Source organism: Furipterus horrens, unplaced genomic scaffold (genome assembly GCF_987537825.1).
Source record: "Furipterus horrens unplaced genomic scaffold, mFurHor1.1.pri manual_scaffold_1, whole genome shotgun sequence".
In the NCBI taxonomy this organism is placed as follows: Eukaryota; Metazoa; Chordata; class Mammalia; order Chiroptera; family Furipteridae; genus Furipterus; species Furipterus horrens.
The window spans coordinates 51,275,122-51,419,300 of record NW_028327171.1 but is presented as its reverse complement, the minus strand read 5'-3'; the positions used below and the strand labels follow the sequence as shown (position 1 = coordinate 51,419,300).

Sequence of the window (144,179 nt, the reverse complement as noted above, 5' to 3'; positions counted from 1 at the left end):
TGAATGAATGTGGTACCTTTAATTCCATAGTTGTCAGATTTCCATTCATGTAGATTTCGGACAGTTCTGAGTGATGGTTATTCTATATTTTAGTTGTAATTTTGATGTGGTTGTGCGAAGAGGCAAGACGTGTTTACCTACGCTGCCATCATGACAGGAAATCGAAACTTCATTATATATTTAATCATAGGACTCCACAGTGATGGTAGTATAATAGCAGGGAAAATGCACACTGAGAAAGTACTCTTTCTGTTTTAAAATTATTGTGATTTGCTGATTTGTTACCTATTTACTCATACTTCCAAATTCACCCTATTCTCTACTCTGAGATGTGGGGCTCAAAATATATAAACTATATTTCTCAGTCTTCCATGTCAGCTGGCTGAGTGTGGAGTTCTGCCAAAAGATAACACTCTTAGATGATACTGGGAGGTAGGAAGGCAGGAGAAGAATCTTCCTGTCTCAACCCCTATCCCTTTACCTGCTGGAGTTCTGACATTCAGCCTGCAGCTTCTTTCTGCATTTCCCAAACCAATCTATTGTTTTCCTTCATGTCACTGTTCCATCTTCATCCAAGGTACTACTTATAGCAATTATTCTAGGTTACCAGTGTTCTCTCTTTGCTCTTTAATGACCGTGTAATGATATCCCAAATAAAATCTGTATTTTAAGTGACTAACATGGTTTCCATTTTCTTATCAGCATTCTGACTAATGATATAAAGGATTTCAAGCGGGGTGTCAGTCTGTATGTGCTTGACCATTGCCCAAACGACCATGGAATGGGTATGATGAGATTTAAAACAACAACAACAACAACAATTAAAAAGCCAATGGTGCTTTTTGGATAAGAAAATAGCATAGATACGAATGTGCAGAATCCAGTGAGCAAAAGATGTATTCTCTGAAGTTACCCAAATTAAAATACAATTCCCTACACGTCAATAGCTCACAAAAGAGGATGTGAGAAGAGAGCAATTTTAAGAGAGCTTTCCACTAGAAAATGGGATAAGAAGGGTGGCAGTGGTGGTGAGGAATAATTCTATCTTCACTTCAAGTGTTTCAACATTATTTTATGGTTTTCAGCTTCAAAAGTTACCTTTTTCATAAAGCTTTTGAGTAATTTAGGTATTTTCTGCACAAAAGTATAGAACACATAATGTGTTTCTTAGTTCAGGGATTTTCTTTATTAGTAACCAAGTCCTGATTCCTCTCAAAAGGCACCCTAGAAATTTTGGTCTTGTTCAGCTATCACACTCTCATTTAATGAAGGATTATATGAAAACTGAACAGCATCATTTTAATTTAACCTTGGGGATGAAATCAATGCTATTTTAAATGTTAAATATTTTCATTCCAGAAAACAACATGGCACTTAAAATTCTTTTAGAATAAAGAAAATAAATAGCACTGATAGGCCACCCATACCTGAGAAGTAATTTTATAGCTACACTCAAGTCTTTTATTTGTGAATCATGACAGAATTGCTGTGAGGATTACAAGAAGCACAGTTATATTGAAACACTCTCAGTACTGCCAGCAGAAATAATATACAGGGTTGGCAAAAGTAGTTTTACAGTTGTGAGTACACAAAAATACAGAGTTTATCTTTGCATTATTATGTATTAATTATTGTATTATTTTTCCATACAAACAACTGTCAATATATATTTTTGAACCTCCTGTATAATCAATTGAAAGTAACCAAGGACCTTCAAGATCTCTGAAATAGGGATACGTGTGTAGCTCACAGGTGCTAAGAACAACCATCTGTGAGTGTTCCAGCAGAACTATAAGTTCATTATATCCCTGTTTTCAGAGGCCAACTATCTTAGCAAAATAGTTTTGCCCTGTTCCCTTTAGACTTCAAAATACAATAGTGCAACCTCATATTTTTACAAAAATGGTCAATTTCTTTTTATATCTCTTATCTAATCCGATCCACACAGACGCATCGCTGACTTGACAAATGAAAAACATACAACCATGGAGGTGCTCTCTCCATGTCATACAGCAAATGAACAGAAAGCCAGGACTGAGCACTCAGAATCATCAGACAGCTGGAAAATGGTCTTCAATATTCCCGAACAGAGAGGGCAGAAAATTTTATTTTCTCAGAGGAACAAAAAATATTTGATTTCAAACATGTTCCAGAGATGTCAGAGGATAAATTATTTCATCCAGGCCCAGCAAGATTTTGTCCTGTATTCACAGAGACATAAAAAGAAATTATTGAGTTACATCACATCACTTTGGAGGTAAAGTCATTTCTTTTGAAAGAGAAAATCCAAAGAATAAAAACTTCAATATAACAGGAGTTAGAACTATGTTTGAAATACTTTTATGTGTATTAAAACATAAAAGATATTGATGGCACTCTACAAGTTGAAAAGCAATATAAACACCTCATGCAGAACTATAGTAGATGAGAGTTTCCGAAACTTCAGCATTGTCTAGAGCAGCGATTATCAAAGTATAGTCCCTAGGCCCGTAGCATCCACATCACCTGGGGACTTATCAAAAAAGCAAATTCTTAGGTCCACTGAATCATAAACTCTGGGGGTGGCCTTCACACAAATTTGCTTGTAACAAATGATTCCAAGTAATTCTGATGCATACTAAAGTTTCAGAGCCTCAGGGCTAATGAGAATTAAATTTAAGGTTAAATTTGAATTTATAAACAGAATCAACTGTCCGTTATGTAATCTAGGGTAAGTTGTTTAATTTTTCATAGCCTACATTTATTCAGCAAAATGAAAATAACATCTCATCATGTATTTTTCAGAATTTGAAACAATCATAACAACCAGTACCCTAATAAGAGAAGTGAAGCAAACAATAATTGCTCTAGGAAGTTAGTACTAAAATAAAATTACATGCTTCACCTTGAGTAATCCTTGGGCCATAAAAGTTTAAAAACTACAGAGGTTGCCAAAAGACTCCCACACGGAGAGACCATTCTGTAAGAATGCTGAGCATGGTTTATGCATTGAGGCAGAACTCAAGCTTCATCCATATTGCATTACTCCTTTGAAGATGAATGTACAAGATTTCAGGCAATAGATAATTTACATAAATACCTATGGATCTTTTAAGTATTAGTGCTGTCCTTTTAAATAGGCGAAACCTGTGAAAATTTGAAGAATGATAGTCATATCGAGCAGCAAAAACTGTTCATTAATGAGAGCCAGGGCCAGTAATGGAGTGACAGTCATTCCTGGACTAATCTCATTCTTGGAAACCGGGGAATTTTCTCATTCTCTTCCCACTGAGTCTGAAGGACCTCAAAACTGTGCCATGAGTCTTCCCAGTTTCTTCCAGAAGAAGTCTAATCTAGCTAGGGTCTGGCTTCAGAAACCTAACTTTCTAGAACCTCGTGCACACGATTCCAACTGGTCTCTCTCATCCTCCAGGGCTGAGTATAGTGTTTCTTTTTACCACAGTGGGCGGGATGGGGGGGGTGAGGATAATTCACATACACTTTGTGGACTCCGAACCTATATTTTGGCTAAATGATTCCTAGGAGGTCCAGTTGCTGGGAGAGGCAGCCTCCTCCTATTCTAAGATTCCATTGTTTTCTCAATTATAAACACACTCCTTTATTTGGATGCCCCAAACTCTAAGACTATCCTTCCTGGCCATAAAAGGACTCAGGGCTACAGAATCTAGTCACAGTGTCTCTAAAGGCCCTAGAATCTGGAAATTTGCTTGAAAGTCCCTCAAACCACCTCAGAAAGTGCCAAAATTATGAAATTCCAGCTAATGTGTGAAAAAGAAGGAAGCCCAGAACTGTTTCCTCAGCTCACAGTAGGTGTGAGAACACCCAAGGATTGTCCTAGACTCTTCTGTGGAAGCCAGGTTAGCCAGGGACCCTATACATTTCCTCCCTAAACCTATAATGCTATATGTTCCCCTGGAGGCAGAATCTTAGCATCTAAACTACTTCCAGCTCTGGTGAAGATGGCCAGGCTGCCCCTTAAACTAACTGTGCACTGTGAACCCAGGAATCTCTTTTCTAACCCTCTCATGAGGTAAAATCCCCAAGGAAACATGGTCCTAGAGGCCACTGGGAGCACTGGAATCCATGATAAAGATCCCAAAGGCTCTCCTAGATCTTCTGGGGCAAGCAGGGACTGTTAATTGGTCACTCAGCTTAGAGCAAAAGCCAGCAGTCATTAGTCAGTATTGCTATCAAGGTTCTAAATGAAGCCTGTTGAGATCCATCAAAGCTGACAATGAAGGTCTCAATGTCAGCACAAGGAGCCACAAATCAGTTCTGCTGAGGATGATGTTATCAAGAACTGGAATGACACCTGCAATTAGAAATCATGTTCTGGCCACATCCAAAGGACCTCAGTTCTGGGACCTCTGAAATCTTATCCCAGGCTTAATATTAATGGACCAGAAAAGTTTTCTAGGTAGGATATAACCAGATTCTGGGGGAATGTCAGTTTCATGTGAAGAGACACGATATGACTGAATACCTAGCTCAGTGTCAGAAGCTTGCTGTTAAGAGATTTTTACTGAAGGGGGGCGCAAACAAAACCAGGCTAATCCAAGTTTTTAGGGGCCCAGCTGCTAGGGAAATCTGACAGTTACTGGAAAACCTCATTCTTTCTGCAATAGACACCTATAGAAGATATAACTCAGCAAGGCACAGAAGCTCTCTAATAGTACCAATGGCCTTCATTTAGTAAGACCCAAAATGTCATCGAAGAAACTGAGACTCTGCTGAGCCATCTGTAGTCAGTTTTACAGGTCAGATTTAGTATTAGCTGATGCTGTTATTTCTTTTACAAAAGTCTCTGAAAACAACTGATTTTTTAAATAAAACTCAAAAGTAACATGTTTGCTATAACATTTAAAAGAAAAGTAAAATTGTTTATACAGTAAAATTAAGTTTCTTCTTTCCAGAACAACCTGGCATATATTTATTTATCCTTTTTTTCATACAAATACATATAGAAATATATACATCTCTCTATATACACACACATGCACATGTATACGTATTTGACTATTCATTAAATCCTTGTGAAACTAACAACTAGAATTGTACCTATAGCCGTCGTCGTCGTCGGCAGCCGTCCGTCTCGAGAGACGATGGTGTAGCTTCTTAAGAGTCTATCTGCACCGCCGAGAATGGCTGTGCAGTCCGACTCGGGAGTGACACGGTATCTGTCTCCTCCCGTGTTGAATCGACATCTTGTGATGACGCTGGAGTGTCCTCTCCAGTGAAGCTGAAGCTACAGAGCCTGGGCAGGGTGATATGGAGGGCCAGCTGTTGCCCATGCAGCAGACCCCCCCTCTCTTTGCAGCTGAAGGATCCAAGGGAAAGACGGAGTCAATACAGCTTGGCTTCAGGTGCGCCGCAGGAGTTGCCGGTGTTGACTACAACGTCAAACCGCCTTAGGGACTCCGGCTCCGGATTTTCTGTCGGGGTTTACTCCCTTAGCCTTTCCCCTGAAGAGGTAAGCCGCAAGGCAGCGGAGGTTTTTTGGGGTCAGAGTGTTCCTTCTCTGATGTGCCCTGACTGGAAGATCGAACCAGCGACACTTAGCTCGCAGGCCGACGCTCAATCCACTGAGCCAAACCAGCCAGGGGATACCTATAGCAGATCTAAGATAAATGATAAGCATCTTGAAGACTATGTATTGGGACAAACACCTACACAATATCATCAAGATGATCTTTTAAATAATAATTAGATGATATTGATGAGATGCTGCTGTACTGAGACAGTGGTATGATTACAAGGTACTCATAGCTGTGGACAATCCAGGACTCATGGTTTCCCAAAGCTCAGTTTCATCCCTTGTGACCACACATGACTGGGTGTGTACTGATTTGAAGATTTTGCAAGCTGTGCCTAATAGTCAAAAGACCCTGTTCTATTGGTATCATGAATGATTTGTTGCTGCCTTTTATCCTTTCATAAAGTAAAATAAACTTGGTGCTGAATAAAGCCAATTCTTTCTCTCATGAGTTTATCTATCCAAACCTAAGATCAATGTCACCAACCAAGCAGAGTGGACAATGCAGTCTTAATTTGCACTTCTCTGACTACCCTTATGTTTCCCATCTGCATTTCTTCTCCAAAACATCTGTTTATATTTTTAAAACTTTTTTAATATAGGTTGCTTTGGTTTTCTTAATTTCTTGGGAAACTTTTGATATTAGGAATAATAACCCTTTATAAATAAGTGGTATATTATTTTCTCCTATATTATTCTTTCTTTTGTGACTTTGAGTGCCTTTAGCAGTGCAGAAGTTATTATTAGTATAAAGTTAAATTAGTCCTCTTCTGGTGATTTGGGGCTTCTGAATTCCTAAGATCCATATAAAGCATTTAAAAATGTTTTTTCTCACAAACACAGAACAGTTCCGGCCAAGATGAAGGCCTAGACTGACACACTCTGTCTCCCTCCACAACTAAGAAGGAATACAACTACTGCAAAACAAGAAATAACCAGAAGTTCCAGAAAATAAATAGAAGTCCAGCGTATGAAGTTATAAAAGAAATGGTGCTCGTCTGAACGAGTAGGAGGGGCGAAGCCAGGGCGGAGAGGTCAAGCTGTGCTGTCGGCGGGAGCAGCGGCGATGGCGGTAAGCACTTACACCCATATTTAAGGGGAGGCAAGAAGCGCCTGGGGAGCACCCCCAGCTGCAAACCAGACCCATCAGCTTGCGATTTCAAGGCCAGGAAAGGCAGAGCCCCATTGCCTCAGACTGTGAGGGCTAGAGGGGGTGGGGATGGAGGAGGAGGCTCCTGGTGTCTTGGCAGAGAGTGAATGGCAGGAATTCATCTTGGACCCCCACACCTGCATAAAATGCCACTGCATGGTGAGAAGGGTGGCCCGGTTGTTACAAGTGCATAAGGCTCTGTCCCCTATAGTGTAGAAGGTGTGACAGCCCCGCCCAGGAAGCAAAGGTACACACAAAACTGTCAGGATGGCACAGATCATGATAGAAATCACAGTTATGCAAATGATTAGACAGCAAATATCTAATCTAACAGACCAGCAGATAGGTAATCTTTCTGAGGCTCAGTTCAGAGCTGTGGTTATAAAAATGCTTACAGACCTAACAGCAGACCTTAAACAAGATGGGGAAGGAATGAAGGCTAGTCCTGATGAAATGAGCAAAAACACATATGAAACTAGTGGTGAGGGCAAAAAAACCAGGGATAAAATCAACAAATTGGAACATAGGGAAGGAACAAACAGTCAACCAGTGCAGAAAGAGGAAATGAAAACCGAGGAAAATGAGGAGAGGCTCAGAAACTTATCAGACAGTTATAAGCGGGCTAACATATGAATCATAGGGTTGCCAGAAGGTGAAGAAGAAGAACTAGAAATTGAAAAATTATGTGAAAAAATAATGAAGCAGAACTTCCCTAACTTGGGGAAGGAAATAGACTTACAGCTCCAGGAAGCACAGAGAATTCCAAAAAACTGGACCCAGGGAGAACCACACCAAGACACATTATATTCAAAATGTCAAAAATTAAGGATAAAGAGAGAATCTTAAAAGCAGCAAGAGAGAAGAGAATTATGTACAAAGGGGTCCCAATAAGACTATCAGCTAACTTCTCAAAAGAAACTCTGAAAACAAGAAGGAACTGGCAAGAAATATTCAAAGTAATGAAAAGCAAAAGCCAAAAGTCTACAGCCACGATTACTCTATCCAGTGAAGCTGTCATTCAGAATAGAAGGGCAGAGAAAGTGCTTCCAGGACAAAGTAAAACTGAAGGAGTTCATCAGATCCAAACCACTGTTATATGAAATGTTAAAGGGACTTGTTTAGGAGAAAGAGTACCAAAACTATAAACATTAGAATGAAAACTGTATCACAACAATCAACAACAGAAGCTAGGGAACCAAAACAAAGGCAAACTAAGTAGGCACCGAGAGTAGAAAAAGAATTATAGGTATGGGGAACATACTGGGGGAAGGTAAGCAGGGAGGGGGAAGGTGGAAAAGGAGGGAGATGGTACAGGAATTAAGAAGCATAGTAGGAGGAGTGGAGTATATAGGAAGATGTTGAGATGAACTATATGCACAACCAATGGGCATGGACTAAGAGAGAGGGACAACTGGAGGGAGGTGTGTCACTGGGTGGAGGGGAACAAAGGGAAAATAATTTGGGACAACTGTAACAGCATAACCAATAAAGCATATTAAAAAAAAATTGGGAAGACAAAAAATTATTTTTCTCACAGTTATTTTAATTTATCACCATAATTTACTTGAATATTTTTTATTGAGGTTACAATGTACCATTGTATATTGTATGCCTATACAGTATTGATTTCTTTCAAAGGAAAGTCAATTTTCCAATTACCATTTATTAAATGATCCATCCTTTTTCTTTTCTTCTGAGATTGAAATGCAGACTATTTAGATACTAAGAAAATATATACTTACAATTATATTTAATTCTGCTTTCACTCTCTGTGCTGATATACTGATATATTTGTCTATTACTGTCATTTGTTTTTTTTAAACCACAGTAGCATTATAGTAAGTTTTACTCTCTGGTATATTCAGGTCTTCTGCCATTATTATTTGTGAAAATATTCTTAAGGTTCTATTGGATAATGAAACAAGTGTTTACATTGGAGTTACAAAAAAATATAATGTTGAGGAAGTCACTTTTCCCCCTCTGGAACTCACTTAGGAAATTAGATGAGTTGTTCTCAGTGTGTTCTGTGGCAATTAATGTACTTACACTGTAGTTTTCAGCTCTTTCCTTCATGTTCCTGGAGATTTCCTACTTCACTGTGAACTCAATTGTGCCTCTAACAGGGTATCCATTATATTTCATCCAGTATCCAGGTAGTTGTGTATGTATGTATGTGTGCGAGTTTGAGGCAGCTTACTGGTCAAACTGTGTGCCACACAGGTAGATAAAAGAAGTCCTCACATCTTTAAGTCTTAAGAAAATCTGTCTCTAAAATAGCAAGTTGAGACAGATTATGCTCTTAGAGTGTTCTCTGGAGCAGCAGCATGGGCCTCCCTTGTGAGATGATTAGAAATGAAGAACCTAGGCCCCCAACCAGAAATGTATTTTTAATCAGGCCCTCAGGTGACTGTTTTGCGTATTCAAGTTTGAGAAGGACTGAACTAGGGGCCCTCTTGTATCCTTGCAACTCTAGCATTACAGAAGTCAATAATTACAATCTTGGTTTTCCTGATTTTCCCTCCATGTGAGACTGAATTAAATCTGGGAACATGAGTTAGTAGGAGTGAGGGAGACAAAGAGTAAAGCAGGTTTTCCTGTTGACCCCCTGGTCCATGATAAGTGTAGATGTTGTTTTCTGCTCATTTTTGTAATTACATGTGTCTGTTTCTCCCTTCCACTCTTTCTGCAAATGTCTTCTCCCCTGTTGACCTCCCCTGTCTTTCTCCCCTGCTGACCTCCTCTGTTGATGCCTGTCCTGCAGCCACAGCCCCACATCACCTACACAGCTATATTGTTACCTATCTTACATAGTTTCCTAAGACTGTATTTGAAAACGAGTTCTCTCTGGGATTAAAAAAAGAAATCAAGAGCTCATTTATCTCTAGTTTCTTATGTTTTAGAATTAGTTAGAAAATGAAAGATCACCTCATACCTTTCAGAAATATTACCATCAATAAATCAACAAACAGTAAGTATTGGTGAGAATGTGGAGAAAGGGGAACCCTACCCTCATACACGGTGGGTGGGAATGCAGACTGGTGCAGCCACTGTGGAAAACAGTATGGAACTTCCTCAGAAAGTTAAAAATGAAACTGCATTATGACTCACCAATTTTACTTCTAGGAATATATTCAAAGAAACTTGAAACACAATTTGAAGGAATATATGCACCCCTATGTTCATTTCAGCATTATTTTATAGCAGCTAAGATTTGGAAGCAGCCCAAGTGCCCATCAATCGATCAGTGTATAAAAACACTGTGGACATGAGACTCCCAGCCAAGATGGAGGCCTAGACAGATACGCTGCATCTCCCTCCACAACTAAGAAGGAATACAACTACCTCAAAACTAGAGAAAACCAGAAGTTCCAGAAAATCGAGCTGCATGGAAGTCCAACAAACAAAAATATAAAGAAGAAATACTCTTCCAGACAGGCAGGAGGGGCAGAGCCAGGGTGGAGAAGACCCAGTGTGGTGGCGGCAGCAGTGGTGGCAGCGACAGGCTTCTGGAAAGCATAGTCACACATTTTAAAAAGTCAGGAGGGACACCTGGGGAGTGTCCCCAACTCCAGACCAGACCACGCAGCTCACGGTCTCAGCACCAGGGGGAAATAAAGCCTCATTGCTTCTGACTGTGGAAACAAGTGGGGGTTTGGGTGGAGGAAGAAACTGCCAGTCTCTCAGCAGAGTCCACTTCTTTAAAGGGCCCCCATGGTCCTAGAATGTCTGCAGAACCATCTACTCTGGGAACCACAACCAGGGCAATAGCTAGAGAGGCACCAGTCCCATACTGAAGTGTGAGAAGTGCCTGGAAAAGGGGCGAGTGCTGAGCAAGCAGCAGAGTTCCCTCTCAGCCCCATCCCACACACACAGCACCACAACGTGGTGAAACAGGACTCCCTGTACTGATGAGAAAATGTAAGACTGCACCCCTTAACTGTAACAGGAGCAACAGCTCCACCTAAGACACAGAGGCAAACAAACACAGGAGCCCGTCAAGATGAGGAGACAGAGAAGTATGGCCCCAAAGAAGAAACAAATCAAGGTTCCAGTGGGAGAAGTAAGTGACCAGGAGATAGCCAACCTAACGGACAAAGAGTTCAAAAGGCTGGTGATAAAGATGCTCACAGGCTTGACAGATATGCTTAGTTATGTCAAACACATAAGGGAAGAAGCGAAGGCTATGCTAAATGAAACGAAGAAAAAATCTACACAAAACCAAAGGTGAAGGGAAGGAAACCAGGGTCCAAGTCAATGATTTTGAACATAAGGGGGAAAACAACAGTCAACTACTAAAGAATGAGGAAACAAGAATTGAAAAAAATGAGGAGAGGATTAGGAACCTCTGGGACAACTTTAAACTTGCCAACAATCAAACCATAGGGGTGCCAGAAGGAGAAGAGAAACAACAAGAAATTGAAAACTTACGTGAGAAAATAAATGAAGGAAAACTCCCCAAATTTGGCAAAGGAAATAGACATACAAGTTCAGGAAGCACAGAGAGTCCCAAACAAGCTAGACCCAAAAAGGACCACACCAAGACACATCATAATTAAAACGCCAAAGGTTCAAGATAAAGAGAGAATCTTAAAAGCAGCAAGAGAAAAGCCGAGTTACCTACAAAGGGGTGCCTATAAGACTACCAGCTGATTTCTCAAAAGAAGCTTTGCAGGCAAGAAGGGACTGGCAAGAAGTATTTAAGGTGATGAAAAGCAAGGACTTACAACCAAGATTACTCTATCCAGCAAAGCTATCATTTAGAATGGAAGGACAGATTAAGTGCTTTGCAGACAAAGTAAATCTAACGGAGCTCATCATCACCAAGCTATCATTATATGAAATGTCAAAGGGACTTACTTAAGAAAAAGAAGATCAAAATTATGAACATTAAAATGACAACAAACTCACAACTATCAACAACTGAATCTAAAAAAAAAAGAACAAAATCCAACTAAGCAAACCAGAATAGGAACAGAATCATAGGTATGGGGATCATTCAGAGGGTTATCAGCTGGGAGGGGGAAGGGAGAGAAATGAGTAAATGGTGTAGGAATTAAGAAGTATAACTGGTAAATACAAACTAGACAGGAGGAAGTTAAGAATAATACAGGAAAGGGTGAAGCCAAAGAATGTATATGCATGACCCATGGACTTGAACTAAGCGGGGTAGGATTGCTGGAGGGTAGGGGGGTACGGAGCAGAGGGAAACAAAGGGGAAAAAATTGAAATTACTGTAACAACATAATCAATAAAATATACTTAAAAAGAAAAACATGGACAACAGGGTGGGCATTGACTGGGATGGTGGAGAGGGGCAATAGAGAGCAACGGGAAGGGGGGGGAATTGGGACAACTGTAATTGAATAACAATAAAATAAAATAAGTGAGAATAAAAAAGCTGTGGTACATTTACACAATGGAATACTAACTGTCTGTTAAAAAGAAGGAAATCTTACCTTTGTAATGGCATGGATGGACCTGGAATGTGTCATTCCATGTGAAATAAGCCAGTCAGAGAAAGACAAATGTCATATGATTTCACTTATAGATGGAATCTAATGAACAAAATAAACAAACATATAGAAAAACAGAGACAGGCTCATAGATACAGAAAACAGATTGACAGCTATCAGAGGGGAGGAGGGTAAAGGGGAAATAAATGCTAATGGAAGAAGACTTGACTTTAGGTGGTGAACACACAAAGCAATATATAGATATGTGTTATAGAATTGTACACTTGAAACATGTATAAGCTTATTAACCAATGTCATCCCAATAAATTCAATACAATTTTTTAAATAAAATAAAATATAATTTACATAAGAAATATAAATAGCCAATAAGCATAGGAAAAAAAGGTAACTCTCTTTAGAAATCAAGGAAATGTGACTTAGAACTTATGTATTTCAAAAGGATATGTTGAAAAGGATTAAAAGTAATGTCCAGAATTATGCAGGGTAAATGTGTCTCTCAAAGAAGGAGTATACAACATTGCCCCCATATTGGAGGAAGAAATTTGTATCAAAAATATTTTTTAAATTCACACTAATCACATTTCCTGCAGTTTGTCATAAGAAAACATTTAAAAAGATACACAGAGCGTTTAGCTATAGAGATAGCCCTCCAATAATGTCTCTGTTAGGAGAAAGAGTAAAGTAAACTTGAAGTGAAAAATAAATGTAAATTAGTTTCAATTACTTATTGTAAAATCATAGTGGAAAAGTTACATGGAAAAAAATCACAATATATTAATTTTAAAGGATGTGTTACAAAATAATATGATTTTATTTTAGTAAAATCAGTGTGTCTGTGTGCATATGAGCTTGGAGTGAGAAAAAGTAAATGAGTGCTCATCTGTAGCTCTGGATTTATAAAGCATTTTTCCTTCTTCTGTTTATTTATTTTTCCTGCATTTTCTAATTTATCTTTAACATTTGTGGCTTCCAATTAAATATATATATGTGTGTGTGTGTGTGTGTGTATTTATATATATATATATATATAAATACACACATATATAAAAGTATTGCTAGCTTTGAAAAAGTACAGACTTTCTCCCAAGTCTGATGATGGAAGAAGAAAAAAAAAGAAAAAACTAAGGGAAAAGTTATGCCTTTTTAAATTCTCTGTTTTTTCAGTGTTTAGATGAAAAATCCTAATTAACAGATAGTCTTTTCAGGCACAATCTGACTATTCTGCTGTAGCCAAACTAGATTTCTTGGGGATTGATTAGTCATTAAATAAATAGGTAACTAGTCTCTAGTCCTATTAAAAAAAAAAAAAAGATTTTTCTCTGCGACTGACTTTTGTTATTTTTGGCACGTTTTAGTACCTTTGCCAATGCATTCAAGGCAAGTGTGTGTGTGTGTGTGTGTGTGTGTGTGTGTGTGTCCAAACCACTCACTTTGTCAATTTTCAAAAGCTACAGTTAAAAATCAAATGTTTAAAGTAGGTGAGAACTGTTGATTAAAGCTTGAAAAAATACAAGATTTTTTTCTCAGTGTGTTTTCCATTTAAACAGCTAAGAAAAACCAAATACAAGGGAAACCATTGAATTGATTTCAATAAAATAGGTTCTAACATTTTTCAAATTAAGAAGCAAAATAAATCTGTGCCTTATAATCTTGATTTCTAAACGAGATCAAATTAAATCTAACAAAATTTTCAAGTATAATAAAATTTTATCATTTTCTCAATTTAACAAACATATCATTTAAACAAATCAAGAAAAAATACACAAACAAATGAAAGAATGTATTAAAATCACCCACAATCCTATAGCTAAGGACTGACTATCCTGAACATTTATAAGCTAATTGTTCCAGTCTATATTCTGTTTTAAAATATACATGTACACATGGCTTACAGAACTTGAATCATAGTATGGCTATTAGTATGGCTATCATTTTAGAAGCCTTCATTTCACTCAAAAATAAATCATGAAGATATGTAATGGATTACTATCTTATAAATATCATGGCAAAACAAGATGATCTACATGACAAGCTGACAAAAATTTATTTTCTTTTTCATTTATATTTTAGACTCACGAAATAGGTGCTGTCACAGTAAAATAAATCCTAAAATCCTTTCACCCAAATTCCCTAAATGTTAATATTTTCCTGCATGTGTTTATCTGTGTGAGTCTGTCTCACCCTCTCTCTCTCCTTCTTTGTATTATACATTTTTCTGAACCATTTAAGAATAAAGTACAAACAGAACTATGTATGTCCCATTACCTTCAAACACTTGAGTACAACTTTCTAAAACAAAAGATATCTTTCCTCAACACAGTAAAATTATTAAAATAAGATAATTAATATTGATAGGATACTTCTGATATATAAACTTTAAATTTCTCCAAATGTCCCATTAATGTCATTTATAAAACAGGAATTTTCCTTCTCTCGTCCAGGACCCAATCAGGGATCACACATTGCATTAATGAGTTGGGTAAGAGTCAAATTACAGTGGACATTAAGATGTAGATCTATTAAAAACTTTTACTTAACCTTAGAAAAAAGACAGGGTAGTTTTTGAACAGGGGGTAAGATTCTCAGATCTGATTTTGTTTCATTTTTTTTTTTTTAAGTCATTTCTGTTGTCATTACAGAAAATGGTTTTGAAGCAAAGGTGCTTTAATCACTTCCTGGAAGAGTGAGAGGCCAGAGGACAAGGCAGACACTGTCTGGATGGTGAGAAGGGAAAATAAAGGAAGGACTAAAATGCAGTGTGCACAGGTGACCCAGGCTCCTACAGGAATAAAATAATTTGTGACACCAGACCTTCTCTCATCACTGGTATGAAAATTCACGTACAAGAAAAAGGGCAAGAAATGGTCCCCGCTTTTAACTTATGTTTGCAAAGGATACTTTAAGATGACTCTAATGGATGGCTTGTATTTCAGGGAATAGTACAGTTTCACACCTCCCCATTTCATTTCCAAATGTCTGTTTTATACTGTCACAGTCCCCTACTATTAGACATCAAATTAAGAGAGGCCAAAAGGCTTGACTGTCAACCTTTGCTCTATCCAATAATTAATATAATGTTAGAGATCATTCTTAGCCTTGTACTTGATGTCAAATAATCATTTCTTTAGTTATTGATAGTAGTAAACTTCTGTCATGTAACAAGCTAAATTAAAGAATAAACAATGGCCTTATAGGCTGAAATGAAAACATGTACACAATACACTATACTGTTTTATAATCCTGTAAAACCTAAAGAGCTGCCCTCAGGAAACACACCCGTCAATTAATTCTAAAAGTCTCGCCTGAGTACCCAGTGCTCCACTCATTTCAATGCACTCCTGAATCTTCTGGGAACCAAGTTAAAAATGCAGATTCTGAGTCCATTAGTTTGAGATGAAGTCTAAGATTCTCCATTTTAACATTTTGCTGGTAGTACCCCAGACCACATTTTGAATAAGAAGAATGTGCAAATCTTCGATTGCCTGTCACCAGATAATAGACTTTTACATGAAAATGGAAATGGGACAGCAGGTTGGAAAGAGCACAAGGCAGGGTCAGGATAAGGCATCCCAGACCTGTCTGTCAACAGATCTTGTGATTGATTGGGGCCTCGTGTCCACACGTTTCCACAGTGTGGACGTCAGCAATAGAAGAGTGAAGCGTTTTTCTATGACATATGTTTTTAATAAAATCTTAACAAAATTCAAACCTTCAGGACAATCAAGCTGTACCATAGTTGGCTTAATTGCAGTAAAACATATTTATTTAAAAATAGCAAATATTTTCCTGCTGAGAGTGCAATTTAAAATAGTTACCATGTGATTATAACAAAAATGAAACACTAAATTACCTCTGTGAAAAAGTGACCCTTTCTCCTGATGAAGTCACAGGATGAATGAAATAGTAAAGAAAGAATGTAGCCAAAGAACCATGACTCCGGACATCAAAATATCTCTTTCCCTATAGAAACAGGTACACTACTTTGTGCCTCAGGCATGGTGTTAGCAACACATACTTTTTTTCTGAATTTGGAATGAAGCAGTTTTTAATTTCATTTCTATATCTACCTCTGAACTTACAGGAGGAAAAGAAAAACCAAGTATTATCTCTTGCTTGAAGAGGTGTTCAGATCAGCCATGTCAGAATTTACCGAGCAGTAAGTGGGGTCCAGTTGAAACACCCCAATCGAAAACTGTAGACGGTGTGTAGAATATCATTTCCTATTAATTTTCAAGTGGTAAATTGGAAAGAACTGAGAGAAAAAAGAGTGTGAGGCAGAGAGAGAGAGCATTTAACTCAGCAGAAGCTTACCGTGAGCACCCTCATTCACTTCCTCTCAATCTTTGGGGTCAGCTGAGTATCCAGGGGTCACCTATTGCCAGCTGCCTGTGTCCTGTTGCTTTTGATCACTTTCTCTGACAGATGTGGTGTGATCCTTACGGCCGGCCTGCTCCTCTGCGTCTGCCAACTTGGTGCATACCGCTGCCTTTCATCGTACTAGCAGGGCTGCCTCTGGGTAAAAGCACGGACTTCTGCCAAGGCCATCCCCCCTCCAAAGGGCAGGCCCCTGTCATCTCCTGACACCCAGACGCCCAGGGCGGCAGACGCAGTTCTCCCTCTGGCCTTGGTGTCAGATTCAAAGGCCCGACCAGCTTCCATCAGCAGAAGCTGCCGCTTAATTGCTATAGATCAAGAAGTGCTGAACATGTCAATTACAACAGAGCGGAGAGGGCAGAGCCAGATAGCAAAGGTCTGGCATATATGAGATAACCCATTTCATGCTGAACTGACGTATTTCTTTACGCCTAATGGTCCTGTTTGATGAAAGGACGAACATAGCAACCGATTTCAGGGTGTCTTATTTACCCTATTCTCATCGGCTTTTCTCTTTCCTATGATTTGTTTTCTTCCTTAGCAAAAGGGTTTGCTCCTAGAACTACCATGTATTTCCATTAGAGAAGGGACCTCAAGCCACACACAACCTCATTTCTTTTTATTCGCCTATTGAGTCGTTTGTTCTTTCCTATTGCATTCTAGGGATGCGGCTAAAAAGTTTATTTTTGGTGCTGGAGGGGGATTAGCTAAAGAGTCTAACAGATGAGTAAACTGAGGCCCAGAGTTAAACTGACTCGTGTGGGGCTCCGCAGGAGCGCCACTTACTACCTTACATTCCAGTTGGCGAACACTTCCGTTTCCTGCTGCGTTCCTCTGCCAGCTCTATACCAGTAACCTAACCTGAGACTCAGAGAGGCGATCCCATTCACTGGTTAAAAGGCAAGCCTGCTACACCACTGCACTTACCAGTCCCATCTTCTGCAAAGCAGGAATTCATAGCTGTACCTACCACATGGAGTCGCTGTGAGCATTTAGACTGTTAGTTAGCATTGGTGAAGTTTTCTAGTCCTAACACACAGTGATTTCTACTTTATGGATTATTTCCTAAGTGGAAATTGGTATTCAGGGGAAATTGATGGGTTCAGGACACACTAGCCCCCCCAATGGCACCTTGGAATATTGAATATCTGAAGCTGGAGTTTAAAATTAAAATAGAAATAGGAAGGTCACTGTGACCTCTCCTTGCTTGCCCTTCTCTGAAACAGGTCAAAAATCCCCATGTGACAGGTAGCCTCCCTGCAGCAGGAGGGAAGAAGACATTCTGATCACCAGAGGTAGGAATTTAGAATGAAGTCTATACAAACAAACCTGATTAAACTAATCCTTATCTTCCTAATCACTTTTCCAGCATTGAATGCCCCTATCCCAAATTCCTCTCATGTTAATTCTTTACAAATCTATTGTTTCTTTGTCTAAAATATATATAAACACATCCTGCTTTGGGCATTTCTTCTGGTCTTTATTCTTTTATGAAGACTCCCAGATACATGTAAAAATTTAATAAAATTTTTATGACTTCTTCTTATTAAATGTCTCAGTCAAATTAATTTTCAGACCCAGCCAGAAACCAGACAGAAGAGGGTGGAGAAAAATTTTCCCTTCCTTACAAAATAAAGTATATATTGTTCACACAACTTCTCTATTGTATCTAAATAAGTTAGAAGCGAATGGTCTCTAATTTGGTAGATCAGCAGATTGAGAAACGTTCTTTTTCCAAGTAAGCAAATTAAAAATTTCACTTACTGGCATATCTATCTTATAAACTAAAAACAACAACAAAAAACAACAAAAAACAAAAAAAACATATATTCAAAGTGGTGGAAAGAGTATAATTTGAAAAGTAAAAATAACCCTTCCAAAAAGGAATAATACTTTTAGCTTCTGATGAGAAAAATGTTGTCACGGACCAGGAACAGTACAAAGACTGGGGCGTGGAAATCCTTTGCCTCTAACTCCTTATTTCTAAGGAAGAAGCCAGAGGCTGTGTGTAGTCCCTTCCCTACCCTCTTCCCAAGTGGGCCAGGGAAAGATGAAGCCCATGGGCTTTGATTGTGAAAATATTTTCCAGGGTTCTAAATGAAGCAGCTGTCAGTCACCCAAGCCTTGGCCAGTGTTCTTCAAATCTACCCATAAATCCAGTTTGCTGGGATCAGAAACCAGAAAAAATCATCAAGGTAGAGCAATAGGCAAATCTACAAAATGAAATGTAAGCTGGAAAAAAGAGCAAGCCCTGTCTTTTGTTGTGAAATTCATCTGTACTTCTAGGGAAGTCCATAATAGTGATGCATGAAAAAAAACAGATGTAAATCTTAATAAAAGATCAATGCAGGTTTTAACTGCATGAAATGTGTCTAAACTCAGGGTGGTGACAGCCCTACTCAGTTTTCTGGAATTCAGATCATGCCTGAAGGTAAGGTGCCAGTAGGGACTGAGATAGACTAACACAGGCAAAATGGCAATCAGAAGTGCAAAGACCCTGGGCTGTGTCATTCAAGGACACTGACAACCCAGGGACGTCTATGTCAGAGAAGTGGAACGTCAGGGGAGACACACTCGCTGTCTTCAAATATCTGAAGAACTGTCAGTAGAAGAGAAAATAGGACTCTCTAGAGGACATAAGAAGGTCAAGTGATTGAAAATTAAAAAAAAAAAAAAAGACTTATGCAGCATAAGGGAAAACTCTAACTTTTACAGCTGTCAGAAGAAAAGAATATTAAAAAAAAAAAAAAAAAACTGAGCCGTTTTCATGAGCAGTAGTGATTTCTCTACAGGGGAAAATATTCTAAGAGAACCCAGGTAGTTTCTTTAGTAAAAAGAACACCCACCCTAAGAACTTAGACCACTTTAGTCTAACAAAAGGAGAGAAGCTGATACTACAGGTTCCAACTGGGAGGTAAAGATCTTAATAATCCTGCTATATGATCTTGAACATCTCTTGGCCTCTTTCTCTGTTTTGCTTTGTCCATAACTGAAACTATTAAAAATGATGAACTCAGAGCATCCTTCCAGTTTGAATATGCTCTGGTTTATATTAGTAAACATACCTGGTTTGATTACTTTTCTTAGATTATGGCAACTGTCATTTATTGAATATTAAATATTGAAAAAGGTTCTGTAAAATTTTGAAGTAGATTATATTGTTATCCCCATTTTATAGATAGGGAAACCAAGTTTCAGAGTTGATATGTAATGTGTCCAAGCATTGCAGCTAGCTAGAGAGTCAAAGATATTTTTTAACCCAGATCTCTCTGAGGCTCTTAAATCCCATGGTGCATGATCTAAAAACAGTTCACATTAATTAACTTGTATATATATTTTTACTATAGCATCCTTTGTTTCATTGTCAAGTCCTATGCCTAGAAATTGACACAACTTCCTGGTTACCCAAGGATTACCTCAGAGATTAGCATCATGAAATCATTGTTCTTCTTAGACCAGTTTTCTTTGCTATTAATGCAAATTAATATTTATGACAATGCCGTCTTTTATGTTCCAGGGCTCGATGTCTTATGCAAATGACAATTGAGACAACCTTGGGTTCCATGTCCTTGACACCAAACTACAGTCATCTCTCTTTGCACTCCACTTCCATTATTTATCCTTTGGATTTATGTCCTTTTCCATATGCAAACTATCATCTTTCTGATCAAGACATTTCATCCTTTACACTCATATCCTCATTTCCTGACCCATAGACTCTGATCACTGTGACCCCTTGAGAACTATTCCCTCTCCTCCAAGAACATCACTTCCCTGCCCCTTGGCCTCATCCCAAGACTTGATGGTGCCCCACCTCAACCTCTTTCTATTTTTTGGCCTTTGATTCCACTACCCATGCCCATCAAACCTCAACAATGGGTCACCCACAACCATTTATATCTTCTGCCTCTACACAGGGGCTGCTGATGCAGCTGCTGGAAACCAAGCAGCCGTGAAGATTGATGCCACCATGAATGTGTAGGATCCAATCACAGCTGCTCTCAATCTACAGTGCTCAGCACTTCGTCAGTCTCTCCATCATCTCCCCCAGCTGTCATTCCAAACTGCCACCATTCTTCACAAGTTTCTAAATCTCCCTTTTCTGTGGTAGAAGATGACTTTTCTTTTTATTTCACAGACTCCTCGAGCTTTACCTCTCCTTCTCAGCACAGGAAATTCCCTCCCACCACACATAGAGAGGGAGGTGGAGGGGGCGAGGGGGAGAGCCTACCACCAAATCAGAGTCACCTGCACACCCATTTCTCCTGCTCTCCTATTATATATGATGCTCTATAATGTGATTTATAAGGTCAAACCCGTATATAGCAGTCTATGTTATACATATATCATGTGTATGGCTATGTGTGTCTAGCTCCTTACTTTATCATGAATTTTATTCCATCAGCAGTTCCATTTCTCTAATAGTGGTGAAAGTTCTTTTTGCTGCAATTGATCATTCCCATCAGCTTTTAAGCAAGCTCAAACATCCCTGACTCCCAATTCCCCTTAATAGGACTATAATTATAGGGAGTTAAATTCTATGTATAGGGAAGAGCCTGGAACTGAATGTAGTAAAAAATTGTGTTGGTGTTTCAGGGGGAGCATGGGTGATGCATTAATTGATTTAGATTCTACTTAGCAATATTCTAAATACTTTATAACACGATACTGTCAGAAAATACTTTAAAAAAAAAAAGTATGATTTCTCCTAACACATCCAGCCAGTCCAGTTGGAAAGGTGCCACGTCTCTCAGAACTTCGTTTACTCTGTCTTGCCAGCTTAGCGCTCCCTCTGCTGGCAAAATGTCAGTACAACAATCAAAAATACAGTTCGACAGTTTGACGCAGGTTAAAAAAAACACCATTCGGTATTTGCTAATCACTTCGCAGTTTAAGATGTTTTCACTTCCATTATTGTATAATAGCTAATTAACACGTTAAAATGGGACTCTCCGTGTCTCCATTTGAGCTAATGTGTAATAGATATGTCACTAGCCACATGTGACTCCTGAGCACTTGAAACATACCTACTTTCAATTGACAGGCCAGTAAGTGTTAAACACACCATATTTCAGGAATTATTATGGGAAAAGGAGTTTGAAATAATAACTATTATACTTGTTACTTGATAACATTTTGGGTGTATTGGGTTAAATAAAATATAAAAATTAATCTCACCACTTCATTTATCAATTTTTGTATGGTTATTAAAATATTTAAAATAACATGTTTGGCTTGCATTATATTTCTACTTTATAACATGCCTTGGATGGCATATTCTAAAGTTATAGTGTCATGCATAAATATCAAAGTAGGTGGCTAAAAATGGTTGGATGACTCCTGAGATTCTCACATATATTTAGGACATAAGACTAGCCCTGGCTGGTGTGGCTCTGTGGATTGAGTGCTGGCCTGCAAACCAAATGGTTGCCAGTTCATTTCCCAGTGAGGGCACATGCCTGGGTTACAGGTTCAGTCTCCCATTGGGGTAAGAGAGGCAACCGACCAATGTTTCTCCATTGATGTTTCTCTCCCTTTCTCCCTCCCTACCTTTCCCTCTTTCTAAAAATAAATAACTAATTTTTTAAAATAAATGTATCTGGGAGATCACTCTATGGCTGAGATCTCCCTCATTCCTTTTGATAGCTAGATAGTACTCCATAGTTTATTACTTCCTTAGTTACTCATAAAAATTATAAGACAAATTTTCCAATGCTAATGTATAAAATGACTCAATTTGATTTTTAGGAAATTGCCAAGAGTGATGTCAGCCATGTGAGCAGATAGGCAGATGCAAAGTCCTGTTCCCCAAAATACCAAAAAACAAACAGTCAAAATCAAAGTTGTCAGGACTTTGGAACACAATAATAAGCTTACAGTAACCAAGTGAACACAGAATCAAGAAAAAATTAACTTAAATATAGCAGGCAAGCATTCAGACGTTTTGCTTGCCCTCACCTGCCCTCACCGCACCCCCCTCTTGCCCAGCAGCAGTCTCAAAGGCAGCAGTCTGTGTCCCCAGTGCGGGACTTTATTTCTTGGTTCCAGAAGGAAGAGAAGCGAACTTATTTACATATAATGGTGTAAGTTCGTTTTAACCAGACTGAGGAGCTACCTGAAGAAGTGGTGCAACATGCTCATCTCTGTTCTGCCTACCTTAAAACTCATTGAGGGCAGAAACCAGAGGGCATTACTTGAAAACAAGGCAAAGTAGATGAATTATTGGAAGACAGCTGAGGCAGGAGATTACAACGGTGATACACAACAGAACACTCAAGTCTTAGGTGAAAAATCTGTGTTTTTTTGTGAAATTGGAGCAATCAAAAGCACTCCTATTTATGGGGAAATTTAGAAAGTCATGCACATGCCCGGGGCAAGATGCATTCTCTGGAAAGACCTCAGAAGAACTTAAGCTTTGACCTCTAGTGGACCCTAGGGTCAGTGAAAGTCAAGAAGGGCTTTAGAACACAGAAGATCTGCAAAGAATGTTAATCAATGTACACACTACATTAATGAATAAAAGAAACACAAACACACACACTATCATTTCAATTGATGCAGAAACTGTATTTAACAAAATCCAACCCCTTTTCATGATAAAGAAACTCGGAAATCTAGAAATACCAGGAAACTCCCATGACAAGATAAAACTCACAGCTAACATTTTACTCAAGTTAATGATGCCTATTTTTACTGCTGTTATGCAACATTTTTCTGGAATTCTAGCCAGAGAAATTAGACATAATAAAGAAATAAAGATATCCAAATTGGCAAGAAAGAAATAAAACTATTTCTGTTTTTTTATGATAAGAGCATATATATTGAAAATCCCAAAGAAACCACAAGACAGCTAGTTAGAGTTAATAAATGAAGTCAGGAAAATGGCAGATTACAAGATCAACACATAAAAATCAATTTGTCTTCAAAGATCCCCCCTAAAAGAATAGCTATAGAAAGTTTCTAGACAGAAAAGATGTGATGAAAGAAGGAATCTTGGAATATTAAAAAGAAAGAACTGAAAGTAAAAATCTGGACAGGTATACAGTAGTCCCTCTATATCGCGGTTCACTTATCACGGCCTCACTATATGGTGGGATTTTTAAAAATATTGTATTTAATCATTGGGGATTTTTCGCTATATCGCGCGATTTTGCAGTACTGTATGGGTATGTTGTTCAAGTTACATAGGTTTATGAGTGTAGAATATGTTTGAGGACATAAGTAGTGCTTATAAAAGTGTGGAAAAGGTTAATAAGGAAGTGAAAAAGGTTAATAAGGAACTGGGAACGGTCTATAAGTGTGTGGGAATTGTTTATAAAGTTTTAAAATATACATAAATACTAAAATAAATGTAAGGTTCCTACTTCGTGGATTTTCACCTGTCACAGGGGGGTCTAGAACATAATACCCATGATAAGTGAGGGAATACTGTAATTCCCTTTTATTGACTTTGCTAAAAGATTTGATAGCTGAAGCAAAACAACAACAACAACAAAAACACTATTGAGGTGATTCAAAATATATGTACAGGAAATACTTAAGACAATATTATAAATGGAGAGAGGGACATGCGGAAGGTAAGGTTTCTACTTGAACTGACAAAATGACACTTGCAGGCTGTGTAAGTTATGTATATACAATGCAATATCTAGAGCAACCACTAAAAATGGATTAGAAAAGTGTGCACTCAAAAATTATAATAAAGTTATCAAAATATTATAAAAATTATTCAAAAAAGCTAAGAAATGGAAAGTAGAAAACAAAATATAAACTGGCCGACCTAAGTTCTTAGAGAATTAATTAAATTAACTGTAAATGGCCTAAATATACCAATTAAAAATAAATGTGGTAAAATAATATTTAAAATATATAACTGTATACTTTCTATTAAAGAGTCCTTCAAATAGGTTGAAATTAAGGAGGCAGAAAAAGCTGTATCATGCAAACTTTAATCAAAAGTAGGCAAAAGTGGAGACTTCCGGACAAGATGGAGGCTTAGACGGACACGCTCGGTCTCCCTCTACAACTAGAGAGGAATGCAACTACTTCAAAACAAAAGATAATTAGAAATTCCAGAAAATAAAACTATATGGAAGCCCAACGCATGAAGTTATAAACCAGCTGCGCCCTTTGGGAAGGTAGGAAGAGCGAAAGGGGGCGGTGCTGTTTGCGGTCGCACCAGGGACAGCAGCAGGGAGAACAATCCCAGCGGCAGGGAGGACAATCCTGGCTGCAGTCAAACCCCGGCGGCTTGCAAACCCAACGCTGGGGAAAGCAGTCACCACATCGCCTTGAACATTGAGGCCCAGAGGGTGGGAGGACGGATCCCGGTCTCCTAGTAGAATAACTGTGTGAATCCATCTTGGACCTCCGCCCCCACAGAAACCACCACAGGGCTGCGAAATAGGTTGCGGATCGCCACTGGTCGCTGGGCAGTGACGACAAAGCTCCGGCGAGAAAGGTTGCGGATTGGCGCCGGTCGCTGGGTTGTGACGACAAAGGGTCACAGAGCGGTGAAAAAGGTTGCAGATCGCCGCCGGTCGCTGGGTTGTGACGAGTACACAGGCACCGCCCCCTATAGCCGGCCCAAGAAAGCAAAACACATCTGTCGAAATGAGGCAGACAACTATAGAAGTCCCGGTGGCGCAGCTCACCAGACAACAGATGAAGAATCTGACAGATGAACAAATAAGAAACCTGTCAGAGGCTCAGTTCAGGGCCATTGTTATCAGGTGGCTTACAGAATTAACAAAAGATCTGGAAAAAGATGAGAAAGAATCGAAAAACACTCATAATGAAAGGAACAAAACCACATACGAGACAGATGGTGAGGAAAAAAAATCCAGAGTTCAAACCAACAAACCAGAACATAGAGAAGGAGCAAACAGTCAACCAGTGCAGAGAGAGGAAACGGGAAGCAAGGATGAGAGGATCAGAAACCTCTGGGACAGCTATAAAAGGCCCAACATAAGAATCATTGGTTTGCCAGAAGGCGAAGAGGATGAACTAGAAATTGAAAAATTGAGTGAAAATATAATAAAGCAGAACTTCCCAAACGTGGGGAAGGAAATAGACTTACAAGTCCAGGAAGCACAGAGAGTTCCAAAAAAACTGGACCCAGGGAGAACCACTCCAAGACACATTATAATCAAAATGTCAAAAGTTAAAGATAAAGAGAGAATCTTAAAAGCAGCAAGAGAGAAGAAAAGAATCATGTACAAAGGGGTCCCAATTAGACTATCAGCTGACTTCTCAAGGGAGACCCTGCAGGCAAGAAGAGACTGGCAAGAAATATTCAAAGTAATGAAAAGCAAAAACCTACAACTACGAATACTCTATCCAGTGAAATTGTCATTCAGAATAGAAGGGCAGAGAAAGTGTTTCCAGGACAAAACAAAACTGAAAGAGTTCATTAGATCCAAACCACTGTTATATGAGATGTTAAAGGGACTGGTTTAGAAAAAGGAGGATCAAAACTATGAAATCTAAAATGAAAACTGCATCACAAGAAACAATGGAAGCTAGGGAATTGAAACAAAGACAAACTAAACAGGCAATGAGAGTGGAAAAAGAACTATAGGTATGGGGAACATATTGGGGGGAGGTCAACAGGGAGGGGGAACGGGGAGAGGGAGGGAGATGATATAACAATTGGGGATCATGGTAGGAGGGAATGGAGTAGACAGAGAGAGGTTGAGAAGAACTATATCCACAACTAATGGACATGGTCTAAAAGGGGGGGACAACTGGAGGGAGGGGGGCCACCGGGTGGAGGGGAGCAGAGGGAAGGGAAATTGGGACAAATGTAACATTATAATCAATAAAACACATTTTAAAAAAAAAGTAGGCAAAAGTGGCTATATCAGCATCAGATAATGTATATTTCAAAGCAAAATTACAAGAGACAGAGAAGGGCATTATCATATAATGATAAAATGGTTGCACCACCAAGAAGACACAGTAATCCTAAATGTATATGTATCAAACAACAGAGCTGCAAAATATGTGAAACAACAACTAATAGAACGAAAGGAAGAGACAAATTTACAATTATAGTTAAAGATTTTTATATCTCTCTCCTGGGAATTGATAGAATAACTAGACAGGAAATTAGTCAGTATATAGAAGAACTTAACAAAGTCATCAATCAACAAGATCTAATCAACATTTCTAGAACACTTCACCCAACAACAAATACACACACACACACTCACACACACACACACACACACATATACTAAGATAAACAATATTCAGGGAAATAAAACCTCAACAAATTTAACAGAATTGAAATGACACAGAGTGTGTTCCCGAAACATGGTAGAATCAAATTAGCAATCAAAAGTAGATATCAGGAAAATCTCCAAAAATTTAGAAACTAAACAGAACACTTCTAAATTACCCATGGAGCAGAGTAAATCTCAAGAGAGATGTTAAAAAATATATCATTCTGAACAAAAATGAAAACACCTCATATCAAAATGTGTGGGCCAGTTCAAGCAGTATGATTTAATTTAACAAAGCAGAGAAAATTATATCAGTAAATGGTTACAATGGAAAAGAGAAAAAAGTCTTAAGTCAATAATCCAAGCTCTTACCTCAAGAATCTAGGAAGGAGACCAAAACAAATAGAAGGAAATAATAAAAAGCAGAAATTAATGAAAGTGAAAATAGAGAAATGGAAAAATATCAATGAAACTAAAAGATGATTCTTTAAAAAAAAAAAAAAGGTCAATAAAATAGATAGGCCTCTAATTGACTAACAAAAAACAAAACTAACAGAGAAGGTACAAATTACCAGCATCAGGAATAAAAAAGAAGATATCACTACAAACCAAGGAGATAGCAAAAAGATAGGGAATATAATGAACATTTCCACACACATAAATTTGACACCTTGAATGAAATGGTACAATTTCTTGAAAATCACTAACTCAGTAGGAAATACATAATTTAAATAACCCTGTAAATATGTTTTAAAAAACTGAATTTTTAAAAACTCCTAAAAAGAAATCTCCAGGCACCGATGATTTCACTGAAAAATTCTTTATAGAGACTTTTATTTTTAAAAAGCACCAATTCTGGGGGACTTCCAGTCAAGATGGAGGTCCACACAGACACGCTGCGTCTCCTTCCACAACTAAGAAGGAATACAACTACCTCAAAACTAGAGACAACAAGAAGTTCCAGAAAATCGAGCTGCATGGAAGTCCAACAAACAAAGATATAAAGAAGAAATACTCATACAAACTGGTAGGAGGGGTGGAGCCAGAGCGGAGAGGACAGTGTGGTGGCAGCAGCAGCGGCAGCACCAGGCCAGCAGAAAGCACAGTCACACATTTTTAAAAGTTAGGAGGGATACCTGGGGAGCATTCCCAGCACCAGACCAGACACCAGACTGCACAGCTCATGATTCCAGCGCTGGGGAAAATAAAAGCCTCCTTGCTTCTGACTGTGCAAACCAGAGGGGGTTGGGGTGGAGGCAGAAACTGCTGGTCTCTCAGCAGAGTCCACTCGTTTAAAGGGTCCCCATGGTCCTAGAACATCTGCAAACCCACGCACTCTGGGAACGATGGCCAGGGCAACAGCTAGAGAGGCACCAGCCCCATACAAAAGTGAAAAAAGTGTCTGGAGAAGGGGCAAAGTAACAGGTGCAACAGCTCTACTTAAGACACAGAGGCAAACAAACACAGGAGATTGTCAAGATGAGGATACAAAGAAGTATGGCCCAAAAGAGGGAACGGGTCAAGGTTCCAACAGGAGAAGTAAGTGACGAGGAAATAGCCAACCTAACAGATGCGGAGTTCAAAACACTGGTGATAAAGATGCTCACAGGCTTGACAGATATGCTTAAGTACGGCAAACGCATAAGGGAAGAAGTGAAGGCTATGCTAAATGAAACGATGGAAAATCCACACAAAACCAATGGTGAAGGGAAGGAAACCGGGGTTCAGCTCAATGATTTGGAATATAAGGAGGAAAAAAACAGTAAACCAGTACAGAATGAGCAAACAAAAATTGAAAAAAAAAGAGGAGAGGCTTAGGAACCTCTGGGACAACTTTAAACGTGCCAACATCCAAATCATGGGGGTGCCAGAAGAAGAACAGCAAGAAATTGAAAGCTTATGTGAAAAAATAATAAAGGAAAGCTCCTCAAATTTGGTGAAGGAAATAGAAATACAAGTCCAGGAAGCACAGAGTCCCAAACAAGTTGGATCCAAAGAGGACCACACCAAGACACATCATAATTAAAATAGCAAAGGTTCAAGATAAAGAGAGAATCTTAACAGCTGCAAGAGAAAAGAAGAGAGTTACCTACAAAGGAGTGCCTATAAGACTATCAGCTGATTTCTGAAAAGAAACTTTGCAGGCAAGAAGGAACTGACAAGTACTCAAAGTGATAAAAAGCAAGGACCTACAGCCAAGACTACTCTATCCAGCAAAGCTATCATTTAGAATGGAAGAGCAGATAAAGTGCTTCCCAGACAAGGTAAAGCTAAGAGTTCATCATCACCAAGCCCTTATTATATGAAATGTTAAAGACTTATTTAAGAAAAAGACAAAACTATGAATATTAAAATGACAACAAACTCACAGCTATCAACTGAATCTAAAAAATAAAAACAAAAACAAACTAAGCAAACAACCAGAACAGGAACAGAATCATAGATGTAGGGATCATTTGCAGGGTTATCAGCTGGGAGGGGAAATTGGGAGAAATGGGGAAATGGTGCAGGGACTAAGAAGCATAATTGGTTGGTACAAAATAGGGGAAGTTAAGAATAATATAGGAAAGGGTGAAGCCAAAAAACTTATATGCAGGACCCATGGACATGAACTAAGGGGGGTGGGATGATGTAGGGAAAGGGAGTACTGGCAAGAGGGGAGCAAAGGGAAAGGAAATTGGGACGACTGTTACAACATAATAAAATACGCTTAAAAAAATAGAACACCAATTCTACCTAATTTCATTCATAAAATAGGAAAATTCTCTATTTTGAGCATTGCCCTAATACAAAATCCAATGACAGTACAAAAAAAAGAATTAATATTGCTCACAGATACAAATGCAAAAATCTTTAACAAAATATTACAACAGAATTCAATAATACTGTATTAAAAAGAAGTATACACCCTGACCAAGTGAGCTTTATTCCATTTTCAAAAATCAATGTAATCTACTCTATGAAGAAGCTAAACACACACACACAAATTTGACAAAACTCAACATAAATTCATAAAAACTCTCAGAAAACAGGTGAAAGAAATCCTTCAACTTGATAAGAGAGCATTATAAACAAATAGATAACATCATACTAAAATGTCAAAAGCAAATGTATGTCCCTAAGATTGGAATCAAGGCAAGGATACCCCCTCTCATTTCTTTCATTGAACACAGTGCTAGAAACTCTAGCCAATACAATGGAAATGAAAGGCATACAAATAATGAGGCAGTAAAATTGTCCCTGTTTTAAAAATGACATGCTAGTATGTAGAAAACCAATAAACCTACAAAAAACTAGAATGGCTGAGTTCAGAAAGGCCACAGGATACAAGATAAACATACAAAAATCAATTTATTTTCATATGTTAGTAAGACATGAGAACACAAAATACCATTTATAATTGCACAAAAAATTAAATACTTATAAGTACACCTAACAAAACATGCACTGAGTGCATATGGCAAAACTACAAAACACTGGTGAAAAATTTAAATAAATGGAGACATACCATTAGTTTTTTTTTTTTTTTTTTTGAAGATTCAACACAATAAAAATATCAATTTGGGGAAAATTGATATAGAGGTTTCATATAATTCCTTTCAAATCCCAGCAATATTTTTTGCAGATGTGTACAAAATTAGTCTAAAGTTTATATTCTAAGGCAAAAGAAGTAGAATAGCTAAATCAATTTTGAAAAATAAGGAAATCAGTTTACTCAATTTCAAGATTTACTCTATCTACAGTAATCAAGACTGTGATACTGGCGGAGGGAGAGACAAATAGATCAATGGAAACAATAAAGACCTCAGAAAGAGATCCATACAATATATGCTCAGCTGATTTTGACAAAGGTATAAAAGTAATTCAAGGAAGCAAACATGGCCTTTTCAAAAAATGGTATTGGAGCAATTGGACATACAGACAATATATATATCTTAACCTAATGCCTACCCTTTATATAAAAATTAACTCAAAATGGATCAAGGACTTAAGTGCAAAACTTAAAACAACAAAAGTTTTAGGAAAAAAATATACAGAAGAAAATATTCAGGATTGGGCTAGGCAAAGATATTTTAAGAACTGACACATTTTGCATGATCCATAAAAGGAATAATTGACATACACCACTTGGTGCTCACCACACCAGGCCAGAAAAATCCATTGTCATTAATACATACACCTTTTGAAGCCAATGTCAGATATAGCTGCAGACATATATGCTCACATATTCACACACACTCACACATGTCCCCCGTGTGTGTTTGAGAACGCCCAAGGTCTGGTGAGAGACTTGAGGGCAGGAGCCTGGCAGGTGAGCAGGAAAGACTTCCTCAGAGTCAGGCAGGCACTGAGCACTGTTTGTAAGCTAAGTAATGACAATCAAGTGAGGCAGGTTTCATTAAAACATGTCAAGACTGACATGACCCAAACCAAGTCTGCATAATTAGGCCCAGGAATGGGTGAGAAACGTTTGTTTTGGGAGTATGAAAGCAAAGTATACTAGTGGGAGGTACAAAAGGTCACGAGACCATCCAAAGACCTTTTGAGAAATCAAAACATCATGTTGTACACATTCAGTTTTTACGGCAAAAAAAAAAAGCAAATGGTTTTAAAGAACACAAGATCAGAAATGAGACCTTACAAATAAATGCCTAGGAAGCTTTGGGGACTTGCCAGGCCCCTAGTAGTGTATGAGGCTCTTCTCTTTCCAGAGCATCTTAAAAAACGTAGCAGTCCTTGGCAGCAGAAATCTGAGGAGGTCAGAGCTGAAGGAGTGCCTAGAGATCATGGACCCTTACTGCAATATGCCTTTTTAATAAAAGAACTGTGAGGTACAGTGGGAGTGGCCCAAGGTTCTGAAGCAAGTTATATATAGCAAAGCCAGGATGAGGTCCCATATCTCCTTTTTCCTGTAAATGTCTTTAGTACAATGACTTTGATGCAGTCTTTAGTTTAAGCATGTCACCTAGGTACAGTGGGAACAAGTGGTCTTTCTGCCCCTTGAAATGGGCAGAATTGTCTTCAACCCCCTACCCTACGACTTAATAGTCCAAAGTGTTCTTAAAGATTCCTCTAAATTTCCAAAGTTTAGGGGGGGTGGCTAATGTTCTCTTGTCTGCCTTTAGGAGGGGCTTTCTAGGGCACTACCTTTTTACAGTCAGCTCATTTACATACAAGATCCACCCAATCACATTAGGTACCTTCTGGTACAGACTCCAGGGAACTTATGAGATTACATATTTTTATTATTGTAGCTCTATTTTTATTGTTTTTCCCATTACCATTTAGTCCCCTTATACGTTTGCAATCACCACTGTAGTCCATGTCCGTCTGTTATCAGAATTACACATTTTTTTGAAATTGGCTTATAGAGGTACCAATTTTTTTCATTGGCAAATTTCATCCAGCAATTCCTTAGAAACGAAGGCTAAAATTAACACAAATTTTCTTCAACTAAATAACACCTGAACGTCAGTGGTGCTCCTTAGGCATCTTGTCGTTTTACATAGTAGATATGTGAGAGATCTTTTAGATTCCCTGTAATAAAGAGAGGCCTAGAGCCTGGTCCAGGGAAACTAAATAGTGACCTCTTTAAAAACCAATTTAGTAGTCACTGAAAATAATATCTTTTTAAAAAAAAATTTATTATTTTTTTATTAGTTGTCCCACCTTCTCCCACAGTCAATCCCCACCTCGTTGTACATGTCCATGGGTTATTTATACTAGCTCCTTTACTAAACTCTTCCCCTACTTACTCCCTTCCTCTCCTTCCACTACCCCCCACCCCCCCACCCCCCGTATCTGTTACTCTGCTCCTTGTTTACATGCCTCTGGTTCAATTTTGCTTGTTTGTGTTGTTCATTAGTTTCTTGTATTAGGTGATATCATAAGGTATTTTTCTTTCGTTGCCTGGCTTATTTCGCTAAGCATAATTATCTCTAGTTCCATCCATGTTATTGAAAATGGCAGGAGTTCCTTCTTTCTCTCTGCTACATAGTACTCCATTGTGTAAATGTACCACAGTTTTATGATCCAGTCATTTACAGATGGGCACTTAAGCTGCTTCCGGCACTTGACTATTGTAAATAGTAGTCACTGAAATAGTATCTTATTTTTAAGTTACCTGCTAAATTTCTGCAGAATCAGTTTCCACATCATAGTTATTCTATCAAGTCAAATAAAATAATCAAGCCTTACAAAGATAAAATGAAACAGTAGTTGTTAATGGATATTTTCAAAATCCATGAAGTATCATGTGTAGTACATGGGGTTCTCCATCGTTTGGATTATTGTATGAACATCCACATATTTGGTTTTCCTTCCACCAAATATGCCAAACAAGTCACCACCACACACAAAACACAGCCACTTTTCTAACCAATTTTAGACTTGGCTGTACTTGTCGAGAACTGTAATGTCCACATCAGTAGCATCTTGGTGGTTACAGAAACTGGATGAAACTAGAACAAGAAAAATTTTACTTTAATTAAACGAAGACATACTAGGGTTACTTTGCAAAGAAAACAAATGATACTCCCAGAACTTCCCAAGTCCTTGAAGACAGTAAAGAAAACATGAGTCAGAGACCATTAACTTAACAAATGTACGACTTTATTAAGGGAAAAGAACAATACTGGTGTTTGCCTCAGACCATCCAGGAAAACAAGCACACAAACTTATACAATGCTTTGGTTTGAAAATTACTCAGAATACCAATGTTAATCCTGATGTTTAAAGAATCAAATGGGACACAGGTGTAAAAAACAAACCATAAAAACACAAGCTTGCATAGATGAATTAATATAGATGTGTAAGTGGCATTTAAGGGAGGCGGCTTGAGCACTGGAGAGTCCAAATGACACTGCCACCTCCATCTCCCAAGACACATGGAAGTCACCAGCACCATGTTTGTTTTCCTTAATGAGGTCATGAGCAGGAACAACTTGTGCTGTATGAAGGTGAATTAAAATAGACTGTTTCCATCAGCCTATCCAGATGGGTGAATAACGTACCCACCAGCCCTCAACATCAGTCACCTTTAAGGCATCCACAAAGTGGCCCTCACAGTTTCACTTAATCTCTAGATAGGCATGTGGTTTGAGGTGGCCTCTGTTTTCGTCCTCAGACAGGCAACTGTATCCATTAAGGTTCTGGTCAGTTCCATGAAATAGCTATTTCAAAGATGCCTTTCCCTCTGGGGCTTGGCTACAAATTGATGAGCACTTAAGATATTGCTTCACGTTTTTTAAACATATCCACATTGCAAATGTCAAAAGGTTTCTTACCAAAGACTCTGAAACTGGGTGCTGTGTAATATCTCTCTCAAAAGAGGACTTTTCCAAATTGTAAGACAAATGACAAAACCACCTCCAATTTCCTGAGCAACTTGATTTATACAAACAAGCAAACTCTTGTACTTGGCAATTCAGCACCTTTCAAAATATAATATTGTGCTGAGACAGATTCTTCTTAAGGAAAACACCATTTCAGAGAATTCTCATTCTGGATCATCATTTTTATATGCTATATTCCCACTATACCTCCTCATTATTTACAATACTTCATGAAATAAATACTGGGTCGCCTTTAAGAGGCAGGTAAAAAATATAGCTATTTCTGAGAAAGGGCACTGGCCTTTCAGTTTACAGCAAGAGTTGAAGTTATAACCTGCAGGGATTTCAAAGACTAATTCAACCGGAAATTTTTAAAATATTCTAACATCAAAAACCCTCTCACTAAATTTAACAGCTAGAAGCTATTTTAGCAAGACCGTCTGAAATTCAGTGCAACAAAAACATCCTAAGCATACAATGTGTAACAGGAAATTTTCCCAACTGTCTTTGCTGTTCTTAACTCTTACTTTCTGTGAAGAAAATGTCCCACAAACCCTGTCTTTTAATTCTTCTATTCTTTACACATGAACCTCAGCAATAAATATTGGGGCACTGAGCTATCCAATTCTGTCTTTACCTGAAATGCTGAAACCAGCATAGTGCTGACTCCTTATGCTATGAAAAGTTACTCAAAAGGAGAAAAACATTTTGTAGTTTGCTGAGAATACACAAATGCATATTAAATCTATTTGGAGCATGTTTTTAGGCAATTCACACAAATATATAAAGGAAAGAGTGGTTTTTAGGACCAGATATTTCCATAAATCAACATGATTACTTAGATGGTTATGTTAATTTGTGGCATCGACTACAATCTTTAATAAACAGTGTAGTGTCATATCTACCACAGCAAAAGTTTTCCTGGCTAACTTTCTGTTACAAGTAATAAACCAGAAACACTCTTCACACCAACAAATCTCCAATTTCAAGTAAAGGTCTCTATTTTGTTTGGTTTTCTCTTTTCATTGTTAGTGCTGTGCACTTCCATACTTTTGAGTGTTGATGAAATTCTTACAAGACAATAATGAGTTGACTTCAATGCATAATAGAACCTTTGGAAATATCTTCTACATAGTCATTAATGGAAGAAACCAGTCAAGTCTCAATTATTCAGGAAGTGATCACCTGAAGAATCTGGCCTGGGAATTCTCCCCTTTCCTACCCGCATTTTTGGTCTTGCCACTGCTCATCCACAGAGAGAGGCCAACTTGAAATGAAATGATGTATCTTATCAGTGTATCGGTCACCCACAGCTCAGTGGAAGAAAGTCCAAACCTCCCAATGGCAAGGATGTTTGGGGATAATGGAGAGTTGACAGGCATTTACATGTAAGTACAATACACTGACCTCGGTTGGAATCACACTAATTAAGGCAATACTGCTCCTGAGACATCTCTGACATAAAGTGCAGGTCTCATCAGAAAAGTGACTGTGTAGCAGTGAGATTTTCCCAGTTTCCCTCTTCCTTCTTGGCTTCTCCAGAATGAAATTTCAGCATTTCCAACAGTTAAATGGCAAGAGCAACAACAGCTTTGACTCTTCCCTTTAAAGATCTTATATATCATCATGATAAGAGTCTCACTCCAGGAATTTGGATGACTTTGTGCCCCATGCAGCATTATTAGGACAGTCTCCAGTTTGCTTCTCCCTACCCATATTATCTCTTACGGGCCAAGGGAAAAAAGGATTCTAGCAACAGGAAGATAAGCAGTTATGGCTTTAAGACTCACAGGCACCACCAGATATGAGGAGAAAATGGGATCATCTTATCTAGTCACTTCTCTGACAATGAGCAGTAAGTAATGAACAAAGTACTTTAAAAATCTGTTTTTTCCTTTTTGCTGAATAAACACGTTTTTATTTTTTTATGATTGTTTCTAAAAAGCCACCGTTATCAGAATACAGCACACTGTGTCCAGTGAAATCTACCCTATCAGTGCTCCCTTCCCACATTAAAATTCCCTACACAAGCACTGTCTTCCCAAAAGGGGAAAAAAAAAAAACCTTTGAGTGCAAGTTCTATTCTGTTCTCAGTTCTTCAGAAAGCTGATTACTCAGGTGTCTTATTCCCGTATTTGGCTGAAGATTCTACAGCCAATCACCACAGTTACCTTTTAAGAAAATCATCACTGAATAAATGAATAACCTTGGTATTACCTTAAGTGATTTTTATACAAAGGTAACGCTTATTAAAAATCAAGGCTCTAAAATGTTACCCACTTACGTGGTAAACTGAATGCACCATATTATAATAGGCGTTTCAAAGAACAATTTGGCACAACACGGATTTAGAGAATATTTGACAGTATTAAAGAAAAATAATTATCAGTTAAAAGTTAATTATTTTCATACCAAAAAGTCCTGATATTGAGGGAAAGGTATGGTCAAAGTCAGCAATGAATTTATTCATCATCCAAGTTCGGCTGCAGGCCACGGTAGAGAAGAAAAGGGAAAAATGGATCCAGTTCATAATTTTCTTTGTGAGTTCAGTGGAACACAAGGCCTAAGGTCACACATACTGGAATATGTTATGTAGATCCAAGTGGCCACTGCCATTCTGTAAAGGTTTTCCTCCTGGCAGCATTTCTCCATATCTTTCTTTTCTATTTTAGGTGTTTCTCTATGACCAACAGCCATATATTCTTTCTTGCAGTTCATTAGACCATTGCTGGTTATTGTGAAGACATTTGAGAAGTAGTAATTCAATGTATACAAAGTCACTTTCTAAAAATCTCAACGTTCTTTTAAAGCATGTGTAGTAACTGTCTAGTCTCCCAATAAAATAACATGGCTGATAATGGTTTGACACAGAGTCAGTTTTTTTTCAACTCAGAACACTTAGGCTGACCCTATTTCACCTAGCTTCCAGGCAATGACTCATATAAGTGAGGCTGGGGAGGGGCTGTATGTGTCCAGTGTAAGGCTCATTAACATATTGTGCTCATTCAGCAATACTGGTTAATAGAGCCTGGCCTCCAGAGAACAGAGGTATAGAAGCAGAAAGATTTTCCAAGGCCAGAAGTATTAGTTTACATCACAACATTAAAGCATAATGCACTGTGGACCTAAAAATTAAATTGTGTATGTTCCAGCAGTAGGAACAGGAACAAAATAAATGCTTCCACTCTTATATAAAAATGACAAAGTGAAAAGCAGAGGACACAGTGAAGAATGTTTGGCAGTTTCTTAAAATACTCTTGTTAGTTGCTTCTACAGTCGCAAAGATAATTACATCATTGAATGAGAATAAGAGGATTTAACTGGTTGACTTCGATTTCTGTCTCCTTATTTACAGGGAAAGAATTACTGATACTTCTTAAAGAGTGTCTGTTTTACAAAAAAATAACTTAAATAAAAATATTTTAAAATACTAATCTTCTAAAAACCTAAAAAAAAATAATCAAATTTTCAATACAGATGTTGAATTGGGAATGTCACAAGGGAAGCGTCACCTTTGGTCACTCACTAAGACAGTTAAAACATTAACATCCTGGTTAAGTAAGTGTTAAGTGGCCTGATATTTTGGAATGAAATATATCCAGTTAGCATTTTACAATAATAAATATAATTGGATAAAGTACAAGAGAAATGCAGAATTTTAAAAGTAAAACTGATCAATGCATGAAATATAAAAATAAACATTTATAAAATAAAAATATGGCAAATGATTTGCCCATTTGCCTAATTATCAAATAAAAATACTTTTTTTTTCTTTAAAGCTACCATAAAAACTTTTAAAAAACAAGAAACAAAATCACGGGGCAGACAAAGAAACATATGACATTATTATAAGTCAACAGGCCTAAGCTTTGGATATTGAAACCACCTTCTCTGCAATTTGACTTAAGGCCAGAATCAACTTTGTTTGCCCTTGACTAAATGAAGACTTTTCTTTATTCATATCATCATGGCCATTCAAAGTCCTGTTATGTTCTTTTCCCCATTTCTCTGAAATGACTACCTTCCTTTGGGTTTTATTTCTTTATCATTTCCACAAAACTTAACTCTTAGATACCTTTTACCCAAATGCATTTAATCCAAAAACTTGATGAAACGAAAAACCCTTCTGAAAATGAAAGACCCAATCCACTCTCAAAAATACTCTTAATAGCTTCCTGAATATTGCCTGGCTCTAAATATCTGGAAAGATAAGGCAAATTGAAGGCATTTCCCAATGGGAAAAGAATGGATTAAGAGCTTTTTTCTCTAGTTGCCTATACATTTCATTCCTAAACAAACACCATACAGTGAAAAATAATAGGCAGTCAAGCTGTGAAGAGATTATATACAGCATGATTGACATTTGTGTTTACTAACTAGTATAGGAAAATAAGCATTTCCATAAGGTTAGAGACTAGACAGACTAGATTACTTGAAGAGGAGTTTAAAGGTTTTGTATAAAGGATCCAATGATTATGTATCATTAATTAATGTGTTGAATTAAATACATGCATAAAGAAGCACTTTATCAACTTCATGTTGAATTAATCTAATTGTTGGGACATACATAAAACATTTGTGAGAGGTTGCCAACAAATACTGATATGTTTTTTAAGCAAGAGGAAAACTTCAATCTATGGCCAGAGAAAGTGATGAAATCATCACTTATAAGCACACGTTCCCAATTCCATTTGCCTTGGCTATGTAAGTATAAAATAAGAGAAGGAATAGAAAGTTTTCATTTTTAGTTGACTTCACACAGACCTGAGTTAAGATACAATAGAATTAATTTTTTTTCCAATAAATACTAATAAATGGGCAATGCCAGAGGCTTCAGAAGCCTTGCTATTGACAAAGCAATAGCAAGAAAGTGTGAGAGAATAACGTCTAGGCCAATTTTCCCTGGAGGATGTATAAGAATATGCAAAACCTCTACAGTTCTGGTAGTCAGAGTAACATATTTCAACTGTTAAAAATATTTTATGATTGTGATTTTTTTCTTTTCCTGAAGAGTACAAAAAACAAAAGGCTCGTTCAATATATCATATTCTAATGTACCCCCCAAAACTATCTCATATTTTTTTATTTTGCATTTCACCCAAACATGTTTTACCTTGATCATTATCTTCATTAATTCTAATTCCTAAATAAAGCCTAGTCTCTAGATACCAATACTCCATAGAGAAGGAAAATGGTATTTTACAGATCTCTTAGATATTATATCCCAAGAAGCATATGCAGTGTAGAGGTGGTCAATATTCAGAAGCTAGATTTTCTCGTACTGCCCAAATGATCAGAAATAACCAAAACATTTTAAATGCATTAAAATTATTTATGGTCAGAAAAACACTTGAGGATAAATTCCAGGAATACAAACACAGGAGGAAAAAATAAGCGTGGAATGCGTTCTGTATCATCCAGTAATATTTGCTACAGTGAGTCCATTTTCAAGGCAGATTCCTATGTTTTTACTACTTATAATGGAAACCTGGGAAGGGAGAGAAAAAAGAAGAAACACCATTAAGGAAAAAAAAACATCTTTGAAGCTAAGCAACTTACAGATTCAAAGCAATTCCTATCAAAATACCAATGGATTGTGAAGATGGCGGAGGAGTGAGGAGAGGTTGCGGTTTTAGGCTCCGGAGACCCGTCTGCAGTTTGGTCTAATTGCAGACAGAACATCTCAGTGAGCAGCTGGACATTGGCGGGAGTTGAGCCAAGGCACTGCTGGATTAGAGAAAATCCATCTGGGAACAACCTGTTTAGTGAGGATAGCGGAGAAAAAGGGGACGAAACGGGATTCCTGACTGGGGCGGCTGCCCGAGCTGTGGCGGGAAGCACACAAAGGATTTTTGGCGACCACAGGCTACCCCAGAGAGGAGTCAGGCGGAGAGCGGATCTCTGCCCGCTGGCAGAGACGGGACTCGACCAAGTGGCATTGGCGCTGAAGGACAGGAGACAGCGTGCTGCCGGGCAAGTGAGAACATAATTCTCCTTTATATTTTTCTCTAGTGGATGGTGGAGACGGGAGGAAAGTTTGGAAGTGGTAGGCCGTTCTGGAGGAGCCCAGGCGCAGGGGCGCGCTAATCCACTCCTCAACCCTACCATTGGGTCGCGGGGGCGCACATAGGGAAGTGCTCTCATTCACTGGCCCAGGTGCGCGGGGCCGTGAGTCCAGGCGTCCCTCGGACACTCCCCAACGGACATAAGATCAGTACCCCAACGGGCACAGGGAGGGCCCACTGAACACGCAGAGGACTGTGCACAGACACCCCTAGACAGCTCCCGTGGGCGCAGGGCCCTAGGCCGGAAAGCAGACCACTAGCGCAGGCTCTGTTTGTGCCCACCCAGACGGGTGAGGGAACGGGGCGGCTGCAGCACGGGAACAGCGAGAGGCGGCGACCCACGGACGCTCGATTCCACTGAGCGCAAGTGTCCCTGGCCCTGCCCTAAGAGGCGAGAGACCAACTCCCGGAGCTCGGCTCAGCGGGACTGAGGGCACGGGGCAGTGCGCGAGCGCGAAAACACCTCAGCCCGGGGTCAGTGGGAGCTCTCGGGCCGCCTGTGCGGGCAGGGTCACCTCGGCGCAAACGGGGAACCGCCGCGGCCCAGCGAAGGCGGGAGCCAATCCCGGGGAAAGCGCTCGGGCCGCCCGCGCGGGCAGGGACACCTCGGCGCGAACGGGGAACCGCCGCGGCCCAGCGAAGGCGGGAGCCAATCCCGGGGAAAGCGCTCGGGCCGCCCGCGCGGGCAGGGACACCTCGGCGCGAACGGGGAACCGCCGCGGCCCAGCGAAGGCGGGAGCCAATCCCGGGGAAAGCGCTCGGGCCGCCCGCGCGGGCAGGGTCACCTCGGCGCGAACGGGGAACCGCCGCGGCCCAGCGAAGGCGGGAGCCAATCCCGAGGAAAGCGCTCGGGCCGCCCGCGCGGACAGAGACACCTTGGCACGAACGGGGAACCACCGCGGCCCGGCAGCAGTGGGCTCCAACCGCGGGGCAAACTCTCGGGCCGTCCGAGCGCGCAGGGGCTTGCGCGCAAGGGCACCTCAACTGGCTACAGCGGGCAGCAAGGTAGCGCGCCGTGCCGGCCACCGCGGGCGCGCACCATAGCGGCAACCGGGTGCGCACACCAGTCCGGCAAAAGAACAAGAACCTCTGACCTCCCACACTAGACCAGCTGCGGACCCAGAAAAAGAAGGCAACACACCAAGGCTAAAACGGAGTAAAAACATCGTTTTTTTTTTTTCTTTCCAAATTTTTTCTCCCTTGTTCTTTCTTTCTCCTTAATAATTTCTTTTCTTTCCTTCTTTCTTTATTCTTTTCCTGGGGTTTTTTTGGGGGGGATTTTGGGGGGTATATATATATATATATATTTTTTTTTTTTTGGTTCAATTTTTTTTTCTCTCTCTTTTTTCTTTCTTTCTTCTGTATTCTTTCTTTTCTATCTTTCTTTGTTCCTTTCTTGCTTACCTTTTGGGGTTTTTTTGGGGGGGGTTGTGGTAAATTTTTTATTTTCTTCTCTTTCTCTCTTTCTTCCTTTCTTTCTTCTATTTTCTTGGGGATTTTTTGGGGGGGTGTTTTTCCTCCACCTCTTCCAATAATAACAAACTTTATCTCTAACGTGTTGCATATAACCTCTCCTTCTCATCCTTTCTCTTTAATAGTGGTTTATTCGTTTGTGTGTCTAGCTTAGCCCCCCTATTACTTTAAATAATACAATATAATTACTATATAAACCCAAATACAATACAATCCCACTTTCTTACTATACTAAGTATTTTTCTATCCTTTTCTTCTATTTTTCTTAACATACAATGTAAATATTACTAACTGGCTAGCACAGTCTCAACTATTATTAATCTATCAACCCCTCTATCAAAAATTATATTTTTCCTCCCCAAAAACAACTCGTATCTATTCTTCTTATAGTATAAAAGCTCAAATCTCTTTACATTTATATTAATACGGGCTAGTTGGCTAACGATAGCAGGATAGAGTGGGGGATACTTTCTGAGGGTGTGGGTCTCCTGCCTGGGCTGTGTGTTTATGTCTTTAACAGCATATCCACAAAAGAACTCAAGACAAAGCAGATAGAGTGACTCTCAACCAAGTAGCCAGAAGGAAGATCCTATCAAAGAACATCTGAAATATAACCGAACAGCATAAACAAACGACATAAAGGGTAACTCAAGACCATCAGGCTCAGGATATCAAAGAGACTGCACCACTAAAACTCCCAGACCTTCGATAAAGAATATTACACCACAAAGGAGGGAAGTCAAAGCAGACTACCCCCCCAATAAATAAATAAATAAATAAATAAATAAATAAATAAAAACAAAAAGAATCCAACATGGTAAGACGCAAAAATAACCCCTCAATGAAAAGAAAAGAGGAATCCTCAGAAAGAGAGATAGACGAAATAGACATAGCCCAAATGTCAGACATGGAATTCAAAACAATGGTGGTAAAGAAGCTCAATATACTCGACATCCTTAAAATCAACTATGACAACCTTCAAGGAAGTTACCAGCAGCTCCAAGAAAATTACAGGGAACTTGCAGAGAACTACACCAGCATAAAAAAAGACATAGAAATCGTTAACAAGAACCAGGAAGAACTTAAGAATACAATCTCTGAACTGAAAAACACAGTAGAATCAGTCAAAAGCAGACTAAACGAAGCAGAAGATCGGATTAGTGAGTTAGAAGATAATGTAGAGAAAAACTCCCAGACAATACAGCAAAATGAAAAACGATTGAAAAAATATGAACAAGATGTAAGGGAATTACAAGATAGCATTAGGAAAAATAATTTAAGGATCATCGGAATACGAGAGGAAGAAGAAAAGGAACATGGAATTGAAAATCTGATAGGAGAAATAGTGACAGAAAATTTTCCGAACCTGATGAGAGGAAAAGCTATGCAAGTCCAAGAAGCACTGAGAGTTCCAATCAAGAGGAACCCCCAAAAACCCACTCCAAGGCACATCATAGTTAAAATGGCAACATTCCAAGACAAAGAGAGAATCCTAAAAGCAGCAAGAGAAAAGCAGCAAATAACATACAAGGGAGCTCCGATAAGGCTATCAACTGATTTCTCAACAGAAACATTACAAGCCAGAAGGGAATGGTCAAAAATATTTCAAGCAATGAAAAACAAAGGCCTACAACCAAGAATACTCTACCCAGCAAGGCTCTCATTCAAAATAGAAGGTGAAATAAGGAGTTTCTCAGACAAAGGAAGACTGAAAGAATACATCTCCACCAAACCAGCATTGCAAGAGATGCTAAAGGGACTGTTCTAAGAAAAAAGAAGGAAAAAACAAGAGAGGAGAGGAACAGAGGTACAAAAGGAAATGAATAAATACACGTCAATAATAACCTTAAATGTAAATGGATTAAATGCTCCAATTAAAAGACATAGGGTAACGGAATGGATCAGAAAACAGGACCCACATATTTGCTGTCTACAAGAAACACACCTCAAAACAAAAGATTTACACAGACTGAAAGTAAAGGGATATAAAAAAATATTCCAAGCAAACGGACCGGAAAAAAAAGCCGGGGTAGCAGTTCTCATATCAGACAAAATGGATTTTAAAGCAAGGACAATAAAAAGAGACAAAGAAGGACATTTCATAATACTTAAAGGAACAATCCATCAAGAAGATATGACTTTGATAAACATATATGCACCCAACATAGGAGCACCCAAATACATAAAGCAAATACTAGAAGACCACAAAAAGGATATCAACAACAACACACTCATAGTAGGGGACTTCAACACTCCATTATCAACAATAGACAGATCATCAAAGCAAAGAAACACCAAGGATATACAGGCATTGAACAACACACTAAACCACATGGATCTAACTGATATATATAGAACTTTTCACCCCAAAGAAGCAAAATATACATTCTTTTCAAGTGCACATGGGACATTTTCAAAGATAGACCACATGATAGGTCACAAAACAAGCCTCAACAAATTCAAGAAAATTGAAATCATATCAAGCATCTTTTCAGATCACAATGCCTTGAAACTAGAAATCAACCTCAGAGGAAAAAATCAAAGACACCCAAACTCATGGAGATTGAATAACATGCTATTAAATAATGAATGGGTTAACAATGACATCAAAGAAGCAATCAAGAAATTTCTAGAAACTAATGATAATGAGCACACAACAACCCAAAACCTGTGGGACACAGCAAAAGCAGTCCTGAGAGGGAAGTTTATAGCAATACAGGCATATCTGAAAAGGCTAGAAGAATCTCAAATAAAAAACCTAACCACAATGCTACATGAACTAGAACAACAACAACAAACAAAGCCTAGGGCAAGAAGAAGGAATGAAATCATCAAGATCAGAGCAGAACTAAATGACATAGAGACTAAACAAACAATCCAAAAGATCAACGAAACTAGGAGCTGGTTCTTCGAAAAAATCAACAAAATCGACAAGCCTCTAGCCAGTCTAATCAAGAAAAAAAGAGAGAAGACACAAATAAACAAAATCAGAAATGAAAGAGGAGAAATCACGACTGATACCTCAGAAATACAAATGATAGTTAGAAATTACTTCAGACAACTGTATGACAAGAAATTTGACAATCTAGAAGAAATGGACAAATTTCTAGAAACATACAACCTTCCAAAACTGAATCAAGAAGAAGTGGAAAGTCTCAACAGACCAATAACAAAGAAGGAAATTGAAACAGTAATCCAAAATCTCCCGGCACACAAAAGCCCTGGACCGGATGGCTTCACAGGCGAATTCTACAAAACATTCAGGAAAGAACTAACTCCTATCCTCCTCAAACTGTTCCAAAAAATCCAAGAAGAAGGGAAAATCCCAAACTCTTTCTATGAAGCCAGTATTATCCTAATCCCCAAACCAGGTCAAGACACAACAAAGAAAGAAAACTACAGGCCAATATCACTGATGAACATCGATGCTAAAATCCTCAATAAAATATTGGCAAACAGGATCCAGCAACACATCAAAAAGATCATACATCATGATCAAGTGGGCTTCATTCCAGGGATGCAAGGATGGTTTAATATTCGCAAATCAATAAATATAATACACCACCTAAACAGAATGAAAGACAAAAATCACATGATCATATCAATAGATGCAGAAAAAGCATTTGATAAAGTTCAACACCCATTTATGATGAAAACACTCAGCAAAATGGGAATAAAGGGAGCATATCTTAACATAATTAAGGCTATATATGAGAAGCCTGAGGCCAACATCATACTCAATGGACAAAAACTGAAAGCATTCCCCCTGAACTCAGGAACGAGACAAGGTTGTCCACTCTCTCCACTCCTTTTCAACATAGTGTTGGAAGTCCTAGCCACAGCAATCAGACAAGAAAAAGAAATAAAAGGAATCCAAATTGGGAAAGAGGAAGTGAAACTTTCATTATATGCAGATGATATGATAGTATACCTAGAAAATCCTATAAACTCCACTAAAAGACTACTTAATATAATAAGTGAATTTGGCAAAATCGCAGGGTACAAAATAAATATACAGAAATCCAAGGCATTTCTGTACACCAACAATAAAATAGCAGAGACAGAGACAAAAAATAAAATACCATTTACTATAGCAACAAGAAAAATAAAGTACCTAGGAGTAAACTTAACCAAAGAGATAAAAGACCTGTACTCTGAAAATTATATAACATTGAAGAAAGAAATTAAGGAAGAAACAAATAAATGGAAGCAAATACCATGTTCTTGGATGGGAAGAATCAACATCATCAAAATGGCCATACTACCCAAAGCAATTTACAAATTCAATGCAATCCCTATTAAAATACCAATGACATATTTCACAGACCTAGAACAAATACTCCATAAATTCATATGGAACCAAAAAAGACCCCGAATAGCAAAAGCAATCTTGAGACAGAAGAACACAGCAGGAGGAATCACAACACCAGATATCAAACAATACTACAAAGCCACTGTAATCAAAACAGTATGGTACTGGCATAAGAACAGACATATAGATCAGTGGAACAGAATAGAGAGTCCAGAAATAAACCCAGGCCTCTATGGTCAACTAATCTTTGATAAAGGAGGAAGGAACATAAAATGGAGTGAGAAGAGCCTCTTTAACAAATGGTGCTGGGAGAACTGGATAGGGACCTGCAAAAAAATGAAACTAGACCACCAACTTACACCACACACGAGAATAAACTCAAGATGGATCAAAGACTTAAATGTAAGCCGTGACACCATAAAAGTCCTAGAGGAAAACATAGGCAAGAAAATATCAGATATCTCACGTAACAATCTCTTCACGGATACATCTCCTAAAGCAAGAGAAATAAAGGAAAAAATAAATAAATGGGATTACATCAAACTGAAGAGTTTCTGCTCAGCAAAAGAAAACATCAGCAAAATGAAAAGGAAACCAACCATATGGGAAAACATATTTGCCAATGACATCACAGACAGGGGACTGATTTCCAAAATATATAAAGAGCTGATACGACTCAACATCAAGAAAACAAACAACCCAATTAAAAAATGGGCAAGGGACCTGAACAAACACTTCTCTGAAGAGGACATACAGAAGGTCCATAGACACATGAAAAAATGCTCAACATCATTAGCCATCAGGGAGATGCAAATAAAAACCACAATGAGATACCACCTTACACCAGTCAGAATGGCCATCATCAACAAATCAACAAGCAACAAGTGCTGGCGAGGATGTGGAGAAACGGGAACCCTACTGCACTGTTGGTGGGAATGCAGACTGGTGCAGCCACTATGGAGAACAGTATGGAATTACCTCAAAAGATTAAAAATGGAACTGCCTTTTGAACCAGCAACTCCACTACTAGGATTATACCCGAAGAATCTTGAAACACCAATTCAAAAGAACTTATGCACTCCTATGTTCATAGCAGCACTGTTTACAATAGCTAAGTGCTGGAAACAACCTAAGTGCCCATCTGTAGATGAGTGGATCAAAAAACTGTGGTACATTTACACAATGGAATACTATGTAGCAGAAAGAAAGAAGGAACTCCTACCATTTGCAACAACATGGATGGAACTAGAGAGAATTATGCTTAGTGAAATAAGCCAGGCAAAGAAAGAAAAATACCATATGATATCACCTAATACAGGAAACTAAAGAACAACACAAACAAAGGAACTAAATAGAACAAAGAGCAGAATAGAAGTCAATAGGGGGGAGGGGAGAGGGAGAGAAGGGGGATAAGTAAGGGAAGGGTTTAATTAAAGAGCCTGTATAAAAGACTCATGGACATAGACAACGGGGAGGGATATGATTGCGGGAGAGGGGGTGGGCTGGGTGGGGGAGAGAAATTGGGGGAAAAGGGGATAACTGTAATTGAAAAACCAAAATAAAAAAAAAACAAAAAAAAAAAAAAAAAAAAAAAAAAAAAAAATACCAATGGTATTTTTCACATAACTAGAACAAATAATACTAAAATTTATATTGAACCACAAGAGACCCTGAATAGCCACAGAGATCTAGAGAAAAAAGAATAAAGTTGGAAGTATCACACTACCTGATATCAAACTATACTACAGGGTTATAATGATCAAAACATCATAGTACTGGCATAAAAACAGACACATGGATCAACAGAACAGAATAGAGAGCTCAGAAATAAACCCACACCTATATGATCATTTAATGTATGACAATGAAGGCAAGAACATACAACAGGGAAAAGACAGTTACTTCAATAATTAATGCTGGGAAAACTGGATACATGCAAAAGAATGAAACTAGATCACTTTCTTATACCATACATCGATACAAGAATAAATTCAAAATAGATCAAAAACTTAAATGTAAGACTCGAAACCATAAAACTCCTAGATGAAAACATAGGCAATAAACAACTCTCTGACATCATTCTTAGCGATATATATATATTTGGATATGTATCCTCAGGCAAAGAAAACAAACACACAGGACTACATCAAAGAAAAAAGTTTTTGCACACTGAAAGAAACCATCAACACAAGGAAAAGACAGCCTACTGAATGAAGAGAAGATATTTGCCAATGTATTATACATCCTATTAAAAAATAGGCAGAGGACCTTAATAGACAATTCTGCAGAGAAGACATACAGACGGCCCACAGACATGTGAAAAGATGCTCAACATCATTAATCATAAGGGAAATCCAAATTAAAAACAATTAGATATCACCCCATATGTTTCAGAATAGCTATCCTCAAAAAATCAACAAGCAAGTGCTGGTGAGGATGTGGAGAAAAGGAAACCCTCATGCACTGTTGGTGGGAATACAGACTGGTGCAGCCACTGTGAAAAACAGTACACAGTATGGAGTTTCCCTAAAAAAACTTAAAATAAACTACTTCAAATCCAGCAACTCCACTTTTGGGTATTTACCCAAAGATACCGAAAACACTAATCTGAAAAGACATACATAATCCTATGATTCCTGCAGAATTATTTACAATAGCCAAGATACGAAAGGAACCAAAGTATATGGGCTGTTTTGATAAAGCCCAACTAATCCCATCTTTTAAATAATGTTTTTTGTCTTATTCTCAACACTGGATGACTGTGAGAATGAAGGAGGGTGAGGAGTGGGGAAGATGGTTTTTAAAAATTATCAATGACTAGCAGCAACTCTCTTCCCCTAGAAATTCTAAGTTAATTAGCCAGGAGTGGCATTATATATTGGCATTCTGTATTGACTGAAGGAAAAGAAAGAAGTCTGAGAAAGTTGTCATTAGATTTGGAAAAGAATAATAAAAACATCACCTAAGAAATCTTCGAAGAAACCATAACAAATAATAAACATCAACAAGACTTAATATTTGCTTTCAGGTATTTTACTTATATGATCCTGACAACATAGACACTATTAAAATCACCTCCATTTTTAGCCCTGGCTGGTATGGCTCAGCTGATTGGAGCAAGGTCCCCAAAGAGTCGTGGATTTGATTTCGGGTCAGGGAACCTGCCTAGGTTGTAGGTTCGATCCCCAGTTGGGGCACTAACAAGAGACAACCGATCAATGGGTATGTCTCTCTCACATCGATGTTCCTTTCCTTCTGTCTCCCTCACAGCCCCTCTTTAAGCATGTACTTGGGTAAAGATTTTAAAAAATAACACCTCTATTTTTAGAAGAAAAAATTAATATAAGAAACTACCTTTTTTGTTATCTCACTTTATGACTATCTTTAAAAAACACATTAGTGAATGTATATGTTTTGAAGAGCAACTACACTCAACCATTTCTTTCATTTTAAAGATCTCGTCCAACTTAAATCCCATGCACTTTCCTAATTTCTCTTGCCCCATTTTTCTTTTGCATAAGTGTTTAGCTGTGTGTATGTATGTGTGCATTTTATGTCAAATAAGTACAGTTATGGGCAGATGGGAAACAAAAGCTAAAATAGAAAGATCCCAATAGATCGAAATGGTGGAAACAACCATCTTTTAAGAATCTGATGAAGCAATGACATTTCTCCGCAGAAAAATTAAAATACACAGAAAATCTTGCCTTCAATTTAAGGTTGTTAAAAAGTTTTGTTTACTTTTTAATAAGTGAAGAATACTACAATGTTTCGCTGAGAGAAAGGATAACTTATTTTTCCACGCCACTGATCTATAAGACAGTATTTGATTTTCCCACCCAACCATGAGGATTACTTACAAAGAGCCTAAACTTGACCATATATTAATTTTCTTACCTTTATGAGAGGGCTCTGGTTTTGAGAAATGACGTGTGGAATTATGCTGGTTCGTAAAATAAGTGTAATCCAAATCCTCAGCATCTGTCATGGCAGGTGGTGGCGGCCTGATGGGAAGTCTGAATTTAGAGATATTCTAAGCAGTGGTGACTCCAGTTCTACCACTCACTAGATCACTTGGTAAAAATGTTTTTGGTACAAATGGAAAGTCACAATGTTTTAGAGTCCTAAATTTTAGTTCCTGGCCAGTTGCATGACCTTGGGTAAATTACTTTATCTTACTGTTCCTTTGTTTTGATGCACGTTTTCGCACACCCAATATGTATGACGCATTGTACTAAGAACTAGAGAAATGAAGATTAATGAGATGTGATCCTGTCACTAATGAGAAATTTACTTGGTTTTGGTAGGCTTTACGAAGAAAAAGGGGAAGAAAGGAAGGAACAGAAATGTTCGAAAGTAATAAAGTTAAGGAAGAAAGGGGGAAGAGGCAAGAGAGGGAGGGCAGCAGGTAAGGTGGGAGGACTAGAGAAGGGAGAGAGGCAGAGAGGGGAACATTGGTCAACACACAAAATTTACTGCAGAAGTCCTTAATCCACTAGGTGGCAAAGTAGAGCTTAAAAGAAGGAAAAGGCAGTCATGTATTTGCAACTTTTCATGTCAAAAGAAAACATTGTAAAAAACATTGGGGATTTTTACTACTGTAAACTTATTATTTTAATCATGTAATAAAGATTTTTGCAAACATTTGGCTTTAATTAAGATGAAGACTAAAATCTCTCCCTTTTTGTTTGTTGTGGCATGAAACCACATGAGGTTAATAATTGTCAATATATAACCATGTCATAGGATGTTTTGTTAATTATATATATCATCTGGAAGGCATAAGTATTCTGCAGTTTGGAATGTTATACTTAGTAAATACAATGGGCTCTGTCATATAAAAAATAAAGACAAATGTTTTCAAATTTCTCAAGCAGTAAGCCTCTCCTGGTATTCAGTATCTGGAAGAGGTCAGCATGGGATATAAACATGTATATAAAGGAATGACTATATTATATATCTCAATTAAATGTATCTACATAAATACATCTCAATTAAATTTTAAGCTAAGTCTGCATGTCATACACATATTTTAGAGTTAGATTAGGTAAGGTGAGGTAAGTGATCTCTCCAACACAGTTGTTAAGTGGCAGACCCAGGGCTCAAACTCAAATGGATTTCAAAACCAGTGCTCTTAACTACTATGCTATACTCCACTACAGAGGCAGGAATTTTTATCAGCAGAAGCATCTTCAAAACTACATGTAAAAATAAAATAAAATACCAAGTAGTATTACCAGTTTAAAATCCTAGAGTTAAAAGAATTTGGAACTTGGGTTGAAACTTTTTCCAACTACAAAGAAGTGTTAATTAATTCAGATTGCTAACTGGTTCTCTATTTCCTTAGGAAGTTGCAAATCTTACAATAGACAAATTGATTTTTGACCATGAGCACTACAAGCTCTGAGAATCTGCATCCCTTCTACTACTATTATTAATACACTGAAGTAAACATCTTGACTTAGGGAGATCCAAGTTTTTCAATCCTTGAAACCATTTTTTTTTCTGAACAAATGGCTGAACTTTACTGCCATGATTATTTTTGAAAGCAGAATATATAGATTCTAACCAGAAAGCATACGTTCTGCATTAGTTGTGCAGATAGCTACAATAAGATAATAGGCTTTAATTTTTAACTATGAACATATAGGATATATAGTATTCTTCATTTTTATTTTATCGTATGCATAACCTTTCTGTAAATGATATAGAAAGAGAAATGTTCCTCTCAGGCCAAAAAAATACTTCTATTCCACTAGTTATAGGTCACTTTTCACTATTTTTCATATAGGATCACTTGATTATTCTCGCAATATGCCAAATATTATTAAGAGTACCTATTACATCCCAAAACTTGTTTTCAACTTAATAAACCTTTTAAAATAGCTATTCCAGATTGTTCTGCTTTATCTGCTGTAAAGTTATTAGTGTTCTAAGGAACCTTTGGACTTTAAAGACAGCAAAATAACTAAAGAATTTAATTCACTTGACTTAAAAAAGCCCAAGAAATCACAGTTACTCACCTACTGAGAATGGATTAGTTAGTTGTTATTTTACGTGGACATTGCAAGAATGTAAACAAAACTAAACCATGTGGTACTGAAATCTGCTTTAAAAATCGTTTGGCATGTACTTAACTAGAAGCTACAAGAACCAATTGTACACAATTAGACAAACTATACTACTATTGCACTTAAGCTTCACAATCTAATTTTCTAAAGGGTCTATATTTTCTGAAAGCCCATGAATTTGCAAATAGAGTATGGCTTTTAAAGGACAGTAAGTACATTCACTTTAAAGAAACAAGAAGAGCAGCTTAAGTGTGTGCAAATAAGGGGTAACACCAGTGTATGTTTTCAGTGCAATAAAACTTACATTTTAAGAATTAATATAGTATTAGATATCAGGACCAAAATTCAACATTCTAATAATTTAGAATTTTCCAAATGTCAGATTTAGTGTTTTGTCTTTTTCTATTTAATGTTTTTCCTCTTATTCCAATCACATTTTCATTTGAAAAGCAACAGAAAACAATGAAGGCGAAAAAAAAGATTGCATCCCCAGAGACTTAAAGGTTAACAACTTGAAGTAAAAAGACATCAGTTGCTCCATTACTAAGAGCCAAGACTGCTTGAGAGAAGTCACAAAGCACATACAGTATACCAGAGCCACAGTGATTGGATCTGGTGGGATTTAGAACAGCCTGTAATGACTCGATGAGTATTTTCCTAGGACGCTGAGACTCACACAGATACAAATTTAAGCATGTGTAAGTGTCAGGCATACACTAATGTGGTCACGAACCTCAGTAAAAAACTGAAACCTGAGATTTTACTTAGGAAAAACCTTAACCTCATCTCTTCTCAGTTGAGGGCATCAGTTCAGTGAATACAGAGATAAGAACTGGTCCTGACAAAAAGCACATCCTTCCTTTCTATACACCAGCTTCTGTGAAATTCCCCATCTTTCTGATTTGACTGGAAACAAAAGTTTGAGAATACCCCACAAGACCTTGTGACTGCAGATGTCTGGATGTCCTCTGAGAAGAACAAACACTCTTCTTAGACAACATCTCTTTACTTATTCCAAAGTCAAGTCCCTCCCTCTCTGCTGCAGGTATCAACTTACCGTGCGGGCCTGTCATTCTTAGAACGGTGAAGTTCATCACTGTCTTTCGACTTTGAGTATGCTGATTTAGCTGTTTTGGGCTATAACAAAAAATAAAACACACAGAAAATGACAAACAGAAAAAGATTAGGTTTAGAACGTAGCTAAATCATGTCCAACTACTCTCCTTTAGTAATTTCAGGTTACTTTACATTCATTTGAAGACACAAAATATTTTTAAGAACAACCACTCAGATTTTCTAAAAATTAGTCACAAAGGTATGTTGGAGGCTGTTAGGGTAGTCAGATGAGTGGGCCAAACCCTGGCAAACATGCTCTCCACAGGGTGTGCCTGGCCACAAATCATTAACATAATGGCTGCACACCAGCTAACAAGAACTGGTGGGCTCCCAGAGTCTATGGAATCAACCTAGGTGTGTGCTCTTAACCATATTTCTGAACACCTGGCTTAGGGAGAATGATGTTCAAGCCATAAAACTAAGGCCCACGTCAAGACAAGAGCAGAACTGCACCAGCACCAGTTAAAGAATCTAGAAAGCACAGAAGTTCTGATACTTGATGGAAATGTAGCCTTCCTCTCTTACTTCGCTGATTTGTAATCCTTAAAAATGCCCACTCCTTCATAGTCAAGTTAACAAAGAAACTGAATAAGTCCTGGGCAATTATTTGTGGCTTAATTAATGGAGAAGCATTTGGGAACCTTTCTACTAAAAATGAAATGGGTTAGAAAAAATTCAGAATTTCAAAGGTGGTAAAAGAGGGAGATAAGTATAAACAATTAACATGGAAATACTACTTTCATTTGCTCTTATACTGACAACTATGTAACTGAGCAACACTATTATCCTGGTTTCTGTATCTTCTTTTTCCTCATAGCCAAGATTGGACAGGACCAAAGACCCAAGGGAGGAATTCGTTAGAACAGGTGAATGCACACCCTAATTGCATCCGTCCAGGTTAATACAAACTCTCTCCCTAGAAAGACTTTACTATATGAACTCTCCCCCTCCTCCTCTGCTGTTTTTCCATTTCACCAGTCGGCTCAACCTTGTATTTGTCAGCTGCCTACAGTCTGCCTTCCCACGTACATTCTATATTATCATGAGGAAATATATCTCTGTCTTTCCCTGTAAGTCCAGAGGGATGTTCTGCACAAGGTAACTAATGACTAAAGTGTGTTAAGTTGTATTTGCAGCCACCATATACAATAATTAGATTACTTTACAGTAGAATGAACTGACATCACTGATTGTTTTGTCTACTAGTTCTGAATTAAGAAGGGGACAGTAATAGCTCAAGTTTATGCTAGACCGTTCCTGCACTCTGACATAAGCAATGATTGCTGGTGATATCTGTTACCCTGCCAAAGATCAAGTGGAAAGAGAAACCGTAAGTACATAAATGGGGATGAGACACAATATTAGTACACAGGGAAAGTACAGACAGAAAGAAAAGGCCACTGTGGAAATCTGAAGTATGTAAAAATGCTGTATTTTCCTATAAGGTAACTAGAATAAAACTAAGATTGCTCATGAGGGCACTCCCATCTTTATTGGTCTGAAAATGAATGAAATGAGTTTTTCAATCTTAGCAGTAATTTTTTACACAGTTACTTTCAAGAATTTAATATAATTTTTCATAGTGAAACAACTTTTACAAGTCTGATTCACATATGTGATACAGGTAATTTGCATACCCTAAATATATTTGCTGGGCTTACCCTAAAAGCAGAGTCCCCTTTACATTTCTAATTTTACTTTCCATTAAAAACAAAACAAAACAAAACCAAAATCAAAAAGTAAAATGAACAGACCGCACCTTCCAATCAGGGTCATGCTTTCTTTTGTCCAGTGATGATTTCTCTCGCTCCTTCGCTTTCTTGTAAGCTTTCTTTTCTTCAGCCATTAGAAGTCTAGCAATTTCCTAAACAAATCCAGTCCATATTTTCATTGATTACAGAGTTGCAGACAGAAAATTATTGTCATATTTTCAAAGAATATTGGCTAAACAAACTCATTAACATAAACTCACCTCATCCTGGGCTACCTGAGCTGCTCGCACATCTACCTGGGTAGCCTATAGTACAGAAAATACAAAGAAAAGTTTAATCTAGTTGGATTCTATGCTGTCTGTTTCTTTAAAATCTTACATAAAAATACACTGATATTTGAAACTAGCTGAGATTAACATCCCCTTAAGTTGGTAATTGATTGGTACATATTCACCAGCCAGAGCAGGCTCTATTTTTACCAAATACTACAGCAGATTCTTAGAGAGTTATCAGAACTAATAATGCAGAGACAAGGATATGAAATTCTATTGCTAATGTTTACTCAGTAAATAAAATTAAACACTAGTCTTGTTGTTTTGATTTTTCCACCTATAAAAAAGGTATGAGTATCTCAATTGATAAAGGACTGTAATGCCTATTACAGATTATTATACAATCTAAGAATGACTCAATTTACACACACACACACACACACACACACACCCCAGATTTATTCACCTGAACCTGTGCATTAAAATGTGCTCACCAAAATTTCTTCTTCCTGCAGTTTTCTGGCAATCTCAGCGTCATACCACTCCTGACCCCTGTGGCTCACGTGTGACGGAGTAGAGACTGCTTCTTTCATCATTCTCGGCTTTGTTCCTAGAAAAAACTCACCGTAATAAGGCAACCAAGTTTTGTTTTCTATAACTGCAAAATTTAAGGTAAAAAAAACCTTTACCTTAAATTTTACCTTTCTTTACTATCTAACACTGACAATACAGTTGCCACTCCAAAATTCAGTGGAGGTTCCCTTGAAATAATTTTTCCCTTGGACGGAAGCAGTGATGCAGAAAATCCACACACTTAAACAAAGGGACCCACCCCAACCTGCCTGGTGAAACTTCCCCTCTCACATAGTTTCAAGAGCAGAAAATCATTAGCAAGGAACTGTGAGGCTTTCGCAAAATAAAAAGTGAAAAAAGTTAAGTCACGGAAATAAAAAGAACTTAGAAAAAAGCTACCAAGTTGAGGTGTTAAAGAGCCTACGCTGTCCCGGCTGGAGGAAATGAGAGGCGTCCTGTGTGCCTCAGCTTCACACACCTGACCTCAGAGGCAACAGAAACAGCACTGCCTGGGAGTTATGTGACAACAAACTCTTGCTTTTTAGATCTCTCCTATAGCTTTGATCAGTTTAATGGTGTTACTAAATTTTATGGAAGATAATAACACAGAGGAAGTAGCACAATGACTCCAAAGTTCTGTTGTTCTGAGAAAGGAATGGAGGGGGACTGGTGGGGAATTTTGACTTTTTTATTTTGTAATTGTACTTGTAGCACATTTTCCTCCTGTAACTTTTAATTAAGTAATTAAGTAATGATCATTGCAAAATTGTGGATATTTCACTCTTTGTACCTTTTATAAACTACAACTACTCAACAATGTGAATGTATTATACTCAGAAATAATAAAAATGATTAATGCAGGGAAGAAGATTAACCATCTGAAACAATGACTTTCAGTAAATGGTTTACTGACAGGAGAGAGGAAATTCACTCCGAATTACCTACTTCTTTGTATCAGTTGTTCTCAACCCTAGTTATATACTAGAATCACTTGTGGTGCTATAAATAAACATAAAAATCTTTGACCCAAATGCCAGGGATTCTAATTTAAGTAGAAGGAAAGATCTGGTCTTTAGAATTTTGTTTTTAAAAAATCTTTAACAGCTGATTCTTACTTGCAATCAGCATTGGAACTATCAGCTTTGTATATTAGGGCCATCAAAATAACCATACATTAAGATTTTTTTTTACCAAAATGCCTCACCACACTTGATTTGCTTGCTCTAAACAAAAAAAGAAAAAAGGAAAGAAAAGAAAATACAAGCAAATTCTGGGCAAATGAATAAAGTTTAAGTTAGCTGGTGAAGTCTTTCTTTGTAGAGCTTTGAACCTAGCTTTGTGGTAAATTCTAAAGCCACAGACTCATCTGCCTCTCCCACAATTAAAAAAAAAAAAAAAAGACTATTAAACATAGTTTTCTTAGTTTCAGGCCAATTAGTACATGATTACCCAGAATATAGAACCCACTTCAAGTTTACATTATTTCTAGAGCTACTGAATCTTATGCCAGGCTGGCCTGGTTTTAACCCAGATTTCTGAGTGGTTTGGGACAGTCACAAAACAGTGGCATACTCCCAAGAGTAGACCATATTTAAATGGAATATAAACCTCCCCGAGTAGTGATTGGTGTGGTCATAAGTAGGAAGGAATATTTTAGGTAAAATAAATGAAACTATATAAGGAAGTTAGTACTGGGCAAAGGCAGTGGACAAGGTAGGTTACTATATCATACTCCTATCTATAGAAAATGACACTTCAATGAGCAGCCCAAAGTCTAGTTGAGGATAGGAAAAAATCACACTTATGCCTTGCTCCTTCAATTTTGTCATCCAGTGAAAGAAACAATATAGTGGGATATGCTCAGATTTCAAGACACTAAACTTTCTACACTATTATGCCTTACTCTACCCACAGAATTAACTGAAAAAATGTTTTAATATCTATCAAAGACACTTGGAAGGCATTCAAATGGGCAGTCTTAACTGGCTTGACAGGCTGAGAAGACTGTGATCTCTTGACAGTTAAAAAAAATATAGTGATACATAGATCAATGGAACAGAATAGAAAGCCCAGGGGGAAAAAAAACAAAAACCTGTAATATATGATCATTTACAAGAAAAGAAACAAAAATACACAATAGGGAAAAACAGAGAAACTGGACCACTATCTTCCACCATACACAGAAATGAACTCAAAATGCATTAAATAATTGAACATAAGACCTGAACAATAAAACTCCTACCAGAAACCACAGGCAGTCAGATCCTTGACACTAGCCTTGGAGATGATTATTTTTTGGATTTGACATTAAAAGCAAAGGCAACAAAAACAACAACAACAACAAAAAAAGTGGGACTAATCAACCAAAAAGCTTCTGCACAGCAAAAGAAATCATCAACAAAATCAAAAGGGAACCTACTAAATGGAAGAAAACATTTACAATCACATATCTGGTAATAGGCTAATATCCAAAATATATCAAGAACTCATAAAACTCAATAAAAATATATATATGACTAAAAAATAGACATAAGATCTGAACATTTTTTTCAAAAGAAGACATACAATCAATGGGTACATGAAAAGACACTCAACATCACTAATCAACAGAAAAATACAAACCAAAACACCTGTTAGAATGACTAGTATCAAAAAGCCAGAAAATAAGTGTTGGCAAGAATGTGGAGAAAAGGGGAAACCTTGTGCACTGTTGATGGAAATGTAAATTGGTGCAACCATTATGAAAAACAGTTTGTACGTTCCTTGAAAAATTAAAAATAGAACTACTATATTATGCAGCAATTCTAATTGTGTATTTATCTGAAGGAAATAAAAACACTAACTCTAAAAGATGTACACACCCCCATGTTTACTGCAGCACTGTTTACAATATCTAAGACATGGAAATAACCTAAGAGCCCACTGACAAGATTAATGGATAAAGGAGATGATATATCATATACAGTATTCCCTCACTTATCGCGGGTATTATGTTCTAGAACCCTCCATGATAAGTGAAAATCCGCGAAGTAGGAACCTTACATTTATTTTAGTATTTATATATATTTTAAGGCTTTATAAACCCTTCCCACACACTTATAAACCATTCCCAGTCCCTTATTAACCTTTCCCACGCCCTTATTAACCTTTTCCACACTTTTATAAGCACTACTTAGGTTCTTAAACATATTCTACACTCTTAAACCTACATAACTTTAACAACATACGTATACAGTACCGCAAAATCCCGCGATATAGCGAAAAATCCGCGATAAATAATTAAATATAATATTTTTAAAAATCCCGCGATACAGTGAAGCTGCGATAAGTGAACCGCAATATAGAGAGGTACTACTGTACACAGCCATGTGCCTCTGACCAAAGACAACAGCTCTGAGAAATGAATGGTTAAGTGACTTCATCAGTGTGGGAACATCACAGGGGACACTTACATAAACCTAGATGGTAAAACCTGCACACTAGGCTTTATGGTACAGCCTATTCCTCCTAGGCTACAAGCCTGTACAGCACGTTACTATGCAAAACAACACAAAATTAAATCAAGTAAAAGAGAAAATGTGCAATCAAGAGACAAGGTAAATGTGAGATGTATGAGGCTACTGCTGGTATAACAGGAAATACTGTTTTACAATAAAGTTTTTCTCAATAATTAAAAAGAATACACTCAAAAATCAGTAAGATACATTAAGCCAGTAAATACAGTAGATACAGTAAATACATTAAGCCAGTAACATAGCTATTAGTCATCCTACTAGTTTCTTTGGCCTATACTAATAAATTTAAGAGTAGACACCTGTGCCTAATAAATATATTATAATGTAATTTTCTAACCTGTTCCAGGGGATTTGCAAAATCTAGCCAAGAGGGGCTAGGGGATAAAATCTGTAAAGTAAGTTGAATACAAAATGATAGACAAAAGCAGCTATGTTGTAGCCACGTTAGCACCCCTGTGCTAGGGGGAAGAATTGTCTACAACTCCAGTAGTAAGGTCTGTGAATCAGTGTCCAGTTTCACATTAGTTTCGCCCTTCCTGAGTTTGTTTAAGATACCCTCGAGTATACCTAAAAGCCATAAAACCATAAAGGTTAACCAGCACCCAGAGCACATTTATAAGGTCAGATTCACAGAATCAAAAATACAGAGGTTGGTGTAATCCCCATTCCTCTCCCTGACCTTTAGGACTCCAACATGTCTTTCTAAATCTGGATAGAGTATAACTTACTCATAAAGCTTATGCCAGATAGATTGTATCACTTCCTCCTATATGCCCCCCACAGCTCTTTGTTCAAAGTATGTTTAATTGCTTGTTTACATATCTACCTTTTTGGCTTGAGTTACTACCCCTTGGAGGCTCAGATCCAGGCATAAACCCACAAAGCCTGAGGCAGGAATATTTGTCACAGATATTGAGTATGCTTGTTTTCTTTATGACAAAGTCCTTTAATAACTTAAATAATTAACGTACTAGGAAGAAGCCACTTAATCAACTTGAATCTGCCGCCCAGAACTAGTTTTCAGACCAGAAGCAGAGATTGACTGGGCAATAATAAAGAAAAGAAAAACAGATGCCTCCTTGGTACTCCCTTCCCAGTAACCCTTCTATCTCTATAAAACATCAGTGAGAGTAAAGTACTTGGTTGGCCAAAAAGTCTGTATTGTTTTTTTCCATAAAATAAAACACACATTTTTCAGTTTCACCAATAACTTTATTAACTGGATATTTTGAGTATGTTGGCTATCTCCTGTATGATAGAAGGTTGATTGTTCTCAATTAATGTCTCAATCTGATCGCTATCAACTTCAACTGGCCTACCTGACCGTGGAAAATCATCAAGTGAGAAATCCCCAGCACAAAACTTCACAAACCGCTTTTGACATGTTTGATCAGTCACAGCACCTTCTCCATATACTGCACAAATTTTGTGCATTTCAGTTGCATTTTTACCTTTCTTAAAATAATAAAGCATAATATGACAAAAATGTTATTTTCTTCCATTTTCAATATTAAAATGGCTACACAAAAATTCACTAATTTTGATAAGATTTTTTTTTAATGCACACTGATATGAGAGCTGTCACAATACAATCTAACAAAATTGTTTGAAATGAAGTTAAAGACAATTAAGTGCTATTAAAACCATCTTACAAAAACAAACAAACAAATGTTTTTGGCCAACCCAATAGATCCAGGGAGATAAGCAAGGTCAAATTAAAATACCAGAAAGAGTAGTGCTATCACATGTAGTGGTACAGCCATAAGGTTTTCAGACAGAAATAGAAAGAACCATTACTGTGTCAATGATGGACTTCAGAGATGCCAGAAATTTGAAGCTTAAGTCTTATGATCTCTTCATTCCTACAAAAGTACAGGCATACCTTGAAGATAGTGTAAATTTGGTTCCACACCACCACAACAGAGTGAGTACAGCAATATAGTCATAACCTTTTTGCTGCTGGAAGGTCTTGCCTTCAATTTGTAAGAAATGCAATATCTGTGAAGTGCAATAAAGGGAAGTGCCTACACCAAGAACTTACCAGATATTGGCACCTCAGAACACCAATGAGAGAGTTAGAGTTGAAGAATATTAGGCATAGAAAGTGTACCCTAAGGTAAGGATTTTCAAACTTTCAGTGAGTAACAATCATCTCCAGGTCAAAAACAAGCTCAGAATGCCAGGCCACACTCCGGAGATGGTAATACATGAGACCCAGAAATCTGCGTTTTTAGAAAAGAGTTCAGCTGATTCTGATGAAAACAGACTGAGGCCCACAATATAGAAGCACTGTGTTAAGAGACTGTCTATCCAATCTCTAACTTTACAGATGGGAAAGATAAGGTCAAGAAAATCTAGTACCTCCAGCCCTGTGGGTCCTCTACTTAGGCAAACACTATGAAGGCAGTGTCACCAGATGGTCTGGGTTCACTGAACGAAAACCTGAAATTCAGGAGCTTTGACTGATATCTCAATCTCTGATGTACGACCCTGGCAAATGAAGAACTGTATCTGCGATGCACAGCAAACCCACTGCCATCTGAGGCTGGTAGAACCCAGTATTGAGTCAGGATATTCTCTCGAAGACAGAAAGGGAAAGTTGCAAATATCTTCCTTCTTCTCGCTGACTTGTGATTAAGTCAATACCTTACATAATACTTGGTTCCAGGCCGCCTTCTAAGAACCGCCCTTCATTACCTGTATCATGCAGTTGGAGCGGGTCCTCACTCTCCGAGAAGGGAGGAGACCTGGGCCTGTGTTTTCTCTCTCCACGCTCCCTTCCATATTCAGCCTCTTTGCAGTGAATCCCTGCTTTTTGAGAAGAGTTTGGTGAAAGTCCATTTTGGTGTCTGGGCTGTTTTTCCCAATTGCGAGTTCGATGGCTACTGCTGACCTCCCAGTCATCAAATTCCGTACTCAGAAAAACTTCACCACTGATCTTGGGAAGAGGAGGTCTCCGAAGCTTCTCGTGACCAGAGTATTTCCTTTCACGCTGCTCGGTGTTAATTTGGGGAAAGTCCCTCACTTTGCCTGAGCTAGAGAACAGAGATTTCTCTGATAAACGATGGTCTTCCAGTTCGTCCAAGCTCTCCGGTGGATGTCTGGCTTTCTCCTTTCTCTGCTTCACAGTCTTTTCATTACTTTGGCGTTTACAAGACCTTGAGAATCCAGAACCCAATTCCCTTGCCCTCCTTGACCGTGGCTGGTCTGAGTGGAGGTGGAAGAAGGTAAAAAACAGAAATGCAGGTTAACTTAATGAGATTGAACTCACTATATGGGTGACATAGGGCTCAAGTTTAACCTATTTTAAAATGTAGAGGGCCACTTTCTCAATTTAACAAACTGAAAATAGGGGATGGGCAATTATTGGAAGGATTTTGGGTACACAGCCAAAGAGATAAATAAATAAATAAAATTTAGTGAAATGCATCTGAAAGAAGAGCTTAATCATGATTAGGAAGAGTTAACAAAGTACTTTAATATTTGCCAATAACAAAAACTACAGCCATTAAATGTTAAATTATACTTAGAAAACCAATTTGGAACTAGTATGTGAGGGGAAAATGGGAGTTGAGGGAATCTCATAAAACAGAAAAAACTAAGTTTTGTGATTCCAGTCAAAGGCTTTCAAATATTCTTCTTGGAAATAACAATAAATCAACATCAGAATGTTGATAGTTTCCATGTAGTTCAGAGAAATGATCCACAGATTTTAGTATTCCTCTTTCCTTTCCCCTTAGGTGGCCAAAGCAAACATTTCCAGCCATGTTGCAGTTCTATGTGGAGGAGAATGAAGTAGAGGAGAATTTCAAGTGAGTAAATGACCCTGTTATCTTTGGATAATTCTACTCCCAATCTTACTTGAAACGTGGCAGAGGAAAAATTAAAAAGGAATGTTGGATAGAATACATAAAAAGGAGTCCCTTCCTAAATTCACTCCAAAAAACTCTGTGATTCTGTAGTCTTTGTACAAAAATACAGTATGTGCTAAATATACAAGTCCCTAAGTTTAATACAATGTTCAAAAGCAGCACATAAGTGCTTTTGTCAGGTCTCACATAGGCACAAGTGTAACGTGAAAACAAAGGAAGTCAATTAATAGTCACTTCTCAAGAGTGTATTTAATGTTCCTAAGATTTTCAATACATTTTCAAAATAATAAAAAGAAATCTTAAGTCCATGGAATATTGCTAAGATAGCTGGACTGCATTTGAAACAGCTACCCTAAGTTGATGGGATATTAAAGAAATAAAGAACCATACATTTTCTTAGTTTCTAGGTTTTGTTGTTGTTTTTTTGTTTTGTTTTGCTTTATGGGTTTTTTTGTTTACTTTTTAAGTTTGTTACTGTTATCTAATAAAGGAATAAAGGAAGGGAAGATAGATGCTAAATGTATATTTGATGCGATAAGTTTCTCAAACACTGAATTGTTTCTTCTTGAACTTGAGAAGAAAATTTGTTTCAAAGATGACATTTAAATTAAGGTGTCTATGGACAACGGGGAGGGATATGATTGCGGGAGAGGGGGTGGGTTGGGTAGGGGAGAGAAATTAGGGGAAAAGGAGACAACTGTAATTGAAAAACCAAAATAAAAATAAATAAATAAATAAATAAATAAATAAATAAATAAATAAAGGTGTCTTCTAAAATGTCAGTAAAAGTACTTATCTTCATAATTTATGATTAAATTTATTTTTTACATAATAGTAAAAGTGAAACAACAGAACAATTATTATGTGATTTAAAAAGTACCTACTCTTTTAAACAAACTATTATTTTAAGTGTATCTTGACTACTGAGAAAGAACCAATTGACTATTGCTGTGAATACAGACCAGCTACTTAAATGATGACCACATCCAAGGAACAATGATGTACAGTGTTAATACCAGTGTTCCCAAAGAGAGCTACATGAGTGAAGTCTGCCTTTAAGCCCAAAAGAAACAAGGGTTTTGTTTTCAACATGGATTAGCAAGGCTGTGATTATTTTGCTGCTGTTGTTTTAAATTCTTTCTCAAAGTTAAATGATATTAATAGTTTTATTTTAAGGAAAAGTGTTACAAGAATTAAAGCAGAGCTGTTACTACCGAGTTGATGGGATAAAAATATTGTCTAGTTCACTTGCTCTGATATCTTTAAATCTGGGAATGAAAAAAAAAGACAGGGGTGGGGGAAATCTGTTTGAATCCTTTAAAACCCTCTTCAGTTAAGTATTGACATGTGTATGTTTCTTGAGACAAAGTTATTTGGCAAATATAATTAACTTCCTTATAGCCAATATATATATACATATACATATACATGAACATATATATACATATTTTATTTTTGTGCCTCCATGTTTGTCTTTCAAAATAAGATGATTTTTGTTTAGAGATAAAAAATACTGTTATACACATATGATATTAATATATGTATAAATAATACTTGAGAGTTTATAAGTCTTCACAAAAATTATATTATTTGATCTTCTCAACATCCATGAGGATATATTATTATAACCCCCATTTTACAAATGAAAAAAAGGCTAGAGTGATTTATAGTAGATAACTTCCTTAGATCTATGACTCCAAAGACCATAGCTTAAAGTCACTAATACACTTTCAATACAGGTAAGTGTATTTGAAAGAAAAACATGGATTCACAAATATTGATAGACCATTTCAGTTTATATAAATCTGACAGATATTTGGTGTAATTACAAATTTGAAGAAAATCTAAAATGATCATTTTTAAAAGAATGAAAAGACCACGTCTGTAATAATAGATTATGATTATTATGTAAGGGAAAATCATATTACATACAGAGAATATCTCTTATGTGTTGGGAAAAGACAACTGGAAAGAATATAAGAATTGCGTTGTAAAGATGAACTAGATGGGAATGTGATTACTGTAACTTCACCTTGAGTCCAACTCAAAGGCATAAATAAGGATCACATGCTCAGCAATACATAATCTCTCCTAATAACACAACTAAAGACAAATTTCAATATTTACATGCATGTGCTCAGGAGGTCAATACTTCCTATTCCCAATCCCCCTCCAACTCCAAAAAAGTGGCATTTTATGCCACTATCTGTAAGTTTACAAAAGCAGTTAAAAATATACAGAGAGAATAGTTTTGTTTTGTTTTTAATTTTTAGGTGTCCCTGAAAATCCACTCAATTCTTAACATAGTCTCCTGCCCTAGAGACATGAATCAGGATGATGGTACTCTGATCAAAACAACTACATTTGAGTTCCAATTCAAGTTAGTATAAGGTTTTACCACAGAAAGGCTAAAATTAATATTTCAGGTACTTCATTGCTTGCCATCCTAATGTTTTAATAGACTTACAAGTTTAAAGTAGTTATTTATTTGCAGTGAAAATGCCTCCAGAGCAGAATTAAAAATAAAAACAAATGAAAAACACCAGACCACATTTCTAAGATTTTAATTAAGTCTGAAATATAACTTTACTTTCTGGTTGCCTCTATAGCAAAATATGGCAGTAATTTTTCTTTTCAAATGTTGTAATACATGATTACATTAGAAAAGCCAGTGTTAAGAAAAATGGATATCAAAAAAAAGCTGGGAATTTTACATACGGAAGAAGAACAGAGCAAACAAAAAATAGAGAATTGACCTGCTTACCATTTATGCCATGGAACTGAGCTCTACTGATTACGGTCAATTTAGAGCAACAGTGTGACTGACTGAGCAAGAAAGATGTACCTAAACTGTAATAATCCTATCATCTACATACACATTCCTTTCATTCTACTTATCAAAGACAAACACCTACTTACTCACATTTTATAATGAAATTACAGAGAAGCAATTGATAATTAGTTTGCAAGGAACTTCAAAATCATTGAACTTAAAATCTGTACTCTCTAGAAACAACATTTAGATTTTTTTTTTATTTATCCTAAGTATAATATTTAAGCTGAGCTACAGTAAACACTCATACTACAAACTATAGAAAATGTCTTTCCTTTGACAGGTCTTTAAAACGGAACTGAGCAATGCTTGTAAACACTCGTTTCCCAACACACTTCGAAGGTGAAGAGCCACCGCCACCAAAATTGCCACCACCACAATGCAAGCACAGGCACCAGGAGGAGAAACTTTAAAGGGACTTCTTTCCCTCAGAAAGTTTTCCATATGGTAACCAAAGCCCAAAGAAAGCATCAGGAGCAAAATAATGACTAAAGAATCATAAATTTTAATTTGTCATCAACAGGCTAAACCATTGGCTTATGTTTAAAAGACAAGATGCATGGGGGAAAAGCTTTGTTATCCCGTAACTAATGTATGGTGCACCTTCTTCATTACTTGTGCCACTTGGCTGCTTCGAACCTACTGACCCACCTCCCTGAGAAGGACCAAGCCTGCCATTTTCCACCTCCCAGTGTATGTGCTAAGAATTTAGTAACACTATTCCCAGTGGCAACAGCACCAAAGAATACATGCCAAGTCTTACAAAACCTCACTGAAGCTTTAACAGCCCTAAAAATGGCTCTGTCATCCAATAAGAACACATGAATTCCTTAGATTCAGAGAGTATTCCACCACAAATCTAAATGGGCCCTAAGGTCCCTTTATGGACAAATTTAAAGGGTTGTCCCACAGCTGAATCTAAGGATAGAGTAGGTCATGATGCAGGCAACGTTACCTCCATCTTCATAATAGTAACTGTCTCCATAACTATTGGCTCCAGAGGACTCTGGAAAGTGTTTCTTTCGCTTTTTCTCTTCCTGTAACTCCTTTTCTTGCAAAAGGCGAGCTATGTCCTGCAAATACAGAGAATGAAGACAAACATTACCAAAGTGTGAGCAAACTCCATAAAATGACCCGACAGGTCAATGGTTCCACATTTCACTGCTAAGCTTTTGTGGGTGGGCTCTGTCTATGGCTCTGAAGACTTTCTGGCATTAAGCTCGTGCAATTCAAATCCCACAGATGATTGCTCAACAGGAGTGGTGCACGATCCAGATGAGAAAGGAAGGCTTTTTTTTTTTTTTTAAATTAAAATTTAAACCTGACTCACTCTGAAATATTCAAACCTTGTATTCCTAAAGTTGGTTATACAACAAAAATCCATATCTTTGTGCCCTTCTTCTAAGACAACAATTCAGTAAGTCTATGTAGACAAGGGTGCAATAATCCATAAAACTTTATAAGGTGCATTTATAATTTAATTTAAAGACTTTTAGAATTTTTTGCTGATCCTGATTGAGCTTTGCATTAGAGTACCACTATTTTAACTGAAAAAGAGAAAACAGTCTTCCTCCTCTCTCCCCTCCACATCAACTACAAGCAAATTTTCAGCAGTTAGTCAGTAATAAATAGCATTCTGACCCTGTTCCCTAAAATATTACCATCCCCCCTAAAAAAACAAAGGTGTATACATACAACTGCAATACAATTAAATTATAAAGCCTCAAAAGAAGGGTAAAAGTGTATATGGAAGTACAAAAAGGGAGTATTATTTCTTCTTAAAAGAATTAGTGCAAGGCTTTGCATCCATGTTTGGTTTTGAAGAACTGGATTCCAATAGGCAAAGTAAGTAAAGAGAACATCATCAGCAAAATTATGAATGTTTTAATGGATACCAATCTACGGAATGACCAACAGTCCAATTAGAACACAGGATGTGGACTATTGCAGAGAAAGGTAAGGCTAGAAAAACAGCCTGAGGCTTAGTCATAGGCATTCCTTACAGACAATGTTAAGTCTAGAGTCTGTAATATAAAAAACGAAGGGTTAAGTTACTAAAAGTTTTAAGTTGAAGAGTGACATTGCTCTGGATCTGAAGCTTATTTCTATGAAAGACCCCAAAATAGGATATAAACTTCATTCATATACAATTTTTTTGAAGAGAAGGTCCATGGTTGTCACCAGATTCTTAAGGCTCATACAAATACAGCAACAATACTCAATGGTACAAACAGTAATAAGAATCATAGGTAGTGTGAGGTGCTTACTTCTTTATATTTATAAGGAATACAAAAAGTGTGTAAGTGTTAATGTAAATTTTGAAGCAAGAATTAATATTCTTCCTTTTGCAATTTTCTGAATAAGTCAAAATGAAGGATATACTAAGACTACAAGGCAAATCTAAAAAAATTAATCTGAATATATAAATTTCTTTCATGTCAATGTAGAAATAAGTTAAATGCTAAAGCTAGGTAAATTAGCAATGATTACCCATATTCTCCATATTCTCTGCTTTTAATGTTGATCAAAACAGGCTTACAAATCTGACTTTAAATTAAATAATGCCTATATTCAAACTTATAAATAACTATTAACGCATTGCATTTAAATGAGTGCTACTTATGCTGGAAGCTTCTCATAAAACTGTGTGAAAGATATATGCATACATAGTTTGATAAATATGGTAATCTATGTAAAAGTCCATGTTACAGTGTCAGAGACGAGTGGGGGCACTCACAAAATGTTGCTACTCAGAATGAGAGGTAAAGAACACAATCCCACTTAACACATGTGTAATTTTCATGCAAAGAAATCTGAATTTTTAATGCTTTAATGGAAAAAGTTCCTTAAGACTAAAAGTTAAGATAATTTTCTTTTTTCCTTCCAGTTCAAGCCAGAGATGCTTCAGAGACACTGGGAAAGAAATATTAACTACTAAAATGAATCTCTTTGGGCTTCAATTCTTTATCCATACAATTAAGAGTTTGAACTACTCAATCTTAAAGTCAAATTCCTTAACTCCCTTATGTAACATTTTAATAAATCTGTGAGTGTTACCAGGTGCCAGCCACCAGACCAAGTTTATTACATTTGATGTCTTACAAAGTAATAAATGTATCAATCAGTTAAGAAGATAAAGAGAGGTGGGACAGATAACTTGTCCTCTAAAAACTAGTATCTGTTATAGTAGAATTTCCCAAATCCCTATACTTTTTACTGCAGAAGTAGGGAAAAATTGCTAACACTTTCCTAAGTTGTCATGTTTAGTAGGCACCCAACATTACATTTTCCTAAGTAGTTTGTTTCTAAAAAAAAAATTATTATAACAATAAAAATATAAAGGTAAATTAGCAAATCCAAATGTTAGCAGAAATTATTAAACTACACTCCAAACACCTTATAATTGCTTCCTTACTATTGAATTGGGTCCTAATAAATACATAATAATAAGCCACTTCCTAGGTGTGAAGACCTAGGAGAGAAACAAGGATGATGCCACTTCATCACAAAGCATCATCTTGTCAAAAGAAGTGATTTTAATTAGACAGAATAATAATCATAATGTGTCATGCACCTTAGCACCCAAACCTTTTCTTGTTTTAAGCTCTCAGCTCTTTTCTGAGCAACAGAAATTAGCTAGGCTTGAGAAGGGAAAGAATAAAAGATTCAATGGAAAATAGCTGCTATAATGTAACTGTGGTTTAGCTTAAGTCAGTTCTTCCTGCTCCTTTCCAACATTGTTGATGTGCAATGAGTTCAGCTGGGTGATTTCAGTATAAAGAATTTCCCCTAAAACAAGTTACTAATGGCAACTATTAGTCACAATGCTTGGATATAGCTTAGTCTCCCTTAACATAAATAACCTCCTTGGTCTCAGCTTCCTTCCTGTTAAAGGTTAGTCTAGAACATAATTTCCCAAGCTCTATTCATAAAAACACTGGTCACAAAAGAGTCTCCTAAAAAATCCAAAGCATTTAATGGAAAGTATTTTGGTATCTAACTCTTTAAAATACACATTAGCACATTTTAAAACTTTGATAAAAGAAACCTGTTATCTCCCTATTAACTCACGAATTTCCAAATTCACTTAGTGACAGAAGCCTTTTTTTAACATAAAAATATGGTGTCAGTGTTCCATATAACATGACTTGGGAAAATGAATCTAAAAAAACACATAAGCCCTTACGAAGTCATTTCCCATAATTTTTTTTAAAAAAGTAATCATATTCATCAGGTAGACATACTTTGGACTAATACACATAGACCGATTCTGTGACATCGACAATTTTCTAGTAATAACTTCTATTGTTAATAAGAATTTACCATTATATCTCATCTCTCCCTTTTTTATTATCCAAGTTACCCAACTCTGGAAAATTTGAAGCTGTGAGCATAAGAAAGGGCACAGTTAAAAATCTCTAGAATGCTAAGGAAAGTCATTTTAATGGAAATAGTTCACTGAGTCCCTTTTAATGAGTCAAACGTTCTGTTAAGAGACCTGCGGAGAAACAAGATATGGTCACTATTCTGAAAGTCCTTGTCTACTAAGTATTAGAAGCAAATGATCACAGAATGTGAGACATGCCAAGTGAGCGCTCTAAGAGAGGCGTTAGTACAAGCAAGGTACCACGGAACCCGGAGGAGCCTGGCATGTCTTTCTCAAGCAGCTGGCACATTACTGAACCATGGTGTTGGACTCCTTTTAGTATTTTTATGGTGTATACGATTTTATATTAAGGTTACTTCTCCCTGGGGAAATCTGGGGTATAACAACAACCTAAGAGAGATCCAAATTCATGATTGTCAAATGACTGTTAGAAAGAAGAAAGAAAAAAAGAAAGCCACTCAATTAGATTGCTAAATTCTTTACCAATTAGCAATAAATGTATTAACATCTAACTCAGTAGGAGCTCAGAGCAGGTATACTCTCAAAGGGGTTACTCTTTAAGACAAGGAAAACAAGATAATTCCAATTCTATGGATGTAAGAACATCAGTATAAACAGGATAAAAACAGAGAAGACTTTTTCTCAATCAGACACCTCCATTCACTCCACTTTTCTGGCCATATCTGTATTAACTCATTGTTAGTAAGTGCTAAAACACAGAGAAAAAAATGAGTAGCTAAAATGTATTACTATTTGAGCTATTCCCAAAATTATACCAAGTTATATAAAAATTCTTAGAGAATATGGAATTCTAATCAGTTTAAGAATGCCACGAAAAAGTACCATGGTTCACACTAGATTAGTTTTTAATGTAAATTGGTTACTAAGTTTATCCTTGAGCACTTCATATTATAAATGATTTCAAATTGTTGGACTACTGCCACAGACTTTTTATAACATGGTTGACCATGTTGTTTACTTAAAAAAAAAAAGTTTTTCTTTGAAATAGTTTCACAGTCACATATATTTGGATGAGATTCAAAGACACATATATATGTCTACAAATATTCTTTTTCTTTCTCTCACACACACTCTTAGAATTTTATTTAAGAATAATTAAGTTAAATTAACTAAACACATATTCCTTAGCATTATTAACAACACTGACAAATGCTTATGCTGTGATCAAAAGAAAGATCCCAATGAAATTAGTCTACTTTTACTAATCAAAAACTCATACAGCCCAGCATTCCCCAAAGCTACAAGCCCTTTCAACAGGGTGCCTAGAAATACATGCAACTACTATATTCAAGACGCTGTGAACAGTGGAGAGGAAGAAAGACAGAAGAGGGGAAAGGAGAGGGAGGGAAAGAGGCCCTGGTGCTGGTAAGATTACAAAATATCTTTTTCCTTTTTTTTTTTTTTTAAACCTTTCAATATCTGTCTCCTGGAAAGGAAATGCTACTTTCCTTACATCTGTGCTCTGTCAAAAAACCACTATAAAATTATACCATAACAAAGCTAGACGTGCTAATTCATCTTATATACATAATCTCATTTAACAGCTTTTTAAATTACCCATAACTCATGACTTCCCCAAATCAGAACCTGAGTTTCTTCATGGTTAAGTTAGATACTGAAGGTCACAGCTAAAAGCTGCACAGCCAAGATTCAAACCCAGGGCAGCTACCTCCAAAGTCTACATGTTTTATGTCATGTCCCAGTATATCTAAGCCAGAAGCAGTCAGTTAAACCTGTATTATATAAACATTTATTTGGCATCTTATTATATAGCTTGGGACCAGTCATTTCTTCAGGTCAAATTTCTTCATCTGAAAAATGAAGTGACTCACTACACTGCTTATTTTATATAGTATCACCATGAGATTATTTACTGGGATCGCTATTTAGATTCTACATTCCTAAAATGAAGTGTTCTGGTTTCTCTTTATATCCATTTTTCCCTGGATGGGGTGGGGAGTGGGGAAGAAAATCGTAGGACACCAACAGCATTTATAAGAAGCCAACCATACCTGTTATTTTTAAATAGAAGCTTTCCTGTTTACAAAGCATAATCACTTCTTTCAGTTCCCAATTTCATCCCCAAAGCAGTTTTGACTATAGAGCAACACATTCTGTGGTAAGAAAGAGCTGCTGTGCTGATAACAGGAAGGAGAAAAGCAATCCCTAATTCTTAGCTGCAGTTCTGATTACCACAGAATCATGGTTTGTTTCGTTAAGAACCAGCTAAATAGACTCATACCAGGTGTCTTGTGCTCACCCGTCAATGAACAAGGAGTCCTATGGGAATAAGGATGGCTCAGTGGGAGTAGCAGTGCATGCAGACTAGTTTACTGGTGACCCTGATCATATCTACTTAATAGGGTGATCATAGGTGCCAGACAGCCAAGGATAGGCCCAGTTTATGTAAATTATTAATCGTGCCTCCTTTAACCCTGAAAAACATTTGTGATTATACAATAAATCATATGATCATTCTACTGATAAATGACAAATCATTTTCTTCCTTATTATAAATCAAGACAGTGGCTAACAATAGCACCTATAGTTGTGAAAGAAGGCAGACACAAGACTCAATACAAAGTGAAAAATAAGAAATGTGAAAACCTGAACACAAAAGCAAGTAATACTTAACTGCGTATTCAAACTTTACAAACCAAACACTATTGCTAATTTTAGTCAGTTTTTGGCTTTTAAAACAGTACAATTTAAAAACACACACAGAATCAAACAGATCAGTGCTTTGAGTCAGCATATTATAGGGAAGTGAAACAATTCAAAGAAAAAGAGTGAGAACAATGACTGCTCCTGGCCTCTCACAGTGACCACTCCCTGACCATTGTTTAAGCTACACTTAAGATCTGCTCTCAGTAAAGTTTTCGGAATAGTCTATAGACAGACATCCTGTATAGAGTTGAATAGTATCCCTTAAAAATTTATTTCTGCCAAGGACTTCAGAACATGATCTTATTTGGAAATAGGGTCTTTGCAGATGAAATTAGTTAAAAGGGGTCATATTGAATTGAGGTGGGTTCTCAATCCAATGACTGGTGCGCTTATTAGAAAACAAGAGGATACAAAGATGCAGGGAAAAAAGACCATGTGAAAATGGAGGTAGAGACTGAGTGATGCACCTATAATCCAAGAAATATGCCGAGGATTCTCAGGAGCCACCAGAAAGTAGGATGAGGGAAAGAAGGATCGTTCCCAGTAGGTAGCATGACCCTGCCAGCACCCTGATTTCAACTTCTAACCTCCATAAATGACAGAATAAATTCCTCTTGTTTTAAGCCATGAAGTCTATGGTAATGTTACAGCAGCCCTGGGAAGCTAATTCACACTTTATATTAAATTATCCATTATCATCATTTAAGATTTCACTACATGCAACTGATCGAGGGGCAATAAACAATGGTTCTTTTATAAAAGACAATACTTGGATTATGCACCCAAAAGAGGGCAGTTCTGCTGCCCATCCAGCAACCCTACACTGAGCCCATGAACATGGAGAGGAACTGCCCCAGAGCTCAGCAGCCCTTCCTCCGTTGTTGGAGGGGCATTAACCAAGTTGTACCTCATCCTTCTTCTCCTGAATGCGTCGTCTCTCTGCCTCAATAGCCAGCTTTTCCTGGATTTCCTGAGCAATTTCACAGTCTTGTTGTTCACTAAAAAACAAAGGTCAAAACAACATGAATAAAGAAAATATGTAACAATGTACTAACTCTCACTATAAGCCAGTGCATATATTGTCTGACTTGATCTTCAAAACAGTGATGCAGAGGTTGATACTGTCACCACCTACAGATGAAAAAATTGAGGCTCCGAGTAAGGAAATCATCTCCCTAAAGTCACAGAGAAAGTAAGTGGTAGAACTAGAATCTGATCCCCAGGCACTACAATGGAAAGCTTCATGCTTTTGCTACCCTACCATGTCACCTCACCCTCCTGGGACCACTCTACAGTGAGACAGACATGTTTTCGGCAAACGAGATGTACACCATGAAATTAATGTTCAAAAAGATCCAAAAAACAATGAGAATACACAAAAAATATTGAGAGTGAGCTCACTAAAATGTCGATTATACTGTGGTCAGCTAGAGGGGACAGTATGACTTTAAAAGAATTTTTATAAATTTTTAATTAGATTTTTTCCAGTCTCAATAATACTTTAAAAAGGGTAACACATGTATATACCACAGCTTTGGTTCCCAACATCACTGGCTGATTGCAATTTACTTAATACTCTGGCCACTAAGAAAGAAACCAAATGCTGTTAATACTTCTGTTACCACAGTTTTGTTCTGGCGTTCATACGCTCAACAAAGATTTAAACATACTGTCGTCTACAGTGCAAGCACTATGCTCAGCACTGAGGATACAAACATGAATAAATCTTGCTCCTGTACCCAGAAGCCCCAGTACTCTTTCATGGGAGAAACAAGAGAAATATTTTGGTGGGAGAAACAGAGCCTTTAAAACAACACCCATGAAACAGCAGTTCCCACAGAAAATGGACTGCGGAGCTCTCAGAGATGGCTACCAGTCTTCTGGATCCAGGTTCCGAGAAGTCAACGGGCAGTTTAAAACTAGAATACGACAGCTCTGGGGAGCCAATCTTTATACATAATGGTTAGCTAGGAAAGATGAACATAAACATGCTTAGAGTTTACTAAGATGCTAGAATAAAATTACAATTGTGATTTACAGTTCATCTGCTAAACAAATATATCTTCTTATTCTCCTCCAGCCAGTCGGCAGCCGTCCGTCTTGAGAGACGATGGTGTAGCTTCTTAAGAGTCTATCTGCACCGCCGAGAATGGTTGTGCAGTCCGACTTGGGAGTGACACGGTATCTGTCTCCTCCCGTGTTGAATCGACATCTTGCGATGACGCTGGGGTGTCCTCTCCAGTGAAGCTGAAGCTACAGAGCCTGGGCAGGGTGATATGGAGGGTCTGCTGTTGCCCATGCAGCAGACCCCCCCTCTCTTCGCAGCTGAAGGGTCCAAGGGAAAGACGGAGTCAATACAGCTTGGCTTCAGGTGCGCCGCAGGAGTTGCCGGTGTTGACTACAACGTCAAACCGCCTTAGGGACTCCGGCTCCGGATTTTCTGTCGGGGTTTACTCCCTTAGCCTTTCCCCTGAAGAGGTATGCCGCAAGGCAGCGGAGGTTTTTTGGAGTCAGAGTTTACCTTCTTACTCTCCTCCAGCCAGTAGAACTTAAATATTCAAGGAATCTCAGTGTTAGTTGTATAATCCGTTTTTTAATTAAATTTATTGTTTATTAGGCTGACATTGGTTAATAAAATTACATAGGTTTCAGGTATACAATTCCATAACACATCATCTGTATATTGTATTGTGTGTTCACCACTCCAAGTTAAGTCACCTTCCACCACCATTTATCCCCTCTCTTTACCCTCTTCTACCTCCCGCACCTTATAACCTGCGTAATGGCAGTCTTTTGTAATTGAAAAATACTATTGGCGTAGGGAGTAGAGGACAGTGGGAGTATCCTAACTTCTCTAGAGGAATTGAAATACAATATTCTATTCTAAACAAAACTGAGGGAGAAAATGACATAATTAGGATTATCCTCATTTATACAAGGAACCAGTTTGTACCAACAAATAGTCATTTTCAACATGTTTGGAAATAGGTAGATGTAGGTGAAAATAGATGTGTGCACACACACAGGTGTGTATGCATACACAAGGCAGAAAGGGGAGTCAAAGAATACAAGACAGAACGCAGGTCAGGGATGCAAGTCTTTCAGAATCAGAGGACATATCACTGAACAAGATGCCTGCAGACCTGATTCCAGTGAATCATGCCCTCTCGTGTCATCGTATCAGCTATAAAAGATTGTGAACTTAATGACTTCATATTTCAGGCCTAATATTCTAGTATTCTTCCTAGATCTTCCAAATTAACATAAAATCTTAATAAGAGTAAGCAACTACTAACCTATACAAGATGATAAGAGATTGGAAGAGAGCAGAACACATTAGAGAAGGCAAATCAAAATGAAGTGTTAAAGGTCACAAGTGACACAGAAAATTTATCTCCTAGCATAGAAAATGAACTGAAGTTTAAGTTCAACTAGATTATTTTAAACCATATTTCCAAGAAGGACCAGTTCTAGTTCACTTAGCTAACTATACAGACTCCTGAGGAAGCAAAATCAAGTGAGAAAAGAGTAGTCAACAATCTTGGCAAGCCTGACCTTGGACAGGAAATTCAGAATCCAGTGAGTGAAAGGTTCCAGTTCCTTAAAATCTACAGCATTTAATTCTTCACTTGATGTTCAGCAGTCAAGATGCCAGGATGTGAAAACTGAAAAACTTTACTTCTAACTTACTTACTTCAGCCACAAATACCTCCGAAACCATGAAGTCCTGGGCAGAAATATAATAGTACCTAGTTCTTCTCAGTACCTATAACCCATCACTCTTCAAGTCTGATTTATATTTTACATTACTTTGTCTCAATAATCTCATTATACCCAATATCATTACCATAACTTAGGATCTTTAATTTCTGCATCAACCTCAGAACTGGCTTGTGTAACAGAGAATTGTGAATAATGTAAAAGGCAATAATTTAGATTTCTTAAATATTCTATCTGGCTCTCATCTTCACTCGGTTCATGACACCAAGCCTCCATATATCTCAAATCTGTCTCTTTTAACTCCATAAACATGACCCTCAATTCAGGCCTCGTCATCTCTCTCCTCTCTGTAGCTCTACCTAGCCCACTGTTATCCATTCGAGCCTCCTCATTTCTTAATCTGACCACTGCTAAATAGCGACCTTCAATTGTGCCCCCTCCAATCCTTTACCTACCCAGCCCCCAGAGTAAGTTCCTAAATAAAAATCTAAAACTTCAATAGTTAGTTCTCTATTATTTATAATCTAAAATCTAAAAAAAAAAAAAAAATCTAAATTCCTTTACATATATCATGTGAGTTTTTGGTCCAGCTTCTGGCCTCATCTCCTACCTTACTGTGCTCTCCACTCCAGCAATACTGAACATCCTGCAGCTACCATGGGACTCCTCACCCTTCCACCTCATCCGCATGCTTCTCCGCCTGACTAGAATGGTTTTCCCCAATTATCATTATAAACTCCCAATTAGCCACCCAGATTCAGATTAAATATATCACCTATGTTGGGGTGGTTTTCCCACTCTCTTTTCTCTCTTCATAGGCATGAAATTTACTATTCAATTCTCTGTGCCTCATGCATGTATTTCCATATAAAGTGTGCAGGGTATGTTCCTAAGGCTATTAAAGGCAATGGCTTATGTTTCTTTATATCTGTTGTCTCCACTGCCTTCGATGGTGTCAAGAATAGCAAGAGTCATTAAGAATGTTTATTCACAAAATAAGGAAGCTGAACAAAAAATGATGAAGTCCTCTCTACCAATAATAAAATAAAAAGACAAACCTTTCTTCAAAGGCAGCAAATAATAATAGGCTCTCCTGTTTATTTAAACATGACAACTGAAAGAAAACAGAGGGGTCCTTCAGTTCTTCCTTTACCCCTTCTTCCTCAAAACAATTATCCTGTGCTTAAACCCACCATTAGAGATTTAGGTATAAGAGCTACTATCAGAGAAGAAATGTACTCTGTGCGTTTTAGGGCACTGAAAAACAAAAAATAATTGCACTGTAAGAGAACTGAGATATGACCTTTCCATACCTAACTAGTAAAGGAGACTGAGAAAGAACTTTAGTCAGACACTGAAGCTATGAAGAGAACTGAGTGTAGAGTTCAGAGCTTTCTGGAAGAGTCTGCCTATACCTGAAAAGCAAGGAAACAGTAAAGGAACCCAAAACAACTCATGAAGTTCTTTCATATACAGTATTTCACTTGATCCTCCAGACAACCTTTGTGGCAGAGGGGACAGAAATCATCATACCCATGTTGCAGGGGAGGGAAATAGGTGGACCAAATGTCTCAGTCATACAGTTAAATGCTAAGATTTCACACCAGAACCCACACATTCTAAAACCAAGTCAGTGTTCCAAAAACAAAGAAAATTTTCCAGATCAAATAGGATGGACACACACACACACACACACACACACACACACACACACACACACACTCTTTTAAATCCAACAGAGGAATCAGAGTAACTGAAGAAGTCTCCTCCTTCTCTGCCCTGGTTGCTGGCTCCAGAGAAAACCAGTCTTGGTGTTATTCCCTCCCACTCCCCAAGATCCTCACAGGTCTTTGTAGCGCTTCTGAAGCTGTGCCTGAGCTCTCAGGTCTTCTTCTTGGAGCTGCTTCGCCACCTGGAGATCATGCTGGACCAAACGGTTCCGCTGAACGTTTGATGCTAAATGATGCTCAACTGGACAGAAAGAATGAGGACAGGAATTACAACGTTTTGGCTGGTTAATAATAAACCTCATAATAAACTTAAGAGCTTTTCCATTAAAAAGCTTCATGTCTATCGCTTTATTGTATGCTCTTAATAACACTGTATACTAGGCAGCACAAGAATTATTATCCCCATCTTTCCATTAAGTAAAAAGAGGATAAGAAAGGTTAAGTAATTTGCCTTTGGTCACATGGCAAAACAGTGAAAGTGCCACTTCTAAAGCCAAGGCCAGTGTTCTTTTTGCTCCACCAGTTGCCATTCTATTTATAACCTACATTCTCAGTATTTATTTTTATTTTGACACATTAATGCTTCAAAAATTACATATCCATATATATGTACTTGTATACAATACATTAACTTAGATTATTTTTCATAATTATATACATAGTTATTCAGAAAAATTCACAGTCTAGATACCTTCATTGCCTGGTAAGACCTTCAGGACTCTATTCCTAGGGGAAGAAACAGACCCTAATTTCAGCTTTCTCCCTGCCACGAATACATGTGTGGATTGAAAAAGAGCCACATACCAAACCTAACAAGATCAGGGGAGGCCTGCATGGTGGGCCTTACAAACTTAGAGACTGAAAGTAACCACATAAGATGGTCTGAAATTGGACTCACTATCTTAACTAAAAGTGAGTCATGGCAGGTATTCATTCCTAGTCCATTATCTTCCTTGACAAAGGTCAATTTTTATCTTAACTGAATCTGCCTATTGTCTTTCTGCATCTAAAATAACATACCCTGTCCAGACTCCTCAGGATACTGACTCACACTAAAGTAGGAGACCACAAAACCCTTTGTTATCTTGTCCTCCTGCATACCATCACTGTGCGCTGTAAACATTAATCATTAATTATCTCGTACCCACCAATGTAGAAGTACATGTCTCTTTATTTTACTCTTTATCCAATCTCAGAGGTTCCCCCATCTGCTGGATCCCACCTCCCTAATCTACCACCAAAGGATTTCATGTAACTCTTCCTTACGCCTCTTTCTTTGATTGTAACATATAAAATAAACTGCAAAACTGCCATTCTCAGTGGCATTTTCTCAATCTGTTGAGATTTTGTTTCCAGGCAACTGTCATCAGTTTGGCTCAAATCAACTCAAAACTTCTCTACAGATTTGGACATTTCTTACATTGACACATGAACAACCAATGTCTCCCTCCTACAACATTTAAGCAAAGAAAGGTTTCAAGTCCCTCTTTTCCTCCAATGGACCCAGCAGTCTTCTAATACCGGAAGCTGTCATATACTTCAAAACACCCCAAGACTTCATTCTTCATCCAGGTGTCATTGTCTAGACAAATCCCTCAGAGGGATGTATGGTGCTGCCTGGTGGCTGTGTTCTCTCCCTGCCTCACCCTAAGAAACCTGCCTTGAGCTACTGTTATAGAAAAGAAAACTGAAGGAGCACCAACTGGGCTATTACTCACTCTCTTGTTCCTGAAGGCTGTGGGCCAGGGTGTGATCCTCTAGAACAGCAAAATCTCGACACACTGCAGAGGATGATGGGAAAAGAGCAAACAGGAAGGCTAATTAGTAGTAATATAACATAAAAATGAAAGCATTTTCTTTACTTAAAAAGTCAGTTCTCATAGTGTAGGATGATCAACTTTATTACTTGCTTTGCACAAAACTGTGTCTTGTTAGCACAGTCTTCATTCATTGAAAAAACAAGGGGAAAAAAAAAAAACCCACATAGTACCTACTCACTGACAAGCACAAAATCATGTTCAGCTCTGGTCCCTGGCCTAAAGATATTAAATTAAACACAGAATCAGAACCCAGAGGTCAAGAAATTCCAGTTCATTTCTATAAATGGAGAGCAAGTACTGCTGCAACAATAGGACAAGAATGTTTTGCATATAGCAGCTGTGAGAAAACTGAGTTCTCACGTGGTCAGAGGAGTAAATAAACCTAGTTCTTGCTTCAGCCATCTTGGGTTCAGAGAACCCTCTCCCACAGATTTATGCCTATTCTGGTATCAGTATGGAAAACCATACCTTCATTAGTCCCTCTGATAGGAGCAGATCTCTACTTTAAGGATAATCACATTCTTTAGAACTGGTTCTCAAGATCTCTCTAAAGGTTAAGCTGCCTAAAAAGAATGTGCAAAACAAAAGAAAACAGGAATCTTGATGTGTACCAGGAATCTGCCCCTAACTTTGCCTCCAACTGAAGATCCAGACAAGAGCATTTGGTGACATATTCTTAGAAGCAAATGAGAAGAGATAGTCTCCAAGGTCCATTCTACCCCAAATTGCAATTTAAACTCTTGCTTCCTAAAATAAACATACAGGCAGGACTCTTATGAAAAGTGCTGTTTTGTGTGTTTGTTTTTAGGATATGTAGTCTAGGTGATAATGTCCTTACTCTATTCCAAATGTGTAACTGACATTAAAATAGAAAATTCCCCAAAGCCTTGGACTACTGCAACGGGTAGGACTTGGTAAAACATTCCTTACAGCTTACCAGAGGTTATAGATTTCTTTCTGTGGCTTTGGATTTGCCTGTAAGGACATTTAACTAAAATAGAATGAAGAAACACACCTTCGCCATTCTTAGCACTATGCATGTTTATATATACATGCACATAGCCTTGACCCTTACTGTAATAAAAAAGTAGGCAGAGCTTGGAGACATTAAGGTTACTCTGAAATGGTTTTATGATGGAGGAATCATTTCTGCCCACAAACCATAATCAAACTAAATACGACCTGATTAGCTTACCCCTCATTCAAATGCAACTGCAAAAACAGTAATTCCAATAGAAAGTACTGTTCAGATATATTCTCTGCAAATTCTAATAACTTGAGTACCAGATGTGAGTTACCCAATATTTCACAGAATGAATGTGCCTACAAGATAAGCCAGTTAACCCTCCAGTTTAATAGATGAGGAAAATAAGGGCCGGAAGAAAGAAAGACCTTATTAAGGTTATGTATTGTTTGTTGGAAATAGGACTGGAAGTCAGGTTCTGAGCCAACCAGAGTTCTTGCCTTCCCTGACACCATGAGAGAGCCCTCCTGGACTCCAGGGAAACCATGGTTGAAATGGACTGAAAGGAGTTATTCTACAATAACCAACACAAATTCTCTAAAACACTTAGCTAATTAATATTAATTAATTAAATGGCTAAGATATGTATCTAGCTCATAGAAAATATTCAGAATGAATTAGCCAAGACGAACGTAATCACATCTTATGCAAAAAACTATTTTAATACATGATTACATTATTTGAAGCACTTTTAGTATAAAACAAAAGCTTATGTTTGTATACTAAAGTCAGTATTAATTTTAGATTAACTAAGGTTAGATTAATTTTTTAGATTAACTTTAATGTTTTTCAACCTATTATTGGGTTAGAAAATCAATTTACTAAGTCTGGGAAAAACATTTAAAAATGATAGGCTGGAAAACCCAGGAAACTACACGTATACAGGAAACTCTGGTTTGAAGAAACATTTTCAGTTGTATACACACATGTGTTTACATAACATGTGTTATGTTACAATGCAAATCATACATCACTCTAATTATAGTCAAATAATTAAAAAGCCACTTCAATTTATGTTATTAGGGAAGAAAGTTACACCAGAAAAAAATATATTTTATGTGTTTAATGTGTTGAATAAAATTAAAAATTATAAAATTACTGCAGTTCAGCATGTGGATGACCATGTGAAGAACTACAATAATTTTGTATTTATTGTAGTATGCACATTAAAAACATAACATTTATGCATGCACAAATACACCTTATGTAAAAATATGTATTTTTTAATATATGGTGCTGACACAAACTGAATTTAGAGTAGTGGTTACCTCTAGAGAAAAGAAAAGCGGCAGGAGTGCCTTAGTTATATATGCTATTGTATTGCTCTATAAATAAAGAGAGAAGACTAAGCAATTAAAGTAAAATATTAATATCTATTAAACTTAGGTAGTAGATCCCTGGGTTTATATATTTCCTGTGCTTTTTGTAATGCTTTTCATTTATATACATATTTTTAATTCTATAAACATAAAAATTTTTTAAATACACATCTTCTTTCCATCAACAGCATATATTTAAGATGTTTCACATATCCTAACAGGTGCAAGGAATTAATGTATTATTAATTACCCTAACAATGACTCCTCTTAATGACTTCTTAATATTTAAACATCAAGACTGAAGTATATTCAATTATGTATTGTGCTTTGACCCTGAATCTTCTTATAGCAGATGTTGAATTGGTATCCACAGAACATGGGTATGGCCTGAGCTAGAAGACAATGTAGATCTTCATAAGCTACATGGAAGTACACATATTCAAACACACGAAGTTGTACTGTTAGTATACTGACTTAGCACTTCAGAGTTTAGTATGCACTACCAAATATATAATCTCATTTATATGGACATATTATTTGCTCAGTCCATGATTTCTTCTGCATCCACTACAGTTCCTTTCCAGATATGCCTCTGCATTCTCTGCATCACTACTCTAATGCAAGCTGGAAAATACTCATACATCCAAGCAACCTTTAGAAAACAGTAACTGGACTGGGAATTACTGCAAACATTTCACAGTCAGTCCAAGTTCAGAGCCTGGACATTTCTTTCTTTTCTAATCTACTCATACTTGAAAGTACACACTACAAATAGCACTGAGGATAAACAGCATAAACTCATCTCACTCCCTTTCCTCATAGGCACATTTAAAATGAACCATTGGATCCTGGGTTTTCATCCTCTCACTTCTGATGCTTTTTCCCTCCTGTGTGCCTCTTCACTTAACCAGTCTCAGGCCAACCTTCTTGCCATTAAATCACACCATTCTTCATTCCCATCCAGACCGCAGTGGTCCAGTAGACTCTTCCCTCTGACCCAAACTGTAATAACCATGTAACTCTGCCTCCTTACTTAGAAAGTCATCAACAAAAAGAAATACACTTTATCCCTCAACTAAGCAAACAGCTGCCTCCCCATCCAGTTGCAGTCTTCACAGCAGGGTCCTTATGGGACTAATCTCCGTACTGTCCACACAATGAGAACTGGATATAGCATAGTTACACGCCCAGAGACACACATTAATAGGGGGAAAAAATGAAGAAAACCTGGTGATTAAGGTCAAAAGTAATAAGCTTCACAAAGAAAACAATATTATGGACAGAATTAAGTTCTGCCCTTACAATGGCATTACAGAGACATACAAAATTTTTCAAACATCATTTAAAAAAATTAGAAACCTTCCCCATTCACATTAAAAGAAATACAGCTTTAGTGATTTTTTAAAAATCTAGATATGTACATATAAGTAGTGATTTAATTTACATTAAGCCAAGCAAGTCTCAGAAATGGGAACTGGGACTTCATATATACAGATATATACAGATAGGTATAGATAGCTACTCTCTCTCATACACACATCACACACACACACACACACACACACACACACACATTCAGGGGTTGGGAAAAGTAGGTTTATAGTTGTTCATAGAGAAAATTACATGCATGTTATGATTATTACTATAGCTTTAACTCAAAAGAATGTCATAATGCAATTATAAAACGTATTTTGCCCAAGCCCAACCCTGTACATATATACCCTTGAAGAGAAAGATCCCTCTAAATAAATGGCATAGTATGCACCTAGTAAACACATTTATTCAGAGTACTATTTAGGATAAATAAGTCACTTCCAAGACATTAAGGAGGTGAAGATGACAAAAAGGTAAGTAAGAATATAATTTGATAAATGATAAAAAGGCCTAGAGAAAAACTCTTTGAAAGTATAAACAATAGTGCAGTTATGCTTGTTATGACTGGGAGGTAGGATAAGGAGTGGGGGTGACTTGAGCAGAGCATGTCAGGGTACCTTAAAGAGTTAATGTACAACATGAATCACAAAGGAAGGTTAAAATTCCTATGGGCAGAAGTGGAAAGCATTCTTGGCAGAGGGCCCCATTAACTCTATACAGAGCTAGAAGAGGAGTGAAGTCATTCCCCTTCTGTCATTCTTTTACCCACAACCCAAAACTTTCTGAATATGCAATTCCTATGACTCAATCTTTACAAGCTTCCACCCACATAAAAAGACCTAGATTAATAATGCATTCATTAGAAGCTATTTCTTTCAACTGTGTCTCCATTATCTTTTATGTTCTGGTATAATTTTGTGAATGGTTGTGTGTGTGTGTGTGTGTGTGTGTGTGTAAATGCCATCAGCAGATGGAATATATACTCATTGTTTTGATACCAGAGATTATGCTTGCTTTCCTTTGTTCTGTACACATTCTCTATGAATGAGAAGGATGTTCCAGACTCATATTTTGTCTTAGAAAGTTTGGTAATGGCATGCAGGCACAACTGACATTGATAATGCACTCTGTGTATTACAATGCACTCTCACATTTATTCCTTCTAACCACATGAAGATAAAAGTTTTAACAATATTCTCATTTATGAGGAAACTAAGGCTCAGAGAAATGAAGTAGCTTGACCAACATAATCCAACAAGTAAACAAATGAATTGGAAACCAGACTGAGTTCTTCTGGCCCCAAATACTTCTGCTCAAAGAACTTATGGAAAAAAACAAGTCTACGTTTCAGTATGTCAGCAAAGAGTGATATTATTAAATACTAATTAAAATAAGACAGACATGCATTAGATTCTGGGAAACTGAGAATGAAATAAAATTTAGGTAAGGGCAGTACATGTGCTCAGAAGGTATTTTCTTCTACATCCCAACATAAAGAAGTAACAATGGGACACAGTTTACTGTGTCTCACTATCTCCCAAGAATAAGCCTCTAGCAAGCAAAGCTGGTCTGTATGCACTTCTGAAAACAAGGGCAATAAAAAGTTCCTTTTATTTTAGTGTTTCAAAAGTGACCTACAAGAAAAACCCTACACAGTGACTGCAATGGAAATCCCAAAGAAAATTTCCCTTTGAGATCTAACCCCTTCACCCACCTCTCCTCCACTCTCCCTTCAACAACTGAGTTTCCTCCCCCCTTTGGAAAGACATTAGTAATGAATTCTAGACGAATGTATCTAAGAGATGGTATACAATTTGAACTAAGAAATAACACATAAACCCCATTTCTTTGTGTACTGCCCTACAAAAGAAATGTCTCCCTAATTTATTAAAGAAGAGTCTCTTCTCTTGACCTAAAGCCTTAATAAAATTGCTTCAGTAAAGAGAAGAAATATGATGCAGGGAAACTGAACAGACCTCACCCTAATGTCAAATGTTCGACATTCTCAGCCTCAGCATAGTTCATATACACAGCTAAGATGACATCAACATCACCACTACCAACAACAACACCAAAACCAACCCCAACCCCATCACCAGCACCATCGGTGACAAGAGCAGCAGCTAGGGACTGTGGATACTCTCCTAACCATCTACCCAATTATGAACCTTAAAATAAGCAAAAATAAATGGTCCCTCTGACAACTGAAATTTCTCTTTCAGGCAGAATGTTGAAAACAATGAGAGTAATATCTAAGTAATGTTTGAACAATTAATTTACAGTCATGTGCCACATAAACACGTTTCAACAACAGACAGCATATCCAGGGACTCCTTAGAATAAATGATTACTAATGAACAATATGTACTATAAAATATTATATATTTTTTGCAGGTGTGATCCATCTTCATCCTCCTACATGTCTACTCACACTGCCTTAAATGAGAGTGAAGGGTTTCTGCTTCCATCGTCCCAAATTTCAGAACTATTGAAATGAAAACGTTAGATTCCCTGATAAAATACTAGAATATCTGGAAAGGTGGTACACTCATGCAGGTGTCCAAATGTTGGGCCCTTTAGACCACAATTAAACATATCAGTCAATTTATGAAGAAATGATGGCCCTAAGATATTGAATAACATTGTTAAATAAGTGACATTCCAAGATTAGAATCCAGGACTGTGAAGGTATTTTCGTGAGAATATGTTTGTTAAGCTAAGTGACCTGATAGTACACAGGATATATGTGGCATTTGGAAGCAGAGAAGGTGATGTGCGCTGAAATGCTAGCAGAAATATTTAGAATCTGCAGCTGATGGGGGACTCAAATGTTGGAAAATTTTAGTTTCAGGTAACAGCTAATAAGCTTAGTAATCAATGTATATAAAAAGCTATTGTTTCAGGAACTGGTATTGTTCCAGGTAACCATAAGCAGGTTCTACCTTTGTGCCTCAGGAGGACTGCAAGCAATCAAGATGGTATTTGAGCCATTGTGCTCCAGGGTGAGATGACCACCACCCAGGACAGAAAGACCACCATCGGACACAGATGAAAGAATGCTGCCGCTTTTATCCAATCAACCTTTTTCCTGAATTCCAAACCCCCTTTCCTACTCTTCTCCTTATAAAAAGGGCCCATTTAGAATGGAATTTAAGACAGTCTGTTAGGGTACAAACCCGCTGTCTTCTCAGATTGCTGACCATCTGAATAAAGTGCCCAGAAAGACTCAATCCCTGTCTCTGCTTATTGGGTCTGGTAGAGGACAGGCAGCACAGACACCAGCTTTTCCGGTTTCAGAGCTATTGTCCTGGGCCATTTGAGAAAACATGAGTGTCCTCAGAAGTCCCCTACAGTTGCAGGCTGCCAAACAGTCCTGGAAATTAGAAAATGTTAATAAATTAAGTATAAGGTGAATGAAAAACAAGTCAAGGTTGATAGAACAGAAAGAAAAAAAAGGAGGAGGGAATATAATTTGAGAAATCCTAGTAACAGGAAAACATTTTCAAGATTAATTATTTTGCAATAAATACATTTTAGAAAGATAGAAAGCTACCCTTCCCATAAAAAGCTCTATGTGAGGCAGGACAGCAAGAAGCTAGGAAAATTTCTTCACAAGTGGAATGGGAAAACTAAGGCAGATAGCTGAACAAACTGGCCAAGCAATTTACAGCCCGATACAGAAGATCACCTCCCTGGAGATAACATCTAGGCCTCAGTTGTATTTCAGCTCCAGGCCCAGAAAAGCAGTAAAACCAGATGGGCGATGCCAGAACCAATTGCAGTATCTAAAGACTCCCTGCCCTGACACTGACCAATCAGTGGTAACCAGGACCCTGAAAGGACACACCTGCAGAACTGATGAATATTCTGCTGAAACCCTCTCTTGAGACCTTCCCTAAGATTTCTGCCTCCAAGTAAAAGAGAAAAACCCTCAAGACAAAGGACCCAGCACACGCTCTCCCTCAGGGAGCACACCTATGCCTTTCCCATCCCTCCCTCCCCCCTGACCTCCCTGGGGCACACATGTCCTACTCTAAGGGTCTCCATGAGACCTGCAACCAAGGGAGCAGTGGGCAGTGGCAGCTCATCCCAGGCTAACCCCCTGAACCTGTCTCCAAGGCCCCCTTTTCTGTGAGTTCCCAGTGAGCTAAAGCAGCCCAGCCTGGGCTCTCCTGTTGCTTCTTCTTTGCTAAGCCCTTCCTTGTTTCACTGTCCCCTTAAAGTCACTTGGACTCCTGTTGGGAAATCTTTCCTGCACAAAGTCAAGCACCCACACACTACTAGTGGGCCCTAAGCAGACACACTCAGGACCAGGACCCTGTCTAGTAACACAAGGACCAGAATGGCATAATTCAGAGGACCTTCTGCAAAGTTCTACCAAATATCTGATCTGCTAAAGTCACCACCTTTGGTTAGACCAACACAGTGTCTTAAGAGTATCAATAATCTTTAATCCCAAGAAAGTATCTCTAAGAATAACAAAGACAATGGATGGTATGTGGGGACCCAGTTTCCACAAATATTATGAAATTTCAGTCACTGTTCATAAAAAGGTGCTAATTTATCACCTTCTTAAAAAGTACAGAAATTGATCATCTGAAAGGATTTTAGTAGTTGTCAAACAGTTAAGTCTTATTCTGTCCAAACAATCATCCAGACTCCTCTTAAATATGTCAGACACAGAAAGCCCACTTTCTTTCAGCACACCTCCCTTTCAGATAACTGTAGGTAAAAGTGTCTTCAGAAGGACAAAGCCTGCCAATCACTATAGATTATCCAGGGATCCTAGTTCCACCCTGGAGCACTCACATTCCCTAGAGTGCATGTGGGTATTATGTACAACCATTGGGACTCTGGAGGTTGTTGTTTACATACCCTACAGATGACCAGCCGCGTGGCTTATCATATGGGCCATGCACAGGTAAAGCCCTAAAGGTACTCTCCGTGATACAGGCAGATCCCAGGACTGACCTTGAAGCCAATAGAGTACTTTGACTATAGTTGAAATATCTGACTTTCAACTTAAAATTTATTTAGACACTGCTAGAAAGGATAAGCATCAAAATCCTAACATTGATTACATACTCTAGGACTAACTGTAGCTTAATTTTCCTTTTTACACATTGCTCTATTTCCAATTGATCTACGATGAAGGGGAATCTTATTATCTATAACCCCTTTGATTATATTTTATAACAAAAGATAAATATTTTAATCTTATTTAAGCATCAACAGTGAAGCAACAAATATTTACTAGAAAAAAAAATGAGTTGTAGTAGCACTGTTTCATTGATTCAATTTAACTATACCATTTTCTTAAGGTTACAGAATAAACTTGTTTTTTTTAACATAAAAAAGAATGCTAACAAAAGCAAAGTCTACATAAGGTCCCAAATATGTATCTGATCTTCCTGAGAAACAAAGCAAACAGGGAAGTATGAAAAGTTCCTCAGTTCTCATTATCATAAAGGAGAAATAACACTAGTTCTTCATTGGAGAGAAGTGTTCTACTAGTACCAACCATGAAAGTAACTCAGTTAGCATGCTGGAAATTTAAATAGAAATAACTAAATTATATGATGGACATTATCAATAGTTAAAGCATTAGTTTTAAATGTGTACCTACATACACACACACACACCTTTAACAAAAGTACACAACTGAGCACAGTGAAGAGACATTTTCAAAAGCAAAACAAATGATTTAATCCCAACATTTCACTCTGATGCAATTTATCAAAATAGGTTCCTGAGTTATTTTTTCTAATCCCCCCAAATTCAAAGTTAAATGAAAATCCCAGCAACCCAAACCACTTGTTTGGCAAGTACATATATTACAGCTAACCACAGACACACTAGGTTGCAGGCAAGTGGGTTTTGAAAATGCTGAGATAATGTAAGTCTTCAAATCAGAAGTACTACTTTAATATCACAGACCATCTACATCATTATCAGAGACCACAGAGTAACTGGGTAACTTATTGGAAAAGTGAAAATGGCGAGTCAGAAATTTCCATCTGACAGCGTAAAAGATTGAGAGTGAGGGGAACAGTGAAAAGGGGGGTGAGGGAAGGTAACAGGGTGGAAACAGCAATTTTACTTGCTGGTGGAACTGTTGGATGGAGATTTGACTTCCCATAGGAAATATCTGAATCAAGTTACCATAAGTAATAAAATGTGTATGTGTATATATATATATATATTCACAAACACAAACAGCCTCATAAGGTTCCTTGTGCTGCAGGCATCAACTTTATGGATTGGTGATTTTGAAGCCAAACCTTTCTGTGTTGGCAGTGACAAAACAAAAAGCCACCCAAGAAAACTAACAACTCAGATCTTGTCTATTCTTAGAAAATGCAGGTGCAGATATTAACATAGATCACTCAAATCGAGCTTTCTATCTTCTCAAGAACTAGTTCATGATCTCAAAATGAGCTCAACCGGAGGTCATTTAGTTTGAGTTTACAACAAACTGATGCCTGGGTATTGCGTTTGTATTCCCACCAAGTCATCACTAGTCTCTCTTCAAAACACCAAGTGATCTGCATCCACATGGTCCAATGTTGGATGAAACAAATATTAGAAAAGATTTCTTTAAACTGGACCACATACGTATCTGATCTTCCTGAGAAACGAAGCAAACAGGGAAATATGAAAAGTTGCTCAGTTCTCCTTATTTTATGTTCTTTCTATTCATCATCATTCCATCTACTAGGGCACACACAAATTTTTTTTTTTCCCACTGATATGGTAGCCACTATTTCTTTAAATTAACTAAAATAAAAATTTTAAATTCAGTTCTTTAGTTTCTCTAGCCACATCTCCAGTGCTAACTAGCCACGTGGGGCTGGTGCCTACCATTTTGGACAGTATATAATATAGAACATCACCACCACCACAGAAGTTCTATTGGAGAGCGCTGCTCTACACAATAATCACAGTGTGATAGACAGAATGGAGATAACTGAACCACCCAGTAGTATTTAAAACCATTTTAACTATATGTGTGTTTATATTTACCCAACAGATACAACTCACTTTGCCAATAGGACAACAAAGGGTCTTGACTATATAATATTGGTCTCATGTTAGCCACTGATTTATCTTCAAAGTGCTTGTATATTGTTCTCCTATGCTGCTTCTTCATCAACCCTGTGGGGATGGAAGTTCAGCTAACCTCAGCAGAGTGAAAAGATTAAGCAAGCACTGTATACACAGTCACAGAAACTAAGTGAACAAATCTCTTCTTGGAAAGGAAAGTGAACTGGTATTCAATACAGTTAAAGATGTTCAATTCTGGGAAATACAACTGCTACTGAATAAACCCACCAGATACCTAATAATTTACACCAAACATTAAAGAGTTGGACTCTAATTAGTAAATATGCGCATTGGTGAATTTCAATTGGCCTTAAAAAGTAAACTGATCCCAACTGGAGAAGCATTCTCCTAAATTTGCTACCTGCAGTGCCTTCTTTAAAGAACAATTATATTTTACATGGATGTTCCACTTCAGAACAATGTAAGAATATATAAATTTACACAGAAGTTAAGTAAATAATTACTCTTAATATCACAGAAATGAATAAAAGAAAGCACTCTTGCTTTAAAACAATTTAGTTTATTTTTAATGGATTTATAAAATTTAATCAGAGAAGGAAAACTCTGACTCCAAAAAACCTCCGCTGCCTTGCGGCATACCTCTTCAGGGGAAAGGCTAAGGGAGTAAACCCCGACAGAAAATCCGGAGCCGGAGTCCCTAAGGCGGTTTGACGTTGTAGTCAACACCGGCAACTCCTGCGGCGCACCTGAAGCCAAGCTGTATTGACTCCGTCTTTCCCTTGGACCCTTCAGCTGCGAAGAGAGGGGGGGTCTGCTGCATGGGCAACAGCAGACCCTCCATATCACCCTGCCCAGGCTCTGTAGCTTCAGCTTCACTGGAGAGGACACTCCAGCGTCATCGCAAGATGTCGATTCAACACGGGAGGAGACAGATACGTGTCACTCCCGAGTCGGACTGCACAGCCATTCTCGGCGGTGCAGATAGACTCTTAAGAAGCTACACCATCGTCTCTCGAGACGGACGGCTGCCGACGACGACGATAAAATTTAATAATTAAACATGAAATGACTATCAAAATTATACTTAAAAAAAGATGAAACTCTCATACTGCTTTTTTTCTTTTTTGTAGCACATTGCACAGAGCACTGGTAACATGAAATACGCAGTTAATAGTTACTGCAAAATGATGCAGTATGGTGTTACCCAAGAGTACTCTTATTTAGTTCAATCCTGATTACAACACGAGTAATCTTCAACAAATTAATATTACTCAGATTTGCTCAGCTGTAATATGAGAATAATAATCACTGTAAATACTTGTATACTGCAGGAAAGGTGTGCATACTTTTAAAAAGTACTCACAAATTATTTCCTGATAGATTTCTATGTAGAAAACAACAGACCGTTGATAAACACATGGGGTCCTCAAAAGGGTATATACATTTAGACAAGCAATAGCAGACAGGATTTTTTCCAAAGCAATTTTCCAGTAAGAAAATCCAGATAGTAAGAACCTACTTTTATTTTGATTCCACATATCCCTAAAGAAACTCCAACATTCTGTTGTTCCATTATTTGAATGGCACTTTTCCTGGCACTTAAACAAGCCCTCAAATGGTTTGGCAGCCCTCAGATGGTTTGGTGTCTCTGTTTGCCTTAGCCTAGAAAGAAAAGCCACCCACCCCCTTAAACCTCTGCAGGATAAACCCAGTCATGCCCATTAAAAACCAAAAGATCACATCCAACCCAACTTAAGTACAAGTTTACACCAAGAGAAGAAAAACCATTTTGGTTTATTGGCTTCATATTACAAGAGAGTTTCCTTAAGTACTAGCTACTGCAAGTTCTATTTATCCTTGAGTCAGATATTTCCACTTTCAACTTCTCTTCTGCAAGGAGATACTTTAGCTAGCACTTTCTTTTCTATTAAGATTAGTAAATTATTTTCAGTTTCAAAAAAATCAAGAGTAAAACTCAAAATCCCCCCCCCCAAAACTTTATTGTCAATAGTGGTTATGGGGTAAGAAAGTGTGGTAAAAATATTCTCTTAGAACCTTGCTCCCATCAAGCAAATTGCAACATTCACATTTCCACTCTAGTAAACATTTGTCAGAACTCTACACACATTTCTAGTAATCTTGGATTACATAAATCTGAAAGTATAAACAGAAAACAAATGGGTAAATCTTCACATTTCTGGAATTCAACTCCCACATGCTCAATAACTGGTGATGTTCACTGACTAGAAACATATTTTTTCTAAAATATATCCTGAGATCATGGGTCCATTCCTAGAATCAACTCAGTTTACACTAATCTAGGGGAACACCTCCCAGAAGATCAGGAGATTTATCTTCCTAATTATAATACAATTAGGCTTACATTAAAATCAGATTTCCCCTCCTATATATAGTCTATTCAGAAGAAGGAAACAACCCAACAATAAATTGGAAGAAGCTAGCCTGTGTTTCAAAGTACAACCAGAAAATTCCTACGCAGACAATGGAGTTGTGCATAGATTTTGAGAACCAATTCTGCCAAAAACCACTGTGGCTCTCTATGTAGTTCATCAAAGGAGATAGTTAATTTTTCTGAGAATGAAATCCATATTCACCTTAGTGTTATTTAAGTTAAATGTGAAGCTTTTCTTTCAATTAAAAAAATTCTATTATTGTTCAATTACAGTTGTCCCAATTCTCCCCCCATCCCCCGTGCTCCCCCTCCCTCGCCTACCATCAAAATCTGAACTTTTGATGGTTCTCTATTCCCAAAGAAAGTTGGAAACTCAGCTGGTACGACAGGAAGAGAGAAGCAACAACTGAACCTTAGTGGAAAGCTCCAGTAAGAAGGAAACTGAGATGTCTTCAATAATACAAAAGTAAACAGAATGCATGAAGGGGCTACTTGGTTGTTTTGGATTTTGCCTGGTTCTTAAACAGTATTTCAGAGAAGGAAAACAACTTTACAGATCAGGATTCAAATACTTCTTACTAATAGGCTAAAAAACCATGGGCAAGTTATTAAATATCTTTAAGCATCAAGTTCCTCATCTATAAAATAAATATTGTGAGGACTAAAATAGATAAGTGACGGGCCAAAGAAAACATCTGTCAAAAAGAGGAAGTTTAATAAATGGAAGCTATTATATCGGCATCATCACAGTTAATGAATTCTTATAATCAGTTATTTTCTATTAAGTATGTCTACTAATCAGGTCCCCCTAAGTCACTGATTATCACAGATAATCACAGCCACTTTTGTAGTACAAAATCTACAACAGAATATGCAATCACTACCTCCTCTTATGAAGGTATGGAAATGCTTCCTGGAAAATAATTAAAATATAATCAACAGTTTGCTACATTTCCATATCTCTTGAACCTCATGTCCAATATACATGTTTTTGGCCTGAGGTAAAGGGAAAATCAGTTTGTCTAGGCTTTTTAATAATCTCCACCACTAAGAATATTTTCAGTTAAATTTCCAGAATTAGAAAGCAAAGAACAATTCTATGTGAAAGTCGTGTAATTATACATCATGAAAACAGAAGAATCATCAAAGTATCACCATCAAGAAAACTAGGAGGGCCACTGACCAGTGCGGCACAGTTGGGCGTCCTCCCGCAAAGCAAAAGGTTGCCAGTTTGCTTCTCAGTCAGGGTACATGCTTGGTTTGCCAGTTTGGTCCCCAGTCGGTCAGGGCGGGTTGTGGGTTTGGTCACCAGTAGGGGCATGTGTGAGAGATCAAAACACATAGGAAAGGCAACCTATCAATGTTTCTCTCTCATATCGATGTGCGTGTGCATGTGTCTGTCTCTTTTCCTCTCTCTCTAAAATCAATAAAGATATCCTCGGGTGAGGATTAAAAAAGAAAGAAAGATAGGAGGGTAGACTATTGACTCAAAGGACAGCCAGTCAAAATCTAAACTACATATTAACAAGTAGATTAAAAATACTGCATGCTTAAAACTAGATAAAGTTCCTAATATCTGTTCTCTGAGTTGCTCTACTAAAAAGCTTTCTGCCAAATCCACATGACATTTTGGTATATTTAATGTAAGAAAGGTGGATATTTCTTACCCATATTATAGAAACACAATTGCTTTATTGTAGCATGTAAAGAACAAAGCAGGGTGAATACAAAGAACCCTTTTCTTATCAATAATTCCAGATACCTGTCAGAACTTCAGTTTTGGCTCTCAGCAGCTCACCCAGTGACCTTTTAACAAGTCACTTTGCAAATCAGAACCCCAATGCCCTGACTTGTAAAGAAATGGTCCAAATTCTCTAGAAGAACACATTCAACTTAGATATAGGGTTGCATGAGATGTAGCTGATTAACTAAAATGATATATATTTCTCTCTTGAATACAAGCACATCATCTAAAAATGTGATAGTCACATCCTGCATGAAAGACTATCCAGAGAGTGACTGTTGTGTTAACTTTCTCCTATACCAAATACTGTTTTCTTTATTGCTGCTGTTGATCTTACTATTTCTATCATACAAAATGGCTAACATCTGCTTTTATGCATCTATACAATAGTTTTAACCACCTAAATCTTAAAATAACCTTTCATTTCATCTGATGCCTTATAAAAAGGTAGTCTTATCCTGTTGTCAACTCGCAGCTCTCACAGAGCCGTCAGTATCAGAGTAAAATGAGACCATGTTATCAGTCACTTACTGGCCAATGAATACAAATGTAAACTGTGCCATTTACTAAAAGGTTTACCTGGGATCAGATGATCAGAGTACAAGCTGGAAAGGTGAACACATTTATATTTAGAAAGCTTCTTGAAGATCAACAAATTATTTAAGTTTAACTGGAAGGTGTTCTAAATGACTTGGACTTCTTTATTTATTGCTACTGAAACTGGCTTCAGTAATCCTACAGCATATTTGGTTATGAGATTCCCCTACAGAGGAAGTGAAAGAAAATCAGGGGCAGCCTGCATCTGTGAACAGGAAGACATGCTATCCAAATACCTTTCTGCTCTAGTGGATTCACTTGTCTCACTTGTTTTTCAAAGAGTCAAAATTATTTTGGTGATTTTCTTAAAAACTGATATAATATGTGCCTAGCAGTATTCATTTTTATAGTACGAATGTTTTAAAGCAGTGTTAAATTCCAACATACTATAAGAAGCTGAGACTAGTTTTTCCTAATTTATAAAGCTGTTTTAAAATAAGTACAAATTAAATATATCCATCCCCAAAGCAAAAGCTCCTGAGCTTTCTGACCCTCTTTTGATCACAAACCATTCCAAGTTTGCAATCTATATATTCATCATTTTAGTTTCCAGCCCCAAACTTTCTTATTATTCAAAATTAAAACCCCTTATAATCAAGAACTTAAGAAATACTTGTGATATTTGGTCTGTTTAGTTAAAACTTCATAAGAACCTTGTCTCCTTTATCTAAAAATAAATCTAAAGAACAGTAAACAAAAATTTGGAATGAATTCTAACACCTCTAAGAAAATAACTACATCCTCTAGTAACAGTGACAAAATGACACCATATCCCATTCTTTGAAAATGTCATACATTAACAAGCTCACACATAATTAAAATCAATCCATAAACAGGTAAGATCAAAGTCTCCAAAGGAGACTACTATGCATTTCAGTCTTGAGTTAAGCTTAACACCAATAAACCTCTTATAGAAATTTGAGATGGGGAAAATCATATAAGAAAAAGTAAATGACTTGCCAGTCCTCTGTTCCTACCCTACTGAATTCATGCACATTATCACAGCTCTTATATTAGCTCAGTTAGCTCAGGTCAGCTGGCCTACTGAGCACAAGCTGTCAGATTGTCTGACACATCTTCTGGAGTATCAGTATGTGAAAGGATCCCCAAGAAATACTGAGATCAGTCAGGTAACAGTCTTCTTGAGAGAGAACTAGTAGACCAACACAGAGAACAAGACATGCTGCTTAAGGAAGTACTTCTAAGTGGGCTGAAGACACACACAAGAAAGAAGCAGGGTAGATGTAGCAGAGAATCAGCATTTGAGATAGCTCAGGGAAGGTTGGGGTGGACACATGTAGCCTATATTTGGCCAGCAAGAAGACAGAAATTCCAAGCAGCTCATTAGGAGTCACAGAAAAAATGGCCTGAAAGAAGGAAAAGAAGGAGTATTTACAGGGCAACTTGAACAGTAATGTCAAGAGATTATAAATACCAGTGTTTTACAAAATGTTTTGATATCTATTTCTTGAGTTAACTCTCACTGCAAGCTCCTGTATTTAGCATAGTAAATATTACCTCCAGTAAACAAATAAAGAAACCGAAGCTTAGAAATATTGAGTGTTTTCTCTGAATCCTTACACCTAGTAAGTGGTAAAGAGAAGATATAAAACCAGGTTTCACATGTCTACATTCAGGATACTTCCCTTTACAAAGAAGCTAGTCCGCTGAAGTTAAATTTCATACTACAAGCTTGATTTCAACTTGGATATATTATTTAGCATACCAGTAAACTGAAGTAAATGCTGCAAAATAATTCTAGAAGGAACACAATTACTGAAAAGATGTATTGCAGAAATGTATACAACAAAAAGGTAGCCTCTTGCTCTATTAAAAATGGCAAAGAATGTGACAGTTATAACTGCAAAGTAAGACTCAGAAGTGTGTGCATTTCTTACCTCCTTTCAGTTGCACAAATCCTTTCAACATCTGCTTCCCACATTTGGGGGGAATATATGGTGAGAAACCATAAATAGGACACAAAAAAATAAAAATAGTATTTTGATACCCAAATATGAATAGGTAAATAAAACCCTAATGATTGTTACTATAATACATTGTGCAGAAGAGTCATCATGTTTCATTCAGTAATCAATTATAAACAGAAAACAAATTAAGAACCTCAAGTCAGTCTATGGGAGACAGGTGCCCTTTAGATTCTAAATGCCAATGAAAACTTTACATTACATGTCCAGAAAAGGTTTTGTAATAAGGACCCCACTCAGTTGTCACATCCAACTACCCATAGTATTTCAGCAATGTCTCTTTCAGTTGTATGGTCATCAGTATATACCTATTCTGGTGAAATTATTAGGATCACACCTTTTTTACTCACACAGTGCCCCAGTTTGGGCCTATAAATTACTTAATAACCCTGCCTTTAAGCTCCAGAAGTTATTCTAGCTTGGGAGTTTGAGTGCCTTTGAAACCAAGTTCCTGGAATTCAGAGATGTTAAAAGCATGGTAAAGTGAGGTCTATCAATAGCTCCCTAACCATTTTCTAAACCTTGTCTGTACCCTCCAACATACACACAGCCAGAATTATCTTACAAAGATAATTTTGCGGAGCTTTAATGGGGTAACTGGAAAAAAAAAGTAAGAAGAAATGCTTTGTGGGTACACTAAAGTCTAATTTGAAAAAATAAGGTCTGACCATGAAAACCTGGGAAAACAATAGAAGCAGACATGTCAAGTTATAATCCAACAATCACTGACAGGGTAAGAAACCGTTTTTATAAAGCCAAAAAGTGACTTGCAGTTGCAGACACTGAGAGTGAACAGTCTTTTCCCAGATAACTGTTGGCCCAGATGTTAGACCAAACTCAAGATGTACAGGTGGGAGGATGAGGATATTAACCAAGTTCCTTCTTTCTTTTCCGCTGCTTGAGGTTTCCCATCTAGACAATGACTTTCTGACAGTATTTACTCATCCAAACAGTCTATATTTTACAGAACCTCATAATATGAAAAAAAAAAAAAAAAGCTAATATTTTAAAGTATTTGGTCAGAAGGCGCTACTCAAAATTAGTGAATACTTAAAAATCATGTAATCCTCTATATCGTCAATAAAGAAAACAAACTTTGTTGTTGAGGAGGAGGCAGTGAAGAGGGAAAAGATCTCCTTATAAGTCATTCGCAGTTTTACCATATGTAGTTAAAAGTCCTGGAGTAAAGTTAATAGAAAGTGACTCAACCTTTCTGACTCATAAGAAAAGTAAAAGCCAAAAAAGTCCAGTGGAGACTCCCCTGGTATTTGATCAGTAAGGAGCTGTATCAGGACTGGAAATGCTCATTACACACTAAGCCTTCAAAGTCTGGTGGTAAATAAGCCTAGGTACTTCTTACACAAGTTTCCAAGAAGACCAAGTGATACTTCATTCATGCAAATGTCAATAACACCATGTGAAGAGAGCTGGTAATAACTGATAAGCTAAAAATCAAAAGCAAACTAAAAAAAAAAAACTCAGTCTGTTTATTTAGGCACTTCACTCATGAAACTCCACAGACCCTTCCTCAGAGCTGGTATTAGCATACTTTTACTTTACAGAAGATCTTATTGATTAGTTAATCGAGTTTGAATCCCCGAGAAATTTATATGGAGTTCAAATTTCTTTCTTCTTAAAGAAAATATGTCTACATTTCTAAAAGTCACTCTAAAAAATAAAATAGCCTGTCATAAAAATTCTATCAACAATAGTTTCCACCAGCACCAGTATATTAAATAATAGCTATAGTAACTGATACACTGATAAATGAAATATATTTTTAAAAAGATTAAATAAGGGCTTTTTAAAAATTTCACTTAAGTGATCTAAAAGAAACCATATTTCTTCTATAAAGTACCAGACAGTAAAAATTTTAATCTTTGCTGGTCTTTTTTTTTTTTTTTTTTTTTTTTTTAAGTATATTTTATTGATTATATTGTTACAATAGTTCCAATTTTTTTTCCCCTTTGCTCCCCTCCGCCCAGCACCCCCCTTCCCCAACAATCCCCTCTCCAAGTCCATGCCCATGGGTCGTACATACAAGCTCTCCCGCCTCACCCTTTCATATATTCTTCTTCTTCTTTTTTTAAAATTAATTAATTAATTAGTTAAATATTTTAACAATAAAAAATAACAATTCCTCCCTCTCAGACTTAAGACCCTTTACAATCTTATAAAGGACAATGGATGAAGGTCTCGAGCTCCTCTAGCTGCTTCAAGCTGGACATGGTCGTCGTCCTACCTACCCGTGGGTCAAGAAATCCCTAATAAGAGTGGGGATGTGGAGGGGAGGGTGGCCTTCCCACAAGGGGAAGGATCGTGCAGACTCCAGGTTGGTTGGCTGTCTCTGGACAACGGCATGCTTGGTTTGACAGGCTGGCATCCTTGTTGTATTCTGGGGGCAACAGGGTTAAAGGACATCATTTAATCCGTAACCACTAGATGACAAAAGACAGGTATTAATTTTTCAATGTCCCACATTAGGGAAAAGAAGGGCTTCTTTGGAGGAAGGTGTGCCAGGTACATCTCACCTGTCCAAAACCCTTTTGCCCATTATACTTATTTTGGACTGAGGGAAATATTTTAGGTTTCCCCCATCTCAGGCCTCTGGGCTTTTTCTGTCCAAGCCATTAGGATAGAAAAGAGAAACCAGTTTTAAAGTGAAGCCCACAGACCACCCCGTTCTTCACCAACCCAGCCACTTAGTTCAGCCAAACCATTGAGTCTCAGGAGGCAGCAATGCAGACAGGATTAAGTGAGGCCTATGCATACAGATAATCACTCAGGTAATGAGATTGTAGGCTTATGCCCTTTGAAAACAGAAAACACATGTTAATTTATGTAACATAACCCACATACAAGTCTCTAAATCTGTAGGACTGTCTTATCGGAAGGAAAATCCTTGTCCTTCTAATATTCACTGAACTTGCATTTCTATTCTTTATATTTTTATTCCCCCCCCACTAAAAAATTTTCTGTTTGTTTGTTTTTCCACTACAGTTGTCTCACTTTTTTTCCCCCTCTTGCTTCCCTGCACCCTGCCCCCCCCTACAGTCAGTCCCCACCCAGTTGTCCATGTCCATGGGTCATTCATACATGTTCTTTGACTAGACCCTTCCCCTTCTTACCCCTTCTCTCCCTCCCATCTCCCCCTTTGTTACTGTTAGTTTATTCCTTGTTTACATACCTCTGGTTCAATTTTGCTCATTTGTTTGTGTTGTTCATTAGTTTCCTGTAACAGGTGACAGTATAAGGTAATTTTCTTTTGTTGCCTGGCTTATTTCGCTAAGCATAATTCTCTCTAGTTCCAATCATGTTGTTGCAAATGGTAGAAGTTCCTTCTTTCTTTCAGTACTTATTCATTGTCATTTTCCCCCTTTGTACTCGTGTTCCTCTCTGTCTCTCTGTTTCTTCATCTTCTTAAAGCAGACCCTTTAGCATCTCTTGCAATGCTGGTTTGGTGGAGATGTATTCTTTTAGCCTTCTTTTGTCTTGGAAACTCCTTATTTCACCTTCCATTTTGAATGAAAGCCTTGCTGGGTAGAGTATTCTTGGTTGTAGGCCTTTGTTTTTCATTGCTTGGAATATTTTTTGCCATTCCCTTCTGGCTTGTAGTGTTTCTGCTGAGAAATCTGATGATAGCCTTATTGGAGCTCCCTTGTATGTTATTAGTTGTTTCTCTCTTGCTGCTTTTAGGATTCTCTCTTTGTCTTTGAATGTTGGCATTTTAATTATGATGTGTCTTGAAGTGGGCCTGTTGGGGTTCATCTTCATTGGGACCCTCTGTGCTTCCTGGACTTGCGTGACTCTTTCTCTCGTCATGTTAGGAAAGTTTTCTGTCATTAGTTTTTCAAAGAGGTTTTCTATCCCTTGCTCTTCTTCTTCTCCTTCTGGAATTCCTATGATACGGATATTATTACGTTTCATGTTGTCCTGCAGCAGTCTTAGAACCTCTTCAGTCTTGTTCAGTCTTTTTTCATTTTGTTGCATTGTCTGGGAGTTTTTGTGTAGGTTGTCCTCCAGCTCGCTGATCCGATCTTCTGCTTCCTCTAGCCTACTTTTAATTCCTTCTACTGTGTTCTTCAATTCAGAGATCGTATTTTTCATTTCCTCCTGGCTCTTATTGATAGCTTCTATGTCCTTTTTCATGCTCACGTAATTTTCTGTGAGTTCCTTGTAGTTTTTCTGGAGTTCTTTGAAGTTTCCGCTGAGCTCATTCAGCTTCTCCATAATCCATGTTTTGAATTCCATATCTGATAGTTCGCTCCCCTCTATTTCATTTAGCACTCTTTCTGGGGATTCTACCTTTCCTTTTGATGGGAGGTTGTTTCTCTGTCTCCCCATTTTTTTGACTCCTATTGTTTGTTGGTGCTTCTTGGAATGATCTGCACTTCCTGGATCTGCCTCTGGTGGCGTCAGATCATGTACCAGTCTGGGCCTAGGCAGCCTGTTGGAGACTTCCAGGGATCTACTGCTGTTGTCTGTCTTCTTTGATTGTTAATCTATTCAATCTGTGATTAGCTGTCAGGCTTAAGGACTGTGGGTGTGGCAGCTTAATTCCTGTAGGCAGGGCTTTTGCTTCCCCTCAGGCTGACGCCACTTGGAGGGGAATGGTCTACCCGCAGTACTGGGGATGAGTCAGCACTGGGACCCAGTCAGCTGCTCCTCCAGTTCTCCCCTCAAAGCCACCGTGCCAAATTCTCCCCAAGTGTCTCCAGTCCTCTCTGCCTTCCCTCTGCTTGAGCCCAGGGTAAGTGGTGGCCAAAATATTTTCGTATGTGATCCACTTAAGAGCTCTTTTTCTCCTGCTGTTTCTCTCCGGCTAGCAAGAAAGCCTGTGGCTTTTCGCTTTTCACAGCTGATACTATTTTACTTTCCACTCTGTCGCTGTAGGCTGGGAAGCCCAGCTGGGGGTTTAGACCCTGCCCTTCTCAGGGGGAATCCCCGGCTGCTGAGCTGTTTCTCAGCCCCTTCAGCTGCCACCCGTGGGAGCCCAGCCAGCCCTTCCACGTCTCCGCACTCCCTACCGGTCACGTTGTGATGTAGCGGCCTTTTCTGTCTCTCCGTGGTTATAAGACTTCTCTCCAGCTGGTGTTCGGTTCGTTATTCCAGATGATTTCTCCAAAATTACATTGTAAATCCAGACTAGTTCTAGGAGGAAGTTAGTGTAGCTTCCACTTACTCCTCCGCCATCTTGTTTCTCCCCAATCTTTGCTGGTCTTAAGGTCTCTGCCACAATTACCCATCTGTCATTGTAGCATGAAAGCAGCCATAAGCAATATGAGCAAGGATATATTCCAATAAAACTTTGTTTATAAGCACTGAAATCTCATATCATTCTCACATGTCAAAAACATTCTACTTCTTCTTTCTTATCATTAAAAAATGTAAAGACAACTCTCAGCTCACCTGCCTACTATATATAAAAACAAGCAGTGGGTGTGCTGGATTGGGCCAAAGGCCGTAATTTGCTGATCCCTATATTAGGGGAACAAATTTCAATTACTGGAAGAAAAAATAGACCACTCACTCTTTGACAATGATAGGAAATGAGCTTCCACTGTAAAAACTTAAATAAATAAGAATAGGGTAGCATTAGGGTGCCACAGATTTCTCAGTGAGGATAAGCTGAATGACCACTGGGTAAACCCAAGCGTATAATCTGGGTATGAAAACTACAGATTCCTGGGACCACCTCTAGGAAATTCAACTGATATCAAGTAGGGCCAGCAATGTATGTATAATAAAGCTCCCCAGATCATTCTCATGTTGTACCAAGGTGTCAAAACCACTGACAGTTTCTTATAAGGCTAACACACACACATTTTGGAAAAAGTTCAGCCATTGTTAATATAACAAGAATGGTTTGCACAACATCAATGTAGCTGTGGAATGCACATGCATGAACAATGACAACTTCACTGTACTAGTCAGTGGGGGCAGGACATGCTGTTTACTGAGCATGAGTACTGTGTGGCCATCACATTAAAAAGAACTGAGCAAGCAGAGCAACGAATCTATTTAGATGGTTCAGAAGCCCACAGGTATGGGAAACTGGTAACTGGCAGCTTTATCATGACAACAGGTCTGCTCATGTATCATGTCTTGTGCAGAGTTTTTTGATGAAACATCAAATCACCCAGGTGACTCAGCCTTCCTACGGTCCAGATTTGGCACCCTGCGGCTTCTGGCTTTTCCCAAAACTAAAATCACCTTTGAAAGGGAAGAGATTTCAGACTATCAGTGAGATTCAGGAAAATACGATGAGGCAGCTAATGGGAGAACTGTGTGAGGCCTCACAGGGCCTACTTTGATGGGGGCTAAGGCATCACTGTCCTCTGTCTAATGTTTTTTGTATCTTGCATCTTCAACAAATATCTCTATTTTTCATATTACATGGTGGGATACCTTCTGGATAAACCACACACACACACATTTGATAAAAGACTTGAATCCAGAATATCTAAAGAACTCTCAAAACTTGAAAATAAGAGTCTGATTCTTTTATAAAACGGCAAAAGCTTCGAACACACTTCAAAAAATGGTGTCATGGCAAATAACTACAAGACAAGAGTTAGTCATTAGTCATTAGAGAAATGCAAACTGAAGTCACGTAAGATTACATTACACACCTACTAAAACAGCTAAAATTGTAATTAAAGAAAAAGAAAGACCCTGAAAATACAGTTTGGTCAAGGATGCATAGCAGCTGGAGCTCACGTACATTGCTGGTAAGAATGCAAAATGATGCAGCCACTTTGAAAAAGTCTGGCAGATTTTTGTAAAGCTAAATATTCACTCATCCCTACACTCACTAATCACACCATAGGCGCTTACCCAAGAGAAATGAAAACTTACGTTCCAAAAAAGTAAAACTTGTATGCATCTGACAGAGACTTTATTATAACCACCAGAAAGTGCAAACAACCAGTGAACGGATAAGCAAATTGTGGTGCAGCCATACAATGGAACTCAGCAATAAAAATGAACAAAATTACTGATACAGCATAATATCAGATGTATTATGTTAAGTGAAAGGAACCGAACTCAAAAAGCTTACTGTATGATTCCATTTATATGAATCATACAGGCAAAACTATAGGAGCAGAAAATGAATCAGCGGCTGGCGGAGGTGGGGGAAAAAAAAGTTTAGAGGTTATGTAACTGTTCTATATCTTGATTATTGTGGTGGTTACAAGACTCTACATTTGTCAAAACAAAACTATTTACTAAGAATAAATTTTTACTGTATGTAAATTATGCCTCAGTTAATTTGACTAAAAAGAAAAAAAAACACTGATTCATAAATAATACTGGTTATATACTGGTTCTAGTTTATTAGAAGGTTTTCACTGTTTCTGATAGTGTGTAGTTACCAACTGTCATATGCATACCTATATATATTAACATGTGTATTTTTTAAATGAAAACTAACATTTACTTAGTACCTACAATGTGCCAGACACTGGAATACTTTAATCTCTCAATTTCCACTTCACAAATATAAAAAACTGAGGTTCACAGCAGCGAGTACATTGCCTGATGTCAAACAGAGTGTGTGCGAGGGAGCAGTAATGCACATCAAGCCCACCTGCCCTAGAGTCTAGCTCTCTTGCTCTCTTTAAACGGGTTGACTTTGAAATCAGCCCACACCCTTGCCAGGTATCTGTTCCTACATAACAACACCCCTCACCAAAAAAACTTAGTAGCTTAAAATAGTTTATGATTATCCCTCATGGTTCTGTGGGTCAACAAGGCTTAGCTGGGCAGTCTTCCCATGGGGTTTCTCACATGGAATGTGGTGGCTGAGGCCTTGGTCACCTAATGGCTCAGCCAGGCTGGACGTCCACATTACAGGTGTCGCTAGCTGTTGACGCTGGCTGTGGGCACAGAGCTCAGATGGGACTGTCAGCCAGAGCCCTTTCATGTGGGCTCTCCCTGGGCTTTTGGCTTTACCAGCATGGATTCCGTAAGGGCACTTGCCAAGAACAAGTGTTCCAAGAGACCCAGGCTAAAACCACAAGGCTCCTGGTGACTGAGACTCAGAAGTCATGCTGCATCACTTCCACTATCTCCCACTGGTCAAAAGCAAGTCTCAGAGCCACCTGAGTTCAAGGAGAAGGGACTACATGGAGGCGTGACTACAGGAGGCGTGGCTCATTCAGAGTCATCTTTGCAGACCAGCTCCACATCCCCTGGTGAATTACAGATTATTTTAAATTTTGTCCTTGTAGGGGTCTAAATTTTCTATATTACATGCATTCTTTTGTAATCATAGAAATAAATTCTTTATGACATAATATTGTTTTTCCAATTTAAGTTAACAACCAGCCAGTTCACCCATTTCTCACACACCCCCATTCCACACCCCACCCCTGGCAACCACCACATCTGTTCTCTGTATCTGTGACCTTGGTTATGTATGTACATACATATGTTATGTATTCATTAGATTCCGCATGTAATAGAGATTATACTTTGTCTTTCTCTGACTTATTTCACTTAGCATAATGCCCTAGAAGTCCATCCATGTTGTTGCAAATCTTAATATGCATGAGTTTTTTAAAATAAATTGATGGCAAAAATAAATGTTCTGTGTGTGTGTGTGTTTGTGATGTCCTTTTAAAAGTACTATCTAGAAACCCCTTTATACTGGTTTAAAAATTCACACATCTGGGAACACATGGTCTAAATAATCCCCAAGGTCCTTCTGAATATAAAAACCAATTATCTTTTGTAGGTCTTATCCAAGATCTAGGATATCCTAATTTTACAGTCTGAAGTAGAGGACACATTTAAATGGGTTATCTGTTAAAACATTAATCCCAAAGCCCTTTCATTGGCTAGTTTTGAAATTGCAAATAACCTGTTATAAGGTTTGTTTTCCCCCCTACAGGGCAGGGTAGTTCATTTTAAGATATGCTCCTGTTAATTAGAGAAGTAGAATTTCAAACAGTTTATTTAAGTTTTGTGGAATCTCTGTGTTCTATGAGCAAGGGAATATCATATTGCTTTTTGTTACTGAGACAAAATTCATTTATCTCAAAAAACTCCTATGATTTTATTGAGGTTAAGAACTGAGGAAAAACCACAGTCTATGACTTTCTTTGAGTTTATTTCTCTAATATATTTAATCTTCAAGTGTCCATGCCATTAAACATTAGTCCCTTCAAGCTGAGCGTACCAGAGAGGAAATGTCTTTTTTAGGTAGAAAAAAACAGGAGTGTAAACCCCTGTAGTTCACCCAGTAATTCATTTGCTGAATTAAAATAAAACCTAAAAAAAGTTTTTAAATGAAAATACAATAAAACCAATGTTAATTCATTAACTTTCACATCCAACACTATCCCTAAAATAACTTTAGAAAATGTGAAATTGTTTTGTCATTCATCATTTTTATTCTACTATTTTAAACCTATGAAACACGTCAGGAATGGATCTCACATATCTACAGAATAATGTAAACAGAGAAAAAGGGGTAGATAAGGGGAGAGAGACAGGGAGAAGGTGAGAAAGGGGAGAGAAAAGTGAGAAAGGACAGAGAAGGTGAGAAAGGGGAGAGGGTGGGAAGACTGAACTTTTGAATATTCAGTTTTAAAAGTTAAGTCTAGGTCCCAAGGTCCAAGGTCCTAGTTCCTTAGCCTCTGTGGTTTGGTACAACTCACTTCAACCTGGCCTCAGATTTTCATCTGGAAAATGAGGCAGCTGGCCTGAATCAGTGGTTTTTAATGCTTTCTACCCTGAGATTGTTTCTAAAAATACCAACTGACTTTATAGTTTCCCATAAGGGAGAAGTTGCCCTTTAAGTACCTGTTAATTAAAACAAACAAAAATGTTTAATGGTTTCAGAAATGCTATTTAAAGAATTTTTATTTTCCAAATAAAAGCTATATCTATTTTTTTTTAATGATTGATTCACTTAATAAAGTACTGCATATAGCAATAAACTGAAAGATTTCTTTCTCCCCTAGGTGAGAGGCTTTGGGGGTCCTCGTATTCATTTAGAGGATTCTTTACATCTCCTTGAACTCCGGATGACTGCCTCTCCACCACAGTGAAGACCATACACCACAGGGCAATTTTTATTGTGATAGTACCCCTCCTCAATAGATGGCAAATTATGTGACATTGCTTTGCACTTAAGGGCAAAAAATCAAACCTATAACTCAAATAAAAATCAAAGCCCTGGCTGCTGTGGTTCAGTGGATTGAGTGTCGGCCTGTGAGCCAAGTGTCACTGGTTCGACTCCCAGTCAGGGCACACGACTACGCTGCACGTCAGGTCCCCAGTTGCGAGTAGGAGGCAACCACACAGTGATGTTTCTCTCCCTCTCTTTCTCCTTTCCCCTTTCTCTAAAAATAAAATAAACAAATAATTTTTAAAAAAATCAAAACCACAAAACAGCATTTTAAAAAATGTTTTTACTAAAATTTTATCCTTAATAATGATTACTTCCAAGGCCAGAAGGAAAAGCATGGAATTAATTTTTCTTTTCTTTTTTTTTTACTTTCTGTTATACCTATCTATGTTGAATGATTTCTACTTATAATATGCACCTATGAGAAAAATAAACATAAAAAATTTATTTTTTATAAATTTAATACTGGCATTATGATATATGATAGCCATGGTTAAAAGACATTACGTCTGTCCTTTAAGAGCTTACACTCTGAGAAGGAATATAAAATACTTATGCCAAAGGTAGAATTCCTGCACTAATAGAGAGCATCTGTTAATGTATTCATTCTTTCATACATTCAAATATTTGCTAAATATTTGCTGGCTAAGTAAAAGACCTGAAACCAGATGAGGATTAAAAAGCTAAGACACTAACCTCCAACTTCAGGAGATCCAGCTATGGTCTTATTGAAAAACAACCAAAAAATTCTGCTGTAGAATTCTGAAGCAAAGAGAAAGGGAGTTTGCCCAGGAACCAGATTAAGTCCATCTCACAGACTACCATCACATTAGATGCCTAGTGACATGCTGTAGATCCACAGGGACTACTTGCCTAACTTACTGCACCAGACATGATTTTGTATGTCTCTCCTAAAAGTTCTGGATTTATGTCATTAATTTAATTTACTACTTTATGCCACTGGGGTGGTCTGAACCCAAAATGAATCAGTGCTTTCTAGGTACATTGCTGAAAATGTATTAACTTTTCTCTTTCACTAAAGAAAAAAGGATTTGCTCTCAGAACAGCTGGCTAACTTTACTTCAAGAAATAAGTGACTACTAGGTGCTTGGATTTCAGATGATAAGTGTGTGAGTACACACACACACACACACACACACACACACACTATGGTGAAGAAGGATAAGACTGCTAATACAAGGAAAGGAAAAAAATGGTTGGCCCTGGGAGAAGATGGAACGGTTAGAATATAAGTGCTGCATGGCTGAAAGTGGGGGAAATTGCAAAGGAGTTAATAAAGTTTAAAAGGGTCTAGACAGCTAATGCCCTTAAACCAAAAGTTTAAGATAATGTGAAACCATTATTAGATAAGGGGAAAGGAAAGACTACAGTGATAAGTAAGCAATTAAAATTAAGTAGTCATGCAGGAATAGGACTGGAGAGAGCAAAATGGAAAGTGGGGCGCCTGGACTGTTGTCTCAGAAAAACAATTCAGCAAGGAGGCTAACATTGACCAAAAATCTTAGTTTGTTCATTGATGAAAAGAGCTTGTTTTTAGAAAAATATGTTCCCAGGTTTGATATAAACTAAGAAACTTACAGAATATTGTTGGAACCTCACCGTACCTTCGTCTAACATTCACAAAGTGCATGATGTGTTTGAGTTCTATAGTGATGAAAAAAATGGCTGGGAATTATTTTAAATGTTGTTGCATAGAACCTCCAATGTTTCCTAAGAAATAAAGCATCATTCCCAAACACTGGCAACAGCAGCTAATAACAGAAAATATGCAGATGTTCCAAATATGCTTTTAAACCAGAAATGATGATGTGTGTTGACATTTAGTTACTTAATTCTTTTCACCTACATATGAACTCAAATGCGTCCCTTTGTCTCCGATTTTAAGAGAGATTACCCAAGACAAAAATACTGCCCTAGTTTGTTTGTTTTTTTAAAAGTCTGTCCAAATGATGAATATCTTTGACTGCCTTAAAACTAAGTAAACAAGCACTGGGCTTTAACCTAGAAAAGAAAATTTTCAAACATTGTCTCTCCCTGATGTCAGCTGTTACCCATGACCGCTGTTGAGATATTCACAACAAAGGTCACAGAGCTCCCCACCCCCTCCTAAAGAAATAATGCAGTGGGAAAGAGGACTGCATTATTATTTTCAATCTCTGTTGTAATCTACCCCATGATCCCAAATTGTAATTGTATATAAACCTACTTAAGGTTTAAAAGGAAAAGAGTAGACGGATTTTTTCAAAATTGGGTTTAAATATCTGGGCCAGAATATTAAACAAACTAAACTTCCTTTTCAAACTAAGTTGGAGTTTCAGCAGTAAGAACAGTCTCTGCCCCACTTCCGAGGGGGTGGGGATTGCTGGAGCGAAGAGGGGGTTCCAGGAGGAGGGGGGCAAAGGGGGAAAAATTGGGACAACTGTAATAGTATCATCAATAAAATATATTTAAAAAATAAATTTAAAAAAAAAAGAGCAGTCTCAATGTTTGTGTATGTTTTACCCAATCATAGGCACAAGCTTTATTCTCTTTAATTAGGGTCCAAAGACATTGTTAGGGAGTAACGTGCCATAATTAAGAGTTATATTAGAGAAAGATACACTTTATTAGACTTGAAGACTTCCCACATCAAAAACTAAACCACCATTAGGATGTTGTTAGTATATAATACATCATTTCCTTTGATAATCTCTGAACCAGAAAAGTCAAATGTTTACAAAGACAATGGTCTTCTCAACAATTTCTAACCATCTTCAAAATCCACCAATACTTAATTCTAACTTAATGAAAGAGCCACACGGAATTTAACACTTTACCATATTACATAAACTGGGTTGCCAAACACCATATTATGTGACATCAAAGCCAATCATATGTGTTAAACTCCAGAGCTTAGCAATAGAAACATCACGCATTTTCAGAAGGAAGTGTTTGTTACATCCCTTGAGAATGAATATACTAAAATAAATCACGTCTCAGTTAGAAACCAGAAGTCCTAAGAGTAATATAAATGCATATACATAAACTCAGTATCAAGTTTCTTCCAGGTCAATGACACATAGAGGGGGCTAGGCAAAAATCACAGCACTACATACTATACACTTTACATGTTAAGGTTGTGTTGGAACTCTTAATTCTCCTACATATGACCCACCCTCATGGAAGCACTACACACAAGGGTCACTCTCCCTACAGCTGACATAACACACACACACACACACACACACACACACACACACACACACACACACACACACACCACCCCCACCCCCCATTAGACCCAAAAGGCTAAAGTAAGATGAAAATTTCAAACACTAAGACTCTCAAAGAGTAAATTTGCCTTTCTTATCAGTCAGGCTCTCTAGTCTTGAGAGTGCTGTGAAAACTACATTTACATGTGAATGCCATAATCTTCACCAAAGCTAGGATGGGAACTGAAGGACTGAAAAATAAGGTCAAAATTGCAGGCCTAAACTCTAATATCCTTCAGAAACAAGAGGACAGGCCCAGGCACAGTCCCAGCCCCATTACAAATTCCACATAAAACCTGTGACTCCGTCTCCCAGTGTTTGGATCTCTGGGAAACAAAACGGTCAAGCTTTCTTGGGATTTTGGGGTCAACCTGAGCACCCACAAGACCATCTGAGGCAAATTAGCTGGCAAAGAGACATGCAGTTTCAAGAAAGCAAAGATTCTTTTCAATTCTACATTCCCAAGACACCTCAAGCTACAATGCTCACTTGAAATAGATGACAGCCACAACAAAGACAACCTTTGCAAACCCAGATAGTTCTCTGGAACTTCTATGCTTCCTAGGGACAAAGAACAGCCAAAGACAACTAACTAAAGGTTAAGGTGATCCAGCACCCAAGATCTCAACCAGAAATGCTAGGTCTTGGGGCAGCTGATGAAAACAAGGGAAGGGACGTCAAAGGGCTACTTGCTGGTAGCCAAGCCAGATCAGTACTAATCAAGCTTATTTTCCTGGACATCAGTATAGGAAGCCATTAAAAAATCAAGGTCACCATTCAGCCCCCCATTTCCCCTCATTCAGTGCTTTCTTCAAGAAAATGCTTATAGCAGCTTCCCATAAGCTCGCCGCGCTGGGCAGTGCCAAGACTAAACTTTTAAACCTTGGGGAAGGTGGGAAAGTCAGCCAGCCAGACGCTGGGCCAGGAAAAGTAGAGAGAAGGAGGGAAAGAATCAAGTTTCAAAACAAAGGCTCGGCTAGGAACTGAATGTCAAACCCTCCCCGCGACCAAGCCTTCAAGCCAGCTAGGCTGGGCCTCGATTTTGAAGAACACAAATAAATCAGATTTACCCAGCTCCTGGTTGTTCACTAGAATATTTGTACAACCACTTGATGAGGGCGGTGTTAGCCTCTCCCCCTACCCCCTATCTCCTTACACAGGAAAAGACTGAGGTTTAGGACAGAAGTGATTTGCCCAAAGTCCCACACTAGAACCTAATTTCAATTCCCTTCGTGTCCAGGACAGGCCAGCACAAGGTGGGCGTTGAGCGAGGGCCGCGGGGGCCGAGGCGCCGACGCCCCTGCCCGGAGGGAACCCGCACTGGGAGAAGGGAGGGGCCCCGCGCTCGCTTCACGCCCCGGCCCCTACCTTCCTTGACTCCAGGCAGCTTGGACTGGTCGATGCTGACTTCAGCCATGATGGGCCGGGGTCCTGGCTGCCCCTGGTCACCCGCGTCCCCGCCGCCGCGCGCACCGAGCTCAACCCGCGCGCACAAGCAGCGCCCGACGCAAACCTGGCCGGCAGCGCGCGCGGGCCCGCAGGAGGAAGAGGGCAGGGCAAGGGCTGGCGACAAAGGCGGAGGGAGACTGGCTCTGGCACCCCAGGCTGGCGGCCCAGCTGCCCCGCCGCAGCCACCTGCTCCCGCGCCCCCCCGCCCTGATCGATACCAAATATCCGGAGCCCGGAAATGGACTCGGGCCGTCCAGTACGGAGGGAGAGAGGAGACAGAAAGGCGGGCGGGCGGGCCTGGCTGGGGAGGGGAGGGGATATGCAGGTCTGAAACCGCAATTGCCAGTGGCTGGCGAGCGAAGATCAGGTCCCGCGGCCGCCTCCCAGCTGTCTCCTTTGTGCGGTGTGACGCGCCTGAGGCCAGAGCCCCGCTGTGCCCCCGCCCCCGGGCCCTGCCTCTCTCCCAGTCGAGGGTCGCGGCTTTGGATGGGGGTTCCGTGTCCCAGAGGCCTCCACAGAGGGCCACATGGGCCACCCAGAATATAATCGTTACTGTCAGCGGTGTACTTAGTATTCTGTACTCAGGATGAGATTTCCACAAATGCTTACTGTGAGCTGCCTTTATACAGGGACATAAAAAAAAAAAATCTCTTAATTCAACGTACAAACTTGAGAGCAGCTGACAAAAACCCGGGCCAATTCACACCAGCTGGGGGAACTGAGTCATTCATTCATCAGAAACGCACGAATGTCTACCAAATGTGAAGTCAGGCACTGGGGCTGATAAAAAAAAAAACGTGTGTCAGAAATCTCTCTTCGGGCATGTCACAGATTGGGACTATCGTTGTGATATTTTTATCTCCCCGAAATAGGCAACACTTTCTGTCTGGCATCTCCGGGCAACAGAATTCTCCTGCCCTATGGAAAACCCGCCCCTGTAGTGGCTTCCCTCCGGAGCATGTGTAATCATAGAACCTCTAGCCGCCGCTGGTCTTCCTTCCTCCCCCACCCACACACATCCAACTAAGGATGGGTGTGTGTGCCCAAGACAGGTCAAGCAGAACACCTCCCTATATCTGTTATATAGAGTGGGACAGATAAGCATTCTGCTTCCTGTGGAAAGGTTTGCTTTCAAGAGTAGACAGTGAAGCCAAACAAACTGAAGACAGAGGAAACAAAGATAAGAGAGAGATGAAGAGGACATGTTCTGATGATACAACAGTAGCTAACCAGGAGGTCCTGGGGGCAGCTGGGGTTTCTGCAGCTTCTAGATTCTGGAATCTACCCCCAGCATCCTCTCAATTTAAACTAGTAAATTTACGGTTTCAGAGTAAAAGCTGGTTTTTTCCTGTCACTCAGCTCAGAGTACCAGTACGAGAGGCCGCATGAAAGGGGTTTTATTTGGACTTCACATTGAAAAAATAAGCAGACCCAAGGCTAGCAAAAATTTAGGAGGAGGCTTTCTAGGCCAGAGGGTAGCAAAACATGCCCCGCAGGTCGAATTCCTCCCCACCCCACCCCCGGATTGAGTGCTTTTTATGTGTTTAAGTGATCACATTTTAAGTGATTATATAGATACAATATTTCAATTTTGCCGCTTAGGTTTCAAAGTCTAAAATACTATTGGACCCTTTTCAGAAAGAGTTTGCTGACCCCTGTACAGTACTAGGCAGAAAGAACACCCAATAAAATGTGTAAGTAGGAAGGAGGTAATATTAAAAAGGTACCTTTATGGGGATTTTTAAGTTCCCTATCTTCTTGTGACTATTTTTTTAAACTTCTTACCGTCACAGAGAACATTTGTAATAGCAATATTTTCTGTTTCCTTCCCCAAATCCATTGTCTCCACTTCTCTGTCATGCTCTGCCCTGGGTGGCTCACATTTATGAAAATATGACCAGGGCCTCCTTGCCTTGTGGCTTCCTGTTGAGTTTCACCAACACAAAGCACTGGCTGAAGATCAAAATAAGGAAGGAGAGAGATATCAACCTAGATATTCCACTCCCTCCCCCTGATGCTAGGCCAAAATTTTGCCCCTAAAGTGTTTCTTTAACTGCAGTATCTGTGTAGAGGCCTCTCCCATGGCTCCAGCTCTCATGGGTCTCTAAAAACATTTCCTTCCAGAGCCCTTTCAGGGCTAAGACAGTAATGGCTTCTCACTTTCCCTGGTAACCTTGTGGTATCCCAACCCTCTCTTAATAGTCCCTTCTCTATATTCTTTTCATTTAAATCATTTTGAGTGCAGCTTCTATTTCCTGCCGAGACTGTGACTAATACAAGATATGCCAAAGGTTCACTGCTTTATTTTCCTTAAAAATTCCCTTCATTTCTTATGACCTCTACAAGATCATAAAACTTATTCACATATTCATAAGATCTCTACTTCCCACTCTCCTATCCTTTTTTAAACCCATTACAATCATACTTTTTAGCCCCACCAGACAAAAAATAAAGCTGCTTTTATTGGCCTTAAAAATGACCTCTATGTTGCCAAATTCAGAGGTCAATTCCCAGCCCTCCTCTTATTGGCTAATTGTTACCATGTAATAGACATGATCCTACCTGCCTTCTTGAAATAGTTTTTTCATTTTGTTTTTTTGTATGATACCTCATCTCATTTTTCTCCCAGGATGATTCTATACCACTGGCCACATTGTTAAAAAGTAACCTAAGCCAATGAAATTCAACTTGGGCATTCTTTTGGATCATGGTATCTGCCAATTATTGGAGATATTTATAGGCTAGCTACTCCGCCCAAAATCACCGTAACAGATTATAAAGAAAGTCAGTCTGAAACCAAATCCATATATGTAGATATATGAATACACATTTATCAGCAAGTAGGTGCAAAAAGTCATAAAACCTGCTCTGAAAACTTGATAAAGTCCCAATTCCTTACCCTTTTATGGGCTCTGACTGTATGGTCCATTAAAGAATCATGCAAACACAAACATTATTTTGGAATCATGCCGTGGGCACCACTGCGAAAAGTAACATGACTGACTTATCAGAACACAGGTCAGAAGATAATAAAATTACAATCTTAAAGTAACAACAAGAACAAATACTTTTTATATCAGCATTTAATATGTAATAAAATTGTCCTTCAAAATAATAAAATAAAAGTATTTTCAGGTAAATGAAATCTCATAAAATTTATGACCACCATACCTACACTACTACAATAAATACAAAAAGGAATTCAAGAAGCTGAAGGAAAGGATAACAAATTGAATTTCAGATTTAAAGGATATAAAAAAAGATGTACATATGAGGATAAACTTATCAAAAGACAAGCTTTTTTTTTTTTTTACTTTCTTAAAAGACCACATTGGAAGTTAAAAGACCACATTGGAAGTTATACAAATTCTTCAACATATGTAGAGAAGTGTCAAAGGACACTTGTAATAAAGATGTTTCTAAGGGAAAAAAATCATTAAAAAAAGTGTTTATAAAGTATGAAGATGTAAAATTCATGACAATAAGAGCACAAAGTAATAGGTAGATAAATTAAATTAAATTGTCATAAGGTAATGTAAAAGATTAGGTAAAGTTAAGAAGACGGAACATGACTAACTCATTCTATGTGTCCAGCATAGCAAAACCTGGCAGAAATATTATATAAAGAGAGCAACATAAGACCAATATCCCTTATGAAGATAGATGCAAAAATTCTCAGCAAAATATTAGTAAATCAGAACTAGAAACACATAAACAGAATAACACATAAACATGAATTTTGTTACTCCCAGGAATGCAAAATTGACTTAGTATTCAAAAATCAGTCAATGTAATTTAATTCAACCTCTTGATCATCTCAATAGATATTTTGACAAAATGGAACACCAATTCATAATTTAAAAAAAACAAACAAACCTCTTAGAATACCAGGAATAGAAGAAATCTTCCCCAATATAATAGAAGGTATCTGTGAAAAACATACAGCTTGGTGAAATGTTGCACTGTTTCCTCCTAAGATTGGAAACAATGAAAGGATAGACCCTCTCCTTAATGTGATGCAGCATTTTACTGTGCAACATTCCACAGTGCAATAGAAGGGAAGAAATTAAAGCGCACTTCGACTGGAAAAGATGTAAACTTTATTTAGATGTGATATGATTGTCTAAATAGAAAACCCAAAGAAATCTGTAAAGCAACTATTGGAAATAATAAATTTAGCAAAAGTACAGAGTACAACGTCAATAATCAAAAATTAATTGTATTTCTATATACTAGCAACAATTAAAAAATAAAATTTAAAAAATCTATTTACTGTAGCACCAAAACATATAAAATTCTTAGGAATAAGTTTAACAAATATATGCAAGATGTCAGTCTGAACACTTCAAAATGTTCAGAGAAGTTGAAGATGATCAAAAGTTAAGAATTATTTCATATTCATAGGTTGGAAGAATTAATATGTTTAAGAGGTAAGCTCTCTCAACATGGAACTGTAGATGTGATGTAATTTCAACTAAAATTCTAATAGGCTTTTTTAGTAGAAATTGATTCTAATGTAGAAGTGCAAATGCTTAGAATGGTCAAAACACTTGAAAGTGAACAAATTTAGTGGACTTACACTACCTCTTTTTAACTTTTATTATAAAATTACAGTAATCAAGATAGTGTACTATTGGCATAAGGAAACAATTCAGTGGAATAGAATAGAAAATCCAAAAACTGACATATATACATTTAGTTAAAACTTACATGTACGTACACATTGAAAGATGCAAAGGTAATTCAATGGGGGAAAATAGTCTTTTCAACAACTGAAGAAACTGGAACTCATACATTACTACTGTTAGTGAAATGCTACAACTGCTTGACTGCTTGACAGTTAATGTTAAATATACACCTATCTTATTACCCTTCACTTCCTGTAAAAATGTGGCCTGCAAAGAAAACACCAATTTGCATTTGTTTTCTCTTCTCTCTCTCTCATTTTCCTATTCTTTTTACCCCTGCTGCTCTTAGACCTCCTAAAAAAGTGTTAACTACAGTAAATTTTGCTACAAGTTCTATTTTCTAATGGTCCCAGGCAAAGATAATTGATAACAAAGATTGGAACTGAAAAGCCAATACTCAGGATAAGATTTTGGTATTAGATCACTCATTTTCTGGAAGCCAAAGCAATTCATTCCACGGCGATATTAAGTGGAGTGGCAAAAATTCTTGGCCTGTAATGGAATCACAATTATTAAAGCTCTCTTTCACCTTTGGTTAAGTGGAATGAAATGTAGATGGAAGGAAGGGCATTTGGAGATCAAGTGGCTCTTACATTTGCTCAGTATGGAGGCATTTGTAATTACAAAGTTGCAAGAGCTACAAAAAAAAAAAAAAAAAAGTACTAATTTGATGAGTCTCCTAAGACAAAGGAAAGAAATGTGTCCCAGGGATTTGTCTGGAATAAGGATATTTGGGAGCTTATACCTTCTAAATCCCCTAATTTAACATTGTAATAGAATTCAGAAATGGGTTCCCTGATAATAGGGGAGCACCTGTAGGCAGGATTGGGGGGAGAGAGCAGCAGAAGGTACAGCATTTTAAGGTGTATTGCATAATAAAGGCAAAATTACCAGCTGTGCCTTCCTGAAGGGAGGAAGGCTGCTGCCCAGGGCGAACTGCATACATGACTGTGAGAACATGCAGTGTCTCGTGACATATCTGGGAGCGAATGCCCTCCCCGCATGCACATGTGTCTGGAACTGGGAACTCTTGCCTTGACTAAGGATGGCAGCTGAAAGAGGGTCAAAGACATTGGGGAGCTGACAAAAATGGCTGATACTAACACACCATAGGAAGGGCTGGATATGAGATCACATAGGAAGTTCCAAGCCTAGCATTTAAATTAGGATGGCCAACATCAGGGTGAGGGGAGCCATGAGGTCAGAGGAGGTCTGCAGAGGAGTCAGCCACAAAGTCTGTCTGTCTGGAGGTCTGTCTGGATAAGACAAGGGCAGGGCTGGCAGAACTGTGGCAATTCACCAGGCTAAGCACAGACACATAAGAGATGCTTGGAGCTGAACTGTGACCAGGAATGCTGAGATGCAGACTTCTCCCTCTCTGAAGGATGTTCGGAGAAGTCAGTCTCTTGGCATGGGGACTTTTGGTACAGGACTTTAGATCTTGACGTAAACTCTCTCTCCCTTAGGGTTTTTTTTTTTTTTTTTTTTTTTTTTGCATTTGGAAATTCTGGGCTTCTGGCCCTGCTCCCCACATGGACAGGAGCTTTCTTGGGACCAGGATATTCAGGGCTCACCAGGGGCTTAGACATGGCAGAGGATGGGAGCCCACTCCTGGTGGCAGGGTCCCACACTGGAACAAGGTAACACGGCACATGGCTTCTTGAACTGCTCCATGGTGGCTGAGAACGGCGCACCCAGATGCTGAAGGAGAGAGCTGCTGAAAGATGATAGCGACTCTGAGACCCACAACTATACATTCCAGAGAGGATGGAGATCTGTTTACATGACTGATAGATGGACTGATAAGGATATGGGGAACTTCTGGGCATGGGTTTGGCTTGTGACCTTTGGGGAGCAAGGGAAATGTTCTAAAATATGGAGAGCATATGGAAACATGGTCAGCAAGAAGACTGTAGAGATAGGTGAGGCTAGATCTTAGACAGACTTCAGTGTCAAGCTAAAGATTCATGTAAGTTTGGGTTCCAAGAATCAATTTTTATGTATTCACATAGTGTGGTAGGAACAGAATTCTGTATCAATAAAGTAATTCAGTTCCTGTGCAGGCATTCATTAGCTAATTAAATTACAGAGTGAAGAATTCTAATTCTCTCTCTTTCTGTATTTTCTATGAATCTCTCTTTCATTTAATTAGGTGGGTTCCACTCTCATTCCTGTCAGTTGCCCATCTTTCATGTGCTAGGGAAAAAAGGTCTGCCAGAGGTGACCCAAAGTTCTTTCAGAGAATTAGTAAATGAGAAATCTACAGCAACTTCAAGCATGAAAAATGTTCCCCCCTTAGCAGAGGAGAATAATTAGTGTTCAAGCAGTTTAAGAACCCTCAAATAGGTCTTCGGTACTATCACCAATATTTCTATGGTGCTTTAGGCAATTTATGAAGCTAACATAGAATCTTGTGGGAAAACAAGAATAGATGTCAACTAATAAAATAGTCAACAAGTAGATTATTTGCAAATTGTAAAATGTTTTATGGTTCAGTCATCAGCATGCCTAATGTATAGATGAAATCAGTGAGCAAGCTCAATATGTCACTGAATGTAACTTGTCCTTTTCAGTAATTAAGGTAGTCTTTTTTTATCTTAAAGGGTAACTAAGGGAAAGTATAAGTGATATAAACATACCTGTGTTCGAGAGTTTCTGTACAATGGAGTTTTGAATTTATAAACAAGATGTGAGAATTATATTTACATTGTATTAGAGGTGTCTTAATTTGCTTTTTGCAGAAGCACCCCTTGAGATGATTCAAGTGCAAATAGTTTATTTGGGAGGAAATACCAGAAGAGGTTAATGGGGACAGTAAAGTGAGCCTGGGAAAGGAAGACAGCCAATAGAGTCTGTAATCAAGCAAGTTACCACTGCGGGCATTTGGCACATAATCCACTAGGGAACTTGGAATGACAATGAAGAACACACTACAAAGTTGTCCCAGTCAAGGTCAATGAAGTTAGCATATTTAGTTTTTAAATCCCTGTCTTTCGTTGCATGAAGGCTGTTTTAGGGAGCTCTACTAGATTTCTTTTTAAATCCACCATCCAAGGTTTTTCTTCTAAAATACATCCTTTCCCAGCAAAGGATCTGCTACCAAGTTCAATCCAAACAAGTGTGGCCCCTTCTATTCTATGTGTGGCTATGCAGAAAACTGTAACTAAACGGCTTGGGCATGAGTCAAGATCATGTATATAATATTCTATGGACAACTGCTTAATGTGCCATTAGCCTGAAATACCGGGTAGAACACTGGCTCAGGAGGAAGACAGTAAAGAAATCAAGACTCACCAATCATCATGACATTCTTGAGCAGTGCACCATAGATTGAATTTAGGCATTCTAAATCCTACCAATGAGTCTTTTCATAATGGAACATAGCTTCTTGGATGATTTTATCCCTTATGTCACTTAGCTCACTGATGGTCACATGGTTGGGGATAAATAGGTACTTGTGAAATAAGTATATTTCAAAAAGAAATGGGAATGTGTTTCTAGATAATACTGTACAATTTTTTTTTTTAATTCTCCCTCCCCAGAGGGAATATTTGTTCAAAAGATGTAAGGAGAGCTTTGATGGAGATGTCTCATGCCAAAGTTAAGTATTGAGCTGAATCCCAGCAGTCAACAAAATTGATTCTTCCTACGTTCTCCACCTCCCAGGGACTCTTTTCCTCTCAACCCACACCTGTTAGCAAAACTCTCAGTAGTGCCAATAAATCTGAGCTCTCCCTGTGGTAATAGTTAATGAACTCATGAAGAGCTGAGCTAAAAATTCATACCCAGGAAGGAGTTACAAATTACACAAATCAGGATAAAAGTTTCATAAATATTGACTCTGCCTAATGGTTTCTGTCAGAGTGGGAAAAAATACTCGTTGTGATAAAGGCATTTTTCTTCCTAAAGCACTGCTTTTTGGACTGATGGTCTACAGAAGTATTAATATCACTGAGAATTTAATTAATAAAACTGAATTGTCCAATATCTAACTTAATCCATTACTTCATGTATTGATAATATAGAAGGTTTCTCAGAGTGAAATCTTGAAGAATACTATGTGGAGGAATGAAAGAATAGTTGTGGAAGGCAAGGTGACATTGTGAATCAGCTAGAACTAAGCGAAATGGATTATGCAAAACCAAGAATGTTTGAACAACTTTATTATTTTCCTTTAAATCTTCAGGCCATCGGATAGAATGATGCAATTCCTCTTCTTGGTTTGACTAAGGCTTACGTAAACTCTTAAATATTTTTTACAACTCGAAAAAGACTTACTGGCATCCATCTAAAGAAGAAGAAACACCTCAGTCAAGGAGAAGAAGGTGACACATTGTGGATGAACAGCAAGTGACTCCTATAAATGAAAGAACAGGAAGAAATCAACTAGAATCCATGCATGCAAAACAAAACAAAACAGGCCTACCGAGGAAAAAGGGTAACCATTCCAAGTTAAATAAAACAGTGACTTTTTCATAATTCAAATTGATTAATTTTTTCATTGTACTACTGCGGATCTATTATTGTGCTAGATACTATGTTAGGTGCGAAAATGTATGATAAGAATCTTGAAATATCTTTTTTTAAATCATTTTAAATTTCTAAGTATTTATTTTTAGAGAAAGGGGATGTGAAGGAGAAATAGGAGAGAAACCTCAATGTGAGAAAGAAACATCGATCGGCTGCCTCTTATATATGCCCTGACTGGGAATAGAATTGGTGACCTTTAGCTTTGTGGGAGGATGCCCAAACAACTGAGCCAAATCGCTCAGAGCTTAAATTATCTTTTTTCAAAGATGAGTATACATGCTACAATGAGAGACAGTAGGTTATAAGAAAGTATTCAGCAGAATATTGCCACAGAATGTTCAAGGAGGAAAGGACCTCAAATATAATTAAACTCAACATCTTATACATTAGAGACTGAAACTCAGAGCTAGGAAATTGAAATGTTATATGGAAAAGACAGACAGTGCTTTTTTCTCTTTTTTTCTAAAGTAGGTGACCAAATAATATTTTACCTGGCTGAATAACAATCTATTGAATGTTTCTTTAAGTGTGTTATGATTATGTTTTTTAAATTAACTTTATTTGTAAATAGAAATTGTTTAGTATATGCCATGACGAGGTAACTGCTTGAGCTAAAGCCAACCCAAGTCGTGACACCATAAAAGTCTTAGAGGAAAACATAGGCAGTAAAATTTCAGATATCCCACATAGCAATATTTTTCCTAATATACCTCCTAGGGCAAGGGATATAAAGGGAAGAATAAACAAATGGGACTACATCAAATTAAAAACTTCAGCATGGCTAGAGAAACCATCATTGGAATGAAAAGAGAATGAACTATATGGGAGAACATATTTGGCAATGATACATCAAATAAGGATTTAATCTCCAAAATATATAAACAATTCATATGACACAACACCAGGAAGACAAACAATCCAATTAAAAAATGGGCAAAGGATCTGAACAGACACTTCTCCAAGGAGGACATACATGGGGCCCATAGGCATATGAAAAGATGCTCAACATCACGAGCCATCAGAGAGATGCAAGTTTAAACCATAATGAGGTGCCACCTCACACCTGTCAGAATGGCCATCTTTAACCTATCAACGAACAACAAGTGCTGGAGAGGATGTGGAGAAAGGGGAACCCTACTGCACTGTTGGTGGGAATGTAGACTGGTACAGCCACTGTGGAAAACAGTATGGAATTTCCTCAAGAAACTAAAAATGGAACTGCCTTTTGATCCATTGATCCCAATGCTGGGATTATACCCTAAGATCCCTGAAACACCAATACAATGTACCCCTATGTTCATAGAAGTGCTATTTACAATAGCCAAATGCTGGAAACAACCTAAGTGCTCATCAGTGGATGAGTCGATCAGAAAACTGTGGTACATTTACACGATGGAATACTATGCAGGGGAAAGAAAGAAGGAAGTCCTACATTTGGCAACAACATGGATGGAACTGGAGAATATATGCTTCCTGAAATAAGCCAGGTGGTGAAAGAAAAATACCATATGATCTCACGTAGTATATGAACCTCATGAACAAAACAAACAAGCAAAATAGAAGCAGAGGCATGGAAACAAGGAACAGACTGACAGTGACCAGGGGGTGTGGGGAGAGGGGAGAGGGGAGAAGGAGAAGGGGAGAAAGAAGGGGAAGAGTCTGATCAAGGAACTACTATAAATGACCTATGGACATGGACAACATGGTGGGGATTAACTGTGGGAGTGGGGAGGCGGTGTCAGAGGAGAGCAAGAGGGAAAAAACTGGGACAACTGTAATTGAAAAACAATAAAAAAAGAATTGTTTAAATTAGGATAATCAATGGTGAGTTAATTATTCACTTTAACCAACATTTATGAGCACAAACTACGAGGCAGGTGCTAAGCTAAACTTTTTACATCTATCTTCTCAGCAATTCTTACCACAGGCTGGAACATATATATTAGAGTAAAAAATGAGGAATTCCTATCCTTGGAACTCAAATTTAGTGGGAGATCCAGACGGTGAGTTATCCCCCTTGGAACTCAGATTTATGGGGAGATCCAGACACTGACTTAATTAGTAACAAATATAATGCAACAAGTGAAGGAACACAAGTTATATTATGTCATAAACATATGGAAGGAGAAGCAACGAATTCCGCCCTAAGGAGAAGATAAAATAATTCTTATTTGAAGATATAATCTTGGACTTCTGACCTTTTTTAAAATAAGTTTTTCAGTTGAACTGCATGAAGAATAAGAACCTTTTAGACAAGGGGAACTGTGTGAACAAAGAAATAATCTCTTGAAAGTATTCTATCTTCACTGCATAAGTGAGGCACGGTCCAATCCAGTTGTCAGGATAAGGGAAAGGGAGAAGCTGAACTCACTGTTAGGAAAGAGCAAAAGGACTCCAGAGATTAGTTCTTAATAACAGTAAGGTCAGAAAATCAAGCAAACATAGATGTATTACTCTATTTGTCAGACAATTCCAAGGGAGAAAACTTTTAGATTGATCTGCAGTCCAAATCCAAAAGGCACACAGAAGAAAATGCACAGAAGTTATAGGGGTTATCATAGAAAAATGCTTTTTGTTCCTGAGCTCCTCTGGAAAGAGCCCTGATTCAGACCCTAAAAGAAGGGTCAGGCTGCCTGCCAGTTTCCTTTATTGATATTTGGCTCCAGTACTGTTCTTCCTCACAGATGTTGACATTATTTCTTAAGCACAACAAGCATCATTACAGTTTATTGCCTGGTCTATATACACATTAAGGTGCTCAGATATTATGAATTAAGTTGTCTATTAAATCAAAGTCATGCATAGTTTCCTCTTCACTTCACTTGCTCAAGATCAGTTAATTCCTCCACTTTGGAGAAAAAAATATGCCAGGCTTTGCTTTTCATTGTCCTTTTTTTCTCTGGGCACCAAAACTCTGAATTAGAAATCTCAGCTCTTCCTAGGTTTAGAGACACTTGTCCTTTTACTTCTCTTTAGAAGCCCTCTTCTGCATCTAGACTAGTCAGGAACCTTCTTCCCTGAATTTGAATTGGTCACAGTAATGGTAGGAAAACATGCACAAATAGAACTACAATTTTATCCTACTAATTTTTTTCATTTGTTTAATCATTTGATATTTTGCAAGGGGCTGATATGGTCCAGAACCTCTTCTGTTTGCTGGGGATATAGTTACGAACAAGGCCACCATAAACCATTGCATATTGAATTGAATAGTGCAATGGAGACAGACAATGCACAAAAACATAGATAAGCAATTAACTTTAGATTTGGGACATGAACTCTTTGGGAAATGCACAGGGCAGTGGGAGACTATGACAGGTGGACCCACCTAGTTTGGAAAAATAAGAGGAGATTTTGCTGAGGAAGTGACAATTTTAAGTGAGGCTTAAGATGGAGTGTGTGTGTGTGTGTGTGTGTGTGTGAGTGTGTGTAGAGGGGCGTGTGCCTCCCTGCTGATGCAAAGTCCTTGTGGCAGAAAGTAACTTGTCATTTTTTGAGGAACTGAAAGAAAGTCAGTGTGACTAAACTGTGGTCAGGAGAAGATAGGTCTGGACAAATTTGCAGGTGTAGCTACAGGCAGATAATACAGAACCTTATAGACCATATTATGACTTTCAACCTTCATCCCAAGTGTAACAGAAAAGGGTTGAAGAGTTTAAAGAGGAGTATTACAGACTGGCACATGCATTTCCAAAAGGTTACTCTAAAAGCTTAATGGAAAATGGATCAAAGGGGAGCAACAGTGGGTAACAACAGAATTGGGAATAAGGTATGTCAGTAGTGCAGGTAATATTAGTCTACGGAGGTGGCAAGAAAGATAGAAGTAAAAAGATTGGAAAAATATTTGAGGATAATTGAAACAATTTTGCAATTGGTTGGAACAATGGGGAATTAGGGAGAAAAAAAGGTTTCTTGAATGAATAACTGGGTAAATGGTCATGTTACTTACTCAGGTAAATATTGGAAGTGAAGTGAAACATTAGAGGAAAAATGAGTAATTCAATTTTGGACATGGTTGAGTAGCCCATATGAAATACAGGTATAGCCCTTGCCAGTGTGGCTCAGTTGGTTGAGCATCATTGTACAAACTGAAAGGTCGTCAGTTTGATTCCTGGTCAGGGCACAGGCCTGGGTAGTGGTTTGGTCCCCAGTCAGGGCACATGCAAGAGGCAGGCAGCCAATTGGTGTTTCTTTCTCACGTCAATGTTTCTCTCCCTTTCTTTCTCCCTCCCTTCCCCTCCCTCTAGAATCGATAAAAGAAAAGAAAAAAAAGAAAAAAAGAAATATAGTATATACTCAGAAGAAGGGTGAGGACATAGGGAATCATTTGGGAGTCACTAGCATGTAGGTAGTGATTAAAGTCATATATTACCTTGAAAAGATTGAAACATGATATGAAAAGAGAATTTGGAACCAAATCCTGAGGAAGTTCATCTTTTAAGGTCAGGAAAAGAGGAAATTATAAAAGAAACTAAAATAGAATGACTAGCAAAATAAGAAAAAAACAAGGAGTTTTTTAATGAGAAGAGTGGGGTCTCAACCAAGTTGATTCTTCAAAGAGATCCAGGAAAATGAGAACTGAAAAATGTTCATTGGATTTAGTAGCAAGGAGATGATTGAAAAGGCCTGTGTTAGTGGAGTTGAAAAGAGGGAGGTGAAAGCCAGATTGAAATGGGTGAAGTAAATACACGGTAAAGAACTGGAGGCAGGACATTATTTCAAGAAACTTGCCCTTGATGGATGGAATGGAGAAACTAAGCACAGCAGCGGGAAGACTTAGTGGGTAGTCTAATAAATATTTATTGTTTGTTTTAAGATGGAAAAGAAAAATATTTGTTTAAATGATAGTGGCACATGGGGGTCCTGATCACTGATCATCTTTAAAACTTCTATCACCATGGTAGCTGAAGGTAGAAGGTGAGTTTAAAGTCATTTATCATAACAAGAGTCCCTGTTGGCCAAGGAGTCTACTCTTCAAACTAAGGCCTAAACCTTTTTCTTAATAGTTTCTTCCTCTGGTCTAAATTCTAGGAGTCTGGCTTCCTGCTGCTTACAACACCTTTAGGCTTAGGAATCCCTTTTTCTTATACAGATGCTGCTAATGTAATTTTGCATTCTATCTAATAGACCCCCGATTTTGCAACCAGTTTTTCCTCCCTTCTTGTTCCTGTAAACTATATTTCAGTTGGTTTTTTGCTGAGTGATTTCACATTAGTTATGATTCTGAAAGGTGTTTTTGTTTTGTACCATACACTGTAAGTGAAGAGTCATATATTTCATCCTTGAATTTCCTTCTCTGGACAAGAATTAGAGCTGTTACTCACTTATACCCCGGCACCTTCCATGCTTTCAACCATTGTCAAAAATGCTACTTGAAAGCAGATTAAACTCCCACATTATAGTGTATTTGTTGGAAATACTTGATGTGATGCCCGTTCATTGGAGTAAAGCTCCTTCTAGATGTTAATTCTTGTTGATGTTCAATATTTGGTGTATATTTATTATCACTAGTACTGGACCCTGAAATCTGCCAAAGAAGTCTTTCTAACTTATGGTTTTTCATAATAAAGATGTGATAAAATATCTCAGTGTATTATTTCTAGACTTAAAAATATAAATAATCAAATTCCATGGGATGAGGATATCACTGCTAACCTCACAGACGTAAAAAGGCTTATAAAAAATTACTGTGAACAATTGTATACCAACAATTAGATAACCTATATAAAAAATGGACAAATTCCTAGAAAGGCACATACTACCAAAACCAAATTAATAAGAAGTGGAATAGACCTACAAGAAGTAAGAATATTGAATTTGTATGTCAAAAAAACTTCCCCAAAAGAAAATTTCAGGACCAAATGACATCACTATTGACGTCTACCCAATATTTGAAAAAAAAAAACCAAAAAACTAATTCTTCAAAAACTCTTCAAAACAATGAAGGAGGATAAAATGTTTTCCAATGCATTTTTATGAAGCTGGAATTAGCTTGATACCAAAACTGGAAATGACATAACAAGAAAACTATAGAACAATATCCATTATAGATTTAGATGCAAAAGCTCTCAATAAAATACTAGCAAAATGAATTTAGTAATTTATATACCATGATCAAATGTAATTTATCTCAGAAATATAAAGTTTGTTTAACATACAGAAAGCAATCACTGTAATACATCACATTAACAGAATAAAGAACAAAGCATTATCATTTTAATAGATGAGGAAAAGCATTTAACAAAATCTAACAAGTTTTTGTAACAAAAACACTCAATGAAGTAGAAATTGAAAAGAGTTTTTTAAAGTTGTTATAGGGTATCCACAAAAATTCCCGAACTAATATCATACCAAAAAGTGAAAGGCTGAAAACTTTCCCTCCTAAAATCTAGAACGACACAAACTCCTGATCTGCTCTCATTTCTATTCAACATTGTACTGGAGGTTTTAGACAGAACAGTTAGGCTGGAAAAAGCACCCAGATAGAAAAGGAAAGAATAAAACTATATATATATATATGATGTGATCTTCAATATAGAAAATCTTAAGGAATCTGTATACAAACAAACAAACAAAAAACTTGTTGGTGTTAATAAATGAATTCAGGGAGTTGCAAGATACAAGATCAATATATAAAAACAAATTATATTTTTATGTTCTAGCAACAAGCAATGCAAAATTAGATCAAGAAGACAATTCTATTTATTATAGCATGAAAAGGTAAAATGTTTAGGGGTCAATTAAGTAAACTTAGAGTAACACTTGTTCACCCAAAACTACAAAACAGCTTTAAAATAAAGACTTAATTAGGAAGGCATCCTATGTTCATACATTGCAACATTTAATATTTTTAATATGGCAGTAATTCCCAAACCCAAATTTAACACAGTTCTCATCAAAATCCCAGTTGCTCCTTTTAACAGAAATTAGCAAGCTAATCCTAAAATTTAATGAAAATGAAACAGATCCAAAATACTTCTAATTTCAAAACTTACTTCAAAGTTATATTAATCCTGAGTGTGGTACAGGCATAAGAATAGAGAAACTAATCAATAGAATAGAATTAAGAATCCAGAGGTAAAAACATATCAATTGAACTATACAAGATGTTGAGACCATTCAATAGGGAAAGAATGGTTTTTCAACAAATGGTGCTGGGCCAACTAAATATTCCCATGAGAAAGAATAAAGTTGGACCCTTACCTCATACCACATATAAAACAATGCAAACTAGATAAAAGGCCTACATTGTAGAGCTGAAACTATGAAATTCTAAAAGAAAACATAGGCATTAATTTTTCTGATTTTGGATTAGGCAATCCTTCCTTAGGTATGAAAAAAGACATAAAAAAAGAAAAAAACAGATAAATTGGACTTTATACAAATTTTAAAATGTTGTGCTTGAAGAAAGCTAAAATATAATCTATGGAAGTAGCAGGATACAAAGTTAATATTTAGAAATTAATGGTATTTTTGTATACCCACAAGGAGCTGTCAGAAAGAGAAACTAGGAAAAAATCCCATTTACTATAGCAACAAGAAAAATAAAGTACCTAAGAATAAATTTAACCAAGGAGGTAAAAGACTTATACTCAAAAAACTATAGAACACAAAAGAAATAAACTGAGGAAGATAGAAAGATACAAATAAATGGGAGCAGATACTGTGTTCATGGACAGGAAGAATTAACAACACTATAATACCCATACTACTCAAAGCAATCTATAGATTCACTATAATTCCTATTGAAGTACCAATGGCGTATATCACTGATCTAGAACAAATACTCCAAAAATTAATATGGAACCAAAAAAGACCCCAAATATCCTCAGCAATCTTGAGAAAGAAGAATAAAGTTGGAAGGATCCCAATACCTGGTATAAAGCTATACTACAAGGCCACTGTAATCAAAACAGCTTGGTACTGCCATAAGAACAGATACATACATAGATCAATGGAATAGAATAGAGAGCCGAGAAATAAACCCATGTCTCTATAGTCAATTAATATTTCACAAAGGGAGCACAAGCATAAAAGGGAATAAAAATAGTCTGTTCAATAAATGGTGTTTGGAGAACTGGACAAGGATATGTAAAAAAATGAAACTACACCACCAACTTATAACATATACCAGAATAAACTCAAAATGGATAAAGGACTTAAATCTAAGTCGGGATACCATAAAAGTCCTATGCAGAAAATATAAGCAGTAAAATTTTAGATATTCTATGTAGCAGTGTTTTTGTTGATATATCTCCTAAGGCAAAAGATAAAGGAAAAAATTAAAAAATGGGACTACATCAAATTAAAAACTTCTGCATGGCTAAAGAAACCATCATTGAAATGAAAAGAGAATGATATATGGGAGTACATATTTGACAATGATATATCAAACAAGAATTTAATCTCCAAAATATATAAAGGATTCATATGACTCAATACCTGGAAGATAAACAATGGAATTAAAAAATGGGCAAAGGACCTGAATAGACACTTCTTCAAGGAAGACATACACGGGGCCTATAGACATATGAAAGGATGCTCAACATCACTATCCATCAGAGAGAAACACACTAAAACCACAATGAGATACGACCTTACACTGGTCAGAATGGCCATCTTTAACCTATCAGTGAACAAGTCCTGGTGAAGATGTGGAGAAAAGGGAACCCTAGTGCACTATTGGTGGGAATGCAGACTGGTGCAGCCACTGTGGAAAACAGTATGGAATTTCCTCAAAAAATTGAAAATGGAACTGCCTTTTGATCCAGCAACTCCACTGCTGGGAATATACCTTAAGGATCCCAAAACACCAGTTCAGAAGAACTTATACACCCCTGTATTCATAGCAGCACTACTTACAATAGCGAAGAATTGGAAACAGCCTGAGTGTCCATGAGTAAATGAGTGCACAAAAAAACTGTGGTACATTTACACAATGGAATACTATGCAGCATAAAGAAAAAAGGAACTCCTACATTTGCAACAGCATGGATGGAACTGAAGAATATTATTCTAAGTGAAATAAACCAGTCAGTGAAAAACAAATACCATATGGTCTCACTTAGAAGAGGAATCTAGTGAACAAAATAAAGTACTGAACAAAATAAAACCGAAGGCATGGAAACATGGAACAGACTGACAATGGCCAGAGGAAAGGTGGGAGGGGGTTAATGGTGAAAAGAAGAGGAAGGGACTAGTCAAAGAACATGTATAAATGACACATGGATGTGGACAACACTGTGGGGATTGACTGTAGGACCAGGGGTTGGACTTAGCAGAGGAGGGCAAAGGGGGAAAAGTTGGGACAACTGTAAATGAATGAACAATATTAAAAATATATGTATATATCGTCGTCGTCGTCGTCGTCGGCAGCCGTCCGTCTCGAGAGACGATGGTGTAGCTTCTTAAGGGTCTATCTGCACCGCCGAGAATGGCTGTGCAGTCCGACTCGGGAGTGACACGGAATCTGTCTCCTCCCGTGTTGGATCGACATCTTACGATGACGCTGAAGTGTCCTCTCCAGTGAAGCTGAAGCTACAGAGCCTGGGCAGGGTGATATGGAGGGTCTGCTGTTGCCCATGCAGCAGACCCACCCTCTCTTCGCAGCTGAAGGGCCCAAGGGAAAGACGGAGTCAATACAGCTTGGCTTCAGGTGCGCCGCAGGAGTTGCCGGTGTTGACTACAACGTCAAACCGCCTTAGGGACTCCGGCTCCGGATTTTCTGTCGGGGTTTACTCCCTTAGCCTTTCCCCTGAAGAGGTATGCCGCAAGGCAGCGGAGGTTTTTTGGGGTCAGAGTTTTCCTTCTCTGATGTGCCCTGACTGGAAGATCGAACCAGCGACACTTAGCTCGCAGGCCGACGCTCAATCCACTGAGCCAAACCAGCCAGGGCTAATATGTATATATAATTCAGTGAATATGAACATGTTTGCAAATTACATATATGATAAAGAACTAGTATTCAGGTGTAAAGAACTCTGACAACAATAAAAAGACAAATACCCCATTTATTAAAAATGTCAAGATATTTAAATAAACATTTCTACTTTATTTACAAATAAAGATTATTCAAAATTCTTGAAATGAAAAAAAATCCTAGTATTGGCTTGTCAGAATGCTAGAGCCTCTACTTTTGGCTTCTTCCTTCTGCCTAAGACTTTCATGCACTCATTTAACTATATGTTAGGAATTTTATTGAGAATTAAAAGGGCCAGAAAGAGGTCAAAATGAAATCACTCAATTTTTAAAATTTTTTTATTTACTGGAATAAACAACTTAAGTGTTTAATAGATCTGGGAAGTAACTATTCAAATGTGTTTGAGTCATCATGGATTCCATGTTAGTGGATCCTGATTATCAGTGCTTTTCTTGTCACTCATTATGAGAAATAGTTAAGATGTAAATGAACCTTAAAGCTATCTGTAAATTGTAATATAACTTGACATTGTCTTCATTGACAAAATGGAAGTATTTATGTTCTGTAACTGAAATAGAAACTAAATGATCAAAAGGATTACTCTTTAATATGCAAAGTTAAAATGTTTGTTGTTAATTTTGTTTAAAAATAAAGTATCTGTTACTGAGTCAATATTTTTCATCTCTGTTTTTCCCCAGTTGTGGGCAAAGACAACTTGGGTTAAAAGTGTGGCTCTGCAGTTGGGTAGATCTAGGTTACCCTTTTGGCTTCACCAATTTCCTTGCTGTAAAAGGGGAAAAAAATACAAAAAATGATTTATAATTGTGAGGGACTGTTGTGAGAATTAAGTAAGATAACTAATATGTGAAGAATTTAGAACAAGGCCTGGCATGGGATAGTTGTGCAGTACAAGTGAATAATAACCTTGCTATATATTTTTACTATATACATATTAAGGACTCCAGAAACAAATCATTTAACTTCATTTATCTGTTGAATACAATCAATACTAAAAATATGTTTTTATTTGAATAATTAAATTAGTTATACACTGATGAGAAAAACTTAGTAAAATATTTTGATTATTAAGAAACATTTGAAAGATTTAATAAAATGTCTTTGTAGGTATTCTACCAAAATGGAAATGGTCATGGATAAAGAACTTATTCCTCAACATTTGCCAACATGAACTTAAATATGACAGAAAAAAATTCAGGAGATTGTGTCAGAGTTCCTGAAACAAAAGTTTATGAAACAAAAGTTTGTGAAACAAAAGTCTTATATATCTACCTTATGGGAGAAGATATCTAAATTATTTTACCTCTTTTAAGAAGTCAAACCCCAGGAGAACAGCGATTCCTTGTGCTGTTTAATATCAAAATTTTAAAAAATCTGAATAATTTAGAACATATTTTTAAAATTAAGAAACCATGAGTTTTAATATTTTTAAATATCTTTACCATTTGTTCATATTTAATTTTCCCGTGTCATTGGGTAATTTATTCTCAGTTCTTCATTTTGGATAATAGGATTTATTATTAGTGTATTTTACATCTTTTCACATTTTAAATATTTAAATTATAATTATACTAGTTTTATTATATTTGTATATTCTTTGTCCATCAAGTGATGCTTATTTGCCATTTTTATACTGATATAATTTTTTAAAATAGATTTGAAAAAGCTAATCCAAATAACTTGTAAATAAATAATGAGAGTGTATCAGTGTATTTGAATAACAGAAGGTTTTAGAACACTTTTAGGATCAAGTTTCAATGTCATTGTTTATTCTTGAATTTTTAGAATAAAAAGAATAAGCACATAAAAAGTTGTGATTATTCTTTCTATTCATTTAGCTTTATAACTATTATCAAATTTCAGAACATTATCTCATTTTGCCTTTAAATTACCAGAAATTTAGGTTATTATTTATTCAAACATCAAATATGTTTTCATTTATCTTTTTCTTCAAATGACTCTGAAACTTGCAAATAGGGACAGAAATGTCTATGGCAATAACTGCCCTCAAAATATTTAAAATTTAATAGTGGAGGCAGACACAAGCACAAAACTGTAATAAAAAAGAGAGAGAGAGAGCTGGAAGATTAAAAAGAACTAGTAGCATTTGATCAAAGTCTTAAGGAATGAATAGGTAAAACTGTGGTGTAATAAAGGAGTCTGGGTATACAGAGATATGTCAGCAAAGTTCTGCCAGTGAAGTAAGTGTAGGATATATTAAGGAATTAACAAATGCACTCACATACCCAATACCCAAACAATCTGGTTTAAAAAATGGGCAAAGGACCTGAATAGACACTTCTCCAAAGACCTACAGATGGCCAATAGACATATGTAAAGGTGCTCAATGTCACTAATCATCAGAGAAATGCAAATTAAAACCACAATAAGCTATCTCCTCACAACTGTCAGAATAGCCATCATCAACAAGTCAACAAACAAATGTTGGCAAGAATGTGGAGAAAAGGGGTTTCATGTGCACTGTTCGTGGGATTATAAATTAGTGGAGCCACTATGGAAAACAATATGGAAGTTCCTCAAAAAAGGTAAAAATAACCTAAGTGTCCATCTATAGATGAATGAATAAAGAAGAAGTAGTACACACACACACACACACACAATGGAATATTACTTAGCCATAGAAAAGAATAAAATCTTGCCATTTGCCACAACATGGATGAACCGAGAGGATATCATGCTCAGTGAAATAAGTCAGACAGAGAAAGAAATATTACAGGATTTCACTTATATGTAGAATCCAAAAACAAAATACATGAACAAACAAAATGGAAAAAATTCATACGTAACAGAGAACAAATTGATGGTTCCAAGCTAGGAGGGTGGTTGGCAGGATGGATGAAAAAGGGGAAGGGATCAACAGGTACAGTTTGTAATTACAAAATAGTTGTGGGGATGTAAAGTACAGCATAAAGAATATAGTCAGTAATATTTTTAAAATTATGAATGGTGCCAGATGGGTACAAGACATATTGGGGTGATCACTTCATCAGTTATATAAATGTCTAATCACTATATTGTACACCTGATACTAATATAATATTGCACTTTAACTTTTAATTAGAAAATAAATTAATTTAAAAAAGAAGTCTAATGTGACTGCTCCAGAAGGACAAAGGGTGAAAAATGAGCCTGTGAAGAAAAAAAACAAGCCTGAATATCATACTAGGTAGTTTAGGTTTTAGTCATGGAATTTATTAAAGTAATGGGTTAGTGAAAAGGTTAGTCATTGCATCTTTTTAACATCATCATGTGTTGCAGTTTATTCCTTTGGAACCGAGACAGTGTTAGAAACAATACATCTAAAATCTTTTGGGAGAAAAAGTAAATGCCAAGGGCAGAGGTCATAAGCACATCCACAAAGTCATAAAATTGGAATTGCAGATATACGGAGACTTTGACTTAAAAAGAAAGCCATCACAATTAAAGCAAGTATTAAAGAGAGTAATTAACTGGACATTTGCCGACTTTGAATTAATTAGATTTAGCTTTAATTTTTAAAAGTGCTGGTTGCAGCAAAATAAAACCATCCTTTTCCAATATAGTGAGACATTAATGTTGCCATTACTGTTCATTTTAAATTTGAGATCTTCCCAACTCTAATCTATTTGGCTGTTCAAAACGAAGTGATGGTGGCAAATTACATCAAGGTCAGGAAGACCTCCATCTGGCTCTAAATTAGTCAAATGAAAGGCATTGTTCCCATTTTCACCTTCCTTGCATGCACTGTATTAGTAATAATAAGTTTGAGCTTCATTACTCCTGGAATCAGGAAGTGAAACAAATGATAAAATCTAATCAAAAGATTCTACATTCCTAGCTTTTGCTTTATGCTTATGTATGTGTCTGAGTTCATGGGCATGCACAGGAATGCCTGCTTTTAATGGAATGAGCAGGTATAATATATATAGACTGGGTTCTTCCTGTCATTAACTGAGTAGCAATGTCACTTCTCCAGGTAGTGAATCATGTTGACAGAATACATTGCATTTTATATATTTTTTCTTTGTTCAGATTATCAGTAATTTAAGAGCACTTGCCACCATTTAGAAGTGAGCTCTGCAGTATTCTCTAGCCATTGACATAATTGTCTTGACCCGGATAGTCAATTTTGCTCTGTGTTACTGCACAGAACCTTTATTTATTTACTATGAACTTTTCTCCTTTCTTTGCTTTTGATTCAAACTGGCCTCATCCAGCCCCCTGACTCACCTGCCTCCTTTTCCCTTGCATGTCCATTCCCTTCAATCATTGAGCCCTCAGGACTCAGCATCAAATAATCTTAGGAAGGAAGCCTCAGATCTGATGATCACAAAGACGAGTTTCAGTTAAACTAGAGATAACATCTAGGTCTCAGTGTGTTTCAGCTCCCTGCCCAGAACCAGATGAAGTGGCGCTACACTAACATCAGAACCAGATGTAATGATCAATGACCCTCTACTACTCTAGTGCTGACCAATCAGTAGGGACCAACACCTGGCCATGACCCTAACTTCCTTAGCCATCATAATGAATGATTTCTTCCCTTACATAATCCATCCCCTGGAAGCCACTGGGGAGCTCACCTGTCTTCAGGCATGGTCCACTTCCTAAAAATAAACCACTACTTTGTTGTAAACTCCTGTTCATGTCTTACTGGGCTTTGGGCATTCACGGGCAAATGGATTCCTTCAGTCCAGTAACATCTGCTAACACAGAAGATTTTTAAAATATGAACAAGATCCTTTAGACTCCTAACTTTATCATCTGTAATAGTCTTTTAGAATCAGTGTGTGTATGGCCATATCTTATCCAAGGTACATACACACGAATTTAAAATCTTACAGGTGAGTAAATTAATCCTAAATTCTTGTTTTCATCACTTTGACTTTTCTGTTATTATTGCAATGTTTTAAGACATTAATATAATTTAGTCATCAAACATTCCCTCAGTAGTTGCTGTTTTAAATTAAATGTAATCTGTGATGCTGTTCTTCTCAAGTACCTCAACTTTAACCAACATTGTACTAAATTAATTTCAAATACGCTTCATTTTTTTCTAACTAGGGAGCATCTGTTTCTCATGTCTATGCCATGATCAAAGATGGGGGATGTCTAAATAGTAATACAGTCAATAACACAATCTGCATATTTCAAAAGTACATCTAAAGGGGAAAAAATTAATCCAATGAATTTATTAGTAAGTTACTTGTGAAAGAAGAGTGATTCAGAGAAAAACACATCAAGATAAAAACTTGTGTTAAAAGAAATTTGAGAGGAACAATGCAGGAATGTCTATCCAGCACTTCCAGATGGATGATGCTAACACGCACATTACATACTGACTACATTTATCACATTTCTAACATATGTAGGAGATTAATGTTAACTGGAATAATTTAACCCATGACACCTACAAATATATACATTGAAAGTCAGAGAAAATAAGTTTCTGTTCTCGTAATATTATATTTATCTTTCTTCGAAATTTTCAGTGCAGTCTGTAGTAAAAATAACTAAATTTGAGAATCAGTAGAGCTAGATTTAATGCTGCTTATTAGGCAAGCAACTTAACTTCATTAAAACTTGTATATTTTTCTTTATATTTAAAAAATAGTAACTTAAAATAGTGTTCTCTAATATTTACTCCACCTTGAAGTTCTTAAGCTATTTATCAGCTACCTCTTTGGCAGGAAAAGGGAATTTTTACTTTTGTCTTATATACAAGAACAAAGATAGAATGTAATATTGTTTTTATGACACTGGGTTGAGAAAAGGGATCTAGTTTCTTGCTTTTGGATCTAATTTAACTTCACTGGACCATATTGTCTCAAATGTGGTTTTAAAAGTCAGTGAAAACTAAAGCCATTCTTTTGGCAGTGCAAGTAAAGTCGTATAATCCCTTGTTATTTATTTATAGGGTTTTTCCCATTGAAAAACAAATTGTCTGAAAAGCCTAAACACAAGCCTGGAAATCAATCATTTTGGATTTTATCCATGGCACTCACATGTTGTCTTTGACTAGTCAAAATCATTGCTCTTGGTAGGTTTCTTTGCTCCTCTTGTAAAATAATGAGATTTTTCAATGTTCTTAACATAGCGTAAATGCGTAAGGAAGAAGCGTGGTCAGTTTTGCAAAACTGAGATATTGGTTAATGGTAAACTTAACTTCTGATTTCTGTGTATAAAATACAGAAAAATCCAACTCCAAAGCATTTTGCTGGATTACAATTAAATAACATCACTGACTCACAGGTATACATCACTGGCAGCATATTGGAAAGTTTTCTTTCCGGGATTGCCTTTGACCTCAGTTTTGTTATATGTAAATGGGGAGACTGGATTATTAGTAAGATTATTTTCTCATCTAAATTGTCTAAAATTAGTGTGAACCTCTCTCCATGTACACATTTTTCAAAGTAAGCAAATGTTTGCCTTATATAGTCTTTTAATATATTTTTAAATATGAAATTAGTTTATCAACCAATGACGAGTGGGGGTCACCATCTTTCTCTATGTTAGACAATATGCAAGACAAATGTACAATCTGCCAGCTTTTATTTGGCTGGGCTGAAGAAAAGAATGTCTCGATGAATAATCTTGAAAATGGGCAAACCACCTACTGCAAAAAGTGGAAGAGCAAATATCATAACCAAGACAACTACGGAAATTTTACTTTATGGTATATTATCATTTGGGGAGGGGGCTTTAGGTTTCTTTCTTGCAAAACTTCTTGTCTATATCCAGTAAAAAGCATCATATTTGAATGATAAGCAAGGAGACAACTACTTTTTTTTAAGATTCAATAACTCAAGCAGTAATGAATTATTATTATTATTATTATTTTTGTATTAGCAAAAGCAGTCTTTGCCATCCCTTGTTCTAAAGGTGTATCTAACTCAGGTAGTTTTCATTCAAATGTTTCCTTTATTAATATTAACCTTCAGTTCAAAGATAGAAACATGTTATAGTACATATGGTCTTTTATTTCAAAGCTGTATCTGTTTTAAAATTAAAAATGAAAACAAGAAGATTTTTTTCATTATTTTTATTAACCAATGCCTTACCTTAGAAAACATATACTGATGTTACAAAACATATTTATATTGTATCATAATAAAGTAGCACATTTATGTGGGGCCTTGTGAAAATCCCCATTAGGTTCTGAATGTTTACATTTAAGTGAAATATACTCTGTATCTAAAACAGTTTCAAAAATTATTTTAAATTAACAAATGTCATCTTTGGTGAAAGAATTAACCAATAAATGCTGACATTTTGAACTAAAAATATGAACAAAATATTTTTAAAAATTTCTTTAAAAAATTTTTCTTCAGAAATGCCTATAAAAGGTGGTTTTCTTTAAAAGAGTGACAAGAATTTCTGAGGAAAGTTATGTAGGTGTAATCACTGGAAACAAAACAGGACAGAAAGACATATTTATTAATTTGTTTTTTGGAAAATGTTTCACTTAAATATGCAGGGAAGTGGACTGTGGATTAAGTAAATAAAAGCTTCATATAGACACTTTTCTAATTATCCTCTTCCTAGTCTTATAAATTAAATTCAGGACAATAAATACTCATTCTCTTGTAGAAGTTCTTTTTCTAAAACAAATACTCATTATCTTCTGGCTATAAAATGTACCTATTTATTTCAATGAAAGCAATTTACATATAATTTAACATTTTAATATGCAACTATAATGAATTAATTATTGCATAGTCATATCTTTCTCTTAATATGAACGGAAGGTATTTGTATAATTGATTGTAAGCAGAAGTTCCACTGATGTTCTATTAACATTACAATTACTTAACAGAAAAACAAAACAGAATTTCACGGTTGATTTCTATGTCTATGAAGTAAAATATATTGAAGAGCTGAGAAACAATTGTGTGTTTCTTCAATGTAGAAAAATGCTGTCATCCGCCCCAAGTCATCCATTTGCTTCCTCAGCAACACGTTCATTATTTTAATTAGCCATTTAATTAAGTTAATTAAATGACATTTTATAGACAAAGAGAGAGAGAAATGACTTAAAGGAAGAACTAGTAAACTTATAAGCCATTTATCTAGCCAAAACCACAATATTCTCACTCTTAAACATCAATCTCACTCATCTAGCTTCTACCCACACTCTATCAGTTGGTACAAAGAAATAAGAAGAGGGAAAAATGATTATATAAAATTATATAATAAAAGTTAATATTTTTTTAGGACACCTCACAAAAGTTCATTTTGTTTGTAATAAGCTAATTATTATTTCAATTCCTTTTTTTGTTCATATTTTATAGCTTGAATAAAGTTTATTGCCCTGACAGCTATTCCAGATTAAACATTTCATGATGTTTCTGTTTTTAGAGTGCTGGGAGAGTTTGCTATACGATCAATGATGGGGTTGTGAGGTAAATAGACAAAGGTAGAAAAGAGAGATATCCCACCTCTTCCACAAGGTTTCCTGGGATGATTTCAAAGCCATCCCCAGAACAGAAAATGGCTCATATTTAGTTGTGTATATGTCAAATAAAATCTCAAAATCAAATGTTATTTCTCTTTTTCTCTTAAAACTAATTTTCAATTGATATATATTTTTATGTTAAAGACAATAGTAGAGGATTTCAAAAACACAGATACAAAAGAAGAAAGTAAAATTTACCTGCAATTTTACTGCTCAGAAATAATCACAGGTAAGCTTTAAGTTGTAACCACCTAGGCATCATATTCTCTGTCTATACCTCTCCCTCTTACAATTTCTCTCTGAGTGCTTATATATATTCAATGATCTTTAAAATAGCCCATCTCTTTGCATTACACATCTCTCTCTATAATTACTTTTATTGAGGAGTATACAGATTGATAGGTAACTGTAAAACCTATTCCATTAGAAACACTTTCAGTGACAAAGATTGAAATTGGATGTTTCATTACATGAAGTTAATCATTACAGGAAATAAATTGTTTCTAGATAAATAAGATACAAACCACGAGGAACTATTGATGGTTCTACTGAATAAAATTTTTGATTTTCACAGACTGTTCAACATCGGTGAATTAAGAATAAACTAAAACTTTATTTATTTAAAAAAATAATAGAATCTATTTTATCTTTTGAGTTTTTGTTTTCTAAATGTTAATTTATATTATATAAAATAATAACCACTATTTAAGCTGCATTGAAAGCTTATGTGTTTGTATTTTATATCATGCTAAAAATATTAATATCTATTTTGTTTAGTTAGAAGGTTCTAATAGGATCAGTCATCAAGTTACAAAATAGTTACCTTTTCTCATATTTTCTTTTCACATATAAAACTCCACACTGGTATAGTTAATATTTAATTTTTTTTTTTTTTTACTAAATGCTTCAAATCTATTCACAGGTTTCAACTGAAAATTTCAAACATTAACTACAGTTTGTGACAGCTCAATCAGCACCCTTTTAAATCAAAATTTTTTCCAGTTTGGGAAACGATTGGATTAGGGATCATTGGAAAATGAAGACTTTATAAATTGAGATTTTTTTTTTTCCTTTGAGGAACAGGAGGATCTGATGTACAATTATGCATCAGACTGCTACTCTCCAAGAAATGACAGATGTTGTCAGAAACTTAGCAAGTTTAGTCTAATAAAAAATGTGGCAATATGGCAATGTGGTACCCTTTCAGGAAACATCTGAAGTCTTCTTAAAAAATGTCTGTTCTTGGGATAATGTCCTGATCAAAATAATACTTTAACAAATACTTTTTAAAAATACAGGGATTTAAAATAAAAAATAAGATAGTCCCATTGAAGGAAGTGAATGAAATTATAAAAAAGAAAACCTCATACTCAAATTGTAAAATGCAGAAGGAGTTTCTATTTAACATTTTTGGGAATTTTCTTCTCAGTCAAATTATATACATAAGAATTGTGGCCTACTTTTTTTTTTTTTTCACTTTGTATTGTTTCATGAGAACTTCCCTGTGTCAATAAAGTAGTTTATTTATAAATAATAGTCCTTGTTATTATTATGGTCTGTTTTAGAAAACCTTGTGTTTATTGTTGGAAATGAGATATTTTCTCATGACCTAAGTGATTACATTTCAAAATTATGAACATTAAAAAATCATCGGGAACTTTATATTAGGGATGGGTGCATGATTTCAAATCATATGAAAAAGACTTTTCCTTTTCATATAAGACCTTGACCATATGTTCCGAAGTAAATTAAATATTCCTGCAATTTACATTTTCACATGACAAATGTGTCTTGCAGATAAAGAACTAGTTAACATATCAGAAGAACTTAACCAGATAAGATGTTAATGTTTATGTGTTCAATTTTAATAAGTATAAGGCGATTGCTTTTAATGGTGTTTTTTAAAACTATTAATACCATAATGTAAAACTTACACCTGAAGTGATCATGAGATAAAATGTCTAGAAATCTGGATTCTAGTCCTAGCTCTCCAATTACCTGACTATGAGACTGCAGCCAATTTAAAATTCTTTAGACCTGAGTATCCTCATTTGTAAAATAGGAGACTAAAATAAGATTGGTGGTTTTCAAAAGTTATTATTTTTAAAAGTGGAAATACTTTTTTTCCAAACAAAATTTTATGTGGTCCCAGTAAATGAAACACATAAAAGTGAAGCTGTTTTGACAGAAGCAGCTGGATTGGGGGCCTGAATTGTTGCCTTCTTGATCCCCATTTGGTCTCCTGACAGGGAGCCCCTTAGCAGCCAACCCTATGTCCTTCCTCCTTGATAATGCTAAGAAGAAAATTTGAAAATCATTGGATTGGATTAGATTAGTGCTAAACTCTTGCAAATGCAACTGGCTGTTTGGGAGAAAGAGTTACAACCCAGCACTCTCTTCTGAGCAGCTAGGGCAAGTGTTCATACAGTGGTAGCCCAGGCTGAACTCTCCTTTTGTTGTTAGTTCTTCAGGCCTTAGGCGATCAGAGAGTTTACCAAAGCTAACATGGATTGCATTCTGGGTAGAAACCCTAGGGCTTGAAAATACTTCTCCCTTCCTGTTAGAAAGAACAAATATTTCAGGAACTCCACACATTCACAGAACTCTTTGGAGCTCCTTGAAAAGGACTGCTCATTATATGTGACATAAAATCAAGTCCAGCTATACAAACCATGTTTACAGGCTCCCCATTATTTTACACCCAGCGCTGACTTCTAGCACCCTATATTTCTTCTGATTTCCTATTGAGTCACGTACCTTTCTCAGCCAGTCTCTAAATACGAGTCTCCTTTTCTTCCTAATTATTTTTTTGTTTATTTTCTTTCCTTTTCTGTTCATTTTTTCCTTCTTCCTTTCTTTCAACTTTTCTTCTTTTTTTTTTCTTTCTTGTTTTAACCTTCCTCTTCTTCAATAGAAAACAGTATGGTTGCTATTAAAGACTAATGATTATTATATTTAATTTTTAACAGCTGGGAAAGCTGAAAGAGCAACTCATGAAGGCAGAGGATGTTGAGATGTCCTGTGTTATAGGTGGTCTACCCTCTTCCCATCCTAATAAATAAGGTAGGTTTTCATTTCAAAGTTTAACATCAACTTCTAGAAGATTACTTTTGCAATTATTTCTGAGAGAAAAGAAATTAAGTTGACATTTCGTATTCCTATAGTGGGGATCAAAATCAAGGCTCATATTTTTAAAAAGATTCTAATGAAAGTGTTTCCCTATGAATGTATCTGAGCTTTGTCATGTTAACAGCAATGGACAGCAATGGCATACATTCCAGGTTAAAGTGAAATAGGCCCTTATTGTTTAAAACTGTGTCCTGCTCTTGTTATTGTGGCTTAAACACTGGAACTGGGAGGGTCATGAATAGAAATCATAAAGTTTTAAGTCAATTCAGAATTTTAGAGCATTTCATATAAATAAGGAGAACCCCCATTGCTTAAGACTCAGTCCAAGGTTTGATTCATATCATTTAACTTTAAAAAGACTCATCTGTTGGATACCTCTAACATTTCATAACCTTTCCTGGGAAATTTTTGTTTCTTGCTGAATTAGTTCTTATATTTGAAAAAATTTTATATGTTTTTCTATGTTCATGTAATGAAGTGAGATTCCCTAAGGTATATTTTTATTTTTACTTGTTCTCTCCTCCCAGATTTGTGTATTACTTCTGTAAAAACTTATTTTTACAATGCTACTAAGAGGACAGAGGATGAGCTAATATTGTTTAAACACTTAGCATATACTGGACATTTTATATTTTAATATCTCAAAATGTCTCAGTTAAGCACATAAACTCCAGAGCTAGACTACCTGGGTTCAAATCTTCAGTTTGATATGTGCTACCTATGTGACCTTGTGCAATTATATATCTTCCTGTGGTTCATTTTTTTTTTTGCCTCCCCCCAATTCAAATGATAATAATAATGTTTATG

The 144,179-nt window shown here is 37.3% G+C and overlaps 1 protein-coding gene across 3 annotated transcripts; it reads right to left on the bottom strand.

Annotated features, from left to right (window-relative positions):
• Positions 1 to 33,347: 33,347 nt before the first annotated feature.
• CCDC50 (coiled-coil domain containing 50) lies at positions 33,348 to 112,984 on the bottom strand. Of its 3 annotated transcripts, none has more exons than XM_090275395.1 (12): positions 112,550 to 112,984; positions 80,149 to 80,211; positions 78,545 to 78,671; positions 73,888 to 73,978; positions 66,861 to 66,978; positions 61,898 to 62,407; positions 55,607 to 55,722; positions 55,101 to 55,145; positions 54,888 to 54,992; positions 53,070 to 53,149; positions 49,839 to 49,957; positions 33,348 to 39,579 (listed from the first exon to the last, which is right to left on the bottom strand). In XM_090275395.1, the coding sequence occupies exons 1-12, from the start codon at positions 112,596 to 112,598 to the stop codon at positions 39,563 to 39,565; spliced, it is 1,440 nt and encodes a 479-aa protein (XP_090131521.1). In that variant the 5' UTR covers positions 112,599 to 112,984; the 3' UTR covers positions 33,348 to 39,562. The 3 variants fall into 3 exon arrangements, with proteins under 3 accessions (XP_090131521.1, XP_090131527.1, XP_090131533.1); XM_090275401.1 differs by having other exon boundaries at positions 49,839 to 49,945; positions 112,550 to 112,926; XM_090275407.1 differs by lacking the exon at positions 61,898 to 62,407 and having other exon boundaries at positions 49,839 to 49,945; positions 112,550 to 112,900.
• Positions 112,985 to 144,179: the final 31,195 nt, after the last annotated feature.

What these genes read in the sequence shown, in the direction of transcription:
- CCDC50 (XM_090275395.1), bottom strand. Translation starts at nt 112,598, where the DNA reads ATGGCTGAAGTCAGCATCGACCAGTCCAAGCTGCCTGGAGTCAAGGAA. An exon ending in CTCAGGTAGCCCAGGATGAG is followed by an intron (nt 54,993 to 55,100) that starts GTGAGTTTATGT and finishes GGATTTGTTTAG; the next exon opens with GAAATTGCTAGACTTCTAAT. An exon ending in AGCATGACCCTGATTGGAAG is followed by an intron (nt 53,150 to 54,887) that starts GTGCGGTCTGTT and finishes TTTTTGTTATAG; the next exon opens with CCCAAAACAGCTAAATCAGC.